We start from the raw sequence: 134,950 nt of genomic DNA on the forward strand, positions 1-134,950 counted from the left end.
AGAAGGTTAATGAGATGCTGAGTAGAAATAGCTTGGCGCTCACCCGCCTGCTGGTGGAGAGCGGAGTAGCTTAGTAACCACACAGTGACCTCTTGATTAGTGCATTAGACGCCTGGGCCCCCAGCGTAGGCAGAACTTCCCCGGATTGTGGGGCGGGTCCCCAGGGCTGAGGGGTGCAGCAGAGCGCTTGGGGGAGGGGGCGAGGAGCTGGGCCGCCCACAGGGCAGATCACTTATCCCGCCTCCTGGGACCCGTGCACTCTCTGGAGAGCAAAATCTCCCTTACCCTTCCAGGGCTGGGGCTTTAGTCTGGGACATTCAGCAAGACTCACTTCTCTAAGCCTGAGGTGGGCGGAAGGGGGCGGTGGGTGCTGGAAAGATAACCCTCTGCAAGTGGCTCCGCTGAGTCCGAAAGGCCGGAAGATCAGCCCTTGCCCAACTGGCGGCTTGACCTGGCCTCCACTTCTAGTTTCCCACTGCGGGACAGGGAGCCGGGAGGAGCCTAAACTGAGCTTGGGCTCCCGCCCCGCCTGGGCCCGGCCCCCTCCGGTGCCACTGCACCTCCCTCCCTTCCTGGCCCAGCCCCTGGCCCAGCCCCGGCCCTCTACCGCTCCTCTGCACTCCAGGTTGGCGCAAACAAAACCCTGATTGACTGCCCGGAGGGGCGGGCCTCGCTGCCGGGCTGTCTCCTCCCCTTCGCGCCCCGCCAGGGATTTGCCGGGAAGGGCGGGGGCGAAGGGGGACAGACTGGGGGGCCCGGGAAAGGGGGGTTTCATAGGGCCGTGGGAGGCTGAGCCCCCGGGCTTTAGAAGATTGTGCCCATCTTCTGTCCGAAGTCTTGGCTTTCCCCTCCAGGTCGCTCTCCCCAAGCCAAAGTGGGGGACAAAGAGACTCCCGAGGGCAGGGTGGGGTCTCTCATTGTCCAGCTTTTGTTCAGGGGTCCTCAAGGCCACCCCAGTTCCAGGCTGCTTGTGAGGAAGAAGGGAGTGGGAGCAAAGGACAGTGGGGTCTTCCTTGGAAAGGTTGATTGATCAATGCCTGTTCGGAGCCTGTGGGGAGGAGAAGGCAGAGGGAACAGGATAGTTTGTGGAAAAGCCATTTTAACTCTCCCTCTACCGGGTATCTGGACAAGGAGGACAGGATTCGGTAGTTTGGAAAGGAAGTTAAGGTAGGGAGCAGTGGCTAGAGTAGGTAGGCGAGTATGGGGAGCAGGAAGGGCTAGGGAGAAGAGCAAGGCTGAAGCGGCTGCCTGTTGAGGGAGGAAGAGGTGGGGGGGAGAAGAGGAGGGGAGGAGAGAGATGACATGGGGAGAGCAGAAGGGGGGGTTGGACGTGGGAGGAGGAGGAGAGGACTCGAGGGACCGTCTGTCGCGGGACAGGCGGGCCAGCTGGGACGCGGAGCCGGGAGGAGGAGGCAGGGGCAGCAGCAGTGCTCGGAGCAGCAGCAGCAGCAGCAGCAGCAGCAGCAGCAGCCGCCGCAGCAGCAGAAACAAGTACCAGCCACACAGCGGCTCCTCCCGCCAGAGCAGCCACAGTCCCCCTGCCGAGATGGCGCTGCAAAGCCTGGCGAGCAAGGAAGCCAAGGGGCCCTGGCGGGAGGCAGACCAGGAACAGCAGGAGTGGGTGGGCAGCCCCAAGCCCGAGCCCGAGCCCGAGCCCGAGCCCGAGCCTGAGCCCGAGCCGGTGCCAGTGCCCCCACCCGAGCCGCAGCCGGAGCCCCAGCCCCTACCAGACCCTGCACCCCTGCCGGAGTTGGAATTTGAGCCTGAACCCGTGCACGAATCCAAGTCCACGCCCACTGTGGAGACCCGTGGCACCGCGCGTGGCTTTCAGCCCCCCGAAGGTGGCTTTGGCTGGATGGTGGTCTTCGCTGCCACCTGGTGCAACGGCTCCATCTTTGGCATCCAGAACTCTTTTGGGATCCTCTACTCCATGCTGCTGCAGGAGGAAAGAGAGAAAAATCGCCAAGTGGAGTTCCAAGCAGGTGAGTGGCCCCACGCGCCCCTCCTGGCAAGGGTGTCCTTCGCTCCCACTGCTGCTGACTCCTGACCTCTGAGTCGGAGGCGCCCCTTCATCTTTCCACTTCGACTCCTCCTTGTCCCTTGCCCAAGGCGCTGCTAAGGCGCGGGTTGCAGGACTGTGGGCACACTTAGCTAGGAGACTAGGCACAAGACGTCCCTTAGGTGGGACCTGGGATATTCATTGATCACAGGTAAGGAATGAACTTTTTTGCCCTGGGACAAATCCAGGTGCACTTTTTGGTTTTTAAGTATGCTGACCATGTGTAGTGGGGGGAAATATTTGCAGATTTTTTTGGAGGCGGGTGCAAAGTCATGGAAAGAGGAGAGAGTTGGGAGGTTGGGAGGGCTTTGAGAGAAATACTGTACTGCGGATCTCCGCAGCAACCCCTGTTCCTATACAGGGAGCAGAGGTGTTTTCTGTCAAAAACACTTTAGGAATCCTGGTGACTGAGTGAAGAGTCAAACACAAGGCAGGCGTGTGTGTCTGCCGGTGTGTGTGTGTGTGTGCATGCACGGGCCTCTCTTTGCTGGTGGTAGTTATGGCCCAGCCAGGTCAGGCCGTCCTCTGCTGCTCTGAGGAAGCAAGCAGATCTCTGTGCCCTCTGAGCTGATCCCCAAAGCAAGCAGGGAGGTGGGCTTTGAGGTCTCCTGCCAGAGAAGTGTAAGGCAGCTGGCTTGCTGGCCTCTGAGATTCACTCCACGCTATCCTCAACCTGAGCCGTGACCTCCCTGGTTGGCACCTGAGCCTCTCTACTAGCCGTGGGATGCCTCCTTGTGCCTCAGCCAGAATGCTGGCCTCCACCTCTCCCACTATTCTCATGGGACTGACTTGGTCTTCTTCCCTAAGACAAGCAGGGCTGGGGGCCATAGCCTTCATTCTCTAGGCCTGTGGCCACAAGACTGCAACCTTGTGTTCTCCTGCATTGAATCTGCCCATAGGAGTTATACGGTTTTCTCAGAAAGCCAATGGGATGCCCCTCAGCAGTTCTGTTGAGGAGTCTAGGGAGAGAGCAAGGGACTTGGGATGCCCTCTCCCTCAAGGCTTGCTCCTTCTGTGCCTCCTCAGGACAGCTGCACTTGCCCCTCACTGCAAGTTGGAAACTCTGAATTTGTGGCTTTTTATAGTGTTGCCCTGGGGTGGCAAGAAGGGTTCCCTCTTCTTGCCACCCCAACGCATACTTCTGCTGCCCTCTGTGGGGACCTCAGGATTATTTATTGAACATAGAAACCTTGAATTCTAGGGTGTCCACCTGTGGATTCCCTGAGCCCTTGAACAGCTGCTCTTACTGCCCCTCTGAACCAAGGACACCCCTCCCCGCTTTTTTTTTTTTTAAGTTTGCAGTTTCACAGGGCTACTTTTGGAGAAGAGGATTTGGGTTACCTCTTGGACCTTTTGTGACCCATTGGCACTGAAATGCGTGGGCCCTACTTGAAAGTTAGAGTGTGCCTCAGTGGCTGTCCAGGATAGAGACGCTAGGCCACACTGATGCCCAAGTGTAGGTGGGGGGGTCCCTGGACTGTGTGGAACAACTTCTCGGAGTAAGGTCACTGCCACAGTCATCCCTGGGACTACCTTTCCCTTGCTTTGATGCATGCAGTTCAGGGGCTCTTGGGAAGGCAGCCAGGGTAGGGCCTCTGGCTGTTGCCTAGGTTACCTAGGAGAGCACCTGCTGAGCATTGCCCTGTGTTTGAAGGCAGGCTGTTGGCCTTCAGAGTCAGTGGCAAAGTCTGGGTGAAACTTCATGGGAGGCAGTGGAGGATGGGCTGAAGCTAAGATCTGGCATTTGTGTGGTGTGAGCAGGTCTAGAGCTGGGCCCTTCAGAGTGTGTAATAAAACTTGGAAAAACCACTACTTTACCAGGAAGAGGTTTACTGCTGGGGAACAAACTTCAAAGTAGGTGATCATAGGGGACTCAGGGGGAGGGCTGGCTGGGACTTTCCGGTCAAGACCTCACAGTACAGCTGGGAAGAGGGAGGTGCAGTGGGCTGTGCAGAGGTGTGGCTGGTGTGTACTCTGCCACAGACTAGGTCCATTGAAGATCTGGGTTTACTGGTTTAAATTATGGTAAGTATAGGTCAGGAAGGGACAAAAAGGAATTTGGTATGTCCCCAGGGTCTCAGAATACTTTGGCTTGGGTCCATGCTGTGGTGCATCTTGAATTCATGAAAATTATTTTTGATACTGGATGCTCTTGGGAACACATCAGTTTTTATTTTGAAAAGATAAAGAACACCCCACCACATTCCTGAGCTCCTAGAAAATCTCATCCTTAGCACTATCTTTCTTGGGCCCCTCAGCTATCCCAAGCAATCATTCAGATCCTGAGATTCCAAATATGCCTCTGCCTCCACACGCTTTCTGCAGTTTACTAAAAATTTCCCAGCAATCTGTGCCACAGCACTGGTGTCTCAAAGGGATAGAGGAAGCCAGTAGAAGCTTGCTAAAATGTTTATCAGCCAATATTTGCCTAATAGCCATTCTGGGGAACACGGAACATATACTCCCATAGTTAAGGAGGTTGGTGGATTATCCATTTCTATTAATGTCTGACATGCCTTTCAGCTCTAAAAATCTATGAATTTAATGTTTAGAGGCACCCCATAACCCAGATTCTCTTTGGATAAGCCTAATATTTCTACAGTTCTTTTTTTTTAAGATTTTATTTATTTATTCATAGAGATGCAGAGAGAGAGAGTAGCAGAGATACAGACAGAGGGAGAAGCAGACTCCATACAGAGAGCCTGACGTGGGACTCGATCCAGGGTCTCCAGGATCACACCCTGGGCTGCAGGAGGCGCTAAACTGCTGTGCCACCGGGCCTGCCCTATCTTTACAGTTCTAAATATCTTTACAGTTCCTACAGTTTGTAGGAAATTTGGGAGTCCCCTCACCCAGACCAAGCAGCAGACAGGACAGGGCAGCCAGGCAACTTGGTGGAAAGTATAGCATGGCTTCTTGGTTGAGCTTTCCTACAAGCTTTGCAAAAAGCATAGGCTCATTTCTCTCCTGATCTTTTCCTTTTCCCCCTTGCCTCCATCTCAGGGACATTTTGCCTGCTATTCCTCCCAGGGAAAGTTGACATTTGGAGGAAAGAGGGTAAAGAGCAACAGGTGGCATTGGTTGTGGGTCCCAGGTCACTATTGGAACCCTAAGTGAGTTAGGGCTGGGGCAGGCTTAGGATTGGGATCCCAGGGACAAGGTATACCAAGCCAGAGTTGTTAACATTGGCTCCAAGCTTAGGTCTTTTTAAATGTGCTCCAGAGTAAACCCATTACTCTGCACTTTCCACCTTGACTGCCAGTCTAGCAATGAGCCATAGAATATGATGAAAGGCATCTTTTATTGGGTAGTTTGTAAGCATGGCCTTGTAGGCTCATAGGTTGGAGAATTGGGCTAGGGCTCTCACCACCCAGGGAAAGGGACAATGGTCAGAAAAGTTTGCTACTGAGCACAAGATAGTTCAGACTCATGGATCACACTAATGGAGACAGAATTTTCTAGGCATGGGGAAAATGGTATACTATGTATTTATACAGAGTTCCAAGGATGGGTAGGGTCAAAGGTAGGTTAGGCTATCTTCCTCTTCCCCATCTTAGGGTCTTTCATTGCTTGGTTCAGTGTCTCACTGGGATGACCACTAAACTGCTGAGTTTAGGAACCAGGTATTTTTTGAGCAAATCTGCCAGGTCTTGCCTTTGGCTGAAGGCTTTTGCCTACCGTCTAGATAAACTTGATCAAGTTGGTTTAGAGCCTCAATGGAGCTTTGGGCCACAGGGCCATTGGTCAGGTATCTTTCAAGTAACTCTTCTCCCTCCTTTCCACCAAACTGGGCTCCAAACTAGGACCTTGACTCATATTGGAAGGGATGAGGAGGAGAGGTTGGGGTATTTGGAAGCCAAACAGGGGGATGTTTGTTTTCGCTGGAGTAGCTGGTTGAGGCTGGATCCCTGGCTCACTGTCCAGTGGCCTCAAGTGCTCATTCTAAATATACATCTGGACCCTAAAGGGCTGGTGATCTCAGTAATACCAGCTAGACAGTGACTAGGAGTTCAACAACTTGTGCCCCTGACTTTCTCTCTGACTTTGAGCAGGTACTTTACTTCTCTGTACTTTAGTCTTTCTATCTGTAAAATGAGGGGATTTGACTAGATGAAGTTTATAGCTCTGCCATTCTATCCTTCTAGAATTATGTGACATTCTATTCTTAACTATTTACTTGGCACACATTTTGACTCATTCAGATAAAATGGAAATTTGTTAATCTACCCAAATGTAAGTATAGACAGGTTGGGAGGTTATTGGAAAAAAACATATAGATATTATTTTCCTGAGAAAATATGTACATATGTCATATGTACTTAAAGATTTTATGGCTGCTTATATATCTCAATGTGATTGAAAAGATCCACTCCTTTTTACACAGTGTGTAAAGGCTACTCTGGATGGACAACTTCTTCTCTCATAATGCCCTGCTCAGTATGGAACTGGGCACCTAACAAAATTCCCTCAATTTGGCTGACTGCAGGCTAGCAGAGTGGGTCTGTTTCCCAGCATTTGAGCCTGTTCCTAAAGAGCATTAAACTAGAAGCATTTCCTTAAGCCTCAGGTTGGACCCTTCTTTTGAAACTCAGTTTCCCACATCTCATTCTTATTTCTCAGAAATGCATGATTATGACCTTGGTTTGCTGTTACTTCAGGAATGAAGAGTAAACCAAGATTCCTAAATGTGACAGAGTGGTTTTCTTCAGGGGGCTTCAGACAGGGCATCTTTATAGCTGGATTGGGGCTGCTGCCTGGATCTCACTGTGGTTGGGTGTAGAAGGACTGCTGTTTCAATACTAGAGGAGGCCCTCTTGGGTATTCATTCACAATTACTGGTCAACTTCAGCTTCACTCAAGGCTTAGCTGAGAGTATGGCTACTAAAGTAGTAAGCATAGAGCTCTCTCTCTCACTTTCCCTAAATTTATACTTGCTTGTCACTGGAAACATTTCCTCCAGTGCCATGAAGAGTAAACAAGCAGCTGGACTATCAACATTTGCAGAAATATGTAAAGGATGCCATTTTGACCTTTTGAAAGGACCAGTTTCCCAAGAGGGTGTGCTGCTTTTACCACCAGCATCTTTCTGTTTTGTTGCCTTTTGAAAAGAAAAGATCATTCACTCTTTTCAGATTGTATAAAAGATGGAGTGAACTTTCTTGCCTTGAAAGAAACTGTCTCACTTGGGATTCAATGATCAAATCTTAGAGAAAAGGCTTTATTCATAACACACACACACACACACACCATACAACTCATCTGAACCTGTGGATTATGAAAGAAATCTTTCCCATCTGTTTATGGAATCATGTTAAACATAATAGAGGCTTCTGTAGGGGTTATGGGAGACTAGCACAGAGGGCCCAGAATGAAAAACTTGTTAGGTGAGGGTGATGGAGAGGATATGGACAGCCTGATCCATTCCTCTTGGCCTGGACCCCTTTGTAACTCCCCAACACTTGAGGTTGGAAACACTTATTATTATAAGTTTCTTTCTGCTTCCATCCTTTCCCCTATCCTGCATCAGTCTTGGTACTCAAAGATTACTGGGAATAGGGTTTAGGACACTCCAGCCCCCTCCCATTTTAGGAATGACAGAGGACTAAGCATAAAGATATCTAATTACTGTGCTGTAGTTACTAATGTAAAATCACTTGGCACCAATTTGTGAGTGTCGAATGTGGCCTGTTTGGGTGGCTTGAGGAAGTACATGCCTCTTTACTCTGGTAGTCTTGCCTACCTTATCTTCTATTGCTCCAGCTTCTTGAGTTGACAGGAGACAAGGGATGAAATTGGCTGTCCTAACCATATTTTCTTGGCTTCTTCCATTTTCATGGTGCATTTGTATCACCTTTGATTGATATGCTATCCCCTTTCCTCACAGTATTGTTATCTCTCTTCTTTTTCTTTCTTTTGCTCAAAGGAACAGCTGGAATTTAAGATGTTGTACAGGTCCAACTCCAGCCTGGATCTTGGCCCATTTCTACACATCCCACAGAGGCATCTCTTCCTTTTTCCCCTTTCTTCCCTCTCTTAACTCTCCACTTCCTGGGGGGGAAGGTGACTTTCTATGTAGCACTCAAGAATGTGGAGGCTATTATGTCTGGTTTTTTGCAGTAAGATAGCTGCTGTGAACCTGTTTTTGTCATTTACACACCCCCTCTTTTCATAACTCTGGGGCCCCAGCCAAGGAAATAGTATTATAGCAGGTCTTATCCAGTTGTTATCAACAAATGTCCTGGTCCATTGCTCTCCCTTCTATTCAAGTCCTTACTTTCCTTGTTCTGGGCCAACTGAACTTCCAGAGATTTCAGATTGGTTTTTAGTAGCTTCAATAGCTCTGGATAGAACAGAAGTCTTTATTCTGAGTCTCATTATCTCTCTTTTTGCCAAAAATTACTACAGAATTGATTGTAAAGGAGTCAGAGAAGGAAGCAGACACCCAAGTCCTAACTAGGGTCAAAAGTGCTTTCAGTGAGGGTAGAAAGAGAGCAAGTAAAGCTCCCAAGTTAGTTGCTTCCCTGCTTCTTTGTAGCTGAAGGGAAAAGGGGAACAAGCAGTCCCTACACAGTCTTTTTGCTCAATTTATCCTGTGGACCTACCCACTCACCCTCTTATCCAGGCTGAAAGGGTATATACATGCACCCATATGTCTTGACCTATGTGTATGTGTGTATGTATAGTTGGGCATATGATGTCTGTCTGGGCCAGTTATCACAGTTACTTAGAACACAGCACCTATGAGGCTGAGATCACAGGTTCAGTCACTTGTTTAGGTCACTGAGTTTCTCACAAAGAAAAGAGCTCTTCTGTTCACCACCCATGCCCTTCATGTGGTATTGCCACCGATTTCAAGGGGACTGGGTAAAAGTATGGAGATGGCTCTCTATAAGCCCTCCCTGCTACTACTACGACTGCTACTACTACGACTACTACGACTACTACGACTACTGCTACTACTGCTACTACTGCTACTTCTTCTTCTTCTTCTTATTATTATTATTTAGCATTTAGCAATTAAGTCTGTGCCAGCATTATATGAAATTCTTTACATGTACCAATTCATTCTCAACATCATGAAATAGGTATCATTATTTCCTCCATTTTGTAGATAAAAAGGCAGAGTCACAGAAGTTAGTAACTTGCTTAATCTCATATAGCAAATAATGGCAGAGCCACGATTTGAACACAAAGCATCTAAGTCTAAAATTCCTGCTTTTATATATCACCTAATACATAGTAAGGATGGGAAGAGGCAGCTAACAAGGGAACTGCTACCAAGTTTTCCATTCCTGGAGCCTCAAGGCATTCTTATGACTAAGAGATAAAAAAGATGACCAAAAGGGTTTAGTAGACAGAAATCTGACAGTTTTGTGATGTGTGATATACTCCACTAACTATCCATCTCACTCTACTCAAAGTCATGATTTCTGGGTCCAAAAAGGACCATAGAAATAGTCTCTTATTAAGTATTTAGCCTTAAATTATATAAATTTCCAAGTCTTCAGTGTTCTCATCTGCACAATGGAATTAACAATATTTTATAGGACTATGAAGGATCCAATGAGATTATGTATACGAAAGATCTTTGTAAATTGTGGAGGGGCTGGTATTATTTTTATTTCCAGGAACCTTTTCCAGCCCCTAGAAATTGAATACCTTTCTCTAAATGTTTCTGGAAGGGGAATCAACTCTCCTCCCCACCTTCCACCTCCCAACTCAATCTCTTTCTTCCTCATATCCCCTCTATATTATTCTGCAATTTGATCTGGGTGTCCTATAGCTAAGGATTGGCTGTGTTTTCTTTGTTTCTCAGTTCTCTAAGAGCCGAGAGAAAGGAGGGGCCAGATCCCAGGTCATATACATTCAAGGAAACAAGGCATGTTAAAATATTTACAGCTCTTGGCAGGAGCTCACAAACCTCCCTACAAGTCAAGGACTGAGTTTTTTAGTAGGAATTGCTAGGGATGGGGGTGGGTGAGTGGTGGGTGAAGTTAAGGCGTCACTTCCTCCCAAGGGTCTCTCACAGAGCCTGTGTTCTGCAGGTAGTGAGGAAGAAGGAAAGGGATATTTAGGGTCAAAAGGTCTGGGCCAGGGGACATTAAGCATAGAAGAGGCCTTGCTCTTTTGTATTCAGTTTTGGAGTGGGCCAATTTCCTTGTGTTCTAAACAGGATAGCCCTGGAGAACAGAGGCCACAGAAGGCCAGAGGCTTGGAGGAAGACTGCAATAGCAATTTTGAGCAAGCATTTCAGTGACCACTTAGGGAGTCTCCATTAAGACCATCTAGTAGGCAAATCTGAATCGAAATGTTTCTCTTCTTTGTTGCAAACAAAACAAAACCTCCAAGCCCTTCTTTGAGATTAAGATTTCAAATGTAGTAGATTCACCCTTTTGATTTTTGGTTATTTAAATGTCAGCACTGGAAGGCATTTTAGAAACCATCTCTTCCTACCCCATCTGGATCCCATTTTATAGGTAGAGAACTGAGATCTGGAACGATGTGACCTCAATCAACGTTACAGTCAGATTATTATAGTGGAGATTGGTTTTTTTTTTAATTTTTTTTAATTTTTTATTTATGATAGTCACAGAGAGAGAGAGGGAGAGAGGCAGAGACACAGGCAGAGGGAGAAGCAGGCTCCATGCACCGGGAGCCCGATGTGGGATTCGATCCTGGGTCTCCAGGATCACGCCCTGGGCCAAAGGCAGGCGCCAAACCGCTGCGCCACCCAGGGATCCCTGGAGATTGGTTTGTAAGAGGAATTAGAAAATGAGTGCAAAGGATGGGGCTTTTGGCACACTGGGAGGTCCCCAATCCAATTCACTGACATATTGCCCCCTTCTCTCCCTGAACTTTTCCAAAGTCAATCCTCAGGCACTACTTGTGGAAAGAGATTGTATTGTGTTTTAACAAATATGATTTTACTTATTAATATGAGATAAAATGCAAGAGGTACAACACTGTAAAGTCTCTCTCTTACTCCTGTCTCCCAGTTATCCTGTTCTCCTCCCTAGAGGCCACCAGTGTTGTTTGATGTGTCCTTTTAGAGATATTCTGTATATGTTTTTTAAAAGATTTTATTTAAAGAGAGAGAGAGAGACTGCAAGAGAGAAAGCATGAGAGGGGAGGTGAGGGTTGGGTGGGAAGGGAGAAGCAGGCTCCCCACCTGAACATGGAACCAGATGTGGGGCTTGATCCCATGACCCTGGGTTCACAACCTGAGCTGAAGGCAGACACTTAACTGACTGAGCCACCTAGGCACCCTGGGATATTCTGTATATGTACATGTAAGTGTGTGTGTGTGTGTGTGTGTGTGTGTACACTCTAAAACACAAAAGGTAGCCCATACTTTGTATTAGCCTCCAACTTGCCTTATATACTTCAAAATATATCTTGGATATTATTACATTAAATCCATAAAGTCCTCATTCTTTCTTTTATAATTGTACAGTACTGTATTACATGGATATATCATAATTTATTTAATCAACACTTCACTAATAGACATTAAAGCTGTTACATATCTTTGAATATGGGCTTTGGAATCAAACAGTGCTAGATTCAATTAGTTACCACGTGGCTGGCTTTGACAAAGTTTTTAACTTTTTAGACTCTGGGTTTTCTCATGCATAAAATAGGGATAATAATAACATTTTTCATTATAGGCATGGAGATTAAATGAGATGAGGCACACAAAATATCTAACATATAGCCAGGCACATACTAAATGGCCAATACATGTTTGTTTTCTCCCTGCTTACAAACCTTCCCCATACTCTCTACCCAATTCAATTGATGTTGGTTCAGTTTAACTCAATAAGTGTTTACTATGTGCAAGGCTAGACCTAGGATGAGCCAGAGAGGGCAAAATGTCTCTCAAGAAGTTTATAATTTCTTTGCAAAGGCATAAGATACTAAACAATTGCAGATTGTTGCTAAGTAATACAAATATGTACATACATATAACTGAATGCAATTTTTGTGTGGTAATGTGGAAAAGGAGAGATGAGTGTGAGGAATCAAGGAAGGTTTGCTAGAAGAGTTGTAACTCAAAATGGGATTTAGCTAAGTGAAGAGGAGCCTATGAATTGGGAAGTGGCAGGATGGAGGTTGAGAATTAGTTTGATTGTTGCTTCAAGTCTGGGTCTTTGCTCTCTGAGAGTCCAGTGAGTCACTGTTCCCCATTAGGCCTTGACCTAGCAGGCAGGGTGGAATGGAGGGGCAGGAGTAGAGGAAGATACTGAGCACATTTGGAGAGAAGGGCACTGGGTGGGAGGATGTCTGGGCATTGGGCCACGGAATGAGGTGCCTGCAAATGGCTTGTGGCATAGCCTGCCCAACCTACACCACCTGCTCTTCCATGTCAGCAGCCCAGGCACTTTTTCTGAGGTCTGAGGGGGAGGAATAAAGGGCATGAGAAAAGAAATGGCAACAGCTCTCAGCCCCTTACTCTGAGTCCCAGATAGACCTCCAGATGCTGTGAGCCCTAGGAGATTGGAAGACTACTGAGTGGTAACAATCCCCTCTGTGTGTAGCACATTGTAGTTTACATCTTAGTTGATGTTTATCCTTGCAACAGAGACAGTTATGAAATAAAATACTCCGTTGAATTTCATCATGTGCCAACATCTTTGATCACAACAAATGCTATGTTGGGGGGTTCTGAAAAATAGTAAGTCAATATTGTTTGTATTTAGTTAGGGAAACGTTCACAACAGGAAAGGGCTATATAAGAGACTTATATTCCCATTTTATAGTCGCAAAAAATGGAGAGCAGACTGAGGGCAAGTGAGTGGCCTGAGGTCAGACACTAAATACTTAGCAGAGCTGAGGCTAGAACCCAGGTCTCCCTATTTCATGTTCCATGGGGACAATATACAGGAGCTCGCTGAAACCTGGAATAGAACTGTTCCTAGACTTGATAGCAGCCTGAGGTTTAAGTATATGGATAAGATGAAGTATGGCATAATGAAAAACACACAATTGGGAGTCAAAAAGTTAAGGGAGATGGAAATGAGGATCATGGAAGAAAGATCTGGGCCTCACTAAGTCTTGTAAGCTAGGATCAAGGAAGGTACTGGATTGCCAATCAGGAAACCTGGGTTCTGTTTCTAGCTCTGTGACTGTCTTTGTGATCCTGAAAAGTCCCTTCCCCTTTCTCAGCCCCAATTTTTTCACTAATGCAATGAGAAGACTAGACCTCTCAGAGGCTGTGATTATAACCAGTGGTTTCTATAAACCAAAGAGGTCTTGGGCGCTTTCTGGCAAGGGATTGGGGGTGATGGGGAATGGTGAGGTAGTGAGTAAGAGAGCAACTTCTCTGATGAAAATGGAAAAAATTCCCCCCATATTTGAGAAAGGATGAGTTTTGGAAAGGGTAGCTATCCTGTGGTATCCATCCTGTCTCCTTGGAGAATTCCATCCAGGAGAGGCCAAGAGAGAACATATGTACACATGTGAGCAAATACCTCAATGCAAAGCTGAGATGTGGTGGGACAGATTATGATATGGTGAGTTAACATGCCTGGAAATATTTTTTTTTGCCTGGAAATATTTTTTGAATATTCTCCAATTTAAGATCACTTTCCTAAGATCTTGGCCTTATTTTTTAAAAAGGGGGTTTGTGTCCTAGGGGTGAAGTACCTCTGAGAATTCTTTCATGGAGCCTTCTAGAGTGAGCAAAACCACTTGAGTAAGTCTTGGATTCACCACATAGCTGTGTCCGTAGCAGGCCACTTAACTTCTCTGTGCTGCTCAGTCCTCATTTGTAAAGGAGGATAATAAGAGTACTTACCATATAGGGTTGTTAAATGAGTTATATATAGCTTGAAATAGTGTCTGGCACATGTTAAGTGCTATATGAGCTTTTGCTATTCTTATTATCTCACTAGTAGGCTAGTGTAACCCCAAGTGAGCCCAAGGGAGGTTAGCACTCAGGAATTCTGGGGGTAAACTTACTTTATCTAGGTACCACCTGAGCTGCTCTGATGTTGGTTATGCTCAGGACCAGATTAAGATCTCTAGAGGCCCTATGCACTATTTTTCAACAGCCAACTTCTGAAACAATTCATTAAATTTATGCTTTTCTCATTTGAGGTGGCCCCACTTCACTAGTGCTCTAAACCTGTAACTTTGTCCACATGTTGGTTAATCCGGAACTGGCCACATCTGCCTATAAGCTCCTCCCTGAGTTCTGGAGGGAATTAATGACTGTGAGCCGTCTACACATCCACATACAATGGTTTTGAAACTGAAATAACTCCATCCACAACAGGGTGCTCTGCATCCCACCTCCTAACAGCTTGCCAAGATCCTGCCAAACCCTATGACCTCCTTGCCAGTTGGGACCTCCCATCCTGTTACTTGGAAAGAGGGTTTATTTTTTGGGACTGGGGGGAGGGGAGGACAAATGCCTGGAAGTCCCAATAGGAGTCCCCTGCAGGAATCTCTAAACATTAGCAAGTAAAAATTCTGGTACCCAGTTGGAATCACTGATCACAGTCATATTAGAGTGGGGGGAATGGTGAAGATCACCTGCCTTGAAATGACTAGGAGACCATCTCTCCTCTCCTGAGCCCTGTCTCCAAGGCCTTCAAATCAGGAATCCTGAAACCTTGGAATCATTACCATTATCTCCATTGCTCTTGCCCAGGTTTTAACCATCCAAATGGTAAACAACAGGACAGTGTGTGTTTCATTTTTGGAAACAGTGTTTTTTTGCCTTGACCTAGATTTTGCCTATGGAAAGACTAGCCAAAACAAGTTTTCCCTTAGATCTATAGGCCGACAAGCTGGAGGGACCTAGTGGTCAAGGTAAGGGAGGTTAGCAAAACCCCAGATGGACTTATTTGCTACTTTGCCCTGGGATGGCACCACTCAAATTCAGGCTAGCTAGACCTGTGCTACCTGCCCTCCTCACAGGATGTCTTGAACATGGAAGACTCAGGTAGAACCGGTCAGACCAGATGTTGGGAGCCTGTGGCTTTTAGGATGTTGGGAGCCTGTGGCTTTTATATTTAGGAAGGGAAAGACAGACAGCCAAAGCAGAGAATAGAGAGGGAACAAACCTACTGTCCTAGCTCCTGACTCCAGAAAGTACCTCCAATGGGCTCCAGAGTATCACCAGTGAACATCTGCTCAAAAAGGCCATGGCTCATCTATGTCTCATGAGTGGACTTGGCTAGTGTCTCCAGGCAAGACCAGCAACCTACAGACTGCTCTCCAGACCATGCCTCAACAAAGAATAGCACTTACCATGGGACCTTCTTTTTTTTGTCTCCCCACCATGGAATTTGTTTTAGCACTAATAGAAAAGGTGCCCTTGAAATGGGAGATCACAAAGTAGACCCCAGAGTTCAAATGTTCTTTGCCTCGTTTCTTTCTGTGCTGTGTGGCATAGGCTCAGACACAGGCTCTGACATCAGATAGACCAGGATTAGAGTCCTGGCTTTGCGGTTTACCTAATCTGCAACCTTGACCAAGTCACTCGGCCTTTCTGAGTCTCACTTTCTTATCTGCAAAATGGGAGGAGGGACTAATAATCTCTATCTCACAGTGACAATATTTTGAAAACATCTTATATATAAATTATCATCATGGCTGCCAGGTATATAAGTCTATCTATAGATTTGTGCATGTTCTCATGCGTCTATAGCTGGATTGAGGCATCACCAATGATATAATCAACCACTTGTGTGTATAAAACTATATGTACAGTCTGACTTTAAGCTTGAACTCATGAGACAACTAAAAGAACACACGCACATGGGCACACACATACACATTTATCTACATGGATAGGCCCTTTCACTTTCTCTTACACATATACCCCACACAGGCAGATGTATATATATGTATGTATATGTACATATATGTACAACTCCATAGCTGTACAGGTAAGCCCATCATGCCCTCCAGCTTCTCTCCAGACTATTCAGTTTTCTTAGGGTCTAAGAAAGGCCATATGTGTAAATCCCCCCACTTCATAGTGATAATGTCCCTTTTGCTCTTTTGAGGTCTCTTCCCTGCTTCGTCTTGTTTGCTGCCAAAATTCAAGCTGCAGTATGTGGTATACACATGTCTGGAGAATATGGATTCTTTTCCTGTTGCTCTGTGAATAGCATTACAAATCTATTCTGCACAATATATTTATAGCCATGTTTGCAAAGAGCTGACAACGTTTTCAGATTTTTTCAAAACATAGTTAATCCAGCCACAAAAATAGTCACTAGCTCCCATGCCTGGAAGCTAAAAGAAGTTAGGCAGCAGGCCTAATGAAAATTAGTCACAGAGCCTAAATGAGGTTGAATCTCTCTCTCTTCCTTTCCATCTCCCTTTCTCTCTTTCCCTTTCCTTCTACTACTCTTTTTTATTCCAAAGGTCTCTGAGTCTAAGGTAGAGTGGGTGGTGATGGCATGGAGTGTAATTTGCTTCAGAGAGAATCTGGGGTCTTCAGAGCCTAATGTTTTAGAAAAGATTAAGACAAGAAAAAGGACAAAAAATGTTAGGGTGGGGATCCCTGGGTGGCGCAGCGGTTTGGCGCCTGCCTTTGGCCCGGATCGAATCCCACGTCGGGCTCCCAGTGCATGGAGCCTGCTTCTCCCTCTGCCTGTGTCTCTGCCTCTCTCTCTCTCTCATGAATAAATAAATAAAATCTTTATTTAAAAAAAATGTTAGGGTGTCCAGGATTATAAGCAGAAAGAATTTAGCTGGGGAATTCAATGGTGTGAAAACAAAAGGAGGGTTAATGCCCACTGTGAGGCCAACTAGAATGGCAAAGTACCCCAGTCTCCCCTTAATCACCAGGACATTGGGTACTAAACTGTTTTTGTTTAAATGCAAGATTGGAACACTAAAAAGAATCTCTAGTGATAAAATTGAAGAGTTAAGCATGGTTAAAGAATTAAATATTTTTTTCAGGGAGACAGTAGGCCCAGGACTGATGTAATGGACTCCTTCATGGGTGGACTTTTGAGAGTGAAAGGAGACACTATCAAGATAATGCTGGGACAACAGGATTGTCCCAGGCTGACCAAGATGTATTTTCATTTTGGGTTTAGGCCTTATTGTTCCATCTTGCTAAGAAAGGGCAAAATGTAAGGGTTCCTCACAAGATGACTTTAAAAATGTGTATGGGTGACCCAGCAATTGCACTGCTGGGGATTTATCCCAAAAACACAGATGCAATGAAATGCTGGGAAACCTGCACCCCGATGTTTATAGCAGCAATGTCCACAATAGCCAAACTGTGGAAGGAGCCTCAGTGTCCATCGAAAGATGAATGGATAAAGAAGATGTGGTTTATGTATACAATGGAATATTACTCAGCCATTAGAAACGACAAATACCCACCATTTGCTTCAACGTGGATGGAACTGGAGGGTATTATGCTGAGTGAAATAAGTCAATCGGAGAAGGACAAACATTATATGGTCTCATTCATTTGGGGAATATAAAAAATAGTAAAAGGGAATAAAGGGAAAGGAGAAAAAATAAGTGGGAAATATCAGAAAGGGAGACAGAACATGAAAGACTCCTAACTCTGGGAAACGAACTAGGGGTGGTGGAAGGGGAGGTGGGCGGGGGATGGGGGGTGACTGGGTGACGGGCACTGAGGTGGGCACTTGATGGGATGAGCAATGGGTGTTATTCTATATGTTGACAAATTGAACACCAATAAAAATAAATTTATAAAAAAATCTTAAAAAATGTGTATGGGGGTTGGGTAGTGGGGATCAGGGCAGGGAGATTCAGCTTTGAGACTGGGGATTGTTTACTATGAATATTAAATCCTTTTATTTTTTTAAAAAGATTTTATTTATTTATTCATGAGAGACACAGAGAGAAAGATAGAGAGGCAGAGACATAGGCAAAGGGAGAAGCAGGCCCCATGCAGGGAGCCCGACATGGGGTTGGATCCCGGGACTCCAGGATTATGCCCTGGGCTGAAGGCAGGTGCTAAACCACTGACCCACCCAGGGATTCCCCCTAAATCCTTTTCTTGTTGTTGTCTGTGAATATATAATAGAATTCCTTCTTAAGTATGTTTATTTCCTGGTCACCTTCATAAGAGAAGGAACTATTTGTGTATGTGTGCTTCTGTTTATGCAGTTTTATGCATTACATGTATATGTGTCAAAGTTTTGAAAGTATTTATGAATATGAGTAGGAATGTGAGTATATGTAACTGTGTGTAACTGTGGGCATATACGTGTATGTGGACATAGGAGTATATGAATGTGGATGTCATGAGGATAAATGAAAGTGTGTGTGTGTGTGCACACATCTGTGCACATACATGAGCATGTGTAGAGCAGAGCCTGACTCCTTGGTTCATTGAGTTGAGAACTCCTCAATTTCCAGAGAGTAATCACATAAACCACAACCTCATTTTGCATGGGTAGAAACTGAGGCATGTGTCATGAGAACTACTTTCACTATTTGCTTGGCAGTGGTTGAGGGTAGACTATCAATAGTCACAGTAATCCTGATTAGGAATTAACTGTCAATCCATACATTGGAGTAAAAACCCAGCTATTTCTTTAGGGTTTCTAAAAACTGGTGCTTGGCAAGCGTGGGAAGCCACTTAAGAGTAAGCTTGAGGGGCACCTGGGTGGCTCAGTTGGTTGAGTGTCCAACTCTTGGATTTTGGCTCAGGTCATGATCTCTGGATCATGAGATCAGGCCCCGTGTGGGCTCCACACTCAGTGCAGAGTCTGCTTGAGATTCTCTCTCTCCCTCTGCTTCTCACCTGATCTCTCTCATAAATAAATAAATAAATAAATAAATAAATAAATAAATAAATAAATAAAATCTGTAAAGGAAAAAAAAATATGCTTGAGGTTCCTGTAAAGTATAGATTTGAGCTCAAGGGGAAGATTTGGTAGCTGGCCAGTTCTCTTAGGCCTCTTCCCCTGAAGCACCATGTCAGGTCATGGAAAATTTCTGTGGTTTGAACGTCATTCAGCAACCCCCCCTTGCCACCATCACCTACACACATACACATATACAAATTACAAATGAGGTTTGCTTTGTAGGCAATCCTGGGTAGTAAAGATCCACTAAAGGCTTTTATAGGATGCAGGCCAGATGTAAGCTGAAAGTATTTCAAGACTGAGCAGTAAAAGGAAAGCCTCTCTTTAATCCTTGACCTTTCTGTTTCTGCCCTCATTACTTTGGGCTTTGTGCAAGGAAAATGGCTATAGAGGTCCCAGGAGTGTTAGAGTTGGCTGTTGGAATGGGATTTTGTGCCTCCAGGAGCATAAAAGAGACTACCTCATGAACCTTGGCCTGTTATGTCTGTTGCTGAGGAGTTAAGCTGTGCAAGTGAGCAAGCGCAAGCCATGCATTAGCCTAGTGTTAATGAAGTCAAAATCCCATACTGTGGCTCAGTACTCTTCTGAACAAATTCAGCTCCCTCAAGGCTCTGTTTATGCTGTATCCATTTGCCTGACCAGTCACACAGATGAGGCAAAAAAGTATGGGGTGTTAAAGCACAACTCTGAGAAAATAATCCAAGTTTCATGTCCTAGTGATATGCCCATTCACATTCACCAAATATTTATTGAGCATTTTACTGAGTGCCTAGCACCATTCTCACTTTTACATGTGTTAATTACCTCATTGAACCCCCACATCAGCCCTGTGAAGTTAGATTAGTTCCATTAAGATACATACACCAAGAGGTAAAGTGGCCTCTCAAAGTAAAACACCTAGAAATGGGGAAATCAGAATTTAACTAGGACTCTGCTTGCTTAATGGTACTAAAGCCATTTACATTTAAAAGAAATTATTGAGATCCCACTGCATGCCAGATACTATGCTAAGATTTTTTTCCATGGGTTATCTCACTTAACCTTCAAAATAGCCCAATGAGGGGAAACTCATCCCTTTTTTATAGATAAATGTATTGGATAGAAATGTTAGGTAACTTATCCAAGGTCAGATGCCAGTATAGCACTAGTATAATTTGTTGACTCCCAAGCCTAGGGTGTCTCTCTTTTGCTCCTCCATGGATATCAGATACTCTGTCTAGGTGATTCCTAAAGCCCCTTTCAGATTTGACATTCTAGAGGCCAGCAACTCTATGATAACCCTTCCCCAATAACTCAGGCAGCCTTGAGTCACTCGACTATGGGACCTATCATGCTCCTTTTCCCACTAAGTTCTCTTTGTATGTGGTACAGAGGAAGAGTAGGCAAGTGCCTCCCCAATAAGCTCAGCCTGACTTGGCCTGAGACTGATTGAGCTCCCCACTCCTGGCCCCAGGCACTAGGTAAGATGCTTTTTGTAATAACTTCCAGAAGCTGCTCTGGGCTCTAGGCCTGGGCCCTGTAACTCTCTCTCTCTCTCTCTGAAGAAAGAGAGAAAGAAAGAAAGAGAAAGAAAAAGAAAGAAAGAAAGAAAGAAAGAAAGAAAGAAAGAAAGAAAGAAAGAATCTCCTTAAATTGGCAAATGAGAAAAATCTTACAGAAAGGGAGGGCCCAGGGAAGCTGCTTCCATGCCTGAGGTGATTGTACCCATGTATGTGTGTGTGCTTCTTTGGGTACATGTTACAGCCAGGAGTTGCAGACAGAAGACAACCTTGATCCTACATTGTCCAAAGCCGTCCTTGGGCTGAGATGAATATTTTCTCCTCTACGTACTCTATCAGACCATTTTCTCTTGGAAGCTGCTGATGAATTGTATATCCCTTTCTGAACCTCAAGCAGAAGAAGGCTGGTTGGCTCCCTAAGTGATTAGTCAAGTTCAGGTACCTGGTTGGGTTGTATTGATCTATCCCATCAGAGGACTATCCAGATGTACATAGTGGCCAGGGTCTAAAGTGAGCCAAGTTGCTTATAGCCAACATTTGGGGAAGGGAGTTTTTCCCTAGGAGAACCCCTGAGCAGCACTTGGGAAATTACTCTGGGGGAGGCTGTGGTTTGGATAACTCCCCACCCTCCTTCCCCTTCCCTGATCTTGATGCCTTCTGAATTCCTTTTCTGTACTGCCTCCCTCTTCAAACCTTAGTGTCCTACACCATATTCTGCCCCCTGCCCCTCCTCTACCCTTGTTATTTGGTACAGGTGAAGGAACACTCTACAAAAAATGAGAAAACATGGATTCTGCCACTATCTGCAAATTTTACCACTATCTCCCTGTGTGACTTTGGTCAAGGTACCTTACTGCCCTGAACTTCAGTTCCCGTATTTGTAAAACAGGCGAAAACCAGACTATTTTTAAGGTTTGATTCAGGATTTAAATGAAAAATAAGGGACACCTGGGTGGCTCAGCGGTTGAGCAACTGCCTTCGGCTCAGGGCGTGATCCCGGGGTGCAGGATCAAGTCTCACATGGGGTTCCTTGCAGGAAGCCTGCTTCTCCCTCTGCCTATGTCTCTGCCTTTCTCTCTCTCTGTGTCTCTCTTGAATAAATAAATTAAAAATCTTTAAAAAATGAAAAATAAAACCATGCAAAAACATCTAGGACAATTCTATTACTTGTTTTGAGGATCAAATGAGAGAATAATCTGGAAATATTTGGTGAGCTCTAAAGTGCTCTTCATATAGGAGGAGTTGCTATAGTTAATATTCCCTGTTCCCTGACTGCCTTTCCATATATGTAATAATTGAAATTTACCCAGCTTGGCTAATATCCTGTTTCATTCACCTCCAGTATTTGCTCTGAAGACTAGGTAGTCATCTGCTTCTGGAATCTCTATGTCTGTAGTGGAAAATCACAAGGTTCCCATAGGGTACTCTTTTTTTTTCCCCAGGGACAAACTTAGCTGGGCTTTTCTGCACAGAAAGGTTTTCTTATTTCACCCACAAAAGCAGTGGCAATCTTAAGTCAATGCAGTCAGTAGGTAAGATCTATTTGGAAAGATGAGGCTTGTCTCAGGATGTTATTACTAGTCCATTATTACAGATGAGAAAACTGAAGCTCAGAAAAGTGAAGGGCACATAGATAACAAGTGGAAGGTTCTAAGTTGTGTGTGTATGTGTGTGTGTGTTGATAGGAAGTTCATCTGAAAGCATATGATAGATGAGAATTTTGGATTAATTGTTAAGATAGCCATCAGTCTCCAGGAATTAAATAAAAACAGGCAGTAAGCCTAATAAAAAATTAGGTAGAGTACCCAAAAGATACTGTGTACTATATTTTCCTCTCTTTCCTTTTTTGGCTTGAATTCCTGCAAGAAAACTCATTTTATTTCTCTCTATATAGCACATTTTGCTAGGTGCTATGATTGAAGGGTCAAGGGGAGACAGAAAACTAAGTTTCATGTCTGATGTCTGTATGAACAGACGTACAATTGAGTACAGTGATTTATAAAGAGATATGTAATGACCCCAGCACCTAACACAATGCACTATATATAGTAAGTGCTTAATAAATGTGTACTGAAAGAAATGAGGGCCAAAGGTCAGAGAACATGGACATGTTTGGGGAAAGATTAATACATTGTGGGCAAAAAGGTCCAAGTGTTTCATGCTTCTCATTCTAGGCATACTAGCCAAAGCCAGAATTCACTGCTTATTTCTTAGGCCTTATTTGCAAGACTGTTTTAAAAGTGTGATGTGTTTGGATTTGTTTTCTAAATCATTCTCTTTAACAAGCAAAGTTAGAGTTTTAGGCTTTTCCTTTGACACTGATCAGTGCTCCTTCTGCCTAACAAATCCCATAGGAATCTTCAAGCTTCACTTTACGCCTGACAAATGACTCTCATATCCTTGCCCTACCTATGGACTCTTGATTTTTAATTATGGGGACCAAGATTCCATCCCCTGTTTCCCCTGGGACCAATCAGGTTTCTGAATTCCAGAGTAGAGCCACATTCTCATCCATCCTCAGCTGAGTCTGGAATTCCCAAAGCATGGTCTGCCTTGTCTGCATGCCAGGTGCAGCTGGACAGGATAAAAATCCTGCCTTGTTCTTCCCTGAGCAGTCTGGCCTCCCTGCCTCCAGTTTCTAGACTCAACATAAGTCAATTCCCTGCCTTATTCCCCCCTTAAAGAGAAAATCTGGCATAGAAAACAGGCTCCTCTCTTGCCAGCCTCCGTGATACCTTTGGATGGAGCAAGTAGATTGCATCCCAAATTTGAGTGGATTCTGACACATAATTGTCCAGAGAGTGGTAATTTAAGCTTGCTTACCTCTCAAATAAAGACCGAATAAAGTTTACTTCTACAAGTAGAAGCAGCAGAAGAAAATTAATCTGGAATAAAGAATTTCTCAACTTGAGAATTCTAGGACATTGTTACAGATACAGTTCTCCCTAAACTTTTGGATTCAGCCTCTTGCCTCCAGTCATGCCAGAATGATGAAGGTCTCTGTTTATTTTCTTATTGTTGGAAGTTCAGATTTTGGCCTAGAGCCTGGATGAAGATGAGGATGACAAGATGACAGAGTTACCTAACTGCAACAGAGAATGCACTCCTCCCCACCCGGTCCTGCCCCAACATGTAATTGAATACCTCTCCCTTTGCCACCCCTCAATAGGCTTTTGCCCTTCTCTTCCTAAATAAGATTTTTAACTTATTGACTTACTTATTCAAATAAAAGATTCAATGTTCAAATGATCATAGGTATGTCCTTTGGGTCTGAACACATGGTCAATTTCAATCTTTGGGAGTTTTCGGAGAGGCCCACAAATTCCCTGTGTGAAAATCCTGAACCTGAGTCATGTGAAGGTAGTTGTATGATGATGGCTTTCCGGATGGTGACATTGATGATTTTGATAAAGTATTTGGTCTAAACTTGACTTAAAGTCATAGAAGCTCAGAGCTAAAATGTCCTCAATGGTCTTCTAGTCCAGTGGTTCCCAACCAAGGCTGATCATCAAAATCATCTAGGGAGTATGTTGAAAATAATTTCTTGGGAATGCCTGGGTGGCTCAGGGTTGAGCATCTGACTTTAGCTCAGGGCATGATCCTGGAGTCCCCGGATTGAGTCCCACATTGGATTCCCTGCATGGAGCCTGCTTCTCCTTCTGCCTGTGTCTCTACCTCTCTCTGTGTGTCTTTCATGAATAAATACATAAATTCTTAAAAAATAGTTTCTTTATGTGATATACATATGGAATATTCATGGAATATTAGTCAGCCATAAAAAGAATGAAATCTTGCCATTTTGCAACAATGTGGATAGAGCTAGAGAGTATTATGGTAAGCAAAATAAGTCAGAGAAAGATAAATACCATATTATTTCACTCCTATGTGGAATTTAAGAAACAAAATGAACAAGCAAAGGGAAAAGGAGAAAGAGAGGGAGTCAAACCAAGAAACAGACTCTTTACAGAGAACTGATGGTTACCAGAGGGGAGATAGGTGGGAGGATGGGTTAAGTAGGTGATGGGGATTAAGGATGGAATTTATCATGATGAGCACCAGGTGTTATATGGAGGTGTTGAAACACTATATTGTATACCTAAAACTAATATTACACTGTATGTTAAGTAAATGGAATTTAAAAACTTTAAAAAATACAGCTTGCTTGCAGCCATGACTCTTTCTAAATCAGAGTTTCTGAGGTAGAGCTTCAAAACCTGTATTTTAAATACTCTCACCAGGTGATTCTGATAATAGGCCCATTTTGAGAACTGCCTGGTTGAATCCTTTGATTTCTTTTTTTCTTTTTTTAGGTGAGGAACTGAGGCTCAGAGGGCAGTGGCCTACAACAAAGTGGACAGATAGGAAAATAAGGACAGAGCCTTTCTGCTTCAGTTCTCACCATCTTCTTTTTGCATAGAACATCCACATTACTTTCCCTCATTCTGCCATTACTTATCTTTCCATGTCTCCAGAACTGTGAGTGCTTTGATGGTGGAACCATGTCAAATCCATCTTTGAGGCTTCTATGTCCTTGAGCTTAATCCTTGAAGCCAGGCTGCCAACTTGCTGGGCAGGTGCACATTCCTATCTCCTGTACTTCTACTTTTCCAGAGATCGAGGATTGGGGCTAGAGACACACTATTCCCTTCCTTCAAAAAACAGGGTTGGCTGTAAGGTTTCAACTTTTTGTGCAGCCAGAGAGCTATCCAGAGCCATGTGGGACCCAGGAACCCAATCCTTGTGCTGAGGGAGCCAGAATGTCTAGTGGCAGCAGGTTACCTGAAGCTCAGGCTGGGGCTGAGTGTTTATCTTGGGGAATTTTGGCTTTATTCCCATCACATTATTGCCAATGGCAATCTTAAGTGCAAGGATAATAACATGCTTTGAAAAATGTTTAAAACGTCAATTACCCAGCATTGAGACAACCTCTGGGAGTTGTTCCTTCATGTCCACATCTTAAGCTGTGCTTATCATTCTCAGCACTGTTTCACCCTGCCTCATTCTGCGGGGCTGCCCACTGCTTTGGCTTGCTGTTTTTCAGGGCCAAGTTAGGAAGTAGAATGGAAAGATGGCTGGAGGGAGGCAAGACAGGGCTGATGTAGTTTGCATTATTGTGCATTGAGAGGAGCTCAGTACCAAGTTGCGGAGGGGAGCACTGACTATCATTTCACATGGGTTTTAGCCTCACCATTGCTGTGTTCATTCACTGTGTGACTGTGGAGTAGGCCCTCACACCTCTAAGTCTCAGTTTCTCTGTCAGCACAATGAGGAGGTTGGACTCAGAGCCTTTCAGCTCTGATTGAATGGTAATAACTCAAGAGCAAAGCTGTAGGATCATGGAGGGATCACCTAATGGGTGTTCATTCTCTGAACTCATGGTGCCCTATTCATCTCAGATCTTGAGTTCACTCTTTTTTTTTCACTCTTTTTTTTTTAGATTTTATTTATTTATTCATAGAGACAGAGAGAGAGAGAGGCAGAGACACAGGCAGAGGGAGAAGCGGGCTCCACGCAGGGAGCCCGACATGGGACTCAATCCCGGGTCTCCAGGATCACACCCCAGGCTGCAGGCGGTGCTAAACCGCTGTGCTACCGGGGCTGCCCTTGAGTTCACTCTTGGAAAATGTGTTATTAGCCCAGGTTCAAGATATGACCTCCAAAGCAATTTGCATATGTTCATGCCCTACTGTGCTAGCTTCAGTGGGTCTCAGCTGGGCAATATCTCACTGCAGCCTGGCTTCACTGCAGTCGGGATATTTCAGCTTCTTAAAGGCAGTCAGGAGCAACAGAAAACTGCTTTTCCTACTGGATGTGGGTGTCCCAGGATATAGCTAACTCTACTTTTTTGGGATCCCCTCTTCGTTCTCTGTTGCCTGCTTACAACATCTGTGGGGCTTTTTGGCACATTGACTCCCTCAGCCACACACTCCTCTACGTCACCTGCTGGCACTGCAGCCTGTGGTTTCTCTGACTGGAAAGACCTTGCTTCATCCTGTTGTGAGGAACTCTTCTATTTGGCAGTTTTGCTCTGGGGATTTCTCCTCCGCCTAACCCTTCTCCTAAAAATTCTCCCCCCCTCCTCCTTTTCCCCAACCCTTGCCCCAATCCCCTAGGGATAATGGGATTGTCTTTGTCTTGGAACAGGGCACTGTGGTCTGTCAGGAATGTACACCCTTTCTTTATCACCAGTGATCGCAACAAAGACTAGCTTGGGGAACTTTAGCATCCCCCAAAGCCATGACTAATAAACTGATAATCTAAGCAAAACTCATGAGCTTGCTATGCAAACAAGCATGGAGACAAGTCCTCTAGTCACCTCCTTCTAACAAATTGCTTTCTTTATGCCCTATTGAGAAATTATGCCCCCGCCTTGTACCAAGAAACAGACTCTTAATTATAGAGAACAAACAGATGGTTAGCAGAGGGGAGGTGGGGGGGGGTCAGTGAAGTAGGTGGTGAAGATTAAGGAGTGCACTTACCATGATGAGCACTGGGTGATGTGTGGAATTATTGAATCACTATATTGTACACCTGAAACTAATATAACACTGTATGTTAACTATGCTGGAATTAAAATTAAATTTGAAAATTTCACATTAAAAAAAAAAGCGTAGGGCCCTAGAACTACAACAGTCTTCCAGGCGTAGTCTGCCTAGGGCAAAGGAAAGCACAACTGTCTTTTCTGTTGTTGTTGTTGTAACACCTTCAGCATTTTCCATATATAGTATCATGTCATCTGCAAATAGTGGCAGTTTTACTTCCTTCATTTAAATTTGGATGCCTTGGGACGCCTGGGTGGCTCAGCAGTTGAGCATCTGCCTTCGGCTCAAGGCATGATCCCAGGGTCCAGGGATCGAGTCCCATATCGGGTTCCTTATCGAAAGACTGCTTCTCTCTCTACCTGTGTCTCTGCTTCTCTCTGTGTCTCTCATTAATAAATAAAATCTTTTTTAAAATTATTTTTTATAATAAATTTATTTTTTATTGGTGTTCAATTTACCAACATACAGAATAACATCCAGTGCTCATGCAGTCAAGTGCCTCCCTCAGTGCTGGTCACCCATTCACCCCCACTCCCCGCCCTCCTCCCCTTCCACCACCCCTAGTTCGTTTCCCAGAGTTAGGAGTCTTTATGTTCTGTCTCCCTTTCTGATATTTCCCACACATTTCTTCTCCCTTCCCTTATATTCCCTTTCACTATTATTTATATTCCCCAAATGAATGAGAACATGTAATGTTTGTCCTTCTCCGATTGACTTACTTCACCCAGCATAATACCCTCCAGTTCCATCCACGTTGAAGCAAATGGTGGGTATTTGTCATTTCTAATGGCTGAGTAATATTCCATTGTATACATAAACCACATCTTCTTTATCCATTCATCTTTCGATGGACACTGAGGCTCCTTCCACAGTTTGGCTATTGTGGACATTGCTGCTATAAACATCGGGGTGCAGGTGTTCTGGGGTTTCATTGCATCTGTATCTTTGGGGTAAATCCCCAACAGTGCAATTGCTGGGTCGTAGGGCAGGTCTATTTTTAACTCTTTGAGGAACCTCCACGCAGTTTTCCAGAGTGGCTGCACCAGTTCACATTCCCACCAACAGTGTAAGAGGGTTCCCTTTTCTCCGCATCCTCTCCAACATTTGTGGTTTCCTGCCTTGTTAATTTTCCCCATTCTGACTGGTGTGAGGTGGTATCTCATTGTGGTTTTGATTTGTATTTCCCTGATGGCCAGTGATGCAGAGCATTTTCTCATGTACATGTTGGCCATGTCTATGTCTTCCTCTGTGAGATTTCTCTTCATGTCTTTTGCCCATTTCATAATTGGATTGTTTGTTTCTTTGGTGTTGAGTTTCATAAGTTCTTTATAGATCTTGGAAACTAGCCCTTTATCTGATATGTCATTTGCAAATATCTTCTCCCATTCTGTAGGTTGTCTTTTAGTTTTGTTGACTGTATCCTTTGCTGTGCAAAAGCTTCTTATCTTGATGAAGTCCCAATAGTTCATTTTTGCTTTTGTTTCTTTTGCCTTCATGGATGTATCTTGCAAGAAGTTACTGTGGCTGAGTTCAAAAAGGGTGTTGCCTGTGTTCTCCTCTAGGATTTGATGGACTCTTGTCTCAAATTTAGATCTTTCATCCATTTTGAGTTTATCTTTGTGTAAGGTGAAAGAGAGTGGTCTAGTTTCATTCTTCTGCATGTGGATGTCCAATTTTCCCAGCACCATTTATTTTTATTTTTTTTAATTTATTTTTTATTGGTGTTCAATTTACTAACATACAGAATAACACCCAGTGCCCGTCACCCATTCACTCCCAACCCCCGCCCTCCTCCCCTTCTACCACCCCTAGTTCGTTTCCCAGAGTTAGCAGTCTTTACGTTCTGTCTCCCTTTCTGATATTTCCCACACATTTCTTCTCCCTTCCCCTATATTCCCTTTCACTATTATTTATATTCCCCAAATGAATGAGAACATATAATGTTTGTCCTTCTCCGACTGACTTACTTCACTCAGCATAATACCCTCCAGTTCCATCCACGTTGAAGCAAATGGTGGGTATTTGTCATTTCTAATAGCTGAGTAATATTCCATTGTATACATAAACCACACCTTCTTTATCCATTCATCTTTCGTTGGACACCGAGGCTCCTTCCACAGTTTGGCTATCGTGGCCATTGCTGCTATAAACATCGGGGTGCAGGTGTCCCGGCGTTTCATTGCATTTGTATCTTTGGGGTAAATCCCCAACAGTGCAATGGCTGGGTCGTAGGGCAGGTCTATTTTTAACTGTTTGAGGAACCTCCACACAGTTTTCCAGAGTGGCTGCACCAGTTCACATTCCCACCAACAGTGTAAGAGGGTTCCCTTTTCTCCGCATCCTCTCCAACATTTGTTGTTTCCTGCCTTGTTAATTTTCCCCATTCTCACTGGTGTGAGGTGGTATCTCATTGTAGTTTTGATTTGTATTTCCCTGATGCCAAGTGATGCAGAGCATTTTCTCATATGCATGTTGGCCATGTCTATGTCTTCCTCTGTGAGATTTCTCTTCATGTCTTTTGCCCATTTCATGATTGGATTGTTTGTTTCTTTGGTGTTGAGTTTCATAAGTTCTTTATAGATCTTGGAAACTAGCCCTTTATCTGATATGTCATTTGCAAATATCTTCTCCCATTCTGTAGGTTGTCTTTTAGTTTTGTTGACTGTATCCTTTGCTGTGCAAAAGCTTCTTATCTTGATGAAGTCCCAATAGTTCATTTTTGCTTTTGTTTCTTTTGCCTTCGTGGATGTATCTTGCAAGAAGTTACTATGGCCGAGTTCAAAAAGGGTGTTGCCTGTGTTCTTCTCTAGGATTTGATGGACTCTTGTCTCACATTTAGATCTTTCATCCATTTTGAGTTTATCTTTGTGTAAGGTGAAAGAGAGTGGTCTAGTTTCATTCTTCTGCATGTGGATGTCCAATTTTCCCAGCACCATTTATTGAAGAGACTGTCTTTCTTCCAATGGATCGTCTTTCCTCCTTTATCGAATATTAGTTGACCATAAAGTTGAGGGTCCACTTCTGGGTTCTCTATTCTGTTCCATTGATCTATGTGTCTGTTTTTGTGCCAGTACCACACTGTCTTGATGACCACAGCTTTGTAGTACAACCTGAAATCTGGCATTGTGACGCCCCCAGATATGGTTTTCTTTTTTAAAATTCCCCTGGCTATTCGGGGTCTTTTCTGATTCCACACAAATCTTAAAATAATTTGTTCTAACTCTGTGAAGAAAGTCTATGGTATTTTGATAGGCATTGAATTAAACGTGTAAATTGCCCTGGGTAACATTGACATTTTCACAATATTAATTCTACCAATCCATGAGCATGGAATGTTTTTCCATCTTTTTGTGCCTTCCTCAATTTCTTTCAGAAGTGTTCTATAGTTTTCAGGGTATAGATCCTTTACCTCTTTGGTTAGGTTAATTCCTAGGTATTTTATGCTTTTGGGTGCAATTGTAAATGGGATTGACTCCTTCATTTCTCTTTCTTCAGTCTCATTGTTAGTGTATAGAAATGCCACTGACTTCCGGGCATTGATTTTGTATCCTACCACACTACCAAATTGCTGTATGAGTTCTAGCAATCTTGGGGGGGGGGAGGCTTTTGGGTTTTCTATGTAGAGTATCATGTCATCAGCGAAGAGGGAGAGTTTGACTTCTTCTTTCCCAATTTGAATGCCTTTAATGTTTTTTTGTTGTCTGATTGCTGAGGCTAGGAATTCCAGTATTATGTTGAATAGCAGTGGTGAGAGTGGACATCCCTGTCTTGTTCCTGATCTTAGGGGAAAGGCTCCCAGTGCTTCCCCATTGAGAATGATATTTGCTGTGGGCTTTTCGTAGATGGCTTTTAAGATGTTGAGGAATGTTCCCTCTATCCCTACACTCTGAAGAGTTTTGATCAGGAATGGATGCTGTCTTTTGTCAAATGCTTTCTCTGCATCTAATGAGAGGATCATATGGTTCTTGGTTTTTCTCTTGCTGATAGGATGAATCACATTGATTGTTTTACAGGTGTTGAACCAGCCTTGTGTCCCAGGGATAAATCCTACTTTGTCATGGCGAATAATTTTCTTAATGTATTGTTGGATCCTATTGGCTAGTATCTTGTTGAGAATTTTTGCATCCATGTTTATCAGGGATATTGGTCTGTAATTCTCCTTTCTGGTGGGGTCTTTGTCTGGTTTTGGAATTAAGCTGATGCTGGCCTCATAGAACGAATTTGGAAGTACTCCATCTCTTTCTATCTTTCCAAACAGCTTTAGTAGAATAGGTATGGTTTCTTCTTTAAACGTTTGATAGAATTCCCCTGGGAAGCCATCTGGCCCTGGACTTTTGTGTCTTGGGAGGTTTCTGGTGACTGCTTCAATTTCCTCCCTGGTTATTGGCCTGTTCAGGTTTTCTATTTCTTCCTGTTCCAGTTTTGGTAGTTTGTGGCTTTCCAGAAATGCATCCATTTCTTCTAGATTGCCTAATTTCTTGGCGTATAGCTGTTCATAATATGTTTTTATTTTTTATTTTTATTTTTATTTTTTTAAATTTTTTTTTTATTTATGATAGTCACACACAGAGAGAGAGAGAGGCAGAGACACAGGCAGAGGGAGACGCAGGCTCCATTCCCCGGGAGCCCGACATGGGATTCGATCCCGGGTCTCCAGGATCGCGCCCTGGGCCAAAGGCAGGCACCAAACCACTGCGCCACCCAGGGTTCCCCATAATATGTTTTTAAAATCGTTTGTATTTCCTTGGTGTTGGTAGCGATCTCTCCTTTCTCATTCATGATTTTATTAATTTGAGTCTTCTCTCTCTTCTTTTTTTAAATTTTTATTTATTTATGATAGTCACAGAGAGAGAGAGAGAGAGGCAGAGACATAGGCAGAGGGAGAAGCAGGCTCCATGCACCGGGAGCCCGATGTGGGATTCGATCCCGGGTCTCCAGGATCGCGCCCTGGGCCAAAGGCAGGCGCCAAACCGCTGCGCCACCCAGGGATCCCCTCTCTTCTTTTTAATAAGGTTGGCTAATGGTTTATCTATCTTATTAATTCTTTCAAAGAACCAACTCCTGGTTCTGTTGATCTGTTCCACAGTTCTTCTGGTCTCGATTTCGTTGAGTTCTGCTCGAATCTTTATTAACTCTCTTCTTCTGCTGGGTGTAGGATCCATTTGCTGTTTTTTTCTAGCTCCTTTATGTGTAAGGTTAGCTTTTGTATTTGAGTTCTTTCCAGTTTTTGAATGGATGCTTGTATTGCGATGTATTTCCCCCTTAGGACTGCTTTTGCTGCATCCCAAAGATTTTGAATGGTTGTATCTTCATTCTCATTAGTTTCCATGAATCTTTTTAATTCTTCCTTAATTTCCTGGTTGGCCCTTTCATCTTTTAGCAGGATGGTCCTTAACCTCCACGTGTTTGAGGTCCTTCCAAACTTCTTGTTGTGATTTAGTTCTAATTTCAAGGCATTATGGTCTGAGAATATGCAGGGGATGATCCCAATCTTTTGGTATTGGTTCAGACCTGATTTGTGACCCAGTATGTGGTCTATTCTGGAGAAAGTTCCATCTGCACTTGACAAGAATGTGTATTCAGTTGAGTTTGGATGTAAAGTTCTGTAGATATCTGTGAAATCCATCTGGTCCAGTGTATCATTTAAAGCTCTCGTTTCTTTGGAGATGTTGTGCTTAGAAGACCTATCGAGTATAGAAAGAGCTAGATTGAATTCTCCAAGTATAAGTGTATTATTATCTAAGTATTTCTTCACTTTGGTTTTTAATTGATTTATAGATTTGGCAGCTCCCACATTTGGGGCATATATATTGAGGATTGTTAAGTCCTCTTGTTGGATAGATCCTTTAAGAACGATATAGTGTCCCTCTTCATCTCTCACTACAGTGCTCGGGGTAAATTTTATTTTATCTGATATAAGGATGGCTACCCCTGCTTTCTTTTGAGGACCATTTGAATGGTAAATGGTTCTCCAACCTTTTATTTTCAGGCTTTAGGTGTCCTTCTGTCTAAAATGAGTCTCTTGTAGACAGCAGATAGATGGGTCCTGCTTTTTTATCCAGTCTGAAACCCTGCCCCTTTTGATGGGGTCATTAAGCCCGTTCACGTTCAGAGTTACTATTGAAAGATATGAGTTTAGTGTCATCATGATATCTATTCAGTCCTTGCTTTTGTGGATTGTTCCACTGAACTTCTTCTTAAAGGGGAATTTTAAGAGTCCCCCTTAAAATTTCTTGCAGAGCTGGTTTGGAGGTCACATATTCTTTCAGTTCCTGCCTTTCTTGGAAGCTCTTTATCTCTCCTTCCATTTTGAATGAGAGCCTTGCTGGATAAAGTATTCTTGGTTACATGTTCTTCTCATTTAGGACCCTGAATATATCCTTCCAGCCCTTTCTGGCCTGCTAGGTCTCTGTGGAGAGGTCTGCTGTTACCCTAATACTCCTCCCCGTAAAAGTCAGGGATTTCTTGTTTCTTGCTGCTTTAAGGATTTTCTCTTTATCTTTGGAATTTGCAAGCTTTACTATTAAATGTCGTGGTGTTGAACGGTTTTTATTGATTTTAGGGGGGGATCTCTCTATTTCCTGGATCTGAATGCCTGTTTCCCTTCCCAGATTAGGAAAGTTTTCAGCTAGGATTTGTTCATATACATATTCTGGCCCTCTGGCCCTTTTGGCGCCCTCGGGAACCCCAATTAAATGTAGGTTTTTCTTCTCAGGCTGTCATTTATTTCCCTTAATCTATCCTCATGGTCTTTTAATTGTTTGTCTCTTTTTTCCTGAGTTTCCCTCTTTGCCATCAACTTGTCTTCTACGTCACTCACTGGTTCTTCCACCTCGTTAACCCTCGTCGTTAGGACTTCTAGTTTGGATTGCATCTCATTCAATTGATTTTTAATTTCTGCCTGATTAGATCTAAATTCTGCAGTCATGAAGTCTCTTGAGTCCTTTATGCTTTTTTTCTAGAGCCACCAGTAGCTGTATAATAGTGCTTCTGAATTGGCTTTCTGACATTGAATTGTAATCCAGATTTTGTAACTCTGTGGGAGAGAGGACTGTTTCTGATTCTTTCTTTTGAGGTGAGGCTTTCCTTCTAGTCATTTTGCTCAGTGCGGAGTGGCCAAAAACAAGTTGTATTTGGAAAAGGAGAAAAAGAGAGGAGAGAAAGAAGGAAAGAAAAGAGAAAAAGAAAAAAGGAAGAAAAAAGAGAAGAAAAAGAGAAAGAAAAAGAAAGAAAGGAAAAAAAGGGTGGGGGAAGCAAACAGAAATGAAAAAGAAAAAAAAACCACGGGGGAGTATCTTCTGTTTCTGTATACTTTAAGTCCATTGACTTCCCCTGGAACTTGTCCGTCTAGCTGGTCTTCTAGGGGAGGGGCCTGTTGTGCTGATTTTCAGGTGTTAGCCCTTGGGGGAGCTGCTCTGCCCCCTGCCTGGTGCAGGGCTCAGTGGGGGTTGTTTTCCCCGTGAGGCCCCAGGAGGAACAACCACGGTGGCGGCGGCTAGCTCTGGAGCCCTGGATTCAGCTCCCGCAGTAACTACAGAGCTCTCAGTCTGCAGGGGCCTGGATGCTCCGGGGGCGGAGCCGCTGATCTGCTCAGCTCGGGGCAGGAGCGTCCTTGCTGTCCTGGGCCCTCCAGCTTCTGCCTGTCCGAGGGGAGGCCGGATCCTGGGCTGTTTCCCAGGCGCCCTGTGCTCCCGGGCCTGCGCTGTTGGATTCGTGCTCCCAGTGGCGCAGCCGCCTCTCCGCAGAGCCGCCGCCCGAGCCCACCGAGCTGCTCCCAGAGCCGCGCAGCCCCCTCCACGGAGCCTCTTCCTCTGCCCGAGCCCCTCTGAGCTGCTCCCGGGGCCGCGCAGCCCCCTCCGCGGAGCCTCCTCCCGAGCCCCTCTGAGCTGCTCCTGGGTCCAGCCGTGTGCGCTGCAGCCCTTTAGGGAGCTCCGTGCACTCTCCCCGGGGCGCAGGTGTCTGTTAGTGTCCCAGGGAGCCTCAGGGCATCCCCGCCCTCCTGGGGTCCTGCTGTAACTCCCTGAGAGACCCTTTCCGCCCGGGAAGATTGGTGAAGCCCCTGCTTCTCTGGGACGGGGCTTTCCTGTCCTGGGGGCACGGGCGCCGGCCTCAGCCAGGCTCCTTGCAGGGCCCCTCCCCCTTGGATGCCTTTTGTTTCTTTATTTCTTTTTTCCCGGTCTTCCTACCTTGATAGAAGTGCGAACTCTTCTCACTGTAGCATTCCAGCTGTTCTCTCTTTAAATCTCAGGCTGAATTCGTAGATTTTCAGGATGATTTGAAGGTTATCTAGGTAATTTGGTGGGGACAGGTGATTTGGCGACCCTACTCTTCTGCCATCTTGCCCCTCCTCCCCTAAATAAAATCTTAAAAAAAATAAATTTGTATGCCCTTTATCTCTTTTTCTTGCATTATTGCTATGGCTGGAACTTACAATACAATGTTGAATAAAAGTGGCAAGAGAGAGCATCCTTGTCTTTCTGATCTTAGAGGAAAAATTTTCAACTTTTCACCACTAAGTATGATGTTTGCTGTGCGTTTTTCATTTATTACCTTTATTAGGTTGAGGTACATTCTCTCTATGCCTACTTTGTTGAGAGCTTTTATCATAAAAGGATGTTGAATTTTATCAAATGCTTTTTCTGCATTTATTGAGATGATCATATGATTTTTACCTTTATTTTATTAATGTAGTGTATCATGTTGATTGATTTATAGATATTGAACCATCATTGCATCTCATTTGAATAAGTGATCCTTTTAATATATTGTTGAATTTGGTTTGCTAATATCATGTTAAAGATTTTTCATTTGTTTATCAGAGATATTGGCTTATATTTTTCTTTTTGTGGTATCTTTGCCTGGTTTTGGTATCAGAGTTTTGCTGGCATCATAAAATGAATTTGTATGGGTTATGTCCTCTTGAATTGTTTGGAATAGTTTGAGAAAAATTGATATTAAATCTTTTAATATAAAAAAAATCTTTGAATATCAGGTAAAATTCACCAGTGAAGCCATTTGGTCCTGGACTTTTGTCGGAAAGTTTGATTACTGATTCAGTCTCATTACTAGTGATTGGTCTAGTCAGATTTTCTATTTCTTCATGATTCCGTCTTGCAAGATTGTGTGTTTCTAAGAATTTATTTACTTCTAAGTCCAATTTGTTGGTATATAATTGTTTGTGATAATCTCTTCTAATCCTTTGTAATTTTGTGGTATCACTTGTAACTTCTGTTTCATTTCTAATTTTATTTGGGCTCTATGTGCTTTTCTTGATGAGTTTACCTAAAGGTTTGTCAATTTTATTTATCTTTTCAAGGAACCAGATCTTGCTTTTATTTTTTTTTCTATTTTTTTTAGTCTCCTTTATTTCCACTCTGATCTTTATTATATCCTTTCTTCTATTAACATTGAGATTTGTTTGTTCTTCTTTTTCTAGTTCTTTTAAGTGTAAACTTGGGTCATTTGAGAGTTCTCTTGTTTCTTTTGATGACTATCATTGTGTTTATATTCTCTTTTCTTAAAACTGCAGATTCTTAGGACCAATTCTCCTTTTTTCCCCCCAGGTTTTATTTTACTTCCAGTTAGTTAACATACAGTGCCATATTAGTTTTAAGTGTACAATACAGAGACCCAACAATTCCATACATCACCCAGTGCTTATTACAACAAGTGCACTCCTCAATGCCCATCACCTATTTACTCCCCCCCGCCCAATCTGGTAAGGGTCAGTTTATTCTCTATAATTGAGTTTATTTCCTGGTGTGTCTTTCTTTCTCTCTCTCTCTCTTTTTCCATTTGCTCATGTCTTAAATTCCACATAAGAGTGAAACCATATGGTATTTGTCTTTCTCTGACTTATTTCACTTAGCATTATACTCTCTATTTCCATCTATTTTTATACAAATGCCAAGATTTCATTCATTTTTATGGCTGAATAGTATTTAATTTTCTCTCTCTCTCTTTCTCTCTCTCTCTATACACACACACACACACATACACACATCACATTTTATTAATCTATTCAGTTGGTGGACACTTGAGCTGCTTCCATACTTTAGCTATCGTAAATAATGCTACTATACACATAGGGGTGCATGTATCCCTTTGAATTAGTGTTCTTATATTCTTTGGGTAAACACACAGTAGTATGATTGCTGGATCATAGGATAGTTTTATTTTTAGCTTTTTGAGTAACCTCTGTACTGTTTTCCCCAGTGGCTACACCATTTTGTGGTCCCAGCAACCATGCACAAGTGTTCTTTTTTCTCCACATCCTCCTCAACACCTGATGTTAATTGTGTTGTTAAGTTTAGCCATTCTGACAGGTGTGAGGTGATACCTCATCATAGTTTTGATATGCATTTCCCTGATGGTAAGTGATGATGAATATTTTTTCATATGTCTGTTGGCTATCAGGATGTCTTCTTTGGAGAAGAAGTATCTCTTCATGTCTTCTGCCCATTTTTTAATCGGGTTGTTTTTTTTATGGATGTTGAGTTGTATAAGTTCTTTATGTACTTTGAATACTAACTCTTTTTTGGATATATCATTTGCAAATATCTTCTCCCATTCTATAGAGTGCCTTTTAGTTTTGTTCATTGTTTCCTTCAGTGTGCAGAGGCTTTTTATTTTCATGTAGTCCCAATAGTTTACTTTTGCTTTTGTTTCCCTAACCTCAGGAGACATATATAGAAAAAAGTTGGTATTTCAGATGTCAAAGAGGTTATTGCCTTTGTTCTCTTCTAGAATTTTTATGGTTTTAAGCCACAAATTTAGATATTTAATCCCTTTGAACTTATTTTTGTGTATGGTGTAAGAAAGTGGTCCAATTTCATTCTTTTGCATGTTGCTCTCCAGTTTTTCCAACACCATTTGTTGAAGAGACACTCTTTTTTCAATTGGATATTCTTTCCTACTTTGACAAAGATTAATTAACCATATATTTGTGGCTTTATTTCTGGACTCTCTATTCTGTTTCTTTTTTTCTTTTAGATTTTTATTTATTTTTTCATAAGAGACACACAGAGAGAGTCAGAGACATAGGTAGAGGGAGGGGCAGGCTCTCTGTGGGAGCCCAATGTGGGACTTAATCCTGGGATTCCAGGATTGTGTCCTGAGCCAAAGGCAGATGCTCAACCACGGAGCTACCCAGGCATCCCTCTCTATTCTGTTTCATTCATCTATGGTCTATTTTTGTGCCAGTACTATAGTATTTTGATCACTATAGCTTTGTAATATATTTTGGAGTCCAGAATTGTAATGCCTCCAGCTTTGCTTTGCTTTTTCAAGATTGCTTTGGCTATTCAGGGTCTTTTGTGGTTCCACATAAATTTTAGTATTGCTTATTCTAATTCTGTGAAAAATGCAGTTGGTATTTTGATAGGCTTTATTTTTTTTGAGAGAGAGAGAACACATGAAGGAGGAGCAGCAGGCAGAGGGAGAGGGAGAAGAAGGCTTCCCAATGAATGGGACTCTGGGTTCATGACTTGAGCCAAAAACAGATGCTTAACCAACTAAGCCACCTAGGCTCCCTGATAGGATTGCTTTAAATGTGTAGATTGTTTTGAGTAGTATAGGCTTTTTTTAAAAAAAAAAATCTATTCTTCCAATTCATGAGTATAGAATGTCTTTCTTTTTTTTAATTTTTTTAAACTTTTTAAAAAATATTTTATTTATTTATTCATGAGAGACACAGGGGAGAGAGAGAGAGAGAGAGAGGCAGAGACACAGGCAGAAGGAGAAGCAGGCTCCATGCAGGGAGCCTGATGTGGAACTGGATCCCGGGTCTCCAGGATCACGCCCTGGGCTGAAGGTGGTGCTAAACCCCTGAGCCACCAGGGATGCCCCTAGAATGTCTTTCTATTTGTTTGTGTTATATTAAATTTCTTTCATCAGTGTTTTATAGTTTTCAGAGTACAGATATTTCACCTCTTTGGTTGGGTTTATTACTAGGTATCTTATTATTTTGGGTGCAGTTTTAAGTGGGGTTATTTTCTTAATTTATCTTTCTGCTGCTTCATTATTGCTGCATAGAAATGCAACAGATTTCTGTACATTGATTTTATACCCTGCGGCTTTACTGATTTCATTTATCAGTTATAGCCTATTTTGGTGGTCTTTTGGGTTTTCTATATACAGTATCATGTAATCTGAAAATCTGGAAAATTTTACTTCTCCCTTGCTGATTTGGATGCCTTTTATTTCTTTTTGTTGTTTGATTGCTGTGGCTAGGATATCTAGTACTATGCTGAATAGAAGTGTTGAGAGTGGATATCTTTGTATTGGTCCTGACCTTAGAAGAAAAGCTCTCAGGCTTTGCCCCTTTGAGGATCATGCTAGCTGTGGGTTTTTCATAGATGACTTTTCTTATATTGAGGTATGTTACCTCTAAACCTACTTCGTTGAGGATTTTTATCATGAATAGATATTGTACTTTGTTAAATGCTTTTTCTGCATCTATTGAAATGATCACATGGTTCTTATCCTTTCTCTTATTGATGTGAGCTATCACATTGATTTGTGAATTATTTAACTACTCTTGCAGCGCAAGAGTAAGTCCCAATTGATTGTGGTGAATGATTTTTTTAATGTACTGTTGTATTTGGTTTTTAGTATTTTATTGACCATTTTTGTATCATTGTTATTTAGGGATATTGGCCTATAGTTCTCTTTTTTTAGTGATGTCTTTGTCTGCTTTTGGTATCAGAATAATGCTGGCTTCAGAATGAATTTAGAAGCTTTCCTTTCTCCTTCTCCTCCTCCTCCTCCTTTTTCTGGAATAGTTTGGGAAAAATAACTTTTCTTTAAAGTTTGGTGGAATTCACCCATGAAGCCATATTGTCTTGGATTTTTTTGTTTGTTGAGCATTTTTTTATTACTGATTCAATTTCTTTGAAGGTTATTGGTCTGTGCAAATTTTCTATTTCTTCCTCTTTCAGTTTTGGTAGTTTATTTGTTTCTAGGAATTTATCCATTTCTTTCAGGTTGTCCAATTTATTGGCATATAATTTTTCATAATAATCTATTATAATTATTTGTATTTCTGTGCTGTCAGTTGTTATTTCTCCTCTCTCTTTTTAAAATTTGTTGATTTAAGTACTTTCTCTTTTTTCTCAATAACTCTGGGTAGAGGTTTATCAATTTTATTAATTTTTTTCAAAGAACCAGTTTCTCGTTTCATTGATTATGCTATTGTTTTTTTTAGTTCTTATATCATTTGTTTATGCTCTAATATTTATTATTTCCTTCTTTCTGCTGGTTTTAGGTTTTTTTGTTATTTTTCTAGCTTCTTTAGGTATAAGGTTAGGTTGTTTATTTGAGATTTATCTTGCTTCTTGGAGGTGGGCCTGAATTGCTATAAACTTCTGTAAAAGAACTGATTTTGCAGCATCTCAGAGGTTTTGAACCATTGTGTTTTTATTTTCATCTGTTTCCGTGTACTTCTTTTTTTGTTTTGTTTTGTTTTTCAGTTTTTTTGTTTCCGTGTACTTCTTAAATTTCTTCGTTTATTTCCTGGTTGACCCATTTGTAATTTAGTAGCACGTTATTTAACCCGTATGTATTTGTGGTCTTTCCAGATTTTTTCTTGTTGAATTCTGGTTTCATAGTACTGTGGTCAGAAAAGCTGCATGGTATGATTTCAATCTTCTTGAATTTGTTGAGGCTGGTTTTGTGAGCTAATATGTGGTCTATTCTGGAGAATTTTCCATGTGCACTTGAAAAGAATGTGTATACTGCAGTTTTAGGATGGAATGTTCTGAATGTACCTGTTAAATCCATCTGGTCTAGTGTGTCATTCAAAGCCATTGTTTCCTTGTTTATTTTCGTTTAAGATGATCACTCCATTGATGTAAGTGGGGTGTTAAAGTTCCTTACTATTATCGTATTATTACCAATTAGTTCCTTTATGGTTGTTATTAACTGTTTTATGTTTTCGGCGCTCCCATGTTGAGTGCAAAGATATTTACAATTGCTAGATCTTTTTGGATTGTCACCTTTATGATTATATAGTGTCCTTTTTTTGTTTCTTGTTACAGGTTTTGTATTAAAGTCTATTTTGTCCAATATAAATATTGCTACTCTGGTTTTCTTTGGACATCAGTTTGCATGGCAGATGTTTCCCTGTTTCCTCACTTTTAGTTTTTCAGCCTAAAATGATTGGGTGATGGGCATTAAGGAGAGCACTTGATGTAATGAGCACTTGGTGTTATATGCGACTGATGAATCACTGAACTCTACCTCTGAAACTAATAATACAGTATATGTTAATTAGTTGAATTTAAATAAAATAAAAATTATTCTTTTGTAGGCATCATATAGATTTTTTTTAAAAAAGATTCTATTTATTTATTCATGACACACACACACACACAGAGAGAGAGAGAGAGAGAGACAGGCAGAGAGAGAAGCAGGCTCCATGCAGGGAGCCCGATGTGGGACTCGATCCCGGGTATCCAGGATGACACCCTGGGCTGCAGGCGGCGCTAAACCGCTCTGCCACCAGGGCTGCCCAAGGTCTTGTTTTTTTTTTAAACCATTTTGTCACCCTATGTCTTTTGATTGGAGCATTTAGCCCACTTACAAAGTAATTATGGATAGGGGATCCCTGGGTGGCGCAGCGGTTTGGCGCCTGCCTTTGGCCCAGGGCGCGATCCTGGAGACCCGGGATCGAATCCCACATCGGGCTCCCGGTGCATGGAGCCTGCTTCTCCCTCTGCCTGTGTCTCTGCCTCTGTCTCTCTGTGACTATCATAAATAAATAAAAATTAAAAAAAATAAAAAAAAACAAAGTAATTATGGATAGATATGTATTTATTGCCATTTTATTACTTGTGTGGCTATTTCTGAAGTTTTTCTCTGATCCTTTCTTTTCTTTTTGTATATTTTTTTATTGGAGTTCAATTTGCCAACATATAGTATAACACCCAGTGCTCATCCCATCTCAGTGCCCCCCTCAGTGCCCGTCACTCAGTCACCCCATCCCCCCACCCACCTCCCCTTCCACTACGCCTTGTTCATTTCCCAGAGTTAGTAGTCTCTTTCTTTTCTTTCTCTCTTATGTTTTGCTGATTTTCTTTACTGATATATTTGGATTCCCTTCCCTTTATTCTTTGCCTGTTTATTAGTGGTTTTAAAAATGATTTTAAATGTAGGCAGAGGGAGAAGCAGAGGGCAGAGGGAGAAGCAGGCTCCATTGAAGGTGCCCGATGTGTGACTCCATCCTGAGACCACAGGATCACACCCTGAGCCAAAGGCAGGTGCCCAACTGCTGAGCCACCCAGGCGTCCTATATCAGTGAGTTTTGATACGGGATTACCATTAGGTTTGTATATAACCTCTTCTTGCGTATACCAGTCTATATTAAGTTGGTGGTCATTTAAGTTTCAAATGACCTTCCCACGTTTTAGGCAAATGTTGCCATATTTTATATCCTTTAATTTTGTGAGTTCCTTGACTGATTTTTTTACTGAAATGTTCATTTTCACTGCTTTTGTGTTTCTTATCTTTATACTGTCACTTTTGATCTCTCCTTTTTTAAGATTTATTTTTATTTATTTATGAGAGAGAGAGAGAGAGAGAGAGAGAGGCAGAGACACAGGCAGAGGGAGAAGCAGGCTCCATGCAGGGAGCCTGACGTGGGACTCGATCCTGGGTCTCCAGGATCAGGCCCTGGGCTGAAGGTGGCACTAAACCACTGAGCCACCGGGGCAGCCCTGGGCCACTAGTCTTATGCTGGATCCCCCAAAGTGCTGTGGCATTTGAGGGCTGTGTGGAGCTGTGTGATAGCTGGGTGTTGCTGAGCCCAGCCCCTGGTGGTTGCCTGGGGGCACATGGCTGGATGCATTGTGGTGTCTGGGTGCAATGTGCAGTGGTAGCTTGCACCTGGCATGTGGGTGTGGCATGCAATGGCGGCTGGGTGTGCATGTCTGGGTGCACTGTGCCTGGGTGGGACATACATGCAACTTTAACAAAATCTCCCCTGAGCCCTTGGCCAAGGCTACAACTGTCCATGCAGCCTGCCTCCCACAGGTGGTTCTATGTTTATGCTGGGTGTTGCAGGAGGAAAATGATGCCTGCTAGCTCCCTTGTTTTCAAAGAAGTCTCCCAACATCCTCTGAAATCATTATAAACAGATCTGTTTCCTGTTTGACCCTGGCATTATGTAAACTGCTGTTTTTATGTTGCCTCTCCATGCAGGCTGCTGTCTCATTAAGGGTAGCAACCCAGCTCTCACTGGCCTTCCCAGCTTGCCCACTGCTGAGTTAGCTGACCTTTAAAGTTCCAGACTCCAAGTCCTACTGGTTTAATAGGCTCACAGAATTCAGCTCTTCTGGTTTTTAAACCCAAACATTATGCAAATTAGTCTTCTCTGTGTGACCTCCCTGGTATAAGGGTCCATTTCTCTGTCCTCTCTATGTGCATCTTCCTCCGTCCTGCAGGCAGCCTCTCTCCACCTTTCTCACCTTCCTTAGCTTTCAGATTCAGCTTCTTCTCTATATTTATTTGTGGAGTTTGTTCTGTCAGTCTTCAGATTGCTTTCTGGCTTATTGACTTGGATATGGATGATATCCAGTTGTAAACATGGGACAGAGTGAGCTCAGGGTCCTCCTACTCCACCATCTTCCCTTACACTCTCTCTCTTGTTTCTTGAGGTAGGCTGTATTGCTATGAACTTCCCTCTTAGAATTGCCTTTGCTGCATACCATAGATGTAGGAATGTTGTATTTCCATTTTCATTTGTCTCAAGATATTTGTTCCCCTTTTGACCTATTTGTTGTTTAGTAGCATATTGTTTAACCTCCAAGTGTTTGTGGGGTTTTTACAGTTTTCTTCCTGTAATTGATTTATAGTTTCATACCATTGTGGTTGGAAAATTTTCTTAGGGGAAAGTTACATAAAGGGCTTTAGAAATATTAGTAATCTTTTCTTTTTTAAATTATAGCTGACACACAATGTTACATTAGTTTCAAGTGTACAATGCAGTGATTTGACAACTCTATAAATTATGCTATACTCACAGCAAGTATAGCTACCAGCTGTCACCATACAATGCTATTGCAATTCCATTGACTGTATTCCCTACGATATACCTTTTATCCCTGTGCCTTATTCTTTCCATAACTGGAAACTGGTACCTCCTACTCTCCTTCACCCATTTTGCCCATTCCGCTACATGGACAAGATTCTTGATATAATTTACACTTTCCTAAGCTTATTGAGACTCCTTTTTGTGGCCTAAAATGTGATCTATCCTGGAAAATGTTCTGTGTGCACTTGAAAAGAATGTGTATTCTGCTGTTTTATAATGGAATGTTCCATAAATATCTATTAAATTCATCTGTCTAATGTGTCATTTAAGGTTGGTGTCTCCTTATTTATTTTCTGTCTGGCTGGTCTATTCTATTCATTGATATAGGTAAGATATCAAAGTTCCCTACTATTATTGTATTTTTGTCAAATTCTCTCTTTATGTCTGTTGATATTTGCTTTATATACTTAGGGGCTCCTATATTGAGTGCATAAATATTTACAAACATTATATGTTCTTGTTGCATTGACCCTTTTATCATTATATAGTGCCTTTCTTTGTCTTCTGTTGCATTTTAAACTTTTATCTTCTCTAAATATTGCTACCCCAGCTTTCTTTTTGTTTCAATTTGCTTGGAATATCTTTTTCCATCCATTCACCTTCAGTTGTGTGTATCTTTAGATCTGAAGTGAGTCTTTTGTGGGCATCATAGAGATGTTTTTTAAAAAAAAAAATCCATGTAGCCACCCTATGTATTTTGATTGTAGAATTTAGTCCATTTACATTTAAGATAATTATTGGTGGGTATGTACTTATTATCATTTTGTTAATTGTTTTCTGGTTGTTTTTATAGTCCTCTGTTCTTTTCTTCTTTTGCTCTCTTCTCTTGTGCTTTCATGACTTTCTTTAGTGTTATGTTTAGATTCTTTTCTCATTGTGTTTTGTTTATCTACTATAGGTTTGTGGTTATCATGAAGTTCATATGTAATAACCTCTCTGTGTTTGTTTCTGTGTATTATGTAAAACAGCTATCTCTACCTGTTTTGAAGGAGTTGAAATGTCTCAGTGTGGTTCTTTTATTCTTTGTTGTGGAGCAGGTGTTCAGCTAGTTCTCAGGTTTTCTTCAGAGGAAATTATTCCATATATAGCTATATATTTGTTGTCTCTTTGGAAGGAGATGAATTCAGGTCTTCCTATGCCTTCATCTTGAACCACTTCTGTACAGGCTGCTTTTTAGTTCAAGTACAGTAAATGTAATTTATCTCTGTTACAGTTTACCTTTCACCTTGACTCACATTTTTAAAATCCACTTACATGTTGCATCCATGACCACCCATGCATATTTAAACTTGTTTTTGGGGTATCTGGCTGGCTCAGTCAGTAAAGCATGTGACACAATCTTAGGGTTATGGGCCCCATGTTGGGTGTAGAGATTACTTAAAAATAAAATCTTTAAAAACAATAAAATAATTTTGGTTTAATTGGATCAGAACTATAAACCTCACATAGCTCTTGCTCAGCATGTTATTTTTTTTTCCAGATCATTCCTTTTCCTGGTCATCTATCCTTTTTCTGTTTGACTACCATGATGCTCCCACTCAATCCAAGCCAATATCCTCATTGTTTATCTCCCTGCACACCAGATACTTCTGCCTCTGGGTTTTTTACTACACTAAGCCCTCATATAATGATACTCTTCTTGCTCTAATCTTTCTTTCATGACCCAATTTAAGTCACTACATTTTCCATGATGCTTTATTCGACAGCTTTAAATCATATTTGTCTCTCCTCTGAATTTCTACATTTTTATTGCATTTGCTATATATTGCTTCACACAATATTACATAATAATATGTATATTGTATTCTTATATTACGTATATTTTTTCCTACATTGGGGGTGTATAGCTGAGTCATACAAGTGGGAACTCCAAAACCAGAATGCCTGGGTTCAAATCCAGCTCTACAAATTATTAGTTGTATGTCCTTGTGCAAATTATTTAATCTTTCCGTGTGTCTCCGTTTCCTCAAAATCAGGTCAATAACTGTATGCATTACCTAGGGCTGCTTACTTGTTTTTTTAAAAAAGTTTTTATTTATTTATTCATGAGAGACACAGAGAGAGAGGCAGAGACACAGACAGAGGGAGAAGCAGGCTCCTCGCAGGGAGCCTGATGTGGGACTCAATCCCACGACCGAGATCATACCCTGAGCCAAAGGCAGACACTCAACCTCTGAGCCACCCAGGCGTCCCAAGGGCTGCTTACTTGTTTAAGTGAATTGATATATATGAAGTATTTAGAATGGTGTCTGATCAATATCAAGTACTCAATGTTAACTAACATCATGATTATATACTATATGCTTTTACATATTTTATCTCATTTGATCCGGGAGGAGGTTAAAGCAGGGATTGTCATTCCATTTTACAGTTGAGTAAAGTTTGAGAGGTTAAGTGACTTGTTGAAGATCATATAACAAATGAGCTGTCTTAGGGTTATGGGAGATTAACTACAGAGTAGAATAGAAAATGCTAAGGGCTATGAGAGAGGGGAGCTAAAGGCTTTCTTCTGGTTGAGGGAGTAGAGAAGTCTTGCTGATGGTGATGAATAGGCAATGAGGAGGGAGCCAAATAGAATTAGCCCTTGATAAGAGTCTATTGAACAATTCCAGGCAGAGGGGGCCCAAGTGAGGGAGAAGGTGGTGGAGGAAGTGGGGTATTGCTCCCTCTACATTATACTTTTGATATGGAGGACCTGGATCAGGAGGAGAATGAACTTGAAGAAGAGACACTAGTGTGCATGACAGTCATGTGAGGAGCAGGCATGAGTAGTTCTGTGTTATGGAGAGGGTTATACTATGTGGGAGAGGGAGGAGGAGAATCTGTAGTGGCAAGTCAAGGCTTTGGACCTATATTCCAAAATACCTACTCTCAAAATCCATGAATATTTGGCTACTTCACTGAGTTCTTACAACCCTTGGTTGATCAACCCTGACAACCTTATCAGATGAGCCAACTAGCCACTTGTGAAAGGTGTGCGGTGTCTGCTCAGTTCTGTGTTAAGCTGTAGGGAACTAAGGAGAAAGAGAAAGCAAAATATCTTTCTTAAGGAATTTCCAGTTGTTGCATGGTGAAGCTGTTAATTGTGTTCTGTATGTAATTCATGAGTAGGGCTATGGGGGAGAGGTAAGAAATGGATGAAGAGACTGCCAAGGGGCATGAGGTCACTGGCTGGGAAAGGAGGTTCGGAAAAGAGAGGTTAGAATTTGAATTTTTCTGGGGTAGGGCCAGTACATCAGTACTTTTTTAAAGCTCCCTACAGGATTTTGATGGGCTATAAGTCCTTCCCAACTGGGAAGACATCTATACATAGAGTCCAAAGTGTGTGCTGAGAATCTCAGCTAGGATTAAACTTGGAAACCAGTGACTTGAAATATGAATTACCACATATGCTTCTACCTCAGCTCCTTGGGACTTTGTCTCCCCAGTGGAGAGATAATAAGAATGAAAAAGAGAGTACAGTTGAAGTAGTTTCAGCTCCTTGGGATACTACTATAGACACATTTGAGCTGTCATTATGAAATGGGAAAGCTGGATGTCAAATTAAGATCACTACTCCTACGATGACCATAAATAATATTAATAAACTTGTGTGTGATGGCACTAGTGAGATCCTACACTTGGGCATGGTCTGTGCCTAGTGGGCTCGCAATTGAGGAGGATCTAAGGACAGCTTGCATGCCTTTCCATGTGGGCTCTGGATAGACAATTCCCTGGGACCAGCCCTTCTCAGGGAGTTGGGTTAGCAGTGTTCTTTTGCACCCCCTGCATAGCATGCAGCAGCCCAAATATCCACCCCTTTCTCCACCAACCCCACTCTTTTCTTCTGTCTAGTAAATTTTTAGAATGTTGAAGAAGTCAGAAGGATCCTTAGAAGCTATGAAGTCCAACTCCTTTGTTGTACTGGGGGAGATGGGGGGTTCAGAGGGAGATGAGGACTTGAGGGTCACACAGTAAAGCAGTGGCAGAAACAGTGCCCCGACATACATCTCCTGGCTCATATAGGCCAGTGTGTGCTTTCTATAGCATATACCTCTTGTTTCTTCCTCTCTACCTCCACTAAGTCCTCACCTAAGCTGGCATCTGACTGAGACTATGGGCTTCCTCCAGAACAGTTATTCTCAGTCCCAGCAGCCCACCAAAATGCCCTGAGGAGCTTAAAAAATACTGATGTACTGGCCCTACCTCAGACCAATTGAATCAGCATCTCTAGGGGATTGGGGAGTATTATAATAATCAGGTAGGAAGGGAAACAATAATCAATAATTGTTTGGCAACATAGGCACTTTGCTATGTTGTAGTCTTTCATGCCCTCCCTTAGATTTCTGCTCCCTCCTTTACCTCCTCCCACCTATGATTCAGTGTCCAGGAATGTGCTTGTTAAATCTCCTGGACTGTTGCTTCGTGAGCTTTTAAATTGTAAAAATCAAAGCTAGAGTAATAAAGAAATCCCTTTGGACCACGGTTGTGGCAGGATAGCATATTCTGTTTACTGTAGTGGGTGGTTTCTTAGACTGAGGTACTCAGAAAGCCCAGCTGGGCTCCAATCCTTGCCATACCAGAGCCCTTCCTGGATTGCTTCAAGCCATTTACAGACCTCTGCTCTGATCTCTATCTATAACTGAGCCCTGATTCTGGTCTTAATCCAGAGGTTCCCATTTCCTATCAAGGCCAGAAGCTGAGAAGTATTTTGGGAAAGAGACACTAAGGCAGTGGCCTCTGAGGGGCTGGAGTTGAGTTGAAGGCATGGCAGTCAGCAGACAGAAATGCAGATTAGTGGTGGCCTCCAGCAGAAGCAGCTTGCAGAAAGAGCTGTACCTCTGCCAGTCCCCAGGGCTCTAGAAGAGGAAAAACTCACTGAAGGGCAAAGCTTGTGTCCCCCCTCACTGGGGTTCAGGTTCATTGTGAGTTTAAGGGCTCCACTACTTTGAGCTGTGTGACCATATGCAAGTGGCTTACATGTATCCCCAGTTTTCTCATCCATCAAGCAGGCACACTAATACCTATCAGTGTAGGTGTGTGGAATAATGCAGGTTAGGCATGCTGGCATGGGGAGATTAATAAAATGTTAGTTCCTAACCTTTCCCTATCCTGGTTTCAGTAGTCACACCCACTATTGGAAGAAAACAGTTACATGTGACACTCTCCAACTCTCACCTCCACCTCCTTGGCCATTCTGTTTTGTTCTGTGTTCTTTAGACTTGGGTGATTGAGAGGCTAGAGAAAGAAAGGATAATGGGTATATGAAGCAATAAAAGTTCTTTATATTCAGGGTTCCAGAAGGGCTACTGGAATTGAGTGGTTTTTAAAAATATTTTTATTTAAATTTAATTAACATATACTGTATTATTAGTTTCAGAAGTAGAATTTACTGATTCATCAGTTGCATACAACACCCAGTTGCTTCAACTGCTCTCATTTATGCCCATCACCCAGTTACCCCATACTCCCACCCACCTCCCCTATAGCAACCCTCAGTTTATTTCCAATAATTAAGAGTCTCTCATGGTTTGACTCTTTCTTTGTTTTTGTCTTATTTTATTTTTCCTTCCCTTCCCCTATGTTTATCTGTTTTGTTTCTTAAATTCCACATATGAGTGAAATTGAGTGGTTTTGACTGACAACAAGCATGAATGGTATGAACATGTTAGCTCATGCTGCAGTGCAGAGCCATGGAAGAAAAGAGCCACAGTTCAACTTAGGTCTGACTTTAGTGCTTCTGACAGAGGCTCTCCGGTCTCTGTCATTTCCTATTCTCCTTCTCTAGAGACTCAAGGCCCCAGTTGGGCCTATGGGTATGGGAAAGCATCTGCAGCTGGGCAAAGAAGGGATATAGTAGAAGTTAAAGGTGGAGTTCTGTAGCACCCAAGACAGTGCGCCTTGCAGACCTCCAACTACAAAGAGCATAACTGACGAAGGGCCTTGGCTACCTTGCTTTGAAACCCATCCCAGCATTTTCACTGAGGCACCTGCTACAAGTAGGCCCATTCTTGGGAGACACAGAAGTCCTCTGACTGCCAACTGACCTTGTCTTCATCAATTCCTGTTGGCCTTGACAAGCCTTCCTTAGAGTGTAGGGCAGACTAGGACACTTTCACTCAACCTTCCCGCCCTCCTTCTTTTATTCAGGGGCAGATTTATATTATAGTTTCATGGCTCTCCTAATCTTTCCAGGCTCCCTCCCCATTTACTTTCATTTTCCTTAATGAATCTTTGCACACTTAATCCCATTTTATTGTCTAATCCTTGGAGGCCCCAGACTAACACAAGTTCTAAGCAATGTGAAATCAAATGCATTGGCCTGGAGTCTGGACCTATACCTAGGGTCCTATGTAATGAGAAGCCAGGGGTTATCCTTAGAAAACAGTCAGCAGGTTTCTAAACATTGGGGAAGAATCCCTAGGGTTCAGGGATACTTTGTGAGTGATCCAAATTTTGCTTTACTCCAAATCAATATTTCAGATAATTTTTTCAGTGTTTTAACTCAATGTCTTATATGTCTTTTCAATTAGCAATAATTGCTCCTCGGATAAATCTCATTGGCTACAATACTGCTACTGTGCAAAGCTTTATATGTCTTTATATGGAAGAGGATCTTTCTTTTCTTATTGAAGTATAATTGATATAACATTGTATTAGTTTCAGGTGTACAATATAATGATTTAATACATTGCAAAATGATCATCATAGTAAGTCTATTTAACATATATCACTATACATAGTTACAACTTTTTTGTTATCATGAGAATTCAAGATCCAGGCTCCTAGCTACTTTCAAATTTGCAAGATAGTATTATTAACTATAGTCACCATGCTGTATATTATATCCTCATAACTTATTCATTTTATAATTGGAAATTTGTACCTTCTGACCCATTTCACCCATTTTACCCACCTCCATCTCAGGCAGCCACCAATCTGTTCTCTATATTCGTGAGCTTGAATTTTTTTTAAGGATTCCACATATAAGTGAAATCGTATAGTATTTGTCTTTTTCTGTCTGAGTTATTTCACTTTAGCATAATACCTTCAAAGTCCATCCATGCTGTCACAAATGGTAAGATTTTGTAGGAAGATCTTTCTTTAGTCTAGCTACGGTATTACCCAAGAGAGCAACTTCATCTTGATCTCCATTTTTGATCTGGAGTCAGAATTCTAGCTCCAGGTTTGCCACTGACAAATTATGTTACCTTGGACAAGTCCCTATACTCTCTATGACCTTCCCTTTCTGGGCCTCAGTTCTTATTTTTTTGTGACTTCCACTTTTGTTTCCTGTTTTCTCAGTCTTTCCTTATACAAATCATGGTATTTAAGTTCTAAAGGGGAATAATGTGTTGGAAAAGGAGTGTGTGTGTGTGTGTGTGTGTGTGTGTGTGTGTGACAGAGGTGGGGGGAAGACAACTCCTTCTTACAGCTTGTTTCCAGCTTTGCTTGGCAGTTCCCTCACATGGAGTGCTAGGCAACACACATGGTGACCTACTTTTGCAAGAAGGCTGCTTTTGGAGTTACAGTCTTCTTTACCTTGTTACTTGGCCTGGAATGCATCTGCTACTAAATGGCAGGTACAGATGTAGGGAACATAGGGTCTGTGGCTCTGGTATAATCACCAAATTAAAGAAATTATGAGATTGAAAGGCATTCTAGCTCGCAGCTTCATGTCGCCAGAAACCACCCCAGAAATTTTAAACTTAATCACTTCCACCTCCTCCTAGGTGAGATTCAGCCTTAATCTCATTTCTAGATTTTTCTGGAGAGGCCAGGATGCTTTATTCCAAGCTCCTGATTTCTCTAAATCTTACCTTCTCCGCTACAGTGGCCTTCCTTCTCTCCTACCCTCAGTGAAGTGTCTCTTCCTGAACCCTTTGGCCCAGCCCAGATCAGCTCCTTTTATAGCTACCCCTCCCCTTGAACTCCCTCTTCCTGTCTCCTCTAACCCCTAGTGGAGGAAACCCCACCTCTGTTGACCCAGTATCTTTGAAGAGGGTCTGGAGCTGCCCCTCTGAATTTGGGTGGAGCTCCTTGTAGGCATCCAGAGAAGGATTAGGAATCAAGATTGTTTATACTTTCTGGTTCCTAGGCTATTTGGGGGCTTGAAATTCTTTTCATTTGAAGTGGTACTTGTACTGAAGTACTTGTTTCCTTGTAGCCTCCTGACTGCCAGTGTTTCACCCAGAGCTTTTGGTTCTAATTTGGTGTTTTTATCCCAAAATGTCACAACTTTACCATCGAGTGAGCCTGCTGCAGATCTGCTGAGATCTGCAGATATCTGGGCTGCTCCAGAAGGGAGGAAGAAGGTTCACAGGTCTGGAAGACCCTGACCAAATAGAAACAGGACTAAGCAGGGGGCAAGGAAGTAGTTGTGCTTGGGATTAGCATAGCAGGAATTCATTAAGGGTGCAAGACACTTGTATAGAAACTGAAGAGAAAATCCCATCAAAACAAAACGTCTTCAGAAACACCACCACAGGCACAACACAGGGCTCTGTCTTAGTACTTCCCAAGTACTTGGACCACCAACTTCTGCTTCTGTCTCTGAGACCATGTACAGGTCATTTCACCTCTTTATGGCTCAATTTCTCCATCTATCAAGTGAAAGGATTGGACTCTATCATCTTTTACGATAGATACTGAGAAAGTAAGTGGCCTGGGAAAGAAGAGATCTGTACAACTCGAGATTATTTAGTACCCCTCAGGGACCACAGTGGAAGGAGAGGATAAATGAAGAGAAAGTAAATAAGAAAAAAAAATCAGTGGAGGTTCCAGTATCCTGACAACCATTCCCATATAACACCAGTGCAGCCCTCCTTTTATATGGTTTATATAATGTGCTCCAGTGTAAGACTGCAATTGGAAAGGAAAAGGGGTTCCATAGATTTAGAAATATTTTAAACTTTCTAACTTCTAGCCGTGAGTCTAGAAAAGTAAGCATTTAGAGTTTGTAGCTTCTGTAATGTTGACACAAATAGAGAAGAGAATTGAAATGGATATTGAGTTAGCCCAACAGCATTTGCTATATTTAATTTTTTGCTCTAAATCTAATGCTTTTTATAGCTTATAAAGGTATAATTGATGTGCAGTAAACTGCATACATTTAAAATGTATAATTTGGTAAACTTTGGTACATGTATATATCCATGAAGTCATTGCAATACTGTAGTTACAAACATATTACCCTCAAAAGTTTCATCACACCCTTGTTCAGTACACCTCTCCTTCTACCACCATCCCCACACAACCACTAATCTGTTTTCTGTTGCTATAGATTAGTTGGCATTTTTTAGTATTTTATATAAATTGAATTATACTCTGGTGGTTGCCAAAGGGAAAGGGGGTAGAATGATGGGGAAAATGGTGAAGGAAAATGATTAAGAGGTATAAACTTCCAGTTATAAAATAAGTCATGGGTATAAAAAGTATAGCATAGGGAACATAATCAATAGTATTATAATACACTTATTATGAACATTTTGTAATATATATAATTGTTGAATCACTAGGTTGTATACAGGAAATGAATTTAATATAATAAGTCAACTATACTTCAAATAAAAATTTAAAATTAAATAAATAATGGAGTCATACAGTATGTACTATTTTTATCTAGAGATTCTTCCACTCAGCATAATTATTTTGAGATTCAAAATAAAGTGTGTATTGATATTTTGTTATTTTTTATTGCCAAGTAGTACTCCATTGTATGGATATAACACAGTTTATTATTTCACTTGTTAATGGATATTTTGGTAGTTGCCAGTTTTTAGATGTATAAATAAAGCTATTATGAACATTTATGTATAAGTCATTTACAAGTACTTTTTAATTTAATTGATGACTTCCACTTTCAGAATGTTTCTAGCGGAAACTGACTTGGCAAATGTTGCATTTGTGTTTCTCTTTTGTACTCAAGGATATTTTTGGCATTTTTATTGTTGTTGATGTTATACATCCTTTTGATGTTATTACATATTTTGACCCTATGGTAGCACTTGCCCAAACATGGGGAATGGGTTCTGACAACCCATGCAGGAAGAATTACAGTTGAAAAACTTAAGATTTTTGTAGAAAAAAGTTTCTTGGGGGAAATGAGAGGCAAAGCCCTTGTAAATATTTACCTTTAGTAAAACAAACCAATAACTATAATACCAAATAAAGACAGTATTAATTTCTTTTTAAACTCACTGGCCTAGACAAAGGTTACAGTCTTCACTCAGATAGGAGAGACTAGAAATCCATGAATGAAACAGTAGACAGAATCCTAAAATTGTTGCAGACCTATTGTTCTGCCATTGAGCCAGAGAATATGGCAACACAGAGGAAACTGGCCTTCAGGACTGGGCTGGCCCATGGCCAGCAAAAACATCTGTTGTTTCAAGAAGGGGGTTTGGAGTGAATTGCATGAGGTACATCTGTTAATAGGATAGGATATGAGATCTATCTCATGTCTTCCTTCCATACCTCCCCAAAGAAATGGCCATACTTTTATTTCATTCTTATGTTATCTTAGTTTATATTTCCTTAATAAAATTTAAAATGGCCCTATGGGACTATTTGGAAACCAAAGTGACTCTCAGGCCAGGAGACAGTGTGGCTTAAGGAGATTTTGCCACAGTGTGGGTAGCCTGGAATGGGGAATACAAGCACAAAATCTTTGCCAGACTCTGGAGTCCCTTCATATGTCCTTGAGAATAGAATTACTGCAGAGAAAGACAAGAACAAAACCCTTCAGAAAGCATTGACTCATCAACTGCTGCAACTCCACAGGTTCTTGCTGCCCTTGTCACCCTTCAGATTCTTCTCCTGGGCCTTGAGGCCACTCAGATCAGCTTGAATAGTATTTCACTATACTGGGCTGCCAAGAAGGCTGGATGTAGCACTCAGCCTATAAGGTAGATTGGAGACAGCATTTGAGCACCAGGGCAGTCCCCACTGCCAGACAGGAAAGGGCTGAGGGCTGGAGAAAGGCCTAGTGAGGAGCACACTGCAGTTTTCTTCTTCAGCCAACCCCCATATTTGAGTGACAATTCCAGGGAGATGGAATGCATTGTTCTTGGCTTGCTGAAAGTGTCTGGGCAATGAACAAAGTAGTCAAGAGACCATGTGAGGAGACAGGACAAAGATGAGAAGGGGACTGAAAGGAAGGTGGTGAAGAATATCTGGACCAGGAGCCCCTGGGGCTGCCCAGGCAACCGATTGATCTGCTTACAAACATTAGAACTTCCCCTCTCTGACCCTCCCAGACCCCAGGGAATGCTTGCTTTCCTAGATCAGGAAGAACAAGATGTCCTTATGTGGTGGGAGAGGGCTGGTCAACGCCACCTCCAAGGAGAGATGAGAAGGGAACCAACAGAACTGCAAACTCAGCAGGCAATGCCATTGAGGGAAAAACCTAGGATGAAGGGTACAGGCTCCATCCAAGGACCCAGGGTTCCAGGAGTCCGGATGGGTGGTGGATGTCAACTCCATACTCTCTCATCAATGCTTCAAAGCCCTGGTGTTTAGAGCTAGTGTGAACTTTTACTTTCATCATCTTTATGAGCTTTCTCTAGATCTGGCTCTTCAAAAGCTATGAAAAAGATGCTCAGGTAACAGCATTCTCCACCCCTTTCCCTTGGCTCCTCACTTGCCATTCCTTTCACTGGGGTCTGCTGCAAATTCATGCTTTTTCTGGGGCTCTCATTCTTTGAACCTTTTTTTGCCACAGAGAAATAGACCTGTTGTGCCTAACGAAAACAAAGTTGCCCTTCCCTGAATTACTTTACCAAGCTCCACCCAAGCCACAGCCACTCTCAGGGCCAGTTCAGTGACATTAGGGGTACAATAAAACACTCACCTGGTCAAAGGGATCTTGGAGTTTTGGAATTTGTGGTTTGGGTTGAGACTGTAATGTTGTCTTAATCTAAGTTACTGTTGCCATAAATTTAACATGGTCCAGAAGCCCATGATTTTGTCATAATACTCAATACTTAGTGATACGGCCTTACAGAGGTTTTAGACTTTTTGGCCTAAGGTCTAGGTTTTTTGGCCCAATTCTGCCAACACAGATCACTTTCAGTCCATGGAAACAATTAAGCTAGACACTTTCCTGGCAAAACTGATGGGTTTCATTTAATTCAACAAATCTTTCCTGAGTACCTACTTTATTGTGGGGAATAAGCAGTCCTGGAGTGGAGAGGAGCAGAGGAAACAGAGTTCTGGCTGGTGCTTAAAAGACTAAAAGACCTGGGCTCCAGATCTGACAGAACCAGACTCACTATGTGATTTCAGACAAGTTACTACTGTTCTTTGGGTCTCAGTTTCCTCATGAGTAAAATTAAATGCTTGGATTCTGTCAACAGTTCTCAAATTTTTCACCCTTTAAAATATTTCCTCTCCTGAGCCATGCATTTCTCAAGATTTTGTTTACCAATAAATATATTGATTACATGATAATTCATTTCCTCATCTTATTAGCAGATGTCATAACTGCTAATCAGAACTGACCAGTAAAGATAATGACTGGTGTAGCCAAAAAGAAAGAAATTGAAATTTAGTGAGCATATACTATATGTCATCTTATCCTGGATCAATTTAAACTTTGAGAGTTTTGGATTTATTCAAAGACTTCCATCCTTCCACTCCCTTTTTACTACTTCTACCACTCTCAATTAGAAGCTGGGGAACAGATGCTCACTAAGCTCCCATCAGCCCTAGGGGTGCCCCAGGGAATCAATCCCAGCTCCCTTTGTCTGCTGTACCCATATTTATTGCTTCTAAACCTGGATCCCCAGTTTCTATGACACTGCCACACCAGCCTTCTAAACCATGGCTCCTTTGTGGATAAGTAGACCTTCTTCTCTGGGTCATTTCTCCTCAGTTGTAAGGCCTCTGTGAATTATGGGTAGGAACCCAGAAACCTCTTAAGGATAGGCATAAAAGGCCACAGCAAGGATCCTCACTACAGTGTTGCTATGCCTGATCTCCAAGGACTTTTTGGTCTGCCTGCCATTTTTCAGTGGATTGTTTAGGTTGTTAATGAAGGTATGCTTCCTATGGATTCCTACCTATGGGTTCCTATCTTAACCCAAAACAATATGATCTAAGGACCTCTAAGGGCTTATCCCTTTTCCTTGCCTTCCGGCAATTCTCTATCGCTGTCCCTTCTCTGCTCACTAGGACTTAATTCCACTTAAAAAGAGCTAAACTGGAAAGTGATAAGGGCCCTTATTGAAATTCTTTTCAGAACTCCTGATGGAAAAAAAAAGAACTCCTCATGATATAGATGGAGAAACAAGGATGCAGAAGAGTAAGGGATTTGATTTAGGTCACATAGATTAGCAGCAGAGCTGGGAACAGGAGTCTAGGGCTAAGGATGGAAGGGAAGCTTCTAAAACAGAGGATATCCTAAATTATGTATGTTGGGGGGGCATGGAGAAAGCAGGTCAAGACCCATAACCTCCTTGCCTCCTTTCATATATTCTATAGACTGATTGTTGTCATGTTCCATAAAATGGAAATCTGGGTTTGTCAGTCTCCAGTACAGGAACCACTCATGAATCTTCATTTAAGTTGGTGATATTAGATCCAAACTGCTGAGTATACCATTCAAGTTCCCAGGTTACTTTCTCAGGCTCATCTTCCACTTAACACCTATCTAAACCACGCACACATGCCTTTTTCATTCACATCATATCATTCATATTTTGTACCATATTATCATATTTTGTTCACACTTTTCCACTAGCTTAAAATACCTTTCTTTACTTTGATTATTTGATCATTCTCTATGGCTCACCCCAAAAACTACCTTTGTTCTGCTAAGCTTTTTTAAAATAAGTTTGAGACAAAATTCATATGCCATACAATCAGCCCATTTAAAGTACACAATTCAATGTTTTTTAGTATCTTTACAGAATTGTGCAACTATCGCCATAATCAATTTTACAACATTGTCATCTTCCAAAAAGAAACCTATACCTTTTAGCTATCACCCTGAATTTTCTCATTCTGCCATTCCAGTTCTAAGCAACACTAATGTACTTTTAGTCTACATGTCTTTACATGTTCTAGACATTTCATGTAAATGGAATATGTGCTCTTTTTCTTTTACTGGCTTATTTCACCTATCAAAATATTTTTTTTATTTTGAAGATTCTTCTATATTGTAGCATGTATTAGTAATTTATTACTTTTTATGGCAAAATAATATTCCATTGTATGGATATACCACATTCTGTTTATCCATTCATCAGTTTATGTACTTTTTGGCTATGAACATTTGTATTCGAGTTTTTGTTTGTTTTGTTTTGTTTTTGTTTTTTTGTAGATGTGTTTTCATTTGTCTTAGGTATATACCTAGGAGTACAATTGTTGGATTAAATGATAACTCTATGTTTAACATTTTAAGGGACTGCCAAAATGTTTTCCAAAGCAAACGAACCATTTACATCCCCACCAGCAATGCATGATGATTTCAATTTATCCACATCCTCACCAACATTTATTTTTCCTTTATTATTTTTAAAAATTTTTATTTTTTAGTTCCTTTTTAATTATTATTATAGCCATCCTAGTAGGTGTGAAGTGGTATCTCATTTTGATTTTGATTTGCAGTTCCCAATTGATGTTGAGCATCTTTTCATATGTTTATTGGCCATTCATATATCTTCTTTGGAGAAATATTTATTCAAATATTTTGTCTGACTTTTAAAAATTCTTTTTAGGTTCATGCCAAAATTGAATGGAAGATACAGAAATTTCTCATATTTTTTCTGTTCCTCTATATGCACAGCCTCCCCTACTACGAACATCCCAGAGTGATACATTTGAAGTTCAACCATCAATAAACTACATTGACACATTATCACCCAACGTCCATATTTTGCATTAGGTTCACTCTTCAATGTTCACATTGAACATTGAACAGAGCTCACATTCTATGAGCTCTGACAAATGTCAAACTCCTCCATTATAATATTCCCCCTTATATTATTGTATAGTTTCCCAGCCCTAAAAATCCTCTGTGCTCTGTAGCTATTCCTCTCTCCCTTCCCCTGAACCCCTGATAACCTGATCATTTTACTGTCTCTATAGTTTTGCCTTTTCCAGAATGTCATATACTTGAAATTATATTATATGTAGCCTTTTCAGATTGGCTTCTTTCACTTAGTAATATGCATTTCATTTAGTAGTATGTCTTTTCCTGTCTTGATAGCTCATTACTTTTTAGTACTGAATAATATCTCATTATCTGAATGTACCCACAGTTTATCAAGTCACCTACTGAAGGACATCTTGGTTGCTTCCAAGCTTGGACAATTATGAATAAAGCTACTATAAGCAATTGTGTGCAAATTTTTGTGTGGACATAGGTTTTTTTGAATCTTTTAGCTAAATACAAGGAGCGTAACTGGAGGGGATCATGTGGTTAGATGATGTAGTTTTGTAGGGAACTGTTCAATTTTCTTCCAAAGTGGCCATACCATTTTGTATTGCCATCAGTAGTGAATGAGAACCTGTTGTTCCACATCCTCACCAGCATTTGGTGTTGTCAGTGTTTTGAATTTTGGCCATTGTTATAAGGGTATAGTGCTATTTCATTGTTGTTTTTATTTGCAATTCCCTAATTGACACATGATGTGGAACATCATTTCATAGGCCTATTTGCCATCTGTATGTCTTCTTTGGTGAGGTATCTGTTAAGATCTTTTGCCCATTTTTTAATTGGTTTGTTTACTTTCTTATTATTGAATGTTAAGTGTTTTTTGTATACTGTGGATTAGGAACTGTCCTTTATCAGATATTCTTCTGCAAATATTTTCTCCCAGTCTGTGACTTGTTTTCTCATTCTTGTGATAGAGTCTTTTCAGAGTAGAACCTTTTAATCTTAATGAAATATAGTTTATCAATTCTTTCTTTTATGGATTATATAAAAAAGTCATTAACATATCTGAGGTCATCTAGATTTTCTTCTACATTATTTTCTAGAAGTTTAAGAGTTTTGCATTTCCATTTTTAGGTATATGATTTTTTTTTAAAGATTTTACTTATTCACCCATGAGAAACACAGAGCAAGAATCAGAGACATAATCAGAGGGAGAAGCAGGCTTGCTGTGGGGAACCCAATGGAAACTCGATTCCTGGACTGGGATCATGCCCTGAGCCGAAGGCAAACGCTCAGCCACTGAGACACCCAGGCATCCCCTATGATTATTTTTGAGTTAATTTTTATGAAGAATGTAAGGTCTGTGACTAGATTAATTTTCTTTCTTTCTTTCTTTCTTTCTTTCTTTCTTTGCCCATGGATGTACAGTTCTAGCATTATTTTTTTTTGAAAAGACTATCTCTGTTCCATTGTATTGTCTCTGCTTCTTTGCCAAAGATCAGTTGACTATATTTATATGGGCCTATTTCTGGGCTCTACTGATCTATTTGTATATTCTTTCACCAATGCCACAGCATCTTGATTACTAAAGCTTTATAGTAAGTAAGCCTTGAAGTTGGGTAGTATCAGCCCTCCCACTTTGTTCTCTACCAGTTTTGTTTTTAAAAGATAAAGAAAATAATTTTATTATGGATTAAGCATTAATCCAGATTATGATGCCTACACCATAGTCAATCCACTAAGACTGCAAAGACAAAAATGAATCTTGCTCTTTTATATAGCCAAGAAGATACAAACTATTATATCCTTTTTCTCAAGATAAACAATAACTTGTCCTCAAGTAAGAGGACTTAACAGCATCATTTGTCACATATAGTTCTTCCAAACTTTACTTGGTATTTGGGGTATTCTCTTTCATTTCATGTTGGCTATTTGCAGTCCTTTGCCTTTCCATAAAAACTTCAGTCATATTGTCAACAGCCACAAAATAACTTGCTGGGATTCTAATTGAAATTGCATTGATCAAGTTGGAAGAACTGACGTGTTGAAAATATTGAGTGTTCCTATCCATGAACATGGAATATCTCTCCATTTATTTAATCCTTTTATTTCTTTCATCAGAGTTTTGTAGATTTCCTTATATAGATCTTGTACATACTTTTAAAGATTTATACCTAAGTATTTCATTTTGAGGGGTGATAAAGTAAGTGGTAGTGTGTTTTAATTTCAATTTCACTTGTTAATTTTGGAAAACGATTGACTTTTTTATGTTAACCTTGTGCCCTGCAGCCTTGCTATAATTGCTTATTAATTCCAGGAATTTTTTAGTCTTCCTTCCCCCACCAAGTTTTTATTTGAATTCCAGTTAATTAAATACAGTGTAATATTAATTTCAGGTGTAGAATTTAGTGAGTTATCACTTATAACACTCAGTGCTCATGACAACATGTGATCTTCTTAATACCCATCACTCATTTAACCCATCCCCCGTCCACCTCCCATCCAGCAACCCTTAGTTTGTTCTGTATAGTTAAGAGTCTGTTTTATAGTTTGCCTCTCTCTTTTTCCCCCATGTTCATGTTTTGTTTCTTAATCCATTGAGTGAAATCATATCGTATTTGTCTTTCTCTGACTGACTTATTTCACTTAGTATAATACTCTAGCTCCATTCATGTTGTTACAAAGGAAAGATTTCATTTTTTATGATATATATATATTAGATCTTCTTTATCCATTCATCAGTCAATGGACATTTGGGCTCTTTCCATAATTTGGCTATTATTAATAATGCAGCTATAAATATTGGGGTGCATGCATCCCTTTGAATCAGAATTTTTGTATTCTTTGAGCAAATACCTAGGAATGCAATTGCTGGATCATAGGGTAGCTCTATTTTTAACTTTTTAAAGGAAACTCCATACTATTTTCTAGAGTGGCCACACCAGTTTGAATTCCCACCGACAATGTAAGGGAATTCCCCTTTCTCTGCATTCTTACTAACATTTTTTGTATCCTGTGTTATTTTAGCCATTCTGACAGGTGTGTGGCTACTATCTCATTGTAGTTTTGATTTGTATTTCCCTGATGCTGAGTGATATTGAGCATCTTTTCGTGTGTCTCCTAGCCATCTGTATGTCTTTTTTTGAAAAATCTCTATTCATGATTTCTGCCCATTTTTAAATTGGATTATTTGGCTTTGGGGAGTTGAATTTTCTAAGTTCTTTATATATTTTTGATACTAACCCTTTATTAGATATGTCATTTGCAACTATCTTCTCCCATTACTTATGTTGCTTTTAGTTTTGTTTTTGTTTCCTTCACTGTGCAGAAGTTTTTAATATTGATAAAGTCCCAATAGTTTATTTTTCCTTTTATTTCCTTTGCCTGAGGAGATGTATATAGTAAGAAGATGCTATGGCCAATGTCAAAGAGTTATTGCCTCTAGGATTAAATCCTCTAGGATTTTTATGGTTTCCTGCCTCACATTTACATCTTTAATTCATTTTGAACTTATTTTTGTGTATGGTGTAAGAAAATGGTCCAGTGTCACTCTTTTTCATGTTGCTGTCCAGTTTTCCCAACACCATTTGTAGAAGAGACTGTCTTTTTCACACTGGATATTCTTTCTTTGTCAAAGATTAATTGACCATATAGTTGTGGATTAATTTCTGGATTTTCTATTCTGTTCCATTGATTTATGTCTGGTTTTGTGCCAGTACCATGCTGTCTTGACCATTACATCTTTGTAATATATCTTGAAATCCAGAATTGTGTTGTCTCCAGCTTTGCTCTTCTTTTTCAAGATTGCTTGGGCTATTCAGGGTCTTTTGTTGTTCCATATACATTTTAGAATTGTTTGTTCTAGTAGCATGAAAAATGCTTTTGGTATTTTTATAGGATTGTTTTAAATGTGTAGATTGCTTTGGGTAGTATACACATTTTAATAATATTTGTTCTTCTGATCCATGAGCATGGAATGTCTTTCCATTTCTTTGTATCATCTTCAATTTCTTTCATCAGTGTTTTATGGTTTTCTTTTACTTCTTTGGTAAGGTTTATTCCTAGGTATCTTATTGTTTCTGGTGCAATTGTAAATGAGATTTATTCCTTAATTTCTCTGCTGCTTCGTTATTGGTATATAGAAATGCAACAAATTTCTGTACATTGATTTTGTGTCCTGAGACTTTACTGAATTCATACATCAGTTTTAGTGGATTTTTTTGGTAGAGTCTTTCAGGTTTTCTATATATGAGATCATGTCATCTGCAAGTAATTTTACTTTTTCCTTGCCATTGTGGATGCCTTTTAAAATTTTTGGTTGCCTGATTTCCGTGGCTAGGACTTCCAGTACTATGGTAAATAAGAGTGGTGAGAGTGGACATCCTTGTCTTGTTCCTGACTATAGAGGAAAATCTGTCAGTTTTTCCCCACTAAGGATATTAGCTGTCAGTTTTTCATACATAGCCTTTATTATGTTGAGGTAAGTTCCCTCTAACCCTAGTTTGTTGAGGATTTTTATCATAAATGGATGTTATACTTCACCAAATGCTTTTCTGCATCTATTGAAATGATCACATGGTTCTTATTCTTTCTTTTATTGATATGGTGTATCATGTTGATTGATTTGTGAATATTAAATCACCCTTGTAACCCAGGAATAAATCCCACTTTATCATGGTAATGATTTTTTTAATGTATTGTAGCATCTGATTTGCTAGTATTTTATTGGGAATTTTTGCATCTATGCTCATCATGGGTATTGACTTGTAGTTCTCTTTTTTAGTGATGTCTTTACTTGGTTTTGACATCAGGGTACTGCTAGACTCATACAATGAATTTGGAAGTTTTCCTTTCTTTTCTATTTTTTTGGAATTGTTTGAGAAGAATAGGTATTAACTCTTCTCTAAGTGTTTGGTAGATTTTGCACATGAAGCTCTCTGGTTCTGGACTTCTGTATGTTGGTAGTTTTTGATAACTGGTTCAATTTCTTTGCAGGATCTCAGTCTGTTCAAGTTTCTATTTATTCCTCTTTCAGTTTTGTTAGTTTGTATGTTTCTAGGCATTTATCCATTTCTTCCAGGTCGTTCAATTTGTTGGCATATAGTTTTTTATGAAAAACTCTTAGAATTGTTTGGATTTCTGTGGTGTTGGTTATTTCTCCTCTCTCATTTGTGATTTCATTAATTTAGGTCCTTTATCTTTTCTTTTTGATAAGTCAGGCTAGAGTTTTATCAATTTTATTAATTTTTTTTTCAAAAAACTAGCCCTTGGTTTCATTGATCTGTTCTATTGTTTTTTAAGTTTCTACATCATTTATTTCTGCTCTAATCTTTATTATTTCCTTCCTTCTGCTGCCTTGAGTATTTCTCTTCCTCCAGGTGAGTTAGTCTCCAATAAAACCCCTATAGTTTAGGCTCTAGTAAAATTGTTTCTGCTGAGAGCAGACATTGTTAAGAAGAACAGAATGCTCTGGTGTGTTTCAAAATGGCTACATTTTCCCTTCTCCTGCCAGAAGCAGGAAAGGCTTTTTCTTCAGTCTTTACTGTGAGAATTTTGTAGAGCTGTTGAGGTAAAATTTACAAAATGTTTCCCCCCCGCCCATCATGGGCCCCTCCTGGAGTTTTTAGGTCTCATACTTTCTCACACTGAGCCTCTAACAATTTTCCAGTTACAGTTTAGGTTTTCCAGCCATGCTGCTTGTTCCACAGAGGTGTCAGCTCCAATAAGTTGTGATTCTCTGTATTCAACTGTCTTTATAATTTTTGGTACAGTGATTTTCCCTGTGACCTCACTTCTCTGATGGATCTAAGAAACATTTGTGATTTTTCAGTCTGTTTAGCTTTAATTAGAGTGATAAATGACTTCTAAGCTCCTTACAAGCCAGACCAGAAGCCCTTTGCCTATTTCTCTTGTATTACGGAGTTGTCAGTGTTCTTTATATATTCTGTATATTCAACCCTTTTCAGATAAGTGGTTTGCAGATATTTTCTTCCATACTGTGGGTTGTCTTTCCTATATTGCTGATGTTCTTTCAAGCACAAAAGTTTTAAATATTTTATTGTGGCAAAATGCACATAACATAAAATTTGCCATTTTAACTATTTTAAGTATACATTTCAATGGCATTAAGTACATCCACATTGTTTTGCAATGATTAGTACCACCCAAAACTAGAACTTTTTCTTTTTCCCAAACTGAAATTCTGTACCCATTAAACAATAACTCACAATCCTCTTCTCCTGAACCCCTAGCAACCAACATTCCACATTTTGTCTCTATGAATACTCTATATAACTCCTAAAAGTGATGTCATACCTTTATTCTTTCATAACTGGTTTGTTTCACTTATCATAATGCCAACAAAGTTTATCCCTGTTGTAGCATGTGTCAGAATTTTCTTCTTTTTAAAAGTTCAGTAATATTCCATTGTGTATATATCACATTTTGTTGATACGTTCATCTGTTGATCGACATTTCGATCATTCTATCTTTTGGCTATTGTGTATAGTGCTGCTATGAACATAGGTATACAGATATCTGTCCAAGTCCATGCTTTCAATTCTTTTGGGTATATGATTTTAAAAGTTCTTAATTTTTATTAAGTCCAATTTATCCATTTCTTTCTTTTGTGCTTTTGTTATCATATCTAAGAAACCATTGCCTGAACTGAGGTCATGAAGATGAACTCCTATTCTTTCTTCTAAGAGTTTTACAGTTTTAGTTCTTACATTTAGGCCTATGTTTCATTTTGAGGTCATTTTTGTATATGGTGTGATGTAAGGGTCCAACTTAATTCATTTGCATCCAATTGACTCACCACCACTTGCTGAAAAGACTATTTTTCATTTTACTTTCCTTTGGTGCACACTGAAGGTCTTGGTGTCACCATGGAGCACTGTCCATACTGGTGTTACCAGTATTGTAAAAACAAATAATATCCCAAGTCTCCCTTCTGTAGAGGTGCCCCTGATGCTGAGATCCACATCTTTGACCTGGGGCAGCAGGCAAAAGTCGAGGAGTTCCCACTATGTGGGCACATGGTATCAGATGAATATGAGTAGCTCTCCTCTGAAGCTCTGGATGCTGCCCATATTTGTACTAACAAGTACATGGTGAAAAGCTGTGGCAAAGATGGTTTTCACACCTGAGTGGAATTCCACCCCTTCCATATCATCTATATCAACAAGATGTCCTGTGCTGGGGCTGACAGGCTCCAGACAGGTATGCAAGGTGACCTTGCAAAGCCCTAGGGCATAGTGGCCAGGGTCCACATTGGCCAAGTCATCATGTCCATCTGTATCAAGCTGCAGAATAAGGAACATGTGATTGTGGCCCTATGCAGGGCCAAGTTCAAGTTCCCTGGCTGCCAGAAGATCTACATTTCCAAGAAGTGTTTTTTTTTTCTAAATTTAATGTGGACAAATTTGAAGACATGGTGGCTGAAAAGTGGCTTATCGTCAGTGGTTGTGGGGTCAAATACATCCCTAATCATGGCCCTCTGGACAAACGGCAGGCTCTGCACTCATGAGAACCTTGGCACTACCCCCTCTTTATTCATGCCCACCAATAAATCCTACCTCATGTCAAAAAAAGACTATTTTTTTCACACACTGAATTATCTTGGCACTTTTAACAGCAATCAATTCACAATAAATGTGAATTGTTTTTGGACTCCCAATTTTATTTCATTAATAATGTGCCTATCTATCCTTATGCCAGTACTATATTGTCTTGATTACTGTAGCTTTGTAGTATGTTTTAAATCTGGAAGTGTGAGTCTTCCAACTTTGTTTTTCTTTTTCGAGTTTGTTTTGGCCATCTGAATCTCTTGCATTTCCATACAAATTTTAGAATCAACTTATCAATTTTTGCAAAAAAAAAGCAGCTAGGATTTTGATAGTAATTGTGATGAACCTGTAGATCAACTAAGAGAAAGTTTCATTTTAACAATATGAAATTTCCTGATCTATGAAGAAGAGATGTCTTTCAACTTGTTTAGGTTTTCTTTAACTTCTTTCAACAGTATTTTGTAGTTTTCAGAGTGTAAGTTTTATACTTATTTTGTTAAATTTATTCCTAGCTAATTTATGTTGTTTCATGCTATTCTTAATGGAATTGTTTTCCTAATTTCATTTCACATTGTTTATTGTTATTACAGAGATGTATCATTGATCTTTGTATACTTGTATCCTACAATGTATCCTACAATGTTGTTGAACTAATTTACTAGTTCTAATATATATTTTTCAGGTTTCTTAGGATAAGATCATGTAATCTGCAAATAGAGATAATTTTATTTTTTCATTTCCAATTTGGATGCTTTCTATTTCTTTTTCTTGCCTAATTGGCCTGGCTGGAAATTCTTATTCAATGTTGAATGGATATGATGACAGCAGATATCCTTGTCTTGCTTCTGATTTAGGGGGAAAGAAATTAGTTTTTCACCAATAAGTATTATATTAGCCTTGGCTATTTCATAGGTGGCCTTTATCAGGTCAAGGAAGTTCCCTTCTATTCTTAGTTTATTGAATACTTCTATCATCGAAGAATATTGTGTATTTTCAAATTCTTTTTCCTGCATTTTTTGAAATGATCATGTGGTTCTTGTCTTTCGTTCTGTTGATATGATGTATTACATTAGGTGACTTTCAGAAATTAAGTCAACCTTGCATTCCTGGGATAAATGTCACTTGGTCATGGTGTACAATCTTTTTTACATGTTACTGTATTTAATTTGCAAATATTTAGTTGAGGATTTTGCATCAGTATTCATGAAAGGTGTTGGTCTTTAGTTTTATTCTCTTGTAATATCTTAGGCTGGCTTTGGTATCAAGGTAATACTGGGCTCATAGACTGAGTTGGGAATGCTTCCTTCTATTTTGGGAGAGTTAGTGAAGACTGGTACTAATTATCCTTTAAATGTTTGATACAATTAATTAATCAGTAAAGGGATTTTTTGAGAAAGGGAGGAGTGTTTTAATTACTAATTCAATTTCTTAATGTATCTCTTCAGATTTTCTATTTCTTCTTGTATCAATTTTGATAGTTTGTGGTTTTGTAGAAATTTGTCCGTTTCATCTAAGTTATCTAAGTTAGTGGCATATAGTTGTTGATAGTATTCCCTTGTGCTCCTCTTATTTCTGTAAAGTTGTAGATATCCCAGCTTTATTCTTTTTTTAAAAAAGTTTTTATTTATGAGAGATAGAGAGAGAGAGGGGTGGGGGCAGAGACATAGGCAGAAGGAGAAGCAGGCTGCCTGCAAGGAGCCAGATGTGGGACTCGATCCCAGACCCTGGGATCATGCCCTGAGCTGAAGACAGATGCTCAACTGCTGAGCCACCCTGGAACCCCCCAGATCTATTCTTAATTTTGCTAATTTGAATCTTTTTTTCATTTTTTGGTCAATCCAGTTAAAAATTGTCAGTTTTGCAGATATTTTTAAATAACCAATTTGTGGTTTTATTGATTTTCTCCATTTTTTATTGTTTATTTAATTTATATCTCTTGTAGTCTTAATTATTACCTTTCTTCTACATAATTTGGGTTTAGTTTGGTCCTCTATTTCTAGTTTCTTTAGCTGGAAAGCTAGGCTAGTGACTCAAGATTTTTATTTTTAAAATTTTTATTGAGCTAAAATTCACCTACCATACCATTCATCCTTTTAAAGTGTAAAATTTGGTGCTTTTTGTATGTTTTTAATGTTCCAACGATTACCATTATCTAATTCCAGAACATTTTTTTACCCCCAGAAGATTATATTTAGTAGCAGTATTTCCCCTAGCTCCTTTTTCCTCTGTCTCTAGTGACCAGTAATCTACTTTCTGCTATGGATTTTGGACATATCATAGAAAAGATTTTTGGTTGACAACTTTTTTCTTTTCACTACTTTGACTATGTCATCCCACTATTTTCCAGCCTCTATTATTTTTGGTAAAAGTCAGCCATTAATTGTACTGAAGTTTTTCTTGTCCATGATGAGTCATTTTTTTCTCTTGTTGCCTTCAAAATTTCCCTTTGTTTTTAGCATTCTACATCTTGACTGTGGTGTGTCTGGGATGTCTCTCCTTGTGTCCATCCAACCTGTTATTTGTAAAAGCTTCTTAGATGTATAGATTAATGTTTTCTTCAAATTTGAGGAGCTTTCATTATTTCTGATTTTTTTTCTGTCCTTTTCTCCCTTCTCTTCCTACAATCTCATTGTGTGTATATTGGTGTTTTTAATGATGTCCCACATTTCTCTGAGGCTCTGTTCATTTTCTTCATTCTATATTCTCAATCCTTTTTCAATTTGCATAATATATACTGATCTACCTTCAAGTTTGCTGATTTTTTCCTTCTCCCACCTCAAAACTACATTGAGCTTCTCTTTTGAATTTTTTATTTCACTTACTGTGCTTTACAACTCCAGAATTTCCATGTAGTTCTTGTTAAAAGTTTCTTTCTCATGATTGATATTCTCTATATGATGAGACATTATTATTATGATACATTCTTTTAATTCTTTAAGCATGATATCCTTTAGTTGTTGAACATATTTGTAATAGGTGCTTTGCCTTTTAAGCTCAACATCTGGCCTCCTCATGACAGTTTCTATTGTCTGCTCTTTCTCCCTATTTATGGATCACACTTTACTATTTCTTTGCATGTTTCATGATTTTTTGTTGAAAACTGGACATTTTAGATAATATATTGTAGCAACTCTGGATACTACTACTGACTTTTCTGGACTTGTTTGGTGAAGTCTCTTTCCTGCAGTACATGGCCCTATGTTGCTCCCCAGAAGTAGCTGTAGCCTTGGACATGCACACAGCATTACTACTACTGTGGTTTTAGCGGGGCTCTCTGCTTCTTTCACGGAGATCCCCATTTAGCTTCTGGCAAATCTGTCTCCAGTGGTATCACACCCAGCTATTAGCCTATGCTAATTGCTGCTTAATTCCACCATTGTGTTTTTAATGATGCCTGTGGGCATAAATTGTTCCACAATCTGATCCAATTAATGTTGTAGTTTATTGCAGGGGCAGGGTATTATCAGTCTTTGAGGCTTGCTTAGATCCTAGAATAGTACTTCTTAGATCTTTCTGTGCTTTTTTTTTTCTATTACATTTCTAGCTAGTCTACCAATCTACAGTTGCTACTAGAGTCATGGAGCTACCAGTTCCCTCTTAATTACTCACCACCAAGACCTTTATTGTTTCTGAAAATACCCCCAGGGAAGAACTTTTCCACATAATATTAGTCTATTTAGGGAGAACTGAGGTGCTCTCCATTCTTAAAAACCTGTCTTTCTTCCAGGCAGAAATTCTGCCCCACTGCACTTGAGCTGGAGGTGGGGATACCAGTCCCACATCTCCCAGAATGACACCCCTGCTCTGTAAGCAAGGTGCTGGAAACAATGATAGCTGCTGCTTTTCTCATCTTGACTTAACCTAGCATGGAAGCTCCACCCTATGAGTGAGATGAGGCTGAGGTAAACAAAGACACAATATTTTTGGCCAGCCACACTAGGAGAAGCTAGGCCGGTTTCTGTAGTGTAGTGGTTATTACGTTCACCTCACACACTAGGAGAAGCTGGGTGGTAGAAAGACTCTCCAGGGCTTTTGGCTCCACCAGTCTAGAATAAAGCTTCTACAACAAAGAACTAGAAAGTAATGTTAAGATTCTAGCATCTTACCTTTCCAGGGATCAAACTGTAGCTGAGTACTAGATGATGGAACTGTAAGTTATTGATCACACCCACCCAGAATAGAACTTTCATCACACTGAGCTGGATGTGGGCAGGGACAGGAAAACTCATGCTTCAAATGCCATAGACTCTTGTTGTTCTTACAAAGATTTATTAGTTTCTTGAATAAATACTGCTTCATTTGTTGTATGACATTAGGACAACATTAATTAAATTTAATGAAATTTAACAGCTACAGTTATTTCACTAGAAAATGGGATTACAGAGCTCATCATACCCCTCATTTCAAAACTGGAAACCTCTCTGTTAGGTTTGTAAACAACCTTCAGAGTAATTTATTTCCCTCTGACCTGATACACTGTCCTGGGCTAGGAGGTATCCACCTGAGCAGGGTGGTGGAAAAAGCATGGACTCTGGGAGATGAATTAATCCAGAAACTCTATAAATTTGTCTATCCTAGTGGCCCACCCCCTAAGGAGGCTAAAGATCAGACTGAGAGTGGGGGACCAGAGGGCACCAGTCACCATAAGTCTTCCACCAAGGCTGTCCCCCAAGAAGTGGCAAGAGGTGGGGTATGAGGCTCACAAAAGAGACACACAAGTCCCTACAGCAAGGCAGATTGGACTAGCTCCCTTGGCCCTTGAGGGAAGAGCCACAGTGAGACTGACTTGGGCTACAAGGGACAGAGTACTTTCTAAGGGTAAGGTACAGAAAGGGCTATCCCAGGAAGAAGTAGCTCTCTGTCATACTGAGGTTATTATCTGAGCAGACAGGTGTGGAGGGGCCTCTGGCATTCAGCAAGAGGTTGAACCCCAGAACCCCTGGGGGCCCTGTGGACCCTAAAATACTCTGATCCTCCCACTTTTTGGAGGACAAACCCTGCCCAGTCCTGTCTGGCCTGGTCAGGTGGTTCAGAAGCACCCCAGGGACCAACAGCCCTTTCCTGAGGTTTCAAAAAGGAGCAGCATTAGCACTGATTAGTGCTCTAATTGGCATTTTAATTGCCAGTCTCACTCTCTTCTTTTAGGCTTTATAGTGAATACCTGGTGCCTAATCCTCTCCTATTCCTGCCACCCCTCTTCTCCCTGGAGATCAGCTCAAAGTTGTGCCTCATCTTCCCTTCACCCACCACCACCCACATCCCCCAACAAAGCCTGGAGGCCTGGATGAGCTTCTCCATGGCATCTGCATTGCACTTTCTCTCCCTCCCCCTGCCAGTGAGCTCAGGAAATTGGTTTTAATCCACCAGCTCTAGTTGCTTAGCAACAGAAAAGCCTGATCCTAGCAACCAGAAGCCACAAAGATGCTGCAAAAAGAAGGGGTTGTCTGAACCCTGCTCAGCTCCTGACTGCTGGCCTCCCTGATGTTTTTCTCATCGAATAGAGACACCCTTCCTTTCTCAGATGCCAGGTCTTGAAAGGCTGATCTCTGGGGCAGCTGCCTTGACCTCACCCCCCCCCCATTTTTCCTGCCTGGAGCCTCCCTGAATCCCACCTCCAAGCCCAGCAGAAGACAGCCCATGATCACAGTAGGGTGGCTCTAGGAAGTGCCCTCACCTTCCAGTGACCAGTGACAGAGATCACTGGCTACATAGATTCCTCCAGGCTGGCCTGGTGGGTGGGAGTGGGGTGGGCCAGGCTCCTTTGACTCAGGGTGAGAGCAATTCCTGCCCTGGGTGTAGGGGGCTGTGCACTGTAATCCCAGCCCACCTGAGTCTGAGGGGAGACAAGGGACCATACACAATAACTCCCTACTTCTAGAGGTCAGAAAACTGAGAGTCAGATGGGCTCAGATCCGCACAACATTTCAGTGACAGTTGGGTCTGAACCAATGCCAGAGCACAAGGCTCCCCAACACAGTCAGCATCCGTGAGACTGCCAGGCTACTGTGCAGCACACCAGGCTTCTGCTTCCCCTCCTCAAAAGACAGTGAGGACAGGGTTGTCCACCATGAAGAAGAAGAAGCCTTCTGCCCTCCTGCTTTTTGGGATGGCCTCAGCTCAGGGTGATGATCAGTACAGATTTTCCATTTGACAAGCTGCTTTCCTAGAATGTTTTAACATAATAAGAGTTCAGGAGCATCCCCCAGGAGAGAGAGGACTGATCAGAATTCTGACTCTGTGAGTGGGGGCTAACTGGTATCTTAATCTCAGATCTCACTGGACTTCACAGGAGATACACATGCATGCATTCCTCTACCCCTTCTGTAGGGCCTCAAGCTCTAACAGCAGGGCTGTCCCCTAGAGATAAACCATGGAAAGTGGGGGCTGTGGGAAACTGGCATCGGACAAGGGACCCCCATCCCCATTTTTCACCCTGAGCCAGGCCTCTAGGCAGGGACAAGCCTTCCCCTGGGCAACTTCTACCTTCCCCCCCTTCTTGCTTCTCTCCCTCCCTTTCCCCCTTTCTCTCTCCCAAGAAAAGGGCTTCTGGCTTCCATTGCCTGGCAACCAGACTGCCACAGGCTGAGAAGAGCAGCACAGATGCTGCCTAATGAGGGGGCTGAAACAAGGGGCAAAATCTTTGTCTCTCGTCCTAAGCCTCTGCCAGCACTGCCTCTGGTGCTCACAAATTACACATTTTCTTAAATTTGTGATGGCTGTGCTCTATAATGAAAAGCCTTCCAAAGTCGGACAGATAACCCCATTTGGATAAATACCTCCTTAATCCACCGTTTTTCTATTTCATGTTTAAAACCTTTTGTTATGGAAAATTTCAAGCCTACACACAAGTAGAATAGCATAATGAGCCCTCTTGTGCACACCACCCAGCATCAACAATTATTAACTCCAAGCCATATTGTCACATCATTGTATCTGCAAGCGTTCAGTATGTGGCTTTGGAACATTAGGATTATCTTTTTAACATAACTACAGTGTTATTTTTTTATTTTTTATTTTTTACAGTGTTATTTTAAAATAATTAACGATAAACCCATAATATCATCAAATACCCTATCAGTGTTCAAACGTTCAAATGTATCATCAATATCATGAAGGATTGGTCTTTTTTTTAACAGTTTATTTGGGTCAGGATCTAAATAAAATCTATACATCAATCTACACATTCCACTTTCTGAATATTGTAGGGGAGGAAAAACTTTTCTTCTACTCTCTTAAACTCAGTGAGGTACGTAAATTAAGCCTATAAAACACAGACTAACAGGAGGGGAAAACCAGGGTTTATTTCCATGTGCAACCTCCATATACATGGCAAAAACTGAGTGATCATAACTCAAAGGAGTGATTGGAGTTTGGTGCTTATATGCCATCTTACTAGGTGAAGGCTAGGGGAGAAAGGCACTTGCTGGAAAACAAATGCCTTTTTAGAAAGATAAATGAGTTTTCAGGAGAACAAACAGTTGATAGGAAGATTTGTGATAGTGTTTGTCTCTACACATGTGAATGGTCTTTCTGTCTCCTTCAGAGCCAAAAGATTCTCCTGGAGAAGAGATTTCAGGTAGATTTTATTCACAGTCTACCTTCTGGGTGTAGATGGCCTGAGAAGGAATTTATGGCTGCCTCATTTCCCAGAAGTTGCTGCTTTTAGCCAAATAAGGGAAGCCCCAAGAAGGATTTCACCCCTGTTATCTGTTGAATCTCACGTGTCTTTAGCTAAAAATAATCTTTATACCAACTCTAGGATTCCAAGTGGGTCCCCACAATATTCCAACATAAGAAGGAACTTAAATTACCCTGGAAACAAACTATTGACCCCTAAGCTCTTCCTAGACTTCCTATGAGCTCTGCCCTGAGCTGTGTGAGGCTTCCTTAAGATGAGGAGACTGAGGTTCAAAGTGGTGAAATGAAGAGCTCAATGTCACCCAGCTAATGAGGCACAGATCCAGGTCAATAACTCATGTCAAGCAGTCCAAACTCCTAACTGTATGTGTCTTGACAACCATACTCTGCCACCCCCACCTGTCCTGCCTCCAAAGAGGTAAGAGAAGCTTTAGGAAGGAGTCAGGGAAGGCCTCCCCTGACCACCTCTTAATCCAAGTACTACCCAGGATCTGTGAAAGACCCATGCAATCCCACCTCCTCTGACTGCACTGGCCCATTTCCTTTCTCCCAAGTATCTGCCATTGGGTACATGTGCCTCAGTCTCCCACTCACTCAAAAGCTCCTGAGTGCAAGGACCTTGGCTCTGGATATTGGTGACCTGCCCCAGCTGAGGACTCACCCAGAGGCATTTGGAAGGTCCTCCCCAAAGGGAGGGCCTACCTACTGACTGCCTGAGTCAGAGACCTTCTGGAGGATAGGTGTGCTAGAAATACAGTGAGTCTTTGGGAGAAGAGATCCTGGACCCCAGGAAGGAGCAGCCATCAGATACTGCAGAGTGAAAGTGGTCCCTCTTGTCCTCAGAGAAGGCAAGGCAGTGTCCAGGGAGCAGCCTGGGCCCAGGCACCCTGAGAACAGGGGCCTTTGGCCTCACCCCTCCCTCTTATAAACCATTTACCCTCTGAAAGCATCAGGGAGTCTTCATCTGCACAGCAAAGATACTGTTGGGCTGTCTTGTGGTTGTAGGAGCCCTCAGCTTGGAGCAATGAAATGTGCTCTGGCTGGTAAACCTTGATGGCAGGTCTGCGTCTCTGCTCTTTCACTTTGCTGCTCAGTGACCCTGGGCAGGCAATTTCCTCCCTGTTGGTCTTTATTTCCTTATCTATACAATGAAGGGATTAGACCAGATGATCTCTAGGGGCCCACTAGCCTCCACATTCCTGTGATCGCCAGGAAAGGGAAACCCACAACACTCCTTGGTAAATGGCTACTGTTCTTAATTATCTTTACAGTCAGGAAGGTCTTCCTGTCTGTTTCCTACTGTCTCTGAGCCTTGGCTCCTCTGGGAAGGCCCAGGTCTGGATAAGCATCTTGACTGTCCTGGAAGTACCTGGGTGGGCAACAGGCATTCTCATGGAATAGAATGCACAACTCAAGTCACAATGGTGGGAGAGTGGGGTCTGGAGCCCTGCAGTCCCTGCTCCCAACCCCAGACGTGTTCAGGAGGCAGCCATGTTCAGACATCATGGAGATGAATAACTGTGACACTGATTGCCTTGCCCTCCATGTAGCCCAACCTCTCCATTTTCTAGATAAGGAAAGAAAGACTTGTCAAAGCTCACAGAGATCTAGGGCAGAAAGGAGCTTGGAGTGGGGAAGAGCTGGGGACCTCCTCAGGAGGTATCTTTCCTGGTGAGGGGTGGAGATGGTGAGGAAGAGAGCCAGTCCCCAAGGAGCAGAGTTGTGGCATAAACGAAAACCAGTTTGTGAAACCCACCATCAGTGAGCTCCTGGGGGAACATGCATACACCCACACCCACACCCACACACCACAGGAGAAGAGGTCATAAACATGTCTGACTACCAAGCAGCTGAGCTGGGGCTCTAACATGACCACCCCACCAGGAGCCACTGAATCTCCCAGCTATTTCATTTATTCAACAAATGGTGACTAAGTTGCTGGGACCAAACTGTGAACAAGTGGGACATGGTCCCTGCCCTCTCAGAGTTTCCAACATAGCTAGGCAGGCAAGTGCTCAAGAGGAGATTCCAACCCAGGGAACTAGTCCCAGGCTCAAGGAAACCAGGAGCTGTGGGAACCCACCAGAGCCCATCTCAGGGGCTCAGGGGCTACAGGCACTGTGCTATAGGCACTCCCTGGCTGTGCTCATTTCTAGAAGAGTCAGCTCTGGTTGGCTGGTAAGGTAGCCATGGGGAGAAAGTGATCTCCCTTCTTTAGATCAGGCAGGCAGACTAAAGGATGTGGATGACCCTCAGGAACTTTTTGTTATCTCAGTAGGAACTGGACAACTTCTGGGACTTGGAGGGGAGGTAGGGCCTCCTTCTTCAGGTAGGGGCTCTCGAAGTAATGGGTTGGGGCCCCAGAGCTCACTGTTGAGTCTTCTGAGTAGAAGTTACATATGAACTGGGACCCCTTTCTCTTTAGTGGTTGTGGTGATGTGAAGTGTGGGTTGTGGGGACTCAAAAAGCGTCAAAAGTTAAATTATTGTGAAAAAGAAATTTGCCCTTGCTCATCCTCAAGTCGTTTCCCTCTTCAAACCTGTGCCTGTGATTCAGTTCCCATTGATCCTGACAATTAATACGAAGGGCACTGAGCAAAGGTGCCCCTTTTTTCCACTCTTGCTGCTCTTCTATTTGTGTGGAGGGAAGTGTCACAGGAAGCAAAGGGGAAGGGAGTTTGGAAAGTGTCCTGTGGATTCTATATTTACTGAGCTCAGTGACATGTAGAGATGTTTAAGTGAAATTTTCGTGGAAAAAATAAGGAAAGCCTTGTTTTAGCTGCTTGGTCATTCCTATTATTTGGTTTCTGGGTCTTTCTGTTTTCAGGCTGTTTTGTAAGTGCTGAGTTGTTACGGATCTGTATATTTTCCTGGAGCAGAAAAGGGAGGGCCCTCTTTTTCCTTGGGCCTCTTCTTATCTCAGATTTTCCATTCATATGTAGGTGCTCTCTCTTTGCCAATGTCACTGGTGTGGGGCCTGCGCCTGTGGAAGACAGCCAGCCTCCATTCCTTTGAGGTCCAGGGCTTCACATTCCTTCTCTCTTCCATACTAAGTTCTACCCATGTCAGACTTTGAATCATAGGAGAGCACTGATTGGTGGTATCCAGTCCCTTCTTACTAAGAGCTGGGATCCAAGGCCTAGAGGTCACAGTGCACTTGCTCTTGTCACAGGTATCAGAATTCTGTGTACCTCTATTTCACTCAATTTTTAGTAATTTAATGCAGTGCTTATCACAGAATTATGTTCTGGAATAGAATGCACAGTCCTGTTGGATCTCAAACAATTATCAACCTTGTTATAATTCTAAGCCTATCCCTTGTACCTTGTACACTCTATTTCTAAGATAGACAAACAGAGTTTCTGAGACAGGAATTCATTTGCTCAAAACTCCATGGCAATCAATTGCAGAATTGAAACTCATGTTTCTTAATAATAGGTAGCCTTTATAAATTGAATAGCTGGAAGTCCCAGTTTATGAATGTTCTCCCATTTTAATTATTGGAAGAAAATTTTATGTACCCATTGGCATGATTTGGATGATAAATTATGTTCTCCACCTATTTAAGTACTATTCATTTTACTTTGTATGCATTATTTTATATTATCCTTATAATAACTTTATGAGAATTATTACCTTCATTTTATAGAGTAAGATAATTAATTAGAAGGGGTTATTTTACTTGCCTGAAGGTATATAGAAGTTAAATGATGAGGCGAGGACTATGCACTCAATTGTCAAGACTATTGTTTAGTGTCTCCAGACCAAAATCTCACCAGAGAGGCCTGGAGCTATGTATAGAACAGCTGCTTGACTTCAACTTAGGCGCTTTTGGAGGTGTATTAACCTCAGCTGGGCAGACAAGGCAGAGAGGATGCCATTCAGTGTAGGAGGAGGCAGAGTGATACTCTCCTTAGGCTGGTGGCAAAGAACACTTTAAGGGGCAGCTGATGACAATAGCACGAGCCAGTTGAGTAGGGTGGTTGGAAAGGGTGCAGCTGTAGCCCCTTGAACAAGGAGGGCAAGGGGCAAGACCCTAGTGCTGCTGCTGTCATTTCTGGTGGGCCCCATCTCTGCTTTAGCTCCCTTTGGTTTTAGTTCCCAGGAAAACCAACTTTATAGAACTGTCTCCCCCTAGATAAATATCACCTCCTAGCCAGAGGAGACTGCTGAGTGGTACTGGAGATACCTACTTCCCACTCTGCCCTCACATGTTCCCCTTCTGTAGTCTGGCACTGAAGACTGCAAAAGTTCATCCTGGACAGAACCAATTCTCTTCTACCAAACCTTAAACTCCAAACCCATAATTACTCTTTTGTGTACAATCTTTATTTCTGAAGGAGTTTGTCTTGGCATGGGGACCACCTCCTCCAAAAATCGCATGTCTCAATAAACAGCTCCTGTTCTTCTTCACCTTGCTGTTCCCTAGCTTGTTCACCCTGCCCCAACCCTGCCCCTTGGGGAATGCCACCCACATTGAAGAATGGAATAGCTTGCAATAGGAGATGAATAGCCTGGCTTTTACTGATACCTGCTGGTCCACCAAAACCCACCAGGCAAGGATCCTTAGCCAAATCTCAGACTGGCCCCTGGCCCACTGCATGGAAAGAGCCCTTAGTGTCTTCTATACACCCCAGCCCTGGACCTGAGGGTAAGGCCTCAGCCACTTTCTTTGAAGTTTTCCTGAAATCTTGTCCATCCTCCAGGGTAGGAGGATCCAAGGAACATCTTCAGGTCTTATGCCCAAGACTATCCGAGATGTAGGTACATGCTTAAAGCCATGGAGTCCTTTTCAGGTCTCTCTTTCCCCTCTCTAGAAAGAGTCCCATCTCTTTTTAGTATCCCAAGTCTTCCTGTACTAGAAAAATATAATGTGTTACTATAGGCTCTGGCACTAACAGATTAGTAACTTTGGTAATACACTTTAATCTCTTTGGGCTCAGCATAAAATGAGGATATTGGTTTAAATGAGCACTAAGTGTTATTATAAACTTCTGTATATATGATTAAAACTTAAGTCTGCTCCCATTGGCAGGTCCCCAGTCCAGGCGCTTTCCTACTGTCCCCCCAAAACACTGACACCAGCCTCCTCAAGGATGGCTTCTAATCCTGCCTTCACATCCTTATGGGCACAATGACCATGTCTATCTTTCTAAAATTCTGCTTGACATGTGGGGGCTCTAGTACCTAAAGATCCAGGTCCTTAAAAAAAAAAAAAAAAAAAAAAGATCCGGGTCCTTGTCCTGATACTGTCATTGGAAACTCTCTATACTCAAAGTTGGAGAAAGGCTTAGGATGCATCCATTTTGTGGGGCTTTCTGGATATTATAAAATGAAAAATAAAGTCAAAATATGTTATCAGAAATTGTGGTACTTTTGAAATACTTATATTTAACAACTAAACATTTTAACATACATCACTCATATAAAATGCAACATATACCATTCACAAGATAATTATTTAATAAGGTCTTTATTGAAGACCTTTTCTGAATGAGATCTCTATCCTAATTGTCCTTCTGACTTCTTCCTCCTGCTATCCCTACATTCCACAATGGACCCTGACAATGGACAATACTAGTTGAACCAATCCAGAACTCTCCACTTGACAGTGCCTTTGAATCACCCAAGCTGGCATTTAGGATCACTAGACAGGCTCCCTTTACATGTGTATTAGCCTCCTGCTTGGACTGGTCAGACCTTTGACTCTGCATTGCTCCATAGCCACCTCAGCCCCTGGTTTCAGGCCAAAATCCTGGCAAGGTATTAGTCAGTGTTAGTTTCGTGGCTGAAGACCAATCAGGGTAGAAATGTGTTTACAACTCTGCTTATGTTCCTTCTCTCTCCTCACTCCCTTCAAAGACACTACATAGCTTCTACAAAAAGATAAGAGCTAAGTTTTGAAATATGTATACATCATGAAGCCATCACTAGATTCAAAATAATGAGTATATATCTATTATCCTCAGAAGTCTCCTTATCCACGGGAAACCATTGCTCTTCTTTCTGTCATTACAAAAGTGGTCTTTTTTTAGTCTGGCTTCTTTCACATATCACAATAGTTTGAGATTCATCCAAGTTGTTGCATATATCAATAGTTCAATCCTTTTTATTGCTGAGTACCATTTCCTGGCATGGATGTGTTTATCCATTTACATATTGATGAACACTTCATTTGTTTCTAGTTTTTTATTATTTACTATTACATTCATTTCTTTTGGGTTGCTGGGTCATCATAACTCCATTTTTAACTATTTGAAGAACTAACAGAGTGATTGCACTCTTTTACATTCCCAGCTGCTGTACAACTGCAGCTAAGAGTTCCAATTTTTCCAAATCCTTAACAACAGTTGCCATGTTCTATTTTTTAAAATTTTAAGTATTTTAAGTATTTTGGGCAGCTTGGTTTAGCACCACCTTCAGCCCAGGGTGTGGTCCTGGAGACCTGGATGGAGTCCCACTTCTGGCTCCCTGCCAGCCTGCCTGCTTCTCCCTCTGCCCGTGTCTCAGCCTCTGTGTGTGTGTGTCTCTCTCATGAATAAATAAATAAATAAATAAATAAATAAATAAATAAATAATCTTTAAAAAATAAAAATTTAAATATTTTAATAATTGTGTAGTGGCACCACATTGGGCTTTAATTTGCATTCCCCTTATGACTGATAATGTTAAGCATCTTTTCATGTACTTGCTAACCATCTAAGTATCTTCTTTGGTGAAGTGTCAGTTCAAATATTTTGCCTATTTTCAATTGCAAATAATTTCATATTTTTGAGTTTTGAGAATACACACTGGATATAAAACCTCTTTTATCAGATATATAATTGGCAGATATTTTCTCTCAGTTTGTAACTTGTGTTTTAATTCTTTTAAAAGTGTATTTGAAGAGTAAATTTTTAAATTTTGTTGAAGTCAATTTTATGTATTTTTTTATAATTTGGCTCTTTCTGTTCTATTTAAGAAATGAATGCCTCACCCAAGGTTACTGTGACTTTCTCCTGTTATCTAGAGGTTTTATAGTTTTAGGTCTTATATTTAGGTCTATAACCCATTTTTGAGTTCATTTTAAAGTATGATATGAAGTCACAGTCCAACTTCACTCTTTTCATGTGGATATTCAGTTAACACAGCACCATTTGTTGAAAATATTATTTCTCTAATGAATTGTTGTGACACTTTTGTTGAAAATCAGCTAGTTAATATATGTGTGGGCCCATATCTAGACTCATCATTTTTTACTAGTGATTTACACATCCATCTTTTACCGTGTCTTGACTGCTGTAACTTTATAATCTTGAATTCAGGTCATTGTAAGTCCACCAACTTTGTTCTTCATTGTCAAAAATTTTCCCCCAATTTTATATGCTTTCCATTACACATAAATTTAAAAATCCAATTACAAAGAAAAACCTTGCTGGTATTTTGATTGAGACTGCATTGTATCTATGGAATAATCTGGGAAGAATTGATAGCTTAACAATAATGAGTCTTCTGACTCATGAACAAGATATATCCCTCTATTTATTTAGGTCTTCTTTAATTTCTGTCATCAACATTTTGTAATTTTCAGTATAGAGGTCTGGCACATATTTTAAAATCAAATTTGTAAGTATTTCAAGTTTCTGATGATATTATAAATGATATTTTGCCTCTATTTTTAATTATTCATTGCTAGTATATAAAAATACAATTGGGTTTTGAATGTTGGCTATGTATCCTACGAGCCTGTTTAACTCACTTATTAGTTCTAGTAGCTTTTTTGCAGTCTTGAATTTTCTAGATAGACAATCATGTTGTCTATAAATAGAGGTAGTTTTACTTATTTCTAATTTGTATGTTTTCTATTTCTTCTTCTTGTCATACTGCACTGATGAGAACCTCCAGTACAATGTTAAATACAAGTAGCAGACAACTTTGCCTAGTTCCTAATCTTAAGGTGGAAGATTTTAGTTTTTCACTAATTAATATGATGTTAGATATAGGTTTTCTATAGTTGCTCTTTATCAGTTTGAGAAAGTCCCATTTTATTACTGGTTTGCTGAGAGCTTTTATATTGAATGAATATTTAATTTTGTCAAATGTTTTTTTTTCCTGCCTCTATTGAGATAATTATATTGTAGTCTTGTTATAATGGCATACTGCATTGATTAATTTTTAGATGTGAAGTAATCTTGTATTTCTGGGATAGATACAACTTCATCATGTTTTATCCTTTCTACATGTTGTCAGATTCAATTTGCTAAAATGTTGTTAAGGGCTCTGCAACTATATGAGGGACATTCATCTGTAGTTTTCTTGTGATGTCTTTATCTGATTCTAGTATCAGGTAATACTAATACTACTCATAGAATGAATTGGAAAGTGTTCTGTCTTCTATTATTTTTAAGGGTTTGTGTAGAATTGACATTACTGTTTCCTCAAATGTTTCAAATTCACCAGTGAAATCATCTTGATTACCCTCTCTATGATTTTTTTTAAAGTGGGCTCCATACCCAACATTGGTCTTGAATTCATGATCAAGAGTTGCTTGCTCTACTGACTGAGCCAGCCAGGTGCCCCATCCCCTCTATGATTCTTGAGGGCCTCTTCATTTTTAACATTCTGCAATTCTAATAAGGCCTATGTCATCAATTTTTCTGTTTTCTATGTGTGTCTCTCCTTGTCTCCTTACTTTTTATCTGTCTGTCTTTGCTTCCTCCCTCTTTCTCATACCCTCTATCAGATGAATGACAATCTGAGTCTGTAGGTGCTGGCTAGCCTCTTCAGAGAGAGAGCTGAGGAAATTGTTTCAATTCATTGTTCCTCCAAGCACTGATGGTTTTGGCTCAAGAACCACCTATAATATACCTTAGCTGCTAGTGTAGATAACTGACTATTGTCCTAAACCAGTGGTTGCCAAATCAGTGGGCCATAGACCATTAAGTAGAGCCCAGTCAACTCATGAAAGACTTGGGCAAAAGTTAGAAGGACTGAATTTTCAGACTTGATGTGGGTACTTCTAAGTGTTAGTCTCTCTGAGTCTGACTACCTATAAAATTAGAAACTGGATCTCTAGATCTTCTGATTCCAAAAATGAAAGTAAATAAACAATAGCATCAGAGAGAAGGAGGCCAAATGACTTAATAAGAGGGTAAGACAATTTATGTTTTCAGTGATTATTTGACTTTTAAGTTCTAATACTCAAAAATAGATAGACCATTAAAGTTGGCATGTTTTGAGGCAAAGTATAGAATGGAAAGTTAAAAATGGGATTTGTTTAGATATTGAATGCTTACAAAAGAATATTTTCCAGTATTGCTGTGCCAACCCAGAAAAGTACCACCACATTCTAATGAAGAAAAAAATTAAATACTGGCAGGATCAAATGATCAAATGCCAGGACAAATATAAAAACACTTTTGAAATTTTTAAATAAAGCCTTGCTACAAATCTGTAGAATTCTAAACACAATGAATGGATGGTGAGAAGCTACCAAGGTAAATGGTTTAAAGAAGCTGAAAGCTAGAAGAAAGAGCTTCTCAAATAAATGTTTGTTAGAAAATGGAAGAAGGTTTGGAATTCGCTTCCGTGAACAAGAGATTTTCATCTATTAACTCGAGAAATAGCTACCTAGCATTTAACTTTGGTTTCTGCATAAGGTTAAAGAAATAGTTAATAAATGAAGCTGAGCTGGAGGTCACTCTCCAGTCAGGCACAGAAAGAATGGAGGTCAAGGCTCTGCCATCTAAATACCAAAGGAAGACCAGGGGGTTGATTTCTTCCCTCTAAAGCTCCCCAGCTGACCCTTAAAGTGCTTCCTTGTAACTGTGTTCTACAGTGCTTTCAGTCATCTGACTAGTATTTGCTGACCACCTGGCCTGATGTACTATCAGCACTATCCTGAGCTGCCTGCCACCTATCCCACATAGTATCCATGCCCTACCAAACCATTAAGACCACCCTCACTTGTCTCAAATTAATTTAGACTCTTTACCATATTCTGGGGACTCTGAAGAGGGATAGAGATGAAGCAGAAACAGGGGAATACTTCTGGTAACAGAGACAGTAATTCATGGTGCCACTTTTTCCCATTTAACATTATGTATAATAGTTGGAGAGCTAAGCCTCAAAACATGACCTTCTAATCCTATTTGCTATCCTTTCATCATACTGTGAACCTTGCCCAGAAGTAGAGGCTCTTGAATAGAGCCATCTCATCCATATGTCAGCCCCCCTTCACTTCTCTGATCTGCCCCTTTCCCCAGCTTTGCCCCTTTATTGCTTTGTTCCATCATTCCCTCATTTGAGCTTTCATTAGTTCCCCACAACATTAATTTGTAAAAGCCCGTAATTTATTTGGAGAGTTTGGCTCTCAGAGTACCCTTCCCTCCTTTTGCAGCTCAGAAGGAGATCTCAGGAAGGTTGGCTTTTGGCAGCCAAGGAATGAGAAATCTGGTCTTGCATTTGAGTTCTATCCTAGTACATCAAAGGCATTAGCCTGTGGGCCTGGGTAAGGATCTGGGGCCCTAATTGGGCACTTGAGTGAAAAGACTTTGAGCATAAGGAATCTTGAGGACCAATAGGACCAGGATGGATCTGGAAAGGCCAGGGTTCTGCTCTTATAATGCTGAGGCCCAACAAAAACTCAGCTGGCTGTGGATGCCTAAAGGAGGAAAGCGGGGCGGGGGGGTGCCTGCTGAATACAGACATTGTGTTTACTTCAGGTACAGACCTTTTGAGGCCAACTCTCTGGAAGTATTTAGCTTACCTAAGATAATGATTGAGGCTGAACAGAACCTTGGGAACTAATGGATGAAAGCTGTGGATAGTGGATTTATACATAGTTCATCCTCAAAGTCTTAGGGCTGTACTGGACAGATAGTTTATTAGTCAGAAATTAGGCACTTATAACACTTACAGTGGGTTGAAAATAATACTCTGTGCCTGATGGAAAATTGTGGGGTGCCACCTCTTATTTTGCAAAGCCTGTTTAGAAAGATGGCCCTTTATGTACTCTGTTAAAATCTACAGGAATGCCTCAGAGATACAGCAGATTTGGTTTCAGACCACACAATAAAGCAGCAGCTATCACAATAATGTGAGTCAAGTGATTTTTTTGGTTTCTCAGTACATATAAAAGTTATGTTTATACTATACTGTAGTCTGTTAAGGGTACAATAGCATTATGTTTAAAATATATATATACCTTAACTTAAAACTCTCTATTGCTAAAAAATGCTAACCATCATCTGAGCTTTTAGTGAGGTATTCTTTTTACTGGTGCAGGGTCTTGCCTCAATGGTGATGGCTGCTGATTCATCAGGATGGTGGTTGCTGAAGGTTGGGGTCGCTGTGGAAATTTCTTAAAATAAGACAACAATGAAGTTTTCCACATTGATTGGCTCTTCCTTTCACAATTTCTCTGTAGTGTGAGATGCTGTTGAGAGCATCTACAATAGAATGTCTTTCAAAGTTGGAGTCAGTCCCCTCAAATGCTGCTGCTACTTTAACATGTAATTTATATAATATTCTAAATTCTTTGTTGTCATTTCAACAGTCTTCACAGCATCTTCACCAGGAGTAGATTCCATCTTAAGGAACCGGGTTTTTTGCTTATCCAAAAGAAGAACTCGTCATCCATTAAAGTTTTATCATGAAATTGCAGCAATTCAGCCACATATTTGAGTTCCACTTCTAATTCTAGTTCTCTTGCTATTTCAAGAACATCTGCAGTTAATCCTTCACTGAAGTCTTTAATTCCTCAAAGTCATTCATGAGGGTTGAAATCAACTTCTGAACACCTGTTAGCATTGGTATTTTGACCTCTTCCCATGAATCACTAATGTACTTAATGACATCTAGAATGATGGATCCCGGGCAGCCCCAGTGGCACAGCGGTTTAGCGCCTGTGTCTCTGCCTCTCTCTCTCTCTCTCTCTCTCTCTCTCATAAATGAATAAAATATTAAAAAAAGAAACCACTTTCTTTGCTCATCCATAGCAATTTATCCATTCAAGTTTTATCATGAGATTGCAAAGGTTCAGTTGCATCTTTAGGCTTCACTTCTAATTCTATTTGTCTTTCTTTTTCCACTGTATCTGCAGTTACTTCCTCCACTGTTAGTTTTTATTTTTTTATGATAGTCATAGAGAGAGAGAGAGAGAGAGAGAGGCAGAGACACAGGCAGGCTCCATGCACTGGGAGCCCGATGTGGGATTCGATCCCGGGTCTCCAGGATCTCGCCCTGGGCCAAAGGCAGGCGCCAAACCGCTGCGCCACCCAGGGATCCCCACTGTTAGTTTTTAATCCCTCAAAGTCATCTGTGAGGTTTGGAATCAGCTTCTTCCAAACTCCTGTTAATGTTGATATTTTTACTTCTTTCCATGAATCACAAATACTCTTAATGCCATCCTGAATGCTATATGATTTCCAGAAGGTTTTCAATTTACTTTGTGCAGAATCATCAGATTAATCTCAGTAGGTGGGATCTATGCCTTATGAAATGAATATCTTAAAGAATAAGACTTGAAAGTCAAAATTACTCATTTATCCATGAGCTACAGAATGAATATTGTGTTAGCAGGCATAAAAACACATTAATTTTGTTGCACATCTCTATCAGAGCTTTTAAGTGACCAGATGAATTGTCAGTGAACTATAATCTTTTGAAAGGAATTTTTTTTTCTGGGCAATAAGTCTCGACAGTCAGCTTAAAATATTCAGTAAACAATGTTGTAAACAAATGGGCTGCCATTCAGGCTAGTTGTTCCACATGTAGAGTACAAGGAGAGTAGATTTTGCATAATTCTTAGGGGATCTAGGATTTTCAAAATGGTAAATGAGTATTGGCTTCAGCTGAAGGTGATCAATTACATTAGCCCCTAACAAGAGAGTCAGCCTGCCTTTTGAAGCTTTGAGGCCAGGTATTGACATCTTTTCTCTAGCTGTGAAAGTCCTAGATGGTATTTTATTCCAATAGAAAGCTGATCTCCTACATCGAGAATCTGCTATTTAGTGTAGCCACCTTCAATCAATCTACCTCAGATTCTCTGGATAACTTGCTGTAACTTCCACATCACTGGTGCTTCACCTTGCAGTTTCGTATTATACAGGTGACTTATTTTCCTCAATTTCATGAACCAACTTTTCCCAGTTTCAAACTTTTCTTCTATAACTTCCTCACCTTTCTTAGCCTTCATAGAATTAAAGAGAGTTAGGGCCTTGGTATGGATTAGGCTTTGGCTTAAGGGAATGTTGGGGTTAGTTTGATCATTTAACCAGACCACTGAAACTTTCTCCATATCAGCAATAAAGTTGTTTCTCCTTTTTATCATTCATGTGTTCACTGGAGTAGCTTTTAATTTCCTTCAATAACTTTTCCTGTGCATTCACAACTTGGCTGGCAAAAAAGCCTAGTTTTCAGCCTCTCCTCTTTTGACATGCCTCCCTCACTAAGCATACTACTTTCTAGCTTTTTTTTTTTTTTTACTTTCTAGCTTTTAAGATGAGAGACATGTGACTCTCTGTTTCACTTAAATACTTAGAAGCCAATGTAGGATTATTAATTGACCCAATATCACTATGGTTGTATCTCAGGGAATAAAGAAGCCCGAGGAAAGGGAGAGAAATGGAAAATGGTTGGTTATTGGAGCAGTCAGAACACACACAACATTTATCTGTTAAGTTTGCCATCTTATATGGACACAGTTCGTGGTGTCCTAAAACAATTACAATAGTAACATCAAAGATTACTGATCACAAATCACCATAACATGTATAATAAAATTTTTAAAAATTGAAATATTGCAAGAATTACCAAAATGTGACACAGATATGAAGTGAGCATATGCTGTTGTAAAAATCGTGCCAATAGACTTGCTCAATGAAGGGGTGCCACAAACCTTCAATTTGTAACGCACACACACACACACAAACCTCAAAATCAGTGAAACAAATAAAGCAAAGCACAGAGAAATGAGGTATGTCTATACTTTTCATGCTTCACAAGTCTCCCAGATTTCAGGTGCTTCACTGAAATCTCTTTGTCTTCCTCATATGAGAGCAAGAGAAATACAAGGAAACAAAAACTCCCTAGCTTTGAGTCTAAGGACTGTCAAAAGTTCTAGAAAACGCTTACTCATGCTTTTTATTCATCAAAAAATGAACTGAGCTCAAGGAAAGTAAAGGATAACTGATAGCATTTAATAATCATCATCATTATTATTATGATTATTGGTTCTTCTTTTTTTAAATGTAGTCATCCCTTGATTATTTTTATCTTACTAAATTTCCTCTGATAACCTTTACTTCTAACAATCTTTTAAATATTTTCTATCATGCTGTTGTTTTCTATCATGCAGTTATTAATCTAGCTATTAGGTTACCTTTCTTTCCCTCAATATAACAATTTTTCTGTCACTTGGAATGGCTGACTTGTATGAAAATCTATAAATAGAAAATTTTACTCTAGTCTTGAACCATAGGATTTATAAATTGTATTGCCCTGTTTTTAAAAAAAATGTTCCGTATTCTGTGAGATCCTTGAATACAAGGACCACATATCACTTATTTAGCAACCTCGGTGTTTGTAGGATAGCCATGTGTCTAGGCCAGAGAGGATGCTAAAAACCTGTTGAATAGGGCACCTGGGTGGCTCAGTGGTTGAGTGTCTGCCTTCAACTTAGGTCGTGATCCCGTGATCCTGGGATCGAGTCCTGCATCAGGCTCCCCGCAGGGAGTCTGCTTCTCCCTCTGCCTATGTCTCTGCCTCTCTCTGTGTCTCTCATGAATAAATAAATAAAATCTTTAAAAAATAACTATCAAGTAAATTAATATTATATATAGGTGGCTTCATTTTTTATAATATGCATTTAACATTAAAAACTATATCAAGGGGATCCCTGGGTGGCTCAGCGGTTTAGCGCCTGCCTTTGGCCCAGGGCGCGATCCTGGAGTCCCAGGATCAAGTCCCACGTTGGGCTCCCAGCATGGAGCCTGCTTCTCTCTCCTCCCATGTCTCTGCCTTTCTCTCTCTCTATGTCTATCATAAATAAATAAATAAATAAATAAATAAATAAATAAATAAATCTAAAAAAAAAAACTATATCAAGGTACTTTTCTATATTCCTCCCATGAAGCATGGCTAAAAACATTGGGTACTGCAAATAAGATATACAAGATATTTATATATTTTATATAAAATATAAGAGACTGAAAGGTTGAGAGAAGGAAGCTGATGGGCTAGGGACCTCAGGACCCAAGGGACAACACAGCAGTGATTTACATGGTTTTTATTTTTGCCTCATATATTTTAGACCTAGAGCTGAAAAGGTTAGTAACCCAGAAATACCAATGAATAAACAAGCCCCTAGAAAATCCTGATTTTTCTAGCTAAAAGACCACAAAAGAGGCAGCATAGCAAGAAAACTTTTAGACAATAACCACTCTGCTCCAGCCAAACACGATGGGGAAAAAAATTCATCCCATCTGACTTTTTAAAAACATTTTTATTTATTTATTCATGAGAGACACAGAAAGAGAGATAGAGGCAGAGACACAGGCAGAGGGAGAAGCAGGTTCCATGCAGGGAACCTGATATGGGACTCAATCCCGGGTCTCCAGGATCATGCCCTGGGCCAAAGGTGGCATTAAACCGCCAAGCTACCTGGGCTGCCCCCATCTGACTTTTATCAGCAAAGGCCTAGTGGGAAACCTAGACTCCTACATTCACCCAGTTGTAACAAGGTGCCCCAAACTGCCCCACTATGCTGAGATAGTAAAAGAAACTGAGTGAAGAGCTAAGAATTTCATTTCCTTTTGGTGGTAAGAAGGCCACTCCTCCCTCATAATGTCAATGGAAGGAGCCTGGACTTTCACCTTTGACTTCAGAGTTTAACCTTTGACTCTCCTCCCATTTCTGCAGAAGTGCCAAGGTGGTGTCATTGAAAGCCAAGTAGGAAAGTAAGACTTTTAACATAGTTCAATATAGTAACAGTTAAAGCAATGTGGGAAACAGTGATAAGCAATCCCTACACTTCCTAGCCAGGAAAATATCAGAAGAAGACCAGTGGGGATTTTGAACATCAACCCTGCCCAGCAGTAACAAGGCACCCATTCTTTCCCGGTGTCAATGGAGGCTAAGCAGGGAACCTGGACTTCCACCCCCACCTCTTATACCCCATCCAGCAATAATGAAGCGGGGCTTTACTGGCACAATGTCATAGTAGGCTTATTAAAAGACAAGATTTAGATAAGATTCAGAGTCTTAAAATATCCAAAATGTCCAGAATAGAAAACCACTTGTCATACCAAAGACCAGGGAAATCTCAACTTCAATGGGAAAATCTAATCAACTAACATCAACACCAAGATGACACAGATTTTGGAATTATTTGACAAGGACAGCCATCATAAAAATACTTTGATGAGCAATTAAAATCATACTTGAAACAAATGAAAAAATATTGTTTCAACAAATAAATAGAAGATACAAAGAAGAAATGAATGGACATTTTATTTTATTTAAAGATTTTATTTATTTATTAATGAGAGACACAGACAGAGAGGCAGAGACATAGGCAGAGGGAGAAGCAGGCTCCCTGCAGCGAGCCTGATGTGGGACTCAATCCCAGGACCCCAGGACCATGACCTGAGCCAAAGACAGATGCTCAACCACTGATCCACCCAGGTGCCCCCCAAAATGGACTTTTTAGAACTAAAACCTACAACAACTGAAATAGTGACTATTAGAATCTCTCTGGATAGGCTCCATGAAAGAATAAAGAGGACAGAGGAAAGAATCAGTGAACTTAAAGATAGAACAATAGAAATCATCAAATCTGAACAACAGAGAGAAAACACTAGAAAAAGGTAAACAGAGCCTCAAGGAACTGTAGGGCTATAACAAAGGTCTAACATTACTGTCATAGGAAGAATTCTGGATGGAGAGGAAAAAGGAGATGCAGCTGAAAAAGTACTCAAAGAAATAATAACTGAAAAATTCCCAAATTAGGCAAAGACAATCTACAGTATCAAGAGGCTGAGTGAATCCCAAAGAGGATGAACTCAAAGAAATTTATGCCAAAATACATCATAATCAAACTTCTGGAATATAAACACACACACACACACACACACACACACACACATGAAAGAGAAATGACATCTTAACTAAGGGGGAAATATTCAAATGACAGTGGATTTCTGATGAGAAATCATGAAGGGCAGAAGAAAGAATTGGTACATGTTTTAAGTGCTGAAAGAAAAAAACCCTGTCAATCCAGAATTGTATATCCAATGAAAATATCCTTTAGGAATGAAGGGGAAAGCAAGATATTCTCAGATGAAGGAACACTAAGAATTTGCCACCAGCATACCTACCCTAAATGAATGGCCAGAGGGTGTTCTTTAAACAGAAAGGAGACAATAAAAGAAGGAATGTTGAAACATGAAGAAGAGGGAGAAAATAATGAAGAGTAAAATTGTGGATAAATACAAAAGACTTTCCTTCTTCCTTTGTGTTATCTAAATTAAGTTTAACAGTTGAAGCAAAAATTATATTGATTCCTGATGTGGTTATCAATGTATATAAAATGTATATAAAAATTATATTATAAATGAGGGAAAATGAAGGCACATAAGGGAGGTTAGTTCTTACATTCCACTCAAACTTTAAGTTGTATACATATAATAGCTAGAGCAACCATTAAAAAGGTATACAAAAAGAGACACTCCAAAACAGTGTAAATAAATCAAAATGGAATTCTAAAAACTGTTAAAGAACCTACAGGCAGATTAGAAATGACAAATACCCACCATTTGCTTTGACGTGGATGGAACTGGAGGGTATTATGCTGAGTGAAATAAGTCAATCGGAGAAGGACAAACATTATATGGTCTCATTCATTTGGGGAATATAAAAAATGGTGAAAGGGAATAAAGGGGAAAGGAGCAAAAATGAGTGGGAAATATCAGAAAGGGAGACAGAACATGAGAGACTCCTAATTCTGGGAAACGAACTAGGGGTTGTGGAAGGGGAGGTGGGCGGGGGGTGGGGGTGACTGGGTGACGGGCACTGAAGGGGGCACTTGATGGGATGAGCACTGGGTGTTATTCAATATGTTGGCAAATTGAACACCAATGAAAAATAAATTTATTAAATAAAAAAAAAGAACCTACAGGCAGGCAGGGAAAAGAGACCTAGAGGAAGGAAAAACAGAAAACAAAAATAAAATGACCCTACCATATTAATGAGTGTGTCCATTGCAAGTAGTCAAAATACATCACTTAAAAGACAGAGATTGGCAGAGTGGATAGAAAAAAAGCCCACAAATCCCAACTATACAGAAAACTCACTGAAAATATGTATCTCCAGGGAATTATGCTGGGTGAAAAAAGCCAATTTTTAGAGGTCTATATGATTCCATTTATATAACTTAAAATAATATCACAGAGATGGAAAACTAATGGTTGCATAGGAATAGTAGGTAAATGGACTCAGTATGATTGTGAAGGAATAGTACAAAGGAGATATTTGTGGTGATGGAATAGTTCTGTATCTTGATTGCATTGGTGGTTATAAGAATCTACACATGTAAAAAAAAGAATCTACACATGTGATAAATCTATATAGAACTATACACATATATTGTACCAATGTAAATTTCCTGGTTTTGATATTGTAGTATAGTTACATAAGATATAACCATTAGGGGAAACTGAGTAAAGGGTTCATGGAACTTCTCTGGATTATTTTGGCTCTTTCCTGTGAACCTGTAATTATTTTAAAACTTAAAAGTTTAAAAGAAACCCAAATAAATAAATAAAAAAAAACTGTATTAAAAAACCTATAGCTAACATTATACATAATGATGATAAACTTGAAGCTTTAAGATCAGGTATGGCAAAGGTATCCCCCCTTACCACACTTTTCAACATCATCCTGAAAGTTCTAGTTAATGTAATAATACAAGAAAAGGAAATAACTGGTATAGAGATTAAGAAAGAAAACATAAAACTGTCTTTTTTTAAAAAAAAGGATTTTATTTATTTATTCATGAGAGACACACACAGAGAGGCAGAGACACAGGCAGAGGGAGAAGCAGGCTCCATGCAGGGAGCCTGACATGGGACTCGACCAGGTCTCTAGGATCATGCCCTGGGTTGAATGAAGGTGGCACTAAACCGCTGAGCCACCTGGGATGTGCTAAAACGGTCTTTTTATTCACAGATGATATGATCATCTTTGTAGAAAATCTGAATCAACAAAAAACTCCTGGAACTAATGAGTGATTATAGTAAGGTTGCAGGATACAAAGTTAATATACAAAAGTCAATTACCGGGATCCCTGGGTGGCGCAGCGGTTTGGCGCCTGCCTTTGGCCCAGGGCGCGATCCTGGAGACCCGGGATCGAATCCCACATCAGGCTCCCGGTGCATGGAGCCTGCTTCTCCCTCTGCCTATGTCTCTGCCTCTCTCTCTCTCTCTCTGTGACTATCATAAATAAATAAATAAAAAAAAAGAAAGTAAAAAAAAAAAAAAAAAGATAGATTTATAAAAAAAAAAAAAACAAAAGTCAATTACCTTCCTATATACCAGTAAGGAACAAATAGAACTTGAAATTTTAAAGATAAATACTATTTATATTAGAACCCCACAAATGAAATACTTAGGTATAAATCTAACTAACTAACTAATATATATATATATATATATATATATATATATATATATATATATAATATATGATGAAAACTACAAGACTCCGATTAATGAAGTTAAAAAAGAACTAAATAAATAGAGAGATATTCCATGTTCATGCATAGGAAGACTCAATATTGTCAGGATGTCAGTTCTTCCCAAGTTGATATATAGGTTCAATGCAATCCTAATCAAAATTCAAGGTATTTTGTGGATACTAACAACTGAATCTAAACCTTACATGGAAAGCCAAAAGATTCCAAATAGCCAATACAGTATTAGAGGAGATGAACAAAGTTGGACGATGTCACTACCCAACTTCAAAACTTACTATAAGCAACAATATTTAAGACAGTGTGGTATTGGTGAGAGAATATACAAAGAGATCAGTGGAATAGAATAGAAAGCTCAGGAATAGATCCACATAAATATAGCCAACTAAACTTAGACGAAGAAGTAAATGCAATACAATGGAACAAAGATAGTTTTTTCAACAAATGGTGCTGGAACAACTGGATATCCATGTACAAAAAATGAATCTAGACACAGACATCACAATATTCTAAAAAATTAACTTAGAATGGATCACAGACTTAAATGTAAAGCACAAAACTATAAAACTCCTAGAAAATAGCAATGGAGAAAACCTAAATGACCTTGGGTAGAGCAATGACTTTTTAGATACAATACCAAAGGTACAGTCATGAAGAAAATAATTGATAAGGTAGACTTCATTAAAATTAATTTCTGCAAAAGACAATGTCAAGAGAATGAGAAAGTAAGTCACAGACTGGGAGAAAATATTTGCAAAACATATCTCTGATAAAGGACTGTTATCCAAAATATTAAAAAGTACTCTCAAAATATAGAAAGTACTCTTAAGACTCAACAATAAAAAAATGAACAACCACATTTAAAAATGTGTCAAAGTTTAGGAGAAACCTTATCAGAGAAAATACATAGATCTCAGAGGAAGGTGACAGTGGAGTAGGAGGCCCTAGAGGGCCCATATTGTCCTATGAACACAACTAAATAAGTATCAAATTATTTTAAATACCCCAGAAATTGACCTGAAGACCAAAAGAAAAAGAAACCCACAACTAAAAGAAGAGAAGAGGCCACACTGAAGAAGGTAGAAAATGTGGAGATGTGGTTTAAAGGAGAAATGGATCATGAGTGCAGCAGAGGGGAGGGAGCTATGGTCGTAGAGAAGGGCAAGAGAGAGGAGAGCACACAGGAGAATGCACAAGGAGGACATTTCTCCAAAGCCATTGGCATAAAGAAATGAAAGGGGCTGAATTTTGTGAGTGTTTGCAACCCCTGGAGCTTAAAGCCTGGAGTTATAAAGGTCAGTAGACTTGGCTAGGATAGAGCCCTGAGGGCACTGTGCTGCTCCTGGAGAGAAGGCAGGCAGACAACTAGGGGGAAGACAGTGTGGAAACAGCATCTGAGGAGTACCTGGTGTACACAGTGGGAAGATTATTCACTCTTTTTCAGAGTCATCCTTGAGAGTCAGCATTCAAGAAGACGTCTCTCTGGAAACAAATGAGCTGGTAGGTGACATTTCCCTCTCTCACCCCTCAGCTTAAACACAGAGCCACCTTCAGAAATAGCATAGTGCTGACACTGCCTGCCAAACTTACATAAAAGTTCCACCATCCCTGTGCTCTGGTGGGACTACCCTTCTCAGTCATGCTTGCCTCAGTCCCAGTGCAGCAGGCCCCTCCCCTAGACGAGCACAAACCTCTACCCACACCACATCTCCTGACCAGAGAGTTCTGCAGGGCCTCAGTTCTGGTGGAGGAGGTGTCTGGTCTCATTTCATAAAGCAGACCAGAGGACACCTAGTTAAAACTTGCCACATTCAGACCAGGGACTAAACATTGCCCATAGCAGGCAAGCAGAACCTCTGCAAATTATTGGCTTGAGGATAGAGCAGTCAAAACATAATAGCAGAGCATATACAGAGCACACCAAAGACACTTCCTGAAGCACCAGGCCCTCGGCATTAATGACCTCTTCATAAGACCACTACTTTCTGGAGCAGGAGGCATAATGGGCTTTTCTAACACAAAGAAGGCAGAGATTTAGACAAAATGCAAAAATAAAGGAATTTATCCAATGATAAATTGAATGAAAGAAGAAGATAAGGCCAGAGATCTAAATGAAACAGATAAAAGTAATATGCCTGATGGAGAATTTAAAAGCAATAATCATATTGTTGCTTCATTCAAATTTCATATTGAATGAAAGAAGAAAAGGCCACAGCCAGAGAGTGAAGTGAAACAGATATAAGTAACATTCCTGATGGAGAGTTTAAAGCAACAATCATAAGGATACAGAGATCCTTTCTCAAGCCTAGGCTTGAGAAAAGAATAGAATACTTCAATGAAACCTTTGCCACAGAGTTAAAAGAATTCAAAAACAATCAATCTGAGATAAAGAGTACAATAAATGAGGTTGTAAATAAGCTTGATGCGATGAACAGTAGGCTATAAGAAGCAGAGGAATGAGTTAGTGGCCTGGAAAACAGAGTAATGAAAAATAATGAAGCTGAACAAAAGAGAGAAAGAAGAATTATGCAACATAAGGATAGACTTAGGCAACTCAGTGACTCCCTTAAATGTAATAATATCTGTATTACAGGAGTCTCAAAAGAAAAAGAGAGAAATAGGGAAGAAAATTTATTTGAAGAAATAATACCTGAAAAATTCTCTAATCTGGGAAAAGAAAAAGATATCTAGACCCAGGAGGCAGGGAGAACTCTCATCAAAATCAACAAAAGCAGGCCAACATGAAGACATGGTAATTAAATTGGCAAAATATAGTGATAAAGAAAAAAAATCCTAAGAGCATCAAGATAAAAGAAGGTTTTAACTTACAAGAAGAAACCCCTGAGGCTAGCTGGGGATTTCTCAACAGAAACTTGGCAAGCCAGAAGAAAATGGCATAAGTACTGAATGGAAAAAAAAATGTGCAGCCAAGAATACTCTATCCAGCAAGGCTATCATTTAAAATAGAAGGAGAAGTAAAGAGTTTCCCAGATAAAAACTAAAGGAGTTCATGACCACTAAACCAGCCCTGCTTTGAGCACAAAGGAGAGACCAAAAGTGATAAAAGCAAGAAAGGATCAGAGAAAATTTCAGAGAAAAAAAATGACAAAACAAGTAATAAAATGGCAATAAATACATATCTATCAATAATTACTGTGCATGTAAATGGACTAAACACTCCAGTCAAAAGACAGAGTGTCAGAATTAATAATAATTTTAAAAGACCCTCTACATACTGCCTACAAGAGACTCATTTTAGAACTAAAGATACCTGCAGACAAGTGAGGGGATGGAGAAATATTTATCATTCAAATGGATATCAAAAGAAAGCTGTAGTAGCAATACTTATATCAGACAAACTAGACTTTAGAACAAAGACTGTAATAAGAGACAAAGTAGGGCACCATGTAATCATAATAGGGGCAATCCAAAAAGAAGATCTAATAATTGTAAATATTTATGCACACAACATGGGAGCACCCAAATATATAAAATAAATTAATGACAAATATAAAGGAACTAATTGATAGTAATGTAATAATAGTATGGGAAATTAACACCCTATTTACATCAATGGATAAATCATCTAAACACAGTATCAACAAGGAAACAATGGCTTTGAATGACGCACTGGACCAGACGGACTTAACAGATATATTCAGAACATTCCATCCTAAAAGAGCAGAATACACAGTCTTTGCAAATGCATTCTATTTTCCAGAATAGAGCACATATTAGGTCAGAAAACAGGCCTCAACAAATATAAGAAGATTGAAGTTGTACCATGCAGCTTTTCTGACCAAAATGCTATGAAACCAGAAGACAAGTACAATAAAAAATTTGGAAAGACTACAAATACAATGAAATACTACTGCATACATATTAGAATGGCCAAAGTCTGGAACACTGACAACACCAAATGCCAGAAAGATGTGGAGCAACAAGAACTCTCACTTGTTGCCAGTGGGAATGTAAAGTGTTACAGTCACTTTGGAAGACAGTTTGGCAGTTTCTTACAAAATTGAACATATGATCTAATAATCGAGCTCCTTAGTATTTAACCAAATATGTGAAAAATGTATGTCCACACAAAAATTTGCACACAAATGTTTATAGCAGCTTTATTCATAATTGCCAAAATGTGGAAGCAACCAAGATGTCCTCCAGTGCAGTAGGTGAGTTGATAAAGAAACTGTGGTACCGCCACACAATGGAATTTTATTCATCACTAAAAAGAAATGAGTTATTAAGCCATGAAAAAGCATGGAGAAACCTGAAATGCATATTACTAAGTGAAGGAAGCCAATCTGAAAAGACTATATACTGTAGGACTCCAACTATATAACATTCTAGAATAGACAAAACTATGAAGACAGTAGAAGGATTGGTGGTTGCCAGATGTTGGAAGGGTGAGGCAGGATGAATAGGTGGAGTACAGGATTGTTAGGGCACTGAAAATATTCTGTGTGATACCATGATGATGGATATATGTTATTAACCATAAAATGCTATATCAAATATAAATTTAAACTTTCTTTGCACAAAAGCTACCTTCAAGCCCAGTCATCAGTTTTCATTGTATTGTAAATATTCAGAAGGGCCAAATAATCAAGAGTTCTAGTTGATTAAATGTCAGCAAGATGATTTAGTGAATGTAATATTTTCCTCTTTGACAATACACTAGAACTATTTTTTTTGGAAATTTTTCCAGAATAATACTACATACATCATAAATGAGATCTACCATTGGCATTTTCTGCTTCCCAGCTCTCTCTCCTTTTTTTTATAACATCAGATTTATTGAGGTATAATTTACATATGGTAACACTTTTTTATATGCTCAATAATATGAATTTTGACAAAAGAATACCATACTAGAATTAAAATATATAACATTTCATCACTCTAGAAAGTTCCCTCATGCTCCCCTGGAATGAATCCTCTCCCAACCCCCATCCCTCCTCTTGGTACCCACTGATCTGTTTTTCTGTCCCCATAGTTTTGCCTTTTCCAGAATTTTATATAAATAAAATCATTTCTGTCCGGCTTCTTTCACTTAGTGTAATGCCTTTGAGAATTGTTGAAGTTTTTGCTGGTATCAGGAATTTGTTCCTATTTATTGCAGAGTTGTATTCTATTGTATTAATGTATACCCACTTATCCATTTATTGGTTGATGTACAATTTGAGTTATTGCCAAGTTTTGGCAGTTATAAAGAAAGATGTTGACTTATATTCCATTGTGTATATATACCATATCTTCTTTTTAAAGAGATTTTATTTATTTATTCATGAGAGACATAGAGAGAGGCAGAGACACAGGCAGAGGGAGAAGCAGGTTCCATGCAGGGAGACCCATGAGGGACTCAATCCCCGACCCCGGGATCATGCCCTGAGCCAAAGGCAGACACTCAACCACTGAGCCACCCAGGTGTCCCTATACCATATATTCTTTATCCATTCATCAGTCAATGGATACTTGGGTTCTCTCCATTTTTTTGGCTATTGTAGATAATGCCGCTATAAACATCAGGGTGCGTATGTCCTTTCGAGTCTGTATTTTTGTATCCTTTGGGTCAATATCTAGTAGTGCAATTTGCTGGATCTTAGGGTAGGTATATTTTTAAACACTTTGGGGAACCTCCATACTGTCCTCCAGAGTGGCTGCACCAGTTTGCATTACCACCAACGGTACAAGAGGGTTCCCCTTTCTCCGCATCCTTGCCAATGCCTGTTGTTTCTTATGTTGTTAATTTTAACCATCCTGACAGGTGTAAGATGATATCTTATCATGGTTTTGGTTTGTATTTTCTTGATAAGTGATGTTGAAGATCTTTTCATGTGTCTGTTAGCCATCTGGATGTTTTTTTTAATGATAGAGTACAAACTGTGGGTTGACAGAGGGAGGTAGGTTTGGGGATGGACTAGATGGGTGATGAGTATTAAGGAGGGCACTTGTTATGATGAGCACCGGGTATTGTATGTAAGTGATGAATTATGAATTCTACCCCAGAAACCAATATCGCGCTGTATATTAACTACCTAAAATTTAAATAAAATTTTTAAAAATGAGAACAAAAACTAAAAAATGAGAAAATATGAACATCTAGGTATAGATTTTTGTGTAAACATGTTTTCCTTTATCTTGGGTAAATACCTAGGAATGGGATTTCAAAGTCATGTAGTAATTATATGTTGAACTTTATAAGAATCTGCCAAACTATTTTCCAAAGTTGGTATACCACTTTCATTCCCACCAGCAGCATATGAGATTTCCAGTTCTTCTACATCCTCCCCAGTAGAAGGAATTGCAATTTCTTAAAAACCTTTTTAGTGGGTATGTAGGGGTATCCCGCTGTGGCTTTAATATACATTTCTTGAATGATTAATGATATTGAGCATCTTTTCATGTGCTTGTCATTCATAGTGTGTGTGTGTGTGTGTGTGTGTGTGTGTGTGTAATGTTTGTTCAAATCTTTTGCCCATGTTTTAAACTGGATTGCTTGCTTTATTCTTATTGAGTTGTGAGAGTCAACTAACACTTGTGTTCTGGATACCAGTCTTTTATCACATGTGTTTGTTGTAAATACTTGTTCCAGCCTGTGGCTTGTTTTTTCATTCTGATAACACTATTTTATGAAAGGTAGAGATTTTAAATATTGATGAAGTCTAATGTATGTTTTTCTTTTATGGATCATACTTTTTGCTAATATCTGTGAAATCTTTACCTAAATAAAAGTCAGGAAGATTTTCTCCTATACTTTTTTTGTGTAAGTTTTTTAGTTTTAAGTTTTACATTTAAGCCTATGATCCATTTGCATTAATTTTTGTATATGGTGTGACTATTGGTATTTATACAGCTTTCTTAAATATTACTACATCTGATTATTATTTAAAAGAAAACTTGGAGGAAGGCACATCAGGAATTTTAAATCCCCATTTTACAGATGAGAAAACTGAGGGTTAGAGAAGTGCTGTGTGACTTGTTCAAGGTCCCACAGCTGATAACAGGTGAAATTGCAAGGTAAGAGGTAAAACTCTGATGAGAAAGTTCGGGTTTCCTGCTGTCCCAGGTCAGTACTTTTTTGAAGCCAAGCAGCTGGGGCTCAAGTTGGTGCCCCAGCAAAGCAAAGATTCCTTCCTGGTGGGGATCTGAGCAACCTATTAGGCACTAAGATAAGAGACATAGTGGAGTAGCTGTGATCTACCTCAGACTGCACTCCTCTGACCAGCTTGGGATTCCACAATTGAAGAGAGCCAGAAGCTGGCCTGGTACCTTGCTCAGGTGATACTCAGTGAATACTTTTTTTTTTAAGATTTTATTTATTTATTCATGAGAGACGCACAGAGAGAGAGGCAGAGACACAGGCAGAGGGAGAAGCGGGCTCCATGCAGGGAGTCTGATGCGGACTTGATCCCGGGACTCCAGGATCACTCCTTGAGCCAAAGAAAGGCACTTAACCGCTGAGCCACCCAGGCATCCCTCAGTGAATGCTTTTTAATGATGATGATGAAGACTTGGAACATGTTCAAAGGAGAGATCTGAAAGTAATTACTGAGTTAGAAATTAAAGCTAAAAAGAACGTTTTATTAACTAAGGAAACTAATATTATTTTGCCTAGAAAAGAGGCCCACGAAGAAACTTGTTAACAAGTTTTCAAAGAAAAAACCTGAAAAAAAAAAGAAAAAAAATTGAGCTTTCTTTCTGAGGGGTAAGCAAAGGGAAATGGGCTGGAAGAATCTAAGTAAAAAGTAAATTTCTTCTTCCCTGGTAAGGATTGCTATGGACACTTAAAAGCCCTTATAAGCAGAATAAACTCTTCTTATTTGAGTTTGGAGTCAGGGATTTCCCAAACATCGGCTCTGATGAAGGATTTCAGCATAAAGGTTACATGACCTCTTTCCTTAGAAATCTCTGGGTGGCTTCTAAATCTGCCCTGTGTTCTCATTCAATTCTAGGAGGACTTTGTGGAATTCTCTGCTCCTTAGTTTTAGCATCTTTACAGGACTGTTTCAGTGGCCAAAATAAAATTTACCTTAGCTCCTGAAGGCTTAATGCCCATGCTCCTTGACCCTGAAGCTAAATAGAACAGTGCTTAAGGCTATAAATCTGGCTTAGCATGCCTGGAAGGGCCTAAAATGTTGGCTAGTCCAAATCTGACCCCAATTCTTGAATCCCCTGTTTTATATATAGCATCAGCTTGCAAATCTCCAATTATGGAAAGCTTCATTCATCCCAATAGAAGACATAATACAATGAACTTTGGACTAGGAATAAGAAGAGTTGGGTTTGAGTCCCAGCTCTGCCATTAACTTGCTGTGTGATCTTTGGTAAGTCCCTTCACATTTCTGGACCTGTTTCCTTATCAGTAAAATGGTAGTGGAGGACTTTTCTTTTTTTTTAGTTTATGTTGGTTTAACTGCTGTAATGAATGGCCCTCAAAAATTCAGTGGCTTATAGGATAAGAAGTTTGAGAGACTCTTAATTATTGCATACAAACTGAGGGTTACTGGAGGGGAAGTGGGTGGGAGGATAGGGTATCTGGGTGATGGACATTAAGGAGGGCCCTTGATGTAATGAGCACCAAGTGCTGTGTTTTTTTTTTTTTTTTTGAGCACTGAGTGTTATATGCAACTGATGAATCACTAAACTCTACCCCTGAAACTGATAATACACTATATGTTAATTAGTTGAATTTAAATTAAAAAAAGTTTCTTCATTTCTAATGCAATGTTCAGGGAAGGGGTTCCAGATTGGAGAGGGAACTTTACTTCCCGTAGTTATCTAGGGGCCCAGACAGAACTGATGGCAGTTCTCCCAGTCTTAATACATTGCTTACAAGGTCACTTTGCAGTTGTAGCTCACAAGAAAGCAGAAATCTCATGAGAGTTTTTTATGGTCTAGGCCTGGGAGGGGATGTGGGTAACTACATGTTATTGGACTAGGAATAAGAAGAGTTGGGTTTGAGTCCCAGCTCTGCCACTAACTTGCTGTGTGATCTTTGGTAAGTCCCTTCACATTTCTGGACCTGTTTCCTTATCAGTAAAATGGTAGTGGAGGACTCTTCTTTTTTTTAGTTTATGTTGGTTTAACTGCTGTAATGAATGGCCCTCATTATGTAACTACATCCTATTGGTCAGAATTCAGTCATATGGTCAGACCAAACAGCCAAAGTAGCTGAGAAATGTAGTACAGACATGTGGGGACTAGCTAGAAGATCCCATCATATACTTGATCTCCAAAGGCTCCTTACCCCAGCCCTGAAGTTCTAGGTGTGTTTGTTAACTAAACTCCTGGTTCTCACATTGTCCTGCTCAAGTGTTATGAAAGGCACCTAACCTCTCTGACCATTAGGGACCAGCAGAATGGCAGTGAGGCCAATGCAGTGTTGCCTGTGAAAGGCCAGAGAAGAAGAACTGAGATACCAGCTGCATCACTGGGTACCACATTAAGCTAAGTTGTCTTTGTGCTTCTTTTCTCTGCAGCATGGGTAGGAGCCCTCTCAATGGGCATGATCTTCTTCTGTTCTCCCATTGTGAGTATATTCACTGATCGTTTGGGCTGCCGAATCACAGCAACTGCAGGGGCTGCTGTCGCTTTCATAGGCCTCCATACCAGCTCCTTCACCAGGTAAGGCTAGGAGTTGCTGGCTTTGCCCAAGGCTGAAGGCTGGCTTCTTTCTGGGCTTCAGCTAGGGACACTTCTCATTGCAGAATCCACTGTGGCCCTTTCCATGTAGGGCCCTCAGAGACCCTGCTTCTGAGAATAATTGTCTAATAGGATTCATCTAGGTAGGGTCTCCAGGACACATTGGTATACAATATCCCAAAGAGGACCCAAGAGTTCTAAAGTGGTGGGAGAAACCTAAGCTTGGGAGTTCATAAAGCTAGGCCTAAGTCCAGTTTTGGCCACAAAAATGGCTATGAAACAATTAATAAGTACCATTCCCCCATCTGGGCCTCAGTTTCTATATCTGCAACATGAGGGGATTAGACCAGATGGTCTTTTAAGGTCTCTTCCAGCTCTGCCAATATTCCCAATATGCTACACAACTTGCCTTCCTGGGAATGAGCTTCTGGAATGAATCCATGTGAAACACCTACCTTACAGGATTCCTGAGGGAATCTTATGTTGAAAAAGAAGTCAGCTGAACCCAAGGCTGTTTAATATTTCTGGCTTCTTTCCAGGTATTTTTGGCTGCCAAAATATGGATAATTTGGAAAAAAAATCATGTATTGGGCATGAGAAAGAATGTTTAGCAGCATCCTCCACTAGAGGTCTGGATCTAGCACCCAGCTACACAGTTAGGCCTAGACTAACCTCAGACTCTGGTCTGGTTGGTGCTACTGTCAAAACTTGGTAGAATCAGGCAAGAAGAAGGCTATAAGTTCATTCTCTGGTTTCTTTCTGCCAACCTCGCAGAAGCATGTCTGCAGGAGAAGGGAGAAATGAAACCTCCACCATGGCCTGAGGAATATGGGACTCTAAAGAAGTCTGTTGACTTTCTGCCAAAGACACTTTGGAAGTTATTATACCTCCTACTTCCAATCTGCCTGGGCTGGTATATGAGAATGCCGGCCTGGGGACATGGCTAACTTGTCAGAGACTTGCTTTCTGATCTTGGGTCACCAGAGAAGGACTACAGTTATACTCTCTAGGCCTAAGGTTCCATCACAATGGAGAGTAACTGTGTTCTGTCACAACTGGGCCCTGTGAAATGGAGCCAGCTTTCTGTATGACTTGAGCATTTCTGGCTACCCAGCCTACCTTCCAGCAGAGCTTGGATATGGCCTACAGTGATTTCCTGGCTTGACCCCATCCAACTGGGACAGAGGAGGGAAAAACCATGTCCTGCTTGGAATGTGCTCAACCCTCCTTATGGCAGCCCCTCTAAACCCTTTTAGGATCCCTCTAGTGGTTGGCCTCATTTGCCCTTAGCAAGCTGGTGCTTGGCCCCTTGAGGGAAGGAGCTAGGCCTCAGAAGTGGCTCTAGTCTCAGGACTGTTTTTTAAAGTTGAGCAGAGCAAAGTGTAAACAAATTAGCAACATACGGATCCTATTTATCTTCCAGTACACATGAGCTCAGTTGCAGGAGGGGAAGGAGCTTAGATGTATTTTTTTCTGGCACTCTTCTTTAGGCACATTGGAGTAGGCATTCTGTTCTCCAGCCCCAAAGCCCTTCCCCATCCCCTTTGCCTTTTCTGTAAGAACATCTTTAGAGCCAAGAAACTTTCTGAATGGCTTTATGTCCAGGGGAAAAATGGCTCTGCTTGTGGCTAGAGCTCTAAGTCATCCTTCCTGTTGTCTGAATCAGGGCTCTGAGTTTTTTTTTTAGCTGGCATGAGATAAGATAGAGTGTAGGCACTCTTGGCAAGCCTATGCGGGGGCTTCCTGTCTTGAGGCCCCAACTTTGGTAGAAATAGATCTACCAGACAGCACTCTGAAATAAATACCATGCTTTGCTTCCACTGGACCTCTTCTTGAAGATCTTCCTTAGACCTTCCTAATTCCTTTCCCTTAGACAAGGCCCCCAGACCAGGCCAATCCCCAAAATTCTGACAGAAGAGGAGCAGTTGGCTTAGCTATCTGTTCCAAGTGGAGGCAACCCCCTTTTAAAAAAGATTTTATTTACTTATTCATGAGAGACACACACACAGAGAGGCAGAGATACAAGCAGAGGGAGAAGCAGGCTCTATGGAGGGAGCCCGACGTGGGACTTGATCCCGGGTCTCCAGGATCACACCCCGGGCTGAGGGCAATGCCACACTGCTGGCCATCAGGGCTGCCCCCTTTTTAAAACTAAAGCTTTTGCTCATATCCAGTGAATGTAAGCAGATGAAAAGCAATATTGCCATTTGCAACAATGTGGATGGAGCTAGAGAGTATTAAACTAAGTGAAATAAGTCAGTCAGAGAAAGACAAATACCACATGATTTCACTCATGTGTCAAATTTAAGAAACAAAACATGAACATGGAGGGGGGCGGGAAATGAGAGAGGCTAATCATAAAACAGATTCTTTTTAAAAAATTTTATCTATTTATTTATGAGAGACACACAGAGAGAGGCAGAGACACAGGCAGAGGGAGAAGCAGGCTCCCCATGGGGCACCAAATGTGGGACTTGATCACCGGACTCTGGGATCACACCCTGAGCCAAAGACAGACGCTCAACCACTGAGCCATCCAGGAATCCCAGGTTCTTAACTATAGAGAACAAATTGATGGTTACCAGAGAAGTGGGCTGGGGGATTGGTGAAATATGTGATGGGGATTAAAGAATATACTTGTTGGGATAAGCACTGAGTGTTATAAGGAGGTACTGGATCACTATATTGTACACTTGTAAGTAATATTGCACCATATGTTAACTAACTGGAATTTAAATAAACACTTAAATAAAAATAAAAACAAATAAAAACAATGGTGATATAGCTGTCTTAGAACCATGAGTGCTAACACCACATCATCTCTATAACATAGGCCTAGTCCTGTGCTGTATGAGGACTGGGTCCATCTATGGGGAGCAACTGCCTGACCATGGAGAGTATTAATTAGTTAAATGGTCAGATAAGAACTATTGCAAAATATGTGGAGGCTTCAAAAAGAAAACAAAATTCTTCACTAGGTTGTGCCAGTATTGTCTAAGGGCAGATAGCTGGCCAACCTGACTTTTCCATGGCCCTTACTCTTCTGACATTTTGCCTTCTGTTACAGGGGCTTATGGCCACAGCAGAACCCAAGAGTTTTAAACCAGAACCTGTCTTACTTGGTCAGGCTCACAACTTCTTTGAGGCTCCACTTCCCATCAAGCAGCCAGGCTACTCTGGGAGGCTAATCCATATCATTCCCAGCTGCAGGAGCTAGGCTCTGGAACTTAAAGGGACTTCTTACTTCAGGATCCCCAGGGGGTCATCTAGGGTCTGGAATAAAGGGTCTTGGGAGAGCCAGACCTTGGGTAGGGCTGGGGATGAAGTGTCTCTCAGGAAACTACCAGCCATTTTCTGAAATATGAAGGGCTCTGAGCATAAAGAAATATAGTAGAGTCCCATGGATGATCTTGACCTTCCAGGATCTTGGCTCCTTGCAGAACTTTGTTGTTACTTGGGATAAAGCTGGCTGCCAGCCTACCCACGGTGTCTAGTGAGCAGAAGGTTAAACTGTTCTAACGCCCTGACTTACTCCTTATAGCCTCTTATCCAGCCATTGCATAGGTTGGTTCTGGCATTCTTTTAAACAATTCTCTCTGATGGAGTGCTATGATTCAAACTAGAGTCATGAAGATCTAAAGTCAAGTCTAAGCTTTGCTGATCCCCAGTTATGCTACACTGGTTAAATTACTTCTCTGAGCCTCTGTCTCCTCATCTGCAAAGTAGGGATTATAAAGTCCTGTTCTTTGTCTGTTCTGAGGGTCAGTGGTAAGTAGGGCTGTGGATTAATGATGGGGGTATGCAGGTCTCAGGAGGGTGACGGGAGAGGGCAGGTGGATTTCTGGTCAGGCTTCTGAGAATAGCTCTTGGTGTTTCTCCCACAGCTCACTAAGTCTGCGTTATTTCACCTATGGGATTCTCTTTGGTTGTGGCTGTTCCTTCGCCTTTCAGCCATCCCTCGTCATCCTGGGCCACTACTTCCAACGTCGTCTGGGTCTGGCCAATGGTGTGGTGTCTGCTGGGAGTAGCATCTTCTCCATATCCTTTCCTCTTCTCATCAAAACACTGGGAGCTAAGATCAAGCTCGCCCAAACCTTCCAGGTGCTGAGTACCTTCATGTTTATTCTTACGCTGCTTTCGCTCACCTACCGGCCACTCCTACCCAGTTCCCAGGATACCCCAAACAAGAGAGGTGTCCGCACCCTGTGCCAACGCATTCTGTCTCAGCTTAGAAAGTACTTCAACATGCGAGTATTCCGCCAACGTACCTACCGCATCTGGGCCTTCGGGATTGCTGCTGCTGCCCTTGGTTACTTCGTTCCCTATGTACACCTGGTAAGGAATACTACGAGGTGGACCCACTTTACCTCCATGAAGCTGCCCTTAGCCTGCCCGAAGTCCAGAGGGTGGGGTGGAGGACAGTGAAAGGGCAGAGCTGGGACCTTTGGAAAAAGAGACCAAACAATCTTTGAAGAGACCCAGAGTGGGAAAGAACACAGACTGACCTCAACAGGAAAACGATGGAGTTCCTTAGGCGAAAGCCCATGCCTGTGGTTTCCCCTGACTGATAAATATAGACAGGTTTTCAGGAGAAGATAAGCATCACTGGGATGGAGAAGACTGGCCCAGATGACTCAAGGATAGAGTTTCCTAAGAGTGTGTTCTATGGAACGCTGGTCTTTGTGGTCAAATGATTTGTTCAGGAACCAATATATAAAGTCTTTCTAGCTTCATATTGTGGCAGTCTTTTAAAGGTACCAAAAAATCCAGCAGTAAAAGAAACCCATTTAGCTTTGTTTAACCATTATCCACCCAAATTATACTGCCACAGAACTGTTAGTTGTAGTCCAGTCATTAGCTTCCATAGACCTCGTATTTCTTAAAACACACTTCTGGAAGTGTTACATGGAGGTTGGTGGATCTTCTCCCCTGGTGACCTGATGTTGCCCCATGTTATCAGTTTTGGGTCAGGAAATGGGGAGATTTGAGGGGAGCCCTTGGATTTTCTTAGTTGTTAAGGCTGTCTGTATTCTATCCTGCCAAGGCTTAGAAGGGGCTTGAAGATACCCACTCCCTTCAGCTATTGCTCAGAAGCCCAGAATCCAAAAAATCAAGGCATATGAAGCCTTTTTAGCAATTAGAAGCAACCAGAGAGCTTGTACTGGTTCTAAGGCTACAAAGTAGGGGGTTACAGGGGAGGGAGCTCTTGCCATGGTCAAGGAAAGTAAGCAGTAGAGGGTTTTGAATATGCCAACTGTTAACCAGTCAGCTCCTTTTCTTCCTCCTGTCCCTGGGGTCCTGGTGCTATGCTTTTCAGATGAAGTATGTGGAAGAGGAATTCTTGGAAATTAAGCAGACCTGGGTGCTCTTGGTGTGTATTGGGGCTACCTCAGGCCTTGGGCGTCTTGTGTCAGGCCGTGTCAGTGACTCCATTCCTGGACTTAAGAAGATCTACTTGCAGGTAAGTGTGACCACCTTGCCCTGACCACAGTGGTGTGGGGGGGGAATGTCCTGACACAGATGCTAGGTTACCTCCAGCCTTTGAGATAGAATGGTAGGTTGTGTCATTACCATTCCCTGGGCCCCACCTTTGACATGAACTTGTTGTTCAACATGGGAAAGTCAATCAAATTCTCTGAGCTTCAGTTTCCCTTGCTTTCAACCGAAGACAATCATCCTTGTACTGCCTCCTTCATCAAGATGGAGTGAGAATCCAATGAGAGTAGTGTGTAAATGGAACTAAGAACACTTTTAGAGAAAGCATTTATTAATAATGGCTCTTCCATATGAAATAGGGAAACTAAGGCCAGGAGTTAGATGCTGTCCCCATTGAGAATTGATTTCCTTGCCTCCTTATACTCTCTTGGAAGGCCTTGGGCATCGGTAGTACTGTGTGGCCCAGTATTTCTCTCCTTTAAGTCCAGGTTCAAGTCATTTACTTCTTATACTTCCAGAGTTACTTGTACCAAGCATTGGCTCTCAAATGCTATCTTCCTGATTGACAGAAAAAAAAAGTGCCAGAAAACACAACCCTACTTCCCCTCTATGGGACTCACTTTCCTCATTTGTGCAATAAGAATAATTCTTGCCTTTCTTATCTCACCTCACAGGTGAAGAACAAAATTTCTTTTGATAGGCGTGACCAGGGTTTGGGAAGTAAAAAATGTTATAGCCATGCAAGATTTTAATCCTTTGGACAGTAACACAGTCCCTCATATTGTGGAGAGTAGCCACCTAGATGTTAGAGAGGCCACTTTCTGTGTGAATTGAGCTCTGATCTGGCTTGAGACTACTGTTAAAGCTATCTGTCTTTGTCTACCTGGCAGCAGTATTGCCTTTCTGACCTTGTTGATGCTTTTTGTTCCTGCAGCTGGGTTAACCAGAAGGTACATGAATGTGGAACCCTGTGAAGGGGAAACAGCAGCCCCTCAAAACATGTGGCCACAAATAATCCATTAAAAAAGTGGCTGAGTTCTGAGTCTCCTGGTAAAGCCTTAAAAGCAATTTCAAGGGGCCCTGACATAGAAGGCATTTCTCTGTTTTCTGACAGCCCCAAGTGTTCTCTTAAATACTCTTAGATGTCTTAAACAAGAATATGATTACAGTTTTCTGTTGTGTTTCAGTCTAAATTTGCAAAAGCTGGTGAATCTGCTTTGTCAGGGCTAGGGGTGCCCTTATGGCTCATCCAATCCAACTTCTCATTACACAGAAATTGAGGGAAAGACTCATACAGATAGTCATGGCAAAATTGAATTGATATGTAGCACTTTTCTCATATTCCACTTTATGCTAAGTGGTCGGTGACAGAGCTGTGTCCCAGAGATAAGTGACTTGACTGAAGTCAACTCAAAAGACTGTGATTGAGATAAACCAGTTATGAAATTTTGGATTCCTGTGAAAATATCAGCAAATGCCTTATCTGGGTAGCTTTTTGCATAGGAGAATGTGTGGCTTTTTCAGCCTCTTCCATATGCAACCCCTCTAGTCTTCCCTGTCATTATCAGCTGCTCCAAGATGCTAATGGTGTTAGAAATCAGGGTAAACTAGCACTGGGCCAGGACTTTATCTTGAGGAAAAGGAGCAGCCCTTGCCTAGCCATATAGCTCATTTCTCACCACAGTCCCTAGGAGATAAATAGGGTCCAAGCAGCTTCTGCTTTCTATTGTGCAGAGGGAGTTCCAAGGGAGTTAGAGGCATTAACTAGTCAGAAGCAGAATTAGGCTTAGGGCCCAGTGCTTCTGCTGATCACTTCCTCTACCCACCCAACACTTTCTCTCCCCTTTTCCAGTCTTACTTAACCTAATGTTACCACTTAGAGTAATATAAAATAATCTTAGAATGTTATAGCTAAAATATATCTTTACTGATTGTAGTCCAACTCCTTCATTTTACAAATTGAGGAACTGAGGCCTAGAAAGGGAAAGTGACTTGGTTCAAACTCTTCTTGCTGGCAAATGTCTCAGGCAGAAAGCACAAGACATGGATAAAATTCTTTCTCTTGAGCTACTCAAGATAATCCATCACAGGCATTTGCCTCACTTTCTCCCTGGGTCAGATGCATTAAGTATAGGCCTGGGAGAGGAAAAGAGTGTATACAACTTCAGGTTCTGAAGAGATATCCACTAGACCCTGTAGTTCCTACTATTGGCAAAGACAGGTACATATATCTGGTGTCAAGCCCCTGGACAGTCTGCTAGAAAGAAATGGTGATAACCTGCAGGACAGCCTCACTTTGGGCCAATCCTTGATGTCTGATTCTCAGTTCAAAGAGGGATTTTTAATTTCTAAACTTGGCAAGGCCTCATGGAGGGTGTTAAGGGCAGCTAGATACAATAGGTTTAATTAGAGATGATTGAAATCAGTTAATGGGGTCCTTTGTGTTGTGTAATGGTATTAACTCTTAATTGCCATACCATTATGGCTTGGTTGATAGGTGGGTCTGGTTTTTATCTTATCGTTGTACATGAATCTCTTAGAGGTGAAGCTGGGATATCAGAGTTCTTATTCCTAGATTCCAAAACAGCCTTGGAAAAGTTCAAAAGTCATCCAATGAAGAGATTTCCTCAGATGGCTCAGCCAGGACATTTCTTATTGTTTATAAAAACCAACTGACCAAAAAAACAAAACAAAACAAAGCAAAACAAAACAAAACAAAAAACAAATAAACAAAAACCAACTGACCATCCTAACAAATCCACTGCCAGTTATAACACAGAAAATCTTTAGGGCTTGAAAGAGCCTTCCCTCCTACCCACCCCATCCATGTGGTCATGTGATGGCTTACCCTTCCTGGGTAAGTTTGCTTGCCTGTATGTGAAAGACTAGAAAATCCTGAATCCTATCAAGGACTTCGTAAACAGATCAGGTCTTAGCCCTGACCCTGGGATGACCTGGCTCTGCTGACTAGAGTGGGTGGAAAGGGGTTTATTTCTCTGCCTGCACCCCAGGTCTTCAGTCTGGCTCACTGACACAGGTTGCAGATGACCTTAATCAAAAGACCAGTTGCTCTTCTCTCTGTTCAGTGGGAAAAAAACAGCTCCTGGAAAGACAGTTTCTTTGATTTGAAGTCATTTTGCTTATCCCCAAGAAAGCCTGGTGGCTAGTCAATGCCCCTGAGCTGGCTTCAGGCTCCCTAGAACCACTCCTAGTGTCTTAGTTCTCCTTAAAGTCCCCTTTATTACCTTTATATGGTGCCCAACCAAGTCCAGAGGACCTCCACAGCCATGCTATCTGACATGGGTGGCGTGTCCCGTGTCCTAAATCATAAGGAACCCAAGTGAACTTCCCAATGGTTTATGTCACGACAGTGTGTTTTCTAAAAGCAGCCATGCACATAAATAGGCACTGGGTTCTTCCTCACTTCAGGAAGCTGTGCCTTCCATTCATGCCCCCATCTGAACATCATTCAAGTTCCCTTCCTCTTAAGATATCTTACTTGGATCTGAGAATACCAGCATGGTCTGATTCCAGACCTTAATGCCTGGGACAGCCAAACACAAGATCAGAAAAACAGCAATTTCCTTTAGCCTGGAATCCAGTGAAAAGACGACTTCTTAATTACAGGGGCTATGTCCCCTAACTTAAAAAAAAATCTTGATGGAATCACTGTTAAACAGGGGCTGTCTTAAAAATCTTGAATCCTTCAGTGCAGCACTTAGAAGGGGCCTAAGTAACCAGATAGCCTAACTGCTCTCTCTCTCTCTCTCTGTTGACACCTCCATCCCAGTTTATAGATGGTAGAAATGAAACCCTAAGAAAGGAGATATGATTTGCTATGTGGTCTTGACTGACAAGCACAACATGACCTAAGGCCTTTGCTCCTCTAGGTCATCTCCTTCCTGCTCCTGGGCCTGATGTCTATGATGATTCCCCTGTGCCGGGGCTTTGGGGGCCTCATCGTTGTCTGCCTCTTCTTGGGCCTGTGTGATGGCTTCTTCATCACCATCATGGCCCCCATCGCATTTGAGCTGGTGGGCCCAATGCAGGCCTCACAGGCAATTGGCTACCTCCTTGGCATGATGGCCCTGCCGATGATTGCTGGGCCCCCCATTGCAGGTGAGGCTGATATTACAGGGAGGGCATGAGTGGGGGAGTCCTGTCTTACCTGGGCCCTAGCAATCCTGAGCACCTTGGCTTGAAGTCCCTTTCACTCTTATTCTCTATTTAAGAAGCCTTGTTAGAGTGCATGAAACCCTTTACCACTATTGATGGAACCCCTTACCACTATATTTAGTATACATGCATGGATTCATTTTTTTGAGAATGGGCTTTTCATGGCTGTTTCCATGGGGTTTTATTTTAGACAGCCTAGCTGATTCCAGGAGGATAAAGAAATGAGTTTCATCTTCTTGATCTTTCTGTTGGTCCAGTATCTTTCTCTCTCTCTCTCTCTCGCTCTCCTCTCTCTCTCTCTCTCTCTCTCTCTTTCTCTACGTCTATCTCTATCTCTTTATAAAGGTAATTATTTGCAAGGTAGTTGTGCAGAAAGAGAAGAGAAAGTGGATCCTAGCTTTATTAAGACTTACAGACACACCCCTTCTTCTCTATTGGCTTCTGAACTGAGCCTGTAGAAGAGATTTGATTAAAGTCAAATCCTAGGACCGGGCCAGTGAGGCTTACTTCCAGCAGGTAGCAGGCAAAAATGTTGGCTTGCAGTCTTTCAATACTCTCAGTTTCCTTCTCCACTCTCCAAGAAGAGCATTGTTGATACCCTAGGGAACATGGGAAACAAGAAAAAACAATGAAAAGAGAACTTCATTTCTTTTCTTTAAAATTTATTGCAAATATTGATTTATATCTCTAGGCTGGCCAACTGGACTAATTCAACAAATATCCCTTGAACGCCGATTCTGTGAAAGGCATTGTAAGGGCATGTAATGCTGTGTGATAGTGACAGAAGATTCCACCCATGCCTTTGTGCAACAGCCACACTATTCACTAGGGAAGGGGAGCCTCTATCCAGTCTCTGATCCCAGAGGTGGAGCCCAGAATCCACCTGTTTTTCCATTTTGCTTACCATCTAAGCAGCCCAAAGGCTTATTTTCCTTTCCTCAGTAGTATTTCTGGGCTCATTTTTCCTATGAGGTACCCCACATTAGCTTCTGAAGGCAAGCAGGGGAGTTCTTGCATACCACGCCAGCCATATTCATGGTATTGGCAACTTATAGAAACCCAAAGGAGCCAACCATATCTGTAACTGGGATGAAAAATACACATATAGCCTTCTCTTAGGGTGAATGGAAACTTCAGAGAGAGGGAATTTCAGAGAAAGAGGAAATAGGAACTTAGCTGAGTTGTTCCACAAGAACACTCTAGTCTAAGTTGGGAGTTGGAGGGTATATATCACTATGAATCAAGGCAAGACCTGGCCATCTTCTGTGGAACTCTTTTAAACTGGGTTCCCTCCTAACTCCATACCTAGGAGTGACTAGAAGTTAAGCTGTAGCTTCATGAAAGTAAAAAATGGAGAATTTTAAGAGAAGCTTCATTAGCCTCTTTCATAATAGGCATTAACCTCAAGGGCCTGCAGCCCCATTATCTCAGGGAGGAGCCACCTGACTTTGTAACAGAGCTTTTATTTTTTACATTAGGAATGTTTGAACTGAAGGGGCATTTGGGTCAAGGTAGTGCAGGCCAAGGTTCTCTGGATGGGCATTATTATGGTCCCTAAATGAGGCAGAGAGCACCTTTGGGCAGGAGAGCAAAGCTGAACTTGACTTGTCTTTCTTGACTGTTTCAGGCCTACTCCGCAACTGTTTTGGAGACTACCATGTGGCCTTCTACTTTGCTGGTGTGCCCCCCATCATTGGGGCTATAATCCTCTTCTTCGTCCCTCTGATGCATCAAAGGATGTTCAAGAAAGAGCAAAGGGATTCCAGCAAGGATAAGATGTTGGCCCTTGATGCAGACCCCAATGGGGAGCTGCTGCCGGGATCCCCCATCCCTGAGGAACCAATCTAATGCATTTTCCTTGCCATTGTATGCTCCTCCCCAACCCTTTGCCTTCACCCCACTCTGCTCAGCATTTACATTTTTGCCATCAGCACACTTGTTCTCAAACATGCACACACAGCAGTTCAGCCACCTGACCAGCCCCTTCGAGCCAAAGCTCCTGTTAAACTCATTAACCAAATTCTCCCTGTGAATGCCTTTAAACTTGCTAGGGTCCTTCTCTCAGGATCTAGGAAAGCTTGGGATCTCCCTGGCCTTTGGAACATCTCCACATACTTTCTAACACCTGGAGATGGTACCTACTGGCCCCAGCTTGCTAGTTACCCACTAAAAGCAACTTCCAAAGGTGCTATTGTGTCCCTAGGAGTCTGGTGGGAAGACCCAAGCCTCTGTGTGCTCAGGAGTTCCTTGCCATCTGTCCTTGGGGGCCATTGGTAACGGGGCAGAGAAAGGGCAGAGAGGTAAAATCAGACAAGGAGACTTGTTTAGTCTCAGAGCTTCTGAGGGCTGTGGCTTCCCAAGAGCTGTGGGTGACATTACTTTACAAATGTACAAATAGTCTCCCCATCATACAGTTGGTTAACAATCTGCCTCCTTCTTCTTTTCTTCATTTTTTTCCTTTACTCCTTCTTCTTCCTTCTCTTCCCCCTCTATTTCTTTTTGATTGTCACGGATGTATGGGTGCTTGAAGACAGAGGGACCTAGAGCTTGGTCCAATCAGCCTCACCTTGGCCCAGCCCACCCCTAATATTATCATCAATTCCACTCATCTCAGGCTGAGCTTTACATCTCACTTTTTGGCTCAAGCTGCTATAGTTATAAACTGGAAGAATAGAATATCACATAGGGAAGGGGCCTTAAATACCATAAGGTTCCACTCACTGATTTTTACAGATTTCCCAGGCCAGTGCATTAACCTGCAGGCACTTCCAGCTCCCCATCTGTGTATTCACCTGTCAAAATGCGAAGAAATTACTTTCATCTCAGCAGGCAGAGGAGCGACTGATGACGGGGAAGGGCATGGTTGGGGGAGGGGCAATAGTTATTGACCTGGCAAAGGACCAACTCCTCCATTTCTCATTAGTCATGATAGGTTAATCTTTCCACCTGGGGCAGGGCAGGAAAGGGACTGTTTTAGGGAAAATCCCATTCCCTACCTGGATCCCCAAAAGGTAGAAGTGGTAGCTGCATGTAGGATTTAACAGTTTCTTTTAGAAAGAGGAAATCTTAACCTTTACCACCCAGTATGTCTCCCATGCTGGGCATCCTGAGCCACTCTGGACATTAAAGGTGCCAGGAAAGGTAGACTCTGGACCATCTTAATCCCCCTGAAATAGGTGCCAGATGCTTACCTATGTTCAGATTTTGGGCAACACTCTTGCTGAAGAGCATTTCCAGCCAGGCTGTGTCCAAGTTAGCTCAACTCACCTCCTTAGGAGCTCAGTCTCTCTCCTTACTTGGTCTCTTTGTATTTCTTTCTCTCTATTCTGGGCCTTTGTCTGTTGTGCTCCTGTTACCCTAATTTTTTTTATCACCTTCTTATCAGGCATCCTTGGTTGTTACTTGGAGCTAACAGTGACTTGCCACCCTAACTCAGAGCATCCAGGGTCAGGAGGATGAGGAGGTTCCCTATGAGGGGCTCCAAAGAAAATAGTGGTCCCTAACCATAACATTTTCCATTACAAACAGGCAGCTGGGGCATGGTTGGCTTATGATGGCCTCATTCAAGGCCAACGTCCTGCTTTTATTAACTTCCCAAAGGAAAACTCACTGGCTCTTAGCCCTGTGGGTAGTAAGGGACCTAATTATCCTCCTGGCTCAAATAGCATGGGACAGGGGAAGCTGGGCCCCAGGAGCCTTGTAACTCCAAGGAGAGACCATTGAAAATATTGGAGCAACAAAACCCCTGCTCCCATTTCTCCTGTCCCTCCCCCACCAAGTCATAGGAGGGCAGTCTCCAGGGCCTCCTTTGTTGCTCAAGGTGAAGATAGCTCTTAAAAATCAGGCTGCCAACCACTTCTCTCCAGATGAAGGAAAGACATTCACAGGTCCCAAATCTGCCCTATCAGTTATCACATAACATAGTTGGGGTGTCAGTTTATTTCTTCCACATATGTGCATGTACATGTGTGAGCTTGTGTGCTTTTGGAGAGAATGTTGGTTGGTGAACGCAGCTCAGTATTAATATTTAGGGTATGATGCAGCCTCTAATGCAGCACAGTTAAATCTAGGAGAACGAACAAAATTTGGGAGCTTGAGATCTGAGACATTTAAATCCTCAAAAGGTTTGGAACAAAATAAACAGATCTAAAAATCTAGATTTGGTGTGTGTGTTGCCTATAGGGTAAAATAGTTTTAATCTAGTTAACAGTGGGAAGTTTGGCTTCAAAACTGAAATCTCATTTCAAATAAAATTTCGGCCAGGGTCTTTACTCTCTGTGAGAGCAGAAATTGGAAAAGGAGCTATATATAAAAGGGGCTTGGAGACGGATGGACTATTCAGGATTAGATTTTTAGGGAGCCCTGAAGTGGAAAAGTAGTGACTTTACAAGATGAGAACACAGTAGCTGAAGCCAAGTGGAGGCCTTACCAAGGCTACCACCTTGCTACATACATGCCATGTTGAGAATGGACAAAGACCTTAGCAACAATCCATTTTAATTCTCTCCCTTGTTATCTATGGGAGAATGTGAAGGGACTGGTATAGCTGAGTAACAGCCAGACAGCAACAGACCCTGGAATTGAGGGTGATGAAGGAGAGAGACCTACAACAAATGACAAAGCTGAGAGTACCTTTGTCCATCCTCTGCATTGAATTTAATGGGGAAACTGAGGCCTGGAGAAAGCAAGGGACTGAGCAGGTTCACATAGTTCATCAGTGACAGAGCATGCCAAGACATGAACTTCTGGGCCAGTTCAAACCCCTTATTTTACAGATGAGGACATACATACTTCTGGTGTTCTTGCTTTCCAAGCACTCCAGACTTTCATGCAGCCTTGGCCTTGGAATGCTGGTCCCACCTACTGCTTTTGACCCCCAGGAAACCAAAAGGTACAAATAAAGTCCATCTCTCTGTGGTCATATACTGAACACGGGAGGGGTAAAGAGAGGGGGCTGGTTTTCTCTAAGAGAGGGTTTACTACTCTGCTCTTGGTGACTGTCATTTCTCCCCTGACTCAGTACAGAAATCCTCAGGCTGCCAGCCTCCTTGTCTCCTCCCAAGGAGACTAATTACTCTGCCTTGCTGCCTAGCTCTAGGCCCTCCCACACAAGTTCCGCTGCCCCTTCAGTCCCTCCTCTAGTAGCCCCAAAACCCCAGTCTTTTGATCACTTAGAGCATTAGATTTCAAAGCCATGGAATCCCATACTTTTTATGATCACAAGCTCTCCTCCAGGGCCTTTTCATGTCTGAAGAAGGAGCCAGCAGCTCCTCTCCACTTCTCCACAGCAGCAGAGTAGGCCCCCTGAAAGGAATAACAGATGCCCCCAGGAAATCCCTGATGTCTGACAGCTGGTGCCTAGATAGAGTGGGTGCTGGTTTGAACTAGAACCCTTGAAGGAAGTTCTGAAATTTTAATGAGCTGAAATATACAGGAGACTCCAGAGGCACAAAGAAAGGGATTAGATATCCAAGTCTTACAGGGATTTAGGAGGTTTTGCTTTAGAAGGCCCTCAATTCCTGCCTTTCAGCTCTCCCTAGTGGTCACCAGAAGCAGAGGTCCATGGCTGATTTTCAAGTCAAAAAACTATTTTCTAGGGACCTGCTATGTGTCAGGCACTTTGCTAGAACTCGGGGATTTCAGAATGAAAGAAGCAGAGGTGGAGAAAACAAAGAGAAAAAAAAAAACAAGAAAGAATTTGTACTATTTTTTTTTCTGAGATACTTTTTTCTCCTGGATCCCAGCAGCTCAGAGTTTACTGACCTCAGAGCCTTTGAGACCAGACAGGAACCACCAGGGCCCTTCCAATACCAAGGCCCCAGCATTTCTACCTCCTCACTGGCGACTGACCTCCCTCTAGCCAAAGCCACCTGGAAGAACTATGTACTCTACAGCATTGGTTTCCTGCTGAGCAGAGCCCAGCTGGATAAAATTAGCCCATTGCTCACATCTAACAAGTGCCAGAGCTGAGCCCAACAGCACTCTTGCCTAGCCAGTAGGAAGCGTGGACGGACAGCACCTGTCAAGCAACCCCAGCCCACAACCTCCTTGCTCCACAGGCCTACCTGCTCCAGGGATGGAAGGCTAGAGGCAGGAGACCACTACCCTTGTTCCACTGCACACCCACCCTACACTGCCCTTGCAATGACTGGGCCCTGGAATCCATGGATGGGGGTGCTAATCAGTACCACTTCTCACCAGGTGTCCACATCTACCTCATGCTCACACTCTGGGAGTGCCTGGGGATGGAGATGGGGCTGGGGTCCCTGGGGCCCTAGCTGCAGCATCTCTTGGTTCTGCCACTGGCCTCTGGTCACCTTGGGTGGGGAAAGGCATGGTTCCTGCGCCTCCATGGCCCTCTATCCACTTCCATGTCTGGGAAGGGTAAGAACCCAGGAGACACACCACTGAGATATATCTGACCCTGCCACTCAGATGAGAATCAGGACGGCCCAGGGCAAGGGGGTGGGAAGGAAGCCGGGAGAAACCAGCCCCAGGCCCTGCCAGCTGTCTGGGGAGCCAGGTGAATACACTGCAACTGTCATAGGTCTTGGGATCAGCTCCTCCTCCATCCCCCACCCCTACTGCCCTGCCCATGCCACCCCCACCTAACACTTTGTCTAGAGCCCTGGGGGTGATCCAGGCTGAATGGGCGACAACCTCTTCTTGCCAGCAGTCCTCTTCACTCTTTCCCGTACCTGATCTGGCCCCAAGACCCCAAGGGCTGAATTGGTTTGCAGCTAATGAAGGATCTAAGTGATTCTAGGCAAGGGGCTCTCAGAGATGAAGGGGCTGGGGGTGGGAATTGCCTCCAGGAAATGCTTGGTCCAGAGCAGCCATCCTCTTCCCCATTCCACTCCAACCTCCTTCCTTCTAGGCCTGGGAGGCCACCTCCTCCATACAAGTCAGCACAATGGGGCTGCTCCTTCCAAAGAATGAGCCCATCCTTCAATCCCACGAGTCCCCTGTAATAGTTGTCCCAGAACTCCTGGGGAGGGGTGGCCAACCATGCTGGTGGGAGCTTCCAGCTCAGGTAGGCTCCCTCACCACACAGTCCCTGGGTACCACACAGGGTGAAGCTGAACCCACACCAGCTGCCCTAGGTTCACACAGGTGAACTAGTTAGCAGGATTTCCTAGGCTTGAGAAACCTCCTCCAAACCTAAACAGAGACCCAGGAATGGACCAGATGGACTCTAAGATCCCCTCTTGAATTTGCTCTCCATCCAACACTCCTCTGCCCTACTCTCCACCAACTTGCTTCATTCAGCCACTTGCCTGAGTGGGAGTGAAGGAGAGGGCCAGGATAACCACATCCACTTCTCTCTCACAGACAGCCACATTCACTCTTTCTCCTCTCGGGTGCAGTCCTTGCAGTCTTCTGGGACGCCCAGCCCTGCAGTTCCATCCACCTCAAAGCCTTGAAAAGACCAGACTTTCCTCCTGTCAGGGAGATCTTTCAGCTACTTGCCTCCTCATTCATCCTGTTGCCTCCCCACCCAACAGGGACCCATGTCCTTCATCCTTTAGCTCCATGAACACATGGGTCTTTCCCCCACACATCTGAACACAGAAGCTCCCTTCAAGGACAACAGGGTGCCCTCACCTTTGGGTGGGCAATTTACAGTTCACAGATGCTTCCATAGCCCTCATCACATTTAATACAACCTCTGGGTTGGATTAAACCCTTAATCCTGAGAGGATGAGATGGATGTTCTTATGGAGAGAAAGTGAAGTCCAGAGGGGAACTAAGTGCCAGTTTTCAAACCCCTTCTCCAAGACTCTTTCCACACTTCCTTACACAAAGTTGGGAAGTAAGTGACTGTCTTTTCCCAGGACTTCTCAGAAAGTCTGCTTGCTGCTTCTGGAGACAGTACCTGCTGCCCCCAGGCCCACTCTGTCCCCCAAGGAAAACTGTGGACAGTGAGTGGCACCATAGCCTCAAGATGGAGGCATGAAGGCTGCAGAAGCTGAGCCAGAGTCCTTGTACAGCCCCCACTCACCCACCCCAGCCTCTGCTATGGAAAGAGAGGGATGAAGAGGGGAGTCTGGAAGAGTAATTAGGAGTCTCTAATCTGCTTTTCCATGGGAATACACAACATTGTCTTCTGGGTTCCTCTGTGCCTCAAAATGGAGGTAAAACTCCAAAATGAACTCTCTTGTGTCTTACTCCCTCTGTCCTCTTATTATTCAATAGAATTATCACCACTGAGGGATAATTTCCAAGGCTTTGTTTAAAGCTGATAGACCCAAAAGGAATCTTTGTCAAGTTTGGTTATTAAATGGGGAGAGAACAGTTCCTGGGGGGCCCTGCTTTTATGGGAAAGGATTTGTGTGTCTAAGTGGTCAACATTGCTAGCTCAAAGTGCCCCTCTTTTTTAGACATCCAGTGCTTTGCTAAGCCTCAGAGAGGGGATGGGAAAAAGTAGCAAATACCATGCAATTAAAGGTAGGGAAACTCCTAAGGCAGCACCTGTGGAAAGGAAAAGTGGAGAACATTCCTAAACTTCTGCCCACACACCTCAGTGAGGTGGATTTGTTCTGTATATAACTCTCAGTAATCATGGCCATTACCTTCCTCCTCACTTCCCCGCCCCCAGGTAAGATATTCCTTTTATCTGCAAGGGAGCTTAGTCATCTAGCAGCCCCCAGCACTTGGTACCACATTGTTTGGTAGGCTCTAAATTTCCTGATCCCAATAAGTCCTCACCTAAGCCAGGACACCTTCCTGAATGCTGAACAGCTTCAAGAATCCAAGCCAGGTCCCTCCAAGGTTAGGACTCATCTGTCAACCAGGCTGGGCCTGGAAGGCAAGGACAGCCACTTTCAGGGAAAGTCAAGTTCTAGGCAAAGCTAGTTCTAGTTCATTAGCTCTGTAAATAGTTATAACTAGTGAACTCCAGGAGTACTTTAAATATTATGTTGACAGAGCACAGGGGCTACAAACAAGCTTACCTCAAATCTTCTTCTAGTCAACTAAGTTCTTTCTTCACAATCATTGGTCAATATAATTAGGGGCTGTCATACCAGAAGGAAATCAAAGATCCAAAGAAGGTCAGGATTAAAACAGTGGAGAGCTTCAGATCCAGTAATACACACAGAATACAGTGTGACTCCTTTAAGGAATTCAGAGTTACCTCAAAGTCCACTGAAATTTCTGGGACTGATTTTTCCCTATTTCTCCTATGAACAACAGATAAAAATGCTGAATATTATATATAAAACAAATATAATAAGACTCTGAAAGGTGGAGATAAGTCAGACCAGCTAGGAACCTCAGAACCTGAGGGGTGACTCACTTGAGGTGAGTTTCTTTTTTGCCTATGTATCCCAAATGTGGTGCTGGAGAAGCCAGAAACCCAAACATACCAATGGGAACTGACATAAAAAGCCAATGAAAATATTTCCCTCTCTAGCCAAAGAATCATGAAAGGGTCAGCCTAGAAAGATAGAAAACTTCTCCTTAATAACCATTCTATTTCAGTCAAACACCATGGAAAAAACCATGGTCCCAGCACCACCCCAGCCAGCAAAGGCAAAGTGGAGAGCCTGGATTCCCACTTTCATCATGCTGTAGCAAATAACCTCTCTCCCATTCATCACCATGGTAGTGTCAAAGTAGGCTAAGTATGGAGCTCAGACTTTCACCCCAGCCAGACAGAAACACATGTCCCTTGCATCCCCAGTAGTATCAGAAGAAATCTAGTGGTATGCCTGAACTCCCACCCCCACATAGCAGTAACGAGGAGCTGTTCAACACTGGGGTGTCAGTAGTGGCCCAGTGGGGAACCTTAACTTGACAGTAATGAGGTAGTGTACCCTTTCTTCCACTGGCATGCTGTCAGAGGAGGTCTGCTAAAATAGATTTTTTTAAAACCCCACAGTTTCATTACATACTACTAAAAATGTCCAGGTTTCAATAAAAAATTCATGACACAAGAACATCATACCAGACCCAAGAAAATATCAATTTGAGTAAAAAAATAATGATGATAATGAGATGGCACAGATGTTAGCATTATCTGACACGGAGCTTAAAGCAGTTATCATAAAAATGCTTCAGTGAGTATTTATGAACATGCTTGAAATAATCCAAGAATTAGAAAGTCTCAATAAATAAAAAGAAGCTATAAAGTGAGACCAAATGGAAGTTTGGAACTATAAATACAGTAATTGAAAAAAAAATAAAATAAATACAGTAATTGAGATTAAAACAACAAATTCAGTGGATAGGCTCCACAACAGAATGAAGAAGAAAGAGGAAAGTATCAGAGAACTTGAAAAAGAGGCCAATATAAATTATCTCATGTAAATAAGAGAAGGGGGGGGGGTGCCTGGCTGGCTCAGTAGGTAGAGCATGCAACTCTTTTTTTTTTTTTTTTTTGAAGTCAGCCACAGTGGGAACATTTATTTAATTATTTATTTATTTTTGCTTGCCAACTTAAAGAGCATGCAACTCTTGATCTCAGGGTTGTGAGTTCAAGCTCCCTATTTATGGAGCCTACTAAAAAAAAAATAAACAAGAGAAAGGAAATAAACTGAAAAAAATTAACACACCCCTAGGGAACTGTGGGATTACCACAGAAAAAAACTTAATATTCATGTCATCAGAGTACCAGAAGAAGAAAAGAAAGAAGGTGTGGCTGAGAAAGTATTCAAAGAAATAATGACAAAAAAGATCCTTAAAGCAGTGAAAGAGAAATGACACCTTAATTATAGAAAAAAAAAACAATTAGAATGATAATTGATTTCTCCTCAGAAACCATGGAGGGGAGAAGGAAGAAGTCACAATTTTTTTCAAGTACTGAAAGAAAAGAATTGTTATCTCAGAATTATATATTCAGCAAAAATATCCTTGAGGAACAGAGGAAATCAAGACATTCTCAGATGGTGGAAAACTAAGAGAATTTGTTGCCCTAAAAGAATGGCTAAAGGAAGTTCTACAAACAGTAAAGAAATGACAAAATAAGGAATCTTGGAGCATCAGAAAAGAAGAAAGTACAATTAAAACAGTAGAAATATGAGTAAATACAACAGATTTTCCTTATTAAAGTTATGACTATAAAGTTGTTCATAGTATTCTCTTATTTTCTTGTTAATGGCTGCAGGATCTGTAATGTTATCTCCTATTTCATACCAGATATTGGTGGTTTGAATCTTCTTTTTATGCAGTCTTATTAGAGGTTTACAAATATTACTGATTTTTTCAGAGAACTTTTTGTTTCACTGATACTCTCTATTGTTTTCCTATATTCGATTTTATTGATTTCTGCCTTTTATTGTTTACTTTCCTGTTTGCTTTGAGTTTATTTGCTCAAGGTCCCACAGCTGATAAATTTTAATAACTAGAGATAAAAAATTGGACAAATTCATCAAAATTCACAAACTACAAGAACCCAACCAAGAGGAAACATATTACATGAATAGTCCTATAACCACTAAAGAAATTGAATTTTTAATTTAAAACTTCCCCCAAAGAAAAGCCTATATGGATTCACTGGAAGATTTTACCAAACATTCTTCCAAAGAAGAATTAACAGCAATTTTATATAATCTGTTCCAGGAAACTTAAGATAAAGAAACACTTCCCAATTGATTCTAAAGGCCAGCATTACCCTGACATTAAAACCAAAGACAATACAACAGGAAAAGAAAACGAAAATTATAGACCAATATCCCTTATGAATATAGACACAAAATGCCTCAAAAATATTAATGAACCAAAACCATTAATGTATAAAGAATTAGGGATGCCTGGGTGGCTCAGCGGTTGAGCATCTGCCTTTGGCCCAGGGCCTGAGCCCAGGGTCCAGGATCGAGTCCCACGTCGGGCTCCTTGTGGGGAGCCTGCTTCTCCCTCTGCCTGTGTCTCTGCCTCTCATGAAAAATAAATAAAATCTTAAAAAAATAAAAAATAAAAAAATGTATAAAGAATTATGCATCATGCCAAGATGAGATTAATTCCAGGTATGTGAGACTTTTGATATTCAAAATTCCATCAATGTAATGTATCATATCAGCAAGTTAAAGATGAAAAATCCTATATCCTATCAACTGATGCAGAAAAAACATTTGAGGGACGCCTGGGTGGCTCAGTGGTTGAGCATCTGCCTTTGGCTCAGGGCATGATCCCAGAGTCCTGGGATCGAGTCCCACATTGGGCTTCCCGCATGGAGCCTGCTTCTCCCTCTGCCTGTGTCTCTGCCTCTCTCTCGGTGTCTCTCATGAATAAATAAATAAAATCTTTAAAAAGAAGAAAAAACATTTGACAAAAACTAATACTCATTTATCAACTGAGTAACATCTACATCTAATGTCATACTTTTTAAAAAAAGATTTTGTTTATCTATTCATGAGAGACACAGAGAGAGGCAGAGACATAGACAGAGGGAGATGCAGACTCCTTATGAGGAGCCCGATGTGGGACTTGATCCCTGGAATCAAGACCTGAGCCAAAAGCAGACCCCAACCACTGAACCACCCAGGTGTCCCTCTAATGTCATACTTTATGGGAAAATACTATGTTTTCCTGCTAAGATCAGGAACAAGGCAAAGAAGCCCATTCTCACCACTCTTATTTAAAATCTTAATGGAAATTATAGCCACTGCAATAAGCTAAGGAAAAGAAATAAAATAAGCTAAGGAACAAGGCAAAGAAGCCCATTCTCACCACTCTTATTTAAAATCTTAATGGAAATTATAGTCACTGCAATAAGCTAAGCCAAATACAGATTGGAAGGGAAGAAATAAAACTGTCTCTATTTGCAGATGCCAGAATTGTCTACATAGAAAATCCCAAGGAATCTACAAAAATTTTATAAAGCAACATTACATTATACAAGATCAATGCACAAAAATGAAACACACTTCTATATACTATCAATGAACATGAAGAAACTGAAGTTGAAAGCACAGTAACATTTATAATCATTACCAAAAAGAAAAAGAAATACCTAGGTATATACCTAAACAATCATGTACTATATCTGTATGCTAACAATGCCAAAGTGCTGGTGAAAGAAACCAAGAAAGATCTAAATTAAGTGGAAAGACATTCTGTGTTCATGAAGGCTCAACATGGTAAAGATGTCTATTTCCCCCAAACTGATACAGTTTTAATTCAGTTCCTATCAAAGTCCTAACCAGATTTTTTTTGTAAATATGGATAAGATTATTCTAAAAGTTATATCAGAAAGATAAAGGAATTAGAATAACTGAAACAATTTTTACCAAGAAGAGTAAAGTGAGAGGAATCACTCCAATTGATTTCAAGACTTATATAGCTATAGTAATCAAGACTGTGGTATTGGTAGAGAGATAGGTATATAGAACAATGGAACAGAATAGAGACCCTTGACATAGTCCCATGCAAGTATAATCAACTGATTTTTTACAAAAGTACAAAAGCAATTTAAGGGAGAAATTATAATCTTTTGGAAAATAGTGTTGGAATGATTGGATATTTATAAGCAAAAAGGAAAAAACTCAAAATGGATCATACACTTAAATGTAAAACTGTAACACTTTTAGAAGAAAACAGGAGAAAATCTGTAGAACTCAGGGCTAAGAGAGGAATTTCTTAGACATAACATCAAAAACGCAATCCATAGTGGGGAAAAATCAATAAATAAATTGGATGTTATCAAAACTAAAAACTTTGCTGGGCAAAAGAGTCTTAATAGGATGAAACAAGTTACATGCTGGGTGAAAATATTTACAAACCAGGCATCTAACAAAGGACTGATGTCCAGACTATATAAATTAAACTCAACAGAAAAAACCCAAGCAATCCACTTAGAAAACAGACAAAATATATGAAGAAGCATTTCACCAAAGAGGAGATATATGTATTTTATATATATATATATGGCAAATAATCACATGAAAAGATGTTTAACGTTGCTTGCATTAGGGAAATGCAAACTATGATCACAATGAGATATCATTATAGGTTTATCAGAACAGCTTTAATAAATGGTGACAATGTCAAAAGCCGGAAGGATGTGGAGAAAATAAATCTCTCATACATTGCTATGGGAATGTAACATGGTACATTAGAAAATAAGAAAATAAGTTGGCAGTTTCTTTTAACAGCTAATTATACATTTACCATGAGACACAATTACACTCCTGGGCACTTATCCCTGAGAAATGAAAGCCTATGTCACACAAAATCTCTACACAATTGTTCACAGCATTATTTGTAAAGCCCAAATCTGAAAGCAACCCAAATGTCCTACAATAGATGAGTAGTTAAACTATGGTACATCCATACAATAAATACTTACTCAGCAATAAAAAGAAATGAACTACAGATACATGCAACAACCTGGAAGGATCTCAAGGGTATTATGCTGAATGACAAAAGCCAATTTTACAAGGTCACATACTATGTGATTCCATTTATATAACATTCTCTAAATAACAAAATTATAGAGATGAAGAAGAGATTAGTGATTGCCAGGTGGTAGTGTGGGGGGACCAGGTGTGAATATAAATTGGTAGCATAAGAGAGGTCTTTGGGGTGGTGGAATAGTTCTATATCTTGATAGTTGTGGTGGTTATATGGATCTACATGTGATACAATGGCATAGAACTACACATGCATGTACCAATACAAATTGTATTGATGGTTTTGATATTGTACTATTGGTTTGATATTGTACTATTAGTTACCTAAGATGTAGTAAATGGGGGAAACTGGAAGAAGGACATACAGTCCCTCTTTTATCTTTCCAATTTCCTGTCGATTTATAATTATTTCAAAATAAAAGGCTAAAATTTTAATTATCTTGGAAAAATTAGTCCAAATCCCTTATTTTACAAATAAGGAAACTGAGATGCCAAAAGGACAGGTAACTGGCCCAATGTTTCACAACTGTCAGTGCAGCACTGAGACTCTGCAACTTTTATTACTGAAACCTAACCTGAAACCTAACCACTCAAAACTCATGAACTCTTACCAGTGTACTTTTCAGCATCAACTTGTCCACATTTACACCACATTCTCTTATGCCAAAGTTCTTTTAGTTCTTCTTGCGGGTCAGGAGTCTTCCTGCCTCCTGGTATTTTCCCTCTAGATGGCTTAACCTTTTATTTGGCAGCCATACACTTAAATGTACATTGCCAAGGTAGATTTTCTAATCTTTATTCCTCTTTACATTAATCCTTAGGATCTGGCTCAATCATGCTCAAGATTTCTTAGGAGCTTCTTGCCTCCTTCACAATCTTTTCTGTTGAGAAATGGCCCAATCATTGTCTAGGCCTAGCAGTTCAAGTCCACCGCCAATTACTACATGGTGCCACCTACTGAAATAGGGGGAGGATATTCCATAAGTCTAAAGTGCCTGTAGGGGATCCCTGGGTGGCTCAGCGGTTTAGCGCTTGCCTCTGGCCCAGGGCGTGATCTTGGAGTCCCGGGATCAAGTCCTGCATCGGGTTCCCTGCATGGAGCCTGCTTCTCCCTCTGCCTTGTGTCTCTGCCTTTCTGTCTCTCAGGAATAAATAAATCAAATCTTTAAAAAAAAAATAAAGTGCCTGTAAAATATCCAGGTTGAGATGTCCTGCAAACAACTGGGAGACTAAAGTTCCAGGGAGAGGTCAGGCCTAGAGATACAGATTCATGAGTTGTCAGGGTGTGGAGAATAGTTAAAACCATGAGGAAATTTCTTCTCTAATAGGAAGATAAACAATTTTTACATAAAGGAACAATACCATGTGGCTGGATAAAATCAGTGTTAACTAGAGAAGAATGAAGAATTCAATAGTCCTTTTTTCTCTGAGCAATTATCTCAGGCATTTGAAACCCTGAACAGCCCTGAGCAAGAGGAAAGCATCAGGGCTTTCTGTGATGGATAGGGTAATGCAAGGAGGGATTCCCTCTAGATGAATTGTCTCAGCCATCTTTTTGCAGTCTGTTCACTCCTTTCAGAAGAACAAAGGAAAAATCTCAGTTCAACTCAGACCTGGGGATGCTGATTACAAACAGAAGGCTGCTGGATAAAGTGTCTAAAATGTTGCTAAGGGATACTTGAAGGCTGCTATTCCTAAGGGACCCCAAATTATAAGAGAAAGGGAAACAGAAAAATTCTAGGTAAGATTCTGAGAGTCATTGGTTTCTGACAAAAGCTTTCCCTGGGCCTCAGACACATATTTTCCACATTTCTTTTCCTTCTCCATATTTTTCAACTCTATCAAAGGTGGGCTGTTTTGTTTTAGCATCACTCAGCATGTGTGGAATCTTTGTTGAGCCACATGCAAGTTTTTAAAAAGATTTTATTTATTTATTCATGAGAGACACAGAGAGAGACAGAGACATAGGCAGAGGGAGAAGCAGGCTCCCTGCAGGGAGCTCGATGCGGAACTCAATCCCAGGACCCGGGAATCACAACCTGAGCCAAAGGCAGGTGCTCAACCACTGAGCCACCCAGGTGCCCCCACATGCAAGTTTTGAAAGAACCATTGTAAGATGCTTCTTTTGGCATTTATCTTAACAGTTTTTGTGTGTGTGTTTAGATTTTATTTTGTTTTGGGGTTTGGGGTATTTTTTGCACCCGGTATGTCTAATTACTTGCCTATCTAGCTATGGTTGTAGCCTCTAAACGATGGCTATATGCTGAGCAAAAAGAAAATAAATAAGGTTGTCATAGCAACAAATCTTCAGCCATTGATTTGATTTGTTGTTTCACAGGCAATTATGCGTGATCCTAGTTCACCTGGTAAAGTAGGGACCTGTTACATGAGCTTTTATATTTTTTTAAACTCTCTCACAATGGACAGATCACATCTTATTCTAGAACAACTGTGTCTGTCACCCTGCCTGTCTCCTTCATACACACCTAGTAGGCTTTCTTGGACATCCAAAGAACATTGTTCAGATGCACTTGTATTTATTGAAGCTGGTTTCCCAAATTACATGCTCAATATCCTTTAGATGTCTCAAAATCAGATATACAGATACAGACTTCACAGCCATTGGAGGATGGTTCAGCCACCTCCTCCATACCGGGGAATACTGCTTTCCTCTTTTACTAATATCTTAAATAGAATGTCTCTCCCGGAACACCTGGGTGGCTCAGCAGTTGAGCGTCTACTTTTGGCTCAGGGTGTGATCCTGGGATCCGGGATCAAGTCCCATGTCGGGCTCCCTGTGGGGAGCCTGCTTCTCCCTATGTCTTTCGTGAATGAATAAATAAGATTTTTTTGGTATATTTTTTATTGGAGCTCGATTTGCCAACATATAATACCCAGTGCTCATCCCCTCAAGTGTCCCCCTCAGTGCCTGTCACCCAGTCACCCCATTCCCACGCCCACCTCCCCTTCCACTACCCCTTGTTCATTTCCCAGAGTTAGGAGTCTCTCATGTTGTCACCCTCTCTGATTTTTCCCACTCAGTTCCCCTCCTTTCCCTTATAATCCCTTTCACTATTTTTTATATTCCCTGTATGAGTGAAACCATATAATGACTGTCTTCCCGATTGACTTACTTCACTCAACATAATACCCTCCAGTTCCATCCAGTCAACAAAACTAAGATTTTTTTAAAGATTTTATTTATTTATTCATGACAGACACAGACACACACACACAGAGAGAGAGAGAGAGAGAGAGAGGCAGAGACACAGGCAGAGGGAGAAGCAGGCTCCATGCAGGGAGCCCGACGTGGGACTCGATCCCGGGTCTCCAGGATCAGGCCCTGGGCTGAAGGCGGCGCTAAACCACTGAGCCACCCAGGCCACCCCAAAATTAAGATTTTTTTCTAAATGTCTCTCCCACTGAAGTGCTAGAGAATTTACCTATGTGATCTCTAAGCTTCTTTTTTTTTTTTATCTCTAAGCTTCTAACAAAGTAGGCATAATTATCCCTGCTTTGCAAAAAGGAAAACTGTGGCTCTGAGAAGTATCATTTAAAACCACACAGCTTGTAGGAGACATTATGAATTTAAGTCTGATGGGCTCTTAAACCTATATTCTTTTTTTTTAAACCTATATTCTTTTCACTGCATCTTTAGGTCTCCAAATTACCTGATGGGCTATTTGCTTAATAGAATCATTGTTGCTCATTATTGTTAAAGCCCTGGACCTTATATTGCCTCTTAAACAAAGTTCCTGGGGCCATGTGTCCTTATCCAGACACAATTCTAATAATTCAATTGGATCTACAGGTGAATAGATTCTTTTGAAGGAGCAAAGATAGAGGGAAGGTTCAGGGGGAGGGTGGGGAAGCTTAGAGTTAACTTTCCCAGGCAAGTGTCTTATACAAGAGTAGGATCCATATCAAATATGCTATTTGCAGAGTCCTTTGTCATAATAACTTAGTAACATAGTAACTTAATTTCCACACCCATTCAACTAGGGCCTCTTCTCAAAACTTGTTGCTCAGCCTGAGAGGATCTCTGCAAATGAGTCAGCTCCATGTGTACTCACCTGCAGCCCTGAAAATCTCAGGGCTGGAGATACAGAGGGAATGTGGCTATGAAATTACCACCAGGCCCATCCCAACAGTTAGTGGTGGCATAGCAGAGGGATGAGGTAGGACTGCAACATGGACCTATCTCCTGGACTAGGGAAGCAATATTTGCCATCATAACAAGCAGAAAAGCCAGTTCCCATGCACCCTGTCCTGATTCATATGTCCTTAACTGCCTTTCCTTTGGCCCTAATTTATTTGGCCATTTGCTCTTGTATCTGAAATCCAGAAGATGAACTGGGAACATTGACACCAAGGTTGGTACCCCTACTGCATGGTTAGGTTAGGTTCTCATAACACCTAAACAACTAGAAACATTCAATCTGGACTTACCATTTTTTTCAGCTACCAATTCTTTCTCAGGATGGTTTGAATGTAGACCTGCCTAGATGCAGGCAACTGAACAGGGTGACTGTCAATCATAAAATGCCATAGCATATTAGCTCATCCACAAATGTATGTTAAATTTACGAGATTCATCCAAGTTTGTTGAATTTAGTCTACCTATCGGTAAAATCACGGACAAGAAGTCACCTAGAGACATCCAATGAGGATTTTAGTAATCCCCTCTTTAAAAAATTAAAAACAGCTATCCCTTTGGCTCATTATATGGGCAACCCTGCCTCCTACAGTTATTAGCCAAGAAAAACAGAGCAATGCTGGCCCAGTTATCAGTGAGAAGCTAGTTCCATCTTATTTGTTGCATTAGGTCCCCATTATCTGAGGATTTCTCATAGATGGCAGAAAAATCAAATTGGATTACAGTAAAATAACATAAAGAGCTACCTTGCGGGCAGCCCCGGTGGCGCAGTGGTTTAGCACCGCCTGCCGCCCAGGGTGTGATCCTGGAGACCTGGGATCGAGTCCCACGTCGGGCTCCCTGCATGGAGCCTGTTTCTCCTTCTGCCTGTGTCTCTGCCTCTCTGTGTCTCTCATGAATAAATAAAATATTTTTTTTAAAAAAAGAGTTACCTTGCTGTTTATATGCATCTCACAAACCAAATTTCTTAGGAAAACAAGGAAACCTAGAAAGAGAAGTCAAAAGCTTAGAGCACTGCAGAGCCATCTCCACTGGGTACTGCAGACCCAGCTTCCCTGCATTTCCAGTTGTGGAAGGAAAAGGGGGAGGGAATGGACAGTCCTCTGTGGAACATGCAGCAGCCCTAGAGTTTGATCTGTTTTGTAGCTCTGATTTTACCACTTAGTAGATATTTAAGGCAGAACCCTTCACTTTTGTGATCGGGACTCCAACAGCTTCTATCTCAGGATCAAATCCCATCTTCCTTCTCTAGACTATAAAACCCTCACAGACCGGCCCCTGACTCATTTCTTCTCCCCCCTCTTCAACATTGCTCCTTTTTCCTCTCTCTAAATAATGACCTGGGCTCATTTCCTGGGGCTGGAATGTTCTGCTTCCTATACATTCAGGTCTCAGCTTGTGTCATCGCCTCGTAAGATCTTCTCCAACCACCCTATTCCATCTTAGGCACAATCACATCAGACCATTTTGTCATCCACAAAAATCTCAGTCAGGAATCTAGCCCACTCAAGTTTCTAGGCTTACGTTTATAAACTGGCATTTTAAACAGGAAATAAGGCCTAAGCCAGGCCTAGTTAACATATTCTGGGCAGGTAACTTAAAAGGTACCAGTAGTATGGGCTGAAGGAAACACCTTGGGGTAGGATGGAGAGAAAGAATGAAGGCTTTTCCAGCTTTTTTTCAAGGTGATTTTGACCTCAGATCTTTAAAAAGTAACAGATTCCCAAATAAAAAGGCCACAGAAAATGTTACATTATATTCACACAGAAAATAGAAGTAAAGCCAACCCAAATAAATTAGCTTTTCCCCAAACCTCAACTCCAAAGGCTCTTTTTTCACAGGAATTAATTTTTCATTCCATGTTGTTGAACCAAACAAACTTTTCAGCAATGCATCAGAAAGACTTGGTAACAAGAAATACGTGCTTTCACTTGGGCTGAAGTCTGATTTTGTAGCCTCTATTCTCATGTCAGCTTTTCCTCTTCCACTCAGTCATTTAAACACAATATATCACTATCTAAAGTGGAAACATAAATCCAGGTTAGCTGTTTCTAACAAGTGCCAAAAATATTCAAATGCAGTGATTTCAGATGATAGGGCAACTGCTTGTAAATTACTTATTATTTTAACATAACAGAACTAGGAAAATCCACATAAAATTTTGGGTGCTTGTTCCTGCGATAAATGTGACAACCACTATTTATTGGCTGCTACATAATGCTGAAGTTGTGATGAGCTTCCTTAATTTTTAATCATTGGTTCTTCAACTGGCTGAGGTCTTTTGCTAATTCTTAACGGTTAGATTTGAAGCTTTGGTAGGGAGTACATTAACCTCAAAAGGAGGGAATGATGGTAGCTTTGTAAGCCTGGATAGACACCTTTTTAAAATAAAAAATTTATTTTTTTGGGAGAGAGCACACACACAAGTGAGTGGGAGGAGGGGTGGAGGGAGAATCTTCAAGAAGACTCCCTGCTGAGCATGGAGCCCAGTGTGGGGGTGGGGAGCATCTCACAACCCAGGAAATCATGACCTGGGCTGAAACCAAGATTCGGACACAACCGACTGAGCCACCAAGGCACCTGGGACACTCAAACTACAGCTTTAACACACTATTAAAAAATGATGTCCATTTAGTTGTAGGGTGGTGTAGGTGAGCAGGTAAGACTGCATATCTACAGGTGAACTTAAAAAATCCATCACCAGTTGCACCCTACTTACTGTAACCATTCTCTTCCATATTCTAGAACTGCACTGTCCAATATGGAGGCTGCTAGCTACTTGTTTCTATTGAACATTTAGAAATATGCCTTATTCAAAATGAGACATACTCTAAGTGTAATATACCAGATTTTGAAGATTCAATTTGAAAAAATGTAAATCTCAATTATTTTCTCTATTAATTCAACATGTTAAAATATTTTGACCTTATTGGGTTAAATCAAATTATTAAGTTAGCCTCTAGCTTTTTATCTTTTGTACTGCAGCTGCTAGAAAAGTTAAAATTACTTATCACTTGCATTATCCTCCTACTAAACAGTGCTATTCTAGAACATTTGGTGTAGACATGGAACAAGTGTGAATTTAAAAAGTAGGTACATTACAGTCACCAACACTGTCCATTGATAAACTCGGCAGTATTTCAGAGGCTTTAGGTCCCCATCCTGCCAAAACCAAGAAATCTTAGACCAGCACAATACTTAGAATGTAACAGTGAAACACACATTACCTATTAGCTGACAAAACTCTAAGTTCAGATGAGCCCATTTTTCACCCCATAACTCTTCACCACTCCTCTCAAATACCATTTGAAAGGGGATGGAACATTTACAGCATATCTATCTTTTAAGGTTTTTAATATTAACTATTTACACGTCTCCCCAC

At 41.1% G+C, this 134,950-nt stretch overlaps 1 protein-coding gene, 1 long non-coding RNA gene and 2 pseudogenes across 2 annotated transcripts; 2 read left to right on the forward strand and 2 right to left on the reverse strand.

Annotated features, from left to right (window-relative positions):
* The first annotated feature begins 1,309 nt into the window (after nucleotides 1-1,309).
* SLC16A2 (solute carrier family 16 member 2) lies at nucleotides 1,310-117,218 on the forward strand. The gene is made up of 6 exons (XM_025466215.3): nucleotides 1,310-1,982; nucleotides 103,287-103,431; nucleotides 107,334-107,784; nucleotides 108,767-108,910; nucleotides 112,776-113,004; nucleotides 114,689-117,218. The coding sequence occupies exons 1-6, from the start codon at nucleotides 1,547-1,549 to the stop codon at nucleotides 114,907-114,909; spliced, it is 1,626 nt and encodes a 541-aa protein (XP_025322000.1). The 5' UTR covers nucleotides 1,310-1,546; the 3' UTR covers nucleotides 114,910-117,218.
* On the reverse strand, nucleotides 50,421-50,575 carry LOC112671961 (U4 spliceosomal RNA; annotated as a pseudogene).
* On the forward strand, nucleotides 65,781-66,394 carry LOC112671902 (60S ribosomal protein L10-like; annotated as a pseudogene).
* Nucleotides 113,426-115,876, reverse strand: LOC118353737 (uncharacterized). The gene is made up of 2 exons (XR_004813116.2): nucleotides 115,783-115,876; nucleotides 113,426-113,660 (listed from the first exon to the last, which is right to left on the reverse strand). It is a non-coding gene; the product is annotated as an uncharacterized LOC118353737 (long non-coding RNA).
* Nucleotides 117,219-134,950: the final 17,732 nt, after the last annotated feature.

This window comes from Canis lupus, chromosome X, assembly GCF_003254725.2.
Source record: "Canis lupus dingo isolate Sandy chromosome X, ASM325472v2, whole genome shotgun sequence".
Lineage (NCBI taxonomy): Eukaryota > Metazoa > Chordata > Mammalia > Carnivora > Canidae > Canis > Canis lupus.

Excerpts from the sequence above, each read along its gene's own strand:
- SLC16A2 (XM_025466215.3), top strand. The coding sequence starts at position 1,547 with ATGGCGCTGCAAAGCCTGGCGAGCAAGGAAGCCAAGGGGCCCTGGCGG. Across the intron at positions 1,983-103,286 it reads CCAAGTGGAGTTCCAAGCAG|CATGGGTAGGAGCCCTCTCA; the intron begins GTGAGTGGCCCC and ends TTTTCTCTGCAG. Across the intron at positions 103,432-107,333 it reads CATACCAGCTCCTTCACCAG|CTCACTAAGTCTGCGTTATT; the intron begins GTAAGGCTAGGA and ends TTTCTCCCACAG.